The following is a 138,313-nucleotide window of genomic DNA, read 5'->3' on the forward strand; positions in this document are numbered from 1 at the left end:
CATGTTGTCTCAAATGGCAATATTTCATTCTTTTTTATGGCTGAATAATATTCCACTATATATACATATTTTTCTTATCTATTCATCCTTCAGTGGACATTTAGGCTCTTTCCATATCTTAGCTATTGTAAATAATGTTGCAGTGAACTTATTGATGCATATGTCATTTCTAATTAGTGTTTTCATCTTATTCTGATAAATACCCAGAAGCAGAATTGCTGGATCGCATGGTAGTTCTATTTTTAGCTTTTTGAGGAACCTTGGTACTGGTTTCCATAGTGGCTATACCAATCTAGATTCCCACGAACAGTGCACAAGGGTTCCTTTTTCTCCATGCCCACTCCAGCATTTGTTATCTCTTATCTTTATAACAATAGTCATTCTAACAGGTGTGAGGTGTTGTCTCATTGTGGCTTTGATTTGCATTTCCCTGATGGTTATGTAATAGGGAAGAACCGTTGTATTCTATTACAAGTTAATCACTAAAGGGATGTTGCCTATAAGCTTAAATTACACATAATGCCCATCTCTGGGAACCCTGCCTCCCAGGTAAGGAGCATTAAGGTAAAATACCTTTGTAGAGCTCACAGGAAACATCCTGACCAGGCCCACCTGTGAATGACTGCAAGGAAGAAATTAACACATCCCCTCTGGAGGTTGACCAGAACCAGGAAATGTTTGACTTTACTCCCTCCCCTTTTAGTATAAAAGAAGGCTGAATTCTAACTCAGGCAAGATGGTTTTTTGGGACACAAGTCTGCCATGTTCTCAGTCTCCTGCCTTTCTGAATAAAGTTGCTCTTCCTTGCCCCCAAAACTGGTCTCTTGATTTATTGGCCTGTCATGCAGCGAGCAGTGTGACCCTGCTGTGTATCTTTATTTGCACATAATCTAGGGAACTTGAAATAGATATATCCAAATCAGAATCCTTTATCTTCTCCCTAAACAGATCTTCATTCTGTGAGTGGTACTCAGCCACCTAAACCAGAAGTTAACCCTAGATCCTTTCTCTCTTTTATCTCCCACAACCAACTAATCACCTTTTCTTGCCAAATTTACTCTTTCTGTAATATTCTCCTAACTGCTCTCCCTTTCTCCAGTCATGGTCCCTTTGTATTCACTCTCCAATAGCTACCAGAATGATCTAAAATACAATCTCAGTCCCTTACTTAAAAGCTTTAAGCTTTGATTACCTAAAAGGTAGTCTATGTCTTCATCATGGCATAAAACCCACTGTAATCTTGGCCCCTGCTTGATTCTCCAGTTTTCTTTTTTGCTCTTCAATTTACTCTAAAGATTTTCGTGGCTCACAGGGTGACATAATGATTAACATTACAGTCTCTGGAGCCAGGCTGCTCAGGTGTGAATCTCAGCTCTATCGTATATTTACCTTGGTTTCCTCAACTGTGAAATGGATATATTAATAGTCCCTGTCATATGACTACTTGGAGGACTGAATTACATGTGTGCTTAGACCAGTTCCTGGCACTTATTAGCTACTATTACATTAGGCTGCTTCTAATATTTCTGCCTTTGCTCTGACTACTTTCTCTTCTTTCGGGCAATATATTAGTTTAGCTATGGATCCTACGTGGTCATCATTTTTTAACAAGCTGACATTTGATTTACTACACATGAAATTGTTACCAATTACAACTTATATTAGGGTTGATGTCATAAGCCAGCATCCTCTTCATCAGGATGTTTTCTCTTTTGATGGTTGCAAATGCAGCTACTTCCATTGTTCTAGTTACATTTCTGCAGATCAAAAATGCAGTTTCTATACCACATCATTTAGATGTAAATGTGGGAGAGAGGAGTATGGATAACTCCCCAGTTTCCAGCTTGGATGACTAGGAAGTCAGGCAATACTGTAGAATGCTCAAAGGTTTGTCACCCACACACTCATAAATATTTTTATTTCTTCCAAATTTCCTACTGCCTCTTCAGCCCTCTAGACCGACACTGCTATCAATGTCACTTAAGTTAAATTCCCCTTTCTGCCCCACCCAACCAACGACCGGAAAGATCCTCTACAGCTGTGCCTTTCCCTTTAAGAAGAACAGGGTCACAGGGAAATTGCACGCCTAAACCCGCCCTCCGGGGGAGGGGGGGAATTGGTCCCGTCACCACAGCAACGGGGGCAGAAGGGGGCGGACTTTGTCGTCCGGCTTCCTGTCCGCGGCGTGAGCCAGCCGCGATGGAACGGCGGCGCGGGCTTTGTGGGTATTGCGTGTTCTTCGGCTCCGGATTGAAGCCGGAGCCGGAGCCGGAGCCGGATTCCGCGCAAACGGCCACGTCAACCTAAACCTACACCGCCCTCCCCACCCCACTGCGCCCGCAGATCCTGAGACGAGTCCTCCCAAGCAGCGTCCTCCACGCCTTTCCCACAATGCCCCGCGCCAGGCCCCGCCCCGCCTCGCCTAGGAGACGGCCGCGCGAGGAGCCGAGCCGAACCGGCCGCTCGTCGCTGCCGGTGCGGCTGGCTGCTCCTACCACATCTCGGGCCCTGCGGGCTAGCGGTCAGAAGTGCGTGCTTCCTCACCGCACGCACAGCTTGTGTTTGGCCTAGTGGGGTCCACCGCCAGGGATTGAGGATGGGGAAGTAGCTGCAGGAGACGACCTCGCAGCACCGAGGTGGGCATGGGCGGGGGAACGGGGCTCTGCTGGAGCTGGCGGCGGCCTGGGCCCTCCGGGAAGGGAGGGGCTAAATGCCTGTGCACCGGAATCTCCCCTCTTTTTCGCTCTTGAGGCTGGTTTATTGTGTTCTCGCTTCCAGTCTTCTTCCTTTCTACCTACACCGCCATTCCTCCACCCAGCAATTCCCCACTCTTTGCTCCAATTTCTCACTTTACCCTCAGTTATCCAGGTTCCTTTCTCCCTAATCCAACCTGAGATTTCACACACCAGCAACACTTGACAGTCTCTTTCACCCAGTGTCTCCATCTTTCCCCTCTCCCCGCAACCCATCCTGGAGTGGTGGCAGCGAGGAGTTAGTGTTGCATTTACCTGCAGCTTCCACCTGTCCCTGCAGCTCGGCGCACAGCCTCAGGCACGCCCACGCTGTCTGAGAACCACCGCTAGGCAGGGAACAAACATCGCTTGTCTAAAAGTGGTGTTTGAGAATATATTCTCTATTCTAAACGTTTTTTTTTTAGTCTGGATGTTTATTAATCTCCATCACTCTATTTTACAAAGGGTTTTCTGGTGGCGTGAAAAGGATTAGAAATGAACCAAAACCATTCACAGGTAAGGAAAAAAAATTTTAAATAGGCATTTAAGATTAAATGAAGAAAGGAGGAACTGAGGATGCTAGGAAGGTTAGATTTTTCGAAGCATTATGACATGTTTGGAACTATTGATAAAGTATACAAGTTTACATGTGATCTGATTTTATTTTTACCCTACACAGGTGAGCATGTCTAAATAACATTCCTTTTCTCCTTTTGTTTCTTTTTCTGTTTTTATTAATGCCAAATGTAAACTTTGCAGTAAAATTACTGTTAACTTGCAGTTATTAGTCTTCTAGTTTATAAAATAGTAACTACTTAGGTATAATGTAAGCACCTTCTGAGAAAATTCAGGGGAAAACACGTCCGACTATGTAAGTTGTTACAGCAATATAAATTCACTGCTATTCTTGGACGGTTTATATGAAAAATACAGACCCTTTAGAAGGATCTGTTGCTTCTTTCTAGTACCCCCAAAGGGTATTTCCTACAAGTGAAATTTGATTGAAATGAAAGCCGAATAGCCTTAAAGGGGTGAAGAAATAACCAAAAAGGAAGCACATCAAAAGAGGCAAGCTTAAGCTGGGTAGAAGATGGAAGGAAATGGCTTTCCCCCCATTCTCCCCCCTTGTGTTCTGGTGCTGATAGAGCAAGTTGCTGCACTTGTTTGTAAAGAGTTCTAGGTAGCTGCCACCTCACTAGCTACCTTTTACCTTTATCTGCTACCTTGAGTGATGTCACGAATCTGGCTACCTAGATAACGGAAGCAGTGAAGGGGGCCCCCAAAGAACAGAGCCTGATTTGTCATTTACTGGAGATTTTATTGCAGGCCATGTTATTTAGTAAATAGCGTTAATGATGTGTTTGGTTTTTTATTAATGTATTTCAACTACCTGATTTTCTCTCTTAGATTAACATTTTGGGAAAAAATTCATGATACCTGTTTCACCTTTGGAGTAATGTGGACAGAAGTTCTCAGATTTGCATATTACATCAACCGGAACCAGTGGCATTATCTTAATGTTCACTTGAGTCAGAACTTGGACAAGAAAAACAATGGGAGTCTGGTTAAATAAAGATGACTATCTCAGAGACTTGAAAAGGGTCATGCTCTGTTTTCTAATAGTGTATATGGCCATTTTAGTGGGTACAGATCAGGATTTTTACAGTTTACTTGGTGTATCCAAAACTGCAAGCAGTAGGGAAATAAGACAGGCTTTCAAGAAATTGGCATTGAAGCTACATCCTGATAAAAACCCGGTAGGTAAAAATTTCTTTTTAAACATATCTAATTAATGTGTTTTAGTAAGTTTTGGTATGTATTTAAATTATTTAAAAAATTATTTTAAATAAGTGCTCAAAATGCTTAAGAACAATCATGTCAAAAATCATAATTCAACTTCTGTACTAAAAACAGAAGAAGCAAAATGTTCTAAGTTCAGAATAGTGTAAAGGAATGTCAGTACCAAAAATACAGTTCTCTCTTAATTTGAAAACTAGTTTCCAACAGTTATATTACAGATGTTAATCACAAAGCAGTAGATTTCCTAGTAAAGTAGTTTAAAATCAAGTATTTTAGAACAGTAACAAAAATTATTTCCTTAGAACTTAGAGGGTATGTCTTGCTAAAAATGGCAGTAATAGCTAATAATAGTATGCTTCAACTTTATTTTCTCCCATGTGCAAGTCTAAGAACAGAGTCAGAAAGTATTATAAATTAAAACTTGGGAGCAGCCAAATCCAGTTAATTCCAATCATAAATATTTGATTATGTATCCTATGATGTAATCCTTCAAAACTGTATTAGTTTTCATTCTTAAGGTATTTTTATAATTTATTTCATTCATTTTTTTCTTAATGAGATTTGATACTCATCAAGGAGAAAGATTTAATTATATCTAGATAGAATTTTTTTTTACTGTTAATTTCAGTAACTGCAGTTTTTTTTTTTTTTTTTTTTTACTATTTTTATTTATTTTTTATGTTTTATTTTTGGCCTCACCACGGATTCAGTCCCTGACCAGGGATTGAACCCCGGCCACTGCAGTGAAAGCCTAGAATCCTAACCACTGGGCCACCAGGGAAGTCCCTAGATAGAATTTTAAATAGGATTGTTTTATTTTGATTACATAAAGCTGAGCAATAGAATCAGTATTTCTCTAAAACTCTTGTTAATTGATAATCTTTTCTTGAGATCTACATTGTATTGTGTGTAGGGTTTTCATTTTTTCAGATTTTTCTTTAAAATTTCAGAATGTTATTTAAGTTTCTACATGAAAGATGGTAGACCACTTACAACGAAGTATTATTTAGATGAAAACATTCTTCAAAAAACAATTCTATGAAACAGTAACAAATGAAACGTATTAATCCACTTTTGAGTTGTTACTCTGATATTAGTCCTTATGTCATTATCTGATAGATTGGAGTACATAACTTTTTTTTACTTAAAGTACTGAGTTTTGCCTCAAATAGAAAAATAACCTACAAATTTCTTTGTGGTTGTTTTAAGGGTAACACATAATATTTACAATATTAAGTGTTTCCAAGGGTTCATTAGTCAGTTTTTTCTGTTGCATCTCTTAGAAGTAGTGATTTATATTTGATGACCACCTCTATCAACCTTTTGAAGCATCAATTCTCATTTCTATTACTTTCGTTTTTTTTTTTTTACGAGGGCCTCTCACTGTTGTGGCCTCTTCCGCTGCAGAGCGCAGGCTCAGCGGCCATGGCTCATGGGCCCAGCCACTCTGCGGCATGTGGGATCTTCCCGGACCAGGGCACGAACCCGTGTCCCCTGCATCGGCAAGCGGACTCTCAACAGCTGCGCCACCAGGGAAGCCTCTATTTTTTAAGATTGGAGTTCTTTAGAAATACTTTTTTACTTTTTTATTTCAAAGCATGAGCACCCATTTCATATTGTACTACTCCTCCTTATCTTGGTATCTGTTCACACAGAAATCTCAGGATTAAGTTAAATCGATTGTGTATCTGAAACAAATATTATATCTAATATTTTTTAATAGAATAACCCAGATGCACATAGTGAGTTTTTGAAAATAAACAGAGCATATGAAGTACTCAAAGATGAAGATCTGCGGAAAAAGTATGACAAATATGGAGAAAAGGGACTTGCAGATAATCAAGGAGGCCAGTATGAAAGCTGGAATTATTATCGTTATGATTTTGGTAAGATGATATGATATTCCTTATGAAATTATTGTTTATTCAAGTAAATTTAGAAGATTTTGTTTCACCACTTAGCTAATGTATAAACTATTACATAGTTAACGTGTGTCCCCTTGACCTTTTTTTAACTTTATTTTATTTTATTTTTGGCTGCGTTGGCTCTTTGTTGCTGCACGTGGGCTTTTCTCTGGTTGCGGCGAGTGGGGGCTACTCTTCGTTGTGGTGTGCAAACTTCTCATTATGGTGGCTTCTCTTGTTGGGAGCACGGGCTCTAGGCACGCGGGCTTCAGTAGTTGTGGCACACAGGCTCAGTAGTTGTGGCTCACAGGCTCTAGACCGCAGGCTCAGTAGTTGTGGCGCACGGGCTTAGTTGTTCTGCAGCATGTAGGATCTTCCCGGACCAGGGCTCGAACCCATGTCTCCTGCATGGGCAGGCAGATTTTTAACCACTGAGCCACCAGGGAAGCCCCCATTGACCTTCTTTTTAATATAACATGAGAGTGGAATTCAAAAGGAAAGTCAAGTAGTATGTAGATATCTGTATAAATATGAAGGTGTTTTGGTCATAATCTTGCTAAATACTTTTAAAATAAGGATTGTTATTTAATTTTAAAAAATATTTGTATTAGAAGTTAAATATTGAAGCCTTTCAGTATTTTTAGAGCATCATATTTTCCAAGACTAAAGTTTCCGTTAATAGTGGTCACTTCAGTAGAAATGCCATTCTTCTTAATTAGTAATGATTAATAATGGTTGAAGGTATTGACAGGAATGAGAAATGAGACAAGAGCAGAGAGAGTAAACAAGTTAAAGAGATTGAGGGAGGGGGAAAGTAAATACAGGTGTCAAGCAAAGAGGGAGCATTCCGGTACCCAGTAGTCTCTCTTGATTGTTTTAAGGGTAACACATAATGTTTACAGTCTCTCTTAATTAGCCTCAAATGCAGTCAGAGAACTGAAGTATGCTTTTATCTTAGACTAAATAAAATATTTGCACTTTATATCTGGAGTATTTATTTCTCAAGACTGACTTTTCAAAATAGTATTTTCAGGTATAATCACTATAGCTTAATAGTCTATAACAGGTGTCAGCAATCTATATTTCACAGACTAAGTCCAGCCTGCCACCTGCTTTTGTAAATAAAGTTTTATTTATACAGTTTTGTTCATTTATCTACATATTATTTTTCACACTTCAGGGGCAGAGTTGAATAGCTGTGACAGAAACCATATGTCCCACAAAATCTAAAATATTTACTAACCCCTGGTATATATCCATCACTAATATTTAGATAATTTATGTAGTAATGAGAAACTTTTTCACATTGGTGTTAATTATTATTATAAATAAAATTTATACTTACTTAAGTTTGCTTCTACCTCTTCAAGTATTCTAATTATATAAGACTTTTAGTAATACAAAATATTTTTAAACGATAACACATTAAAAAAAAACATGCAGTCTGAAAGTGAATGAGGTCTGTAATCTAGTTAACAGTAATGTACTAGTGCCAATTTCCTGGTTTGGATATTGTACTAAAATTACATAGTATGTCACCATTAGGGGAAGCTGGATGAAAGATAAGTAGGACTCTGAACTGTTTTTACAATTTCCTGCAAGTCTATAATTGTTTCAAAATAAAAACTTTTTTTAAAAAACGTATAACAGAAATTTTCTGTGGAGATGACATTGTGTGAATATTGGGAATCCCCACCCCCTGCCACACACAGACACACACACCCCATGACAGTCCATATCAGGAAACTGATGTCTTTTGATACTCTTTAAATGTATCACCAATGGTATTATTACTCTTTGCTTTTCTCTTAGTGTGTTGCATATTCTTCCACTTGGAGATTTAGTATAGCAATATGATTTTTGATGATTGAAACAAAAATAAGTAATATCTTTCATGTGGTAATTTATTTTTATGATGAAGTTTTAACTATAATTTTATGTACTTTTCAAAATAGGTATTTATGACGATGATCCTGAAATCATAACATTGGATAGAAGAGAATTCGGTAAGTTTGTGGGTGTATGATTTTCCAAAGCTAGTTCAAGACCAGTCTCCTAACTAAAATGCTCAAGGACAAATGTATTTAGAATTTAGAAATTTTTTAAATTTTAGCAAGGTAATATGGTATATACTGTATTTTAAATAATGTCCTATAACCATAGTTGAGGTTTTCACGTAGTTTCTTTTATTGTCATCATCACTTTTCTTTCCATTATGTCAGTGAACTTTTATGACATTCTGTGTATTAGCAACAATAATTATTCCTCTCATTTGGCAGTTGAAATGAAACCTTAGAAGAGCTAGCAACATTCTCAACATTCTGTACGTGTGTGTTTGTATATAATTGACACATTTGAAATAATGAACCAATATTTATTCTTCTTTCTATATTTTTCACATTATTAAAAAGTGTTTATATTTAAGAGTAGTTATGTAAAAAAAAAGCCTAATACAAAATTGTGTATGCAGTATAATACAAATCATACAAAAGGTATACACATATATGCATAGAGGATAAAAGCTGGATGAGAACAAAATAAAAATATTAGCACTGATAAAAAAGTTCTTAGCAGAATGTGGGGCAGTATACTATTTTTTAAAAAATAGCAGTGAAATGCATAAGTGTGTATACTAAATAAAAGAAGTAAAAATAACACATAGCCCCCATATCAGTTCAGGATAGGTTTGTATGCCAGGTGAGCTTCCTGCAAACTTGCAGAAATACTTCTGGTTTTAGAACTTTTATATTTCAGGGCTTTGAATAAGTATGTGGTTATTTTTGGAAGCAGATTTAATTTGATCTGTGATTTGTGTGAAAATGGATATAAAAATATACTTCTGCACTTTGCATTGCATTGTAGAAAACCTAAAAGATTCTTACATTTTCAAATTTGTACACTTGTAATAAAATATTCTTTTCTACTTCAAGCCAATATATTTTACCTCAAATCATATTTCAATTTTATTTTGCTATGTTACAGTCTCATTTAATTTAGAAAACTAAAATAGCATACTAGATGCAAAATAGATTTATATAATTTCTCATGTTATCATCATAAACAATGTGTTGCAGTCACTTGTTTCTGTACGGTTCCTTCTAAGCAAGAATTGCATCGGATTCTTACTTTGTATATCATGTTGGCGAGTTCAGGCCTACAAGGTAGCTGTTCAGTACATTATTTTGTTAAAAGTCTTGTAGTGAACACTTGAACAAGCTCTAAGGAAAATGAGTGTGTCTTCTCTACAGAGGAAATGGAGGATAATTTGATTCATTTGTATTGTTGGTAGACAGAACCGACACCCATGTCACAAGCTTGCAGAATCATAACTTTTTGGACTGTAGTTATATGAACCTGTTGGTTTTTCTGTGGTTATTGTCTCTCATCTGCTAGTCAATCAGTAAGTATTTTGTGGTCCTGTGGGGCAGAAAACTTTGGAATTAGAGATAGAATTAGAGAAACTGAACAAAACCTGCAAGCTGACTAATCCATGAATCCACCCAGAATGAAAGACTTTCCTGATGGTTGTATTGCACATGGGTTCAAACTTTTTCAAATTTGTCCTTATAGAGAAAAGGTTAAGAACTGCTAATAATTCATATGGAACTCCAAATAGTAGTTAAGAATTAATTAACAGTCACAAAACCTTAGAGACAGTTTTTCAGAAATAATTAACTGACATTGATAGGTTCGGTGCAAGGTTGCCACTATTCAGTCTGAACTCTAATACTACCCTGTGTATTACTAGGCTAAGACAAGCTGATCCTTAAGTTTTAGCTGAAGAAGCCTAGGGAGGACGATAAATAAGGATAGATAGTTGTATCAACTTGTGCCTATGTAAATATCACATTAGCATACTTGCTTGTGGGTCTCTTTCCATTACCAGTAGTTTCTATTGGTTTGGGTCACTTAATCTGGTCTTTTGTGTAACTAATTATATAAACAATTATGGAGTTATTTTTAAGTTTTGTATGTTCTCTTGCTCCAGAGAGAAGTTATATTTTCTTCTGACTAGGGTCACTAACAATCTCAGATCAGCTTTATCCAAACAGAGACTGAAATTATTCAAAAGCTGAGCTTTGTACTTGTACAGGACTGGTCTCCTTCCAGTTCATCTTTATTTACAGGACCCTTCTCTACGTGTGCCCTGAACTCCATCTTTGTCCCTCTAGTCTCATGAAAGTCTCTATTGAAAGCTCTGCTCAGTTTCTTGCCTATCAACTACCTCCTGGCAAACAGTGCCCCCCTGATTTCTACCTCCTCCCATTCCTGGGCCCTGTAATTCTTCTCTACATTGGTAACTCTCTGATGCTTTCAACAGAAGTCTTTTGTATTTTGTCCAGTTCTGAAGTTGTAGTGGAAGAGTTAATCCAAATTACATAGTTCACTTTTATCAGGAGTGGAACTCTGAAGTGTTCAACTATAGTACAGAAGAAAAAATATGACTAATAAACTTCACTTTGAAGTTCTTATCCTTCCCATTAAACATGATGCATATTATCTTTCTATATGTCACAGAAAAGTATTACGCAGTTATTAAAACAAGTTCTAAATAGTATCTGCAAAAGCAAAGAACATCTTGCACTTAACAGTAGTCATTTTGAGTGGTACCCACACAATACATTCTCCTTTTGAAGACAAGCTCAAGAAATTAAAGAGGAACTCAAAGCACTTCTGCCTTTTTTTACATTTTTCTAGGCTAACAGAAGCTATTAGCTATAATCACATAAATATTAACAGACATTAGCTATAGTTGTATAGTTTAGAAGCTGAAAATCACATTTTGAAATATACTTGTTCTATTCTGAGTTACTGGGTTATGCAAAAACATCCCATTGAGCTTTGATAATACAGTATTAAAAATATTTTTAATAATAGTGGGAACTGGGCAAACAAGTTAGTAGTCTATGAAAACAAAGTACCAAGATGGGAGACATTTTTTTTTCCCACTTTAAATAAGGTTTTGTGTCAAATTAAATGCCATTATTTTTTTCCCTTCCAGTTTTATTGAGATATAACTGACATACAGCACTGTATAAGTTTAAGGTGTACAGCATGATTTGACATACATCCATCGTGAAATGGTGATCAAAATAAGTTTAGTAAATATTCGTTATCTTATACAGATACAAAATTAAAGAAATAGGAAAAGAATGGTTTCTTGTAATGGAACTCTCAGGATTTGCTAACAACTTTATATATGATATACAGCATTGTTGATTATATTTATGATGTAGTACATTCCATTCCTAGTACTTATTTGTCTCGTAACTAGAAGTTTGTACCTTTTGACCACCTTCATCCAACTCTCCTTCCCTCCGACCCCCGCCTCAGGTAACCATAAACCTGATCTCTTTTTCTGTGAGTTTTGTTTCTGAAGTGTAATGACATACAACACTGTGTTAGTTCCTGTTACACAACATAGTGACTTGGTGTTTCTGTACATTTCAAAGTGATCACTACAGTAAGTCTGATATGATATGTCACCATACAAAGATACCACATAGTCGTTGACTACTCCACACACTGTACGTAGCAGTCTCTGTGTGTGTGCTTATTAACTAATTTTAACAGCCCTGCATTTTTACTCCCTCCTCCACCACATTTACTGACTTTGACGTCATATTTTATATTTTTTTGTTTTTATATTCCTTATTTATTGAGTATATATTTTACTACTTGTCTTTTAACCTTTCTACTAGCTTTATACATGGCTGATTTACTACCTTTATTGTATATTTGACTTTAACAATGAGATTTTTTTTCTTCCATAATTTTCATTTTTCTAGTTGTGGCCTTTTCTTTTTCACTTAGGTAAGTCCCTGTAACATTTCTTGTGAAGCTGGTTTCATGGTGACGACCTTTTAGCTTTTGCTTCTCTGTAAAACTTTTGATCTGTCTTTCAAATCTTTTTTTTTTTTTTGCGGTACGCGGGCCTCTCACTGTTGTGGCCTCTCCTGTTGCGGAGCACAGGCTCTGGACGCGCAGGCTCAGTGGCCATGGCTCACAGACCCAGTCGCTCCACGGCATGTGGGATCTTCCCGGACCGGGGCACAAACCTGTGTCCCCTGCATCGGCAGGCAGACTCTCAACCACTGCGCCACCAGGGAAGCCCTGTCCTTCAAATCTTAATGAAAGCCTTGCTGGGTAGAGTCTTCTTGGTTATAGGTTTTTCCCTTTCATCACTTTAAATATATTGTTAAGATGTTCAAAGAATTTGGGAGAAGATTGAATGAACAGAGTGAGAAGTTAGAAGTTTTTGAACAAAGAGTTAGAAAATATAAAGAACAACCAAACAGATGAAGAATACGATAACTGAAATGAAAAAATACACTAGAAGGAATCAACAGTAGATTAGATGATGCAGAGGAATGGATCAGCAAGCTGGAAGACAGATTAGTGGAAATCACTGAAGCTGAACAGGAAAATGAAAAAAGAGTAGAAAGAAATGAGGACGGTTTAAGAGACCTCTGGGACAACGTCATGTGTACTAACATTTGCATCATAGAGGTCCCAGAGGAAAGGGGCCGAGAACATATAAGATTTTACCTAAATTCATACCAGTTGATCTAAGTCAGCATGGCAATTATTTTGACAACCTAGATAGAGTGGTCTGTTTGTCAGACTTTCTAACCTTTGCCAAAGAACAGCTGATAAAATCCTAATGTATACACTTTGCTTGTAATGTATGGTTTAACTGTTTTTCACATAGATCTGTGTGTCTTGTAACTGAAATGTAGGTGAACATTATTGTGCATGTTACTAATTAATCTGAATCAGTTACACATATTTAGTGTGCATGTTTTGATGTCTTGGTATAATTTATTATAACTTATGAAAATATTTTCTTTAAAAATTACTGATAAGTGATTTTCATATGGAATTACATGGAGACTCTAACTTAAAGCAAATTTTCTTAACTTTTTTATCTTGACTGTTAGAGCACATCCTTACAACGATAAAATTTTTAAATGAATAAATTTTGTTTATATCAGGTCCTCTTATAGATTAGATTATAACGTATAATGTATTGTTGGGTAGATATTATGTAGTGTTCAGATCTATTAGCAAATATGTATTCATGTTTTGAATTGTTAAAAACTTTGATCCAATATTTCAAATAACACAGTTTTCCAAGGAAAATGTCTTATTAAGAGCAAAGATTAGATTTAATCCCCACAGTCCTTACTATGTCATGTAGGTCTCTTCATTCTTTCAGAATCTGGAGTAGCTGTCAGAATTGATTGACTGTGTGCTTAACCAGTGCTGCAGATAGTAGAAGAGCTTAAATGTCAGTCTCTCACACTGTTTCTCTTCATTTCTCTCAACCACACAGACTGTCATCAGGTTTGGCTCTTGCTTTCTTTTGTTGCTTCCTTTCTTTTTACAGCTTCTTGGTGACATTGATCATGCAGTTCAAGGTTGCTTCTTATTCAAGTAGGGCTTGGAAGAGTCAAAAAAAAAAAAGGTATTGTTAGTTTGACAGTTGAAATAGTACGTTTTCTTCTTACAGAAAAAATTATACAGAAAATGATAAAGGCAGTGTGAGAAATATATGACTTTTTTTCATTCTGATCTCAAGGAAAATTTTTAACTAAAATAGGTACAAACCTGTAGTAAATTGGTTGTTTTGGTTGTTCTAAGTTGTTTTGGTTTTATGTACTTTCAGATGCTGCTGTTAATTCTGGAGAACTGTGGTTTGTGAACTTTTACTCCCCAGGGTGTTCACACTGCCATGATTTAGCTCCCACAGTACGTATTTTTTACATCCTGATTTAAAGTTTTACTATTCACAACTGATCTGTTATTTGAGTGTTTTTTTAAATTTGAGTGTTTTTTCTATTAGTAGTAACTATAACAGAAATGACTATAATATTTTTTCACGTGTATATGGTTTTATTTCCTGAGCATAATCTCCTTTAAGAAAGTACAGCCTGGGGACTTCCCTGGTGGTGCGGTGGTTAAGAGTCCGCCTGCCAATGCAGGGGACACAGGTTCAAGCCCTGGCCCGGGAAGATCCCACATGCCACGGAACAACTAAACCCACGGAACAACTAAACCCGTATGCCACAACTACTGAGCCTGTGCTCTAGAGCACAGGAACCACAACTACTGAAGCTCGCGCGCCTAGAGCCCGTGCTCCACAACAAGAGAAGCCACTGCGATGAGAAGCCTGCGCACCACAACAAAGTGTAGCCCCCTCTCTCCGCAGCTAGAGAAAGCCTGCGCGCAGCAACAAAGACCCAGTGCAGCCAAAAAGAAATAATTAATTAATTTAAAAAAAGAGGAGAGTACAGCTTGAAGAATGTTCAGGGAAAGATAAATGATCTTATCAGAAGAAACTTTTTTTTTCCCTCATAGTGGAGAGACTTTGCTAAAGAAGTAGATGGATTGCTTCGAATTGGAGCTGTTAACTGTGGCGATGATAGAATGCTTTGCCGAATGAAAGGAGTGAACAGTTATCCCAGCCTCTTCATTTTTAGGTCTGGAATGGTAAGAGATAAAATTGGCATTTTTTTTTTAATTGGTAGAACATTATAACAAGGGGAATACTAGAGAAAACACTGTGAATTTGTAGAATCTTTTGATTTTTAAGTCTTATTTTAGATGCCATCTAACTATAGTCATAATAAACATTTTTTATTATACTGTGAATACTTTTAGATGGCATTAGTTTGTCTTTGTTCTATTTCAAAATTAAATGTTTGCCAATTTCAGTTTCCATCTTAAAGAACATAATGTTAACCAGTATGCATGTTGTACTTTATAATTTACAAAGCATTTTACAGGTGTTTTCTCTCATTGAATGTAAAGTTCTGACTTCCCTTCCTCTCCCCAGTGTTGTGATAAAAGTGAAACTAAAAACATTATAAATAGTATTATTCGAATGTCTGACATGGAATGTGTGCAATCAGGATTCTTAGCATGTCAGTTAGAAATACGCTGTACCATTGAGACAGAGCTTACTTATTCAGAATAATGGAGAATCAAGGTATTTGGTATGAGTTTTAAAAAGAAAAAGTAAAAGACATTTCTCTTTTTATAAATAAAAATATAGGCTGCAGTGAAATACCATGGTGACAGATCAAAGGAAAGTTTAGTGAATTTCGCCATGCAGCATGTTAGAAGCACAGTGACAGAATTATGGACAGGTAATTTTGTTTTCATAATTTGCTTGATTTTCAAGGATACTTTGAATTGGTATTTTAAGTTTTTTAGTGGCAATGTTCTGGTCATGATACTGAAATTTTTAAATATCTTTTCCATGCTTCTTAGAAGGGAATTGTATCATTTGTTCTGAGCCCTACTAAATAGTAGGCATTTAATAAATTAACTATATTTAGACATAAACTAAAACAGTTTTGATGTAGGACATGGGTATGAAGTGGGGCTAGGTGAAAAGGCAACTTTGAAAGTGCAACTAAATATTTAGTAAACCAAGTGTTTTATTGCTTTCATAAGTATACTACATCAGGCAGTAAATTCATGCCTGTATTCAGTTTAATTTTGAAATTTAAAAACTCTTCTAATCTTAGGTTTTGAATTCATCAAGTGACTTTAGGTGGGTTATTTAATTATCTGTACTACCCATGAAATTATAGTATTTACTTCTAAAGGGATGCTCTTATCATTCATTGAATACAGTTATGTCTCTGAAACTATGTTAAATACTAGGGCTGTAGTAATAAACTATGTAATCCCTGCCTTCCAGGTCCCCATTAGTAAACCATTAAAATGCAGTGTAGTAACCATTATGAGAGGTAAGCTTAGGGAAGCATGAAGGATATGAAAGAACTCAGGTGGGGAAAGGAGGAAGGGTTAGGAAATTCTTCTTGAATGAGGTCAGATATAACCTGTCTTGAAAGTGAAGAGGAAGCCTTAAAAGGTCACTGTATTTGGGAAACTGGCAGTATTTCATGAATCTAACAAAAAGATGGGTAATGGGTAGAGTGGCTTGGGGAAGAATATGGCTGGCTGAATGGGTAGACAAAGCTCAGATCACAAGGGGCCTTACTTGCCAATTTGTTTCTTAATGAAATAATGAATTTAGATTTTATGTAATTAAAAAAATAAATAGTTGAAGGAATTTGATATGCTCAAGAGGATTTTTAGGAATCCTGAAAACTACTCAGAGTGGATTGGAAATGGGTGACATTAGAAGGGAAAACCCATTTAGAAAACAGTTTCCATTATGGAGGAGTAAATGATCAGAAATGTTCTTTATTTCCTCTTAAGGAAATTTTGTTAACTCCATACAAACTGCGTTTGCTGCTGGTATTGGCTGGCTGATCACTTTTTGTTCCAAAGGAAGAGGTAATATTTGTTATTTTGTTATGATGAAGAGACCATGACATTTGATTTTTAGGTGACAATCTTTTTTTTTCCCAGGTTTATTGAGATATAATTGACATAGAACATTCTGTAACTTTAAGGTGTACAGTTTGTTGATTTGCAACACTTACATGTTGCAAAATGATGACCACCACCATGACATTAGCTAACACCTCCATCCTGTCCCCTATTTACTATTTCTTTCTTGGGGCGAGAACATTTGAGATCTACTCTCAGCAGCTTTCAAGTATTTTATACAGTATTGTTAGCTATAATCACTATATGCTGTGCAGTAGATCCCCAGAAGTTATTAATCTTGTAACTGGAAGTATGTACCCTTAGATTAAGTGAAAGTCTTAAGTATGCTTCTATAATTGATTATTTTCAAAATACAATTTGTACCCAGTTATTTTTTTATTTAATGAATATTTCTTTTTGATTATTTTACACATAGGTTATAAAATTAATTTCCTTTTTCTTTTTTTGAAATTGAAGTATATATTTACAATATTGTGTTAGTTTCAGGTGTACAGCATAGTGATTCAGTTTGGTTTTTTTGTGGAATATATTCCAATAATGGAATATATTCCATTATAGGTTATTACAAGATATTGTGTATAATTCCCTGTACTATACAGTAAATCCTTGTTGCTTATCTATTTCATGTAAAGTAGCTTGTTTCTGTTAATCCCACACTGTTAATTTGTCCTTTCCTCCCTCTTTGGTAACCATAAATTTGTTTCCTGTGTCCATAAGTGTGTTTCTGTTTTGTATTAAATAGATTGAGTTGTATTATTTTTTAGATTCCACATATAAATAAATAATATCATATATTTGTCTTTCTCTGTCTGACTTACTTCACAAAGTATATTCTCTGGGTCCATCCATGTTGCTGCAAATGGCAATATTTCATTCTTTTTATGGCTGAGTAATATTCCATTGTATCCATACCACATCTTAAGCCAGTTGTCTGTTGATGGGCACTTGGGTTGTTTCCATGTCTTGGCTATTGTAAATAGTGCTGCTATGAACATTGGGGTGCATGTATCTTTTCAAATTACAGTTTTTGTCTTTTCCAGATATATACCCAGGAGTGGAATTTCTGGATCCTATGATAGCTCTATTTTTAGTTTTTCTTGAGGAACCACCATACTGTTTTCCAGAGTGGCTGTACCAGTTTACATTCCCACCGACAGTGTAGCAGGGTTCCCTTTCCTCCACACCCTTTCCAGCATTTATTTGTAGACTTTTTGATGATAGCCATACTTACTGGTGTGAGATGATACCTCATCATGGTTTTGATTTGCATTTCTTTAATAATTAGCCATGTTGAGCATCTTTCATGTGCCTGTTGGCCATCTGTATGTCTTCTTTGGAGAAATCTCTATTTAGGTCTTCTGCCCTTTTTTTTTTTATTCCTTTTTGGCCACACAACACGGTATGTGGTATCTTACTTCCCCCAACCAGGGACTGAACCTTCTTCCCCTGCATTGGAAGCACAGAGTCTTAACCACTGGACCACCAGGGAAGTTCCTGCCCATTTTTTGATTGGGTTATTTTTTTAAATTTGGTCATATGAGCTATTTACATATTTTGGATATTAACCCCATTTCAGTCACATCATTTGCAAATATTTTCTCCCATTCCTTAAGTTGTCTTTTCATTTTGTTGAAGGTTTCTTTGCTGTGCAAAAGCTTGTAAGTTTGATTAGGTCCTATTTGTTTATTTTTGGTTTTTATTGCTTTTGCCTTGGGAGATTGATCTAAGAAAATATTTCTACAATTTATGTCCGAGAATGTTTTACCTATGTTCTCTCTTAGGAATTTTATAGTGTTGTGTCTTATATTTAGGTCTTTAAATCTTTTTTTTTTTAATTGATGTATAGTTGATTTACAGTGTTGTGTTAATTACTGCTGTATAGCAAAGGGATTCAGTTATACATATATTTACATTCTTTTTTTTATATTCTTTTCCATTATGGTTTATCATAGGATATTGAACATAGTTCTCTGTGCTATACAGTAGGACCTGGTTGTTTATCCATTCTGTATGTAAAAGCTTACATCTGCTAACCCCAACCTCCTATTCCATTCCCCCCCAACCCCCTCCCCCTTGGCAACCACCAGTCTGTTCTCTATATCTGTGATTCTTTTTCTGTTTCATAGGTTCATTTGTGTTGTATTTTAGATCCACATATAAGTGATATCACACGGTATTTGTCTTTCTCTTTGACTTTCTCTAGTTGCGTCCATGTTGCTGCAAATGGCATTATTTCATTCTTTTTTATGGCTGAGTAGTATTCCATTGTATATATGTACCACATCTTCTTTATCCATTCATCTGTCGATGGACATTTAGGTTGTTTCCATGTCTTGGCTATTGTGACGAGTGCTGCTGTGAATATAGGGGTGCATGTATCTTTTTGGAATGGAGTTGTTTTTTGTTTTTTTTTTTTGCGGTATGCGGGCCTCTCAGTGCTGTGGCCTCTCCCGTTGCGGAGCACAGGCTCAGCCGCTCCGCGGCATGTGGGATCTTCCCAGACCGGGGCACGAACCCGCGTCCCCTGCATCGGCAGGCGGACTCTCAACCACTGCGCCACCAGGGAAGCCCTGGAATGGAGTTTTGTCTGGATATAAGCCCAGGAGTGGGATTGCTGCATCATATGGTAATTCTGTTTTTAGTTTTTTGAGGAACCTCTATTCTGTTCTCTATACTGGCTACAACAACTTACATTCCCACCAACAGTGTTGGAGTGTTCTCTTTTCTCCATACCCTCTCCAGCATTTGCTATTTGTAGACTTTTTAATGATGGCCATTTTGACTGGAGGTGGTACCTCAGTGTAGTTGTGATTTGCATTTCCCTAATAATTTGTGATGTTGAGCATCTTTTCATGTGCCTGCTGGCCATCTGTATTTCTTCTTTGGAGGAATGTCTGTTTACGTCTTCTACCCATTTTTCGATTTGGTTGTTTGGTTTTTTGTTGTTGAGTTGTATGAGCTGTTTGTGTATTTTGGAAATTAAGCCCCTGTTGGTCGCATCATTTAAATATTTTCTCCCATTCTGTAGGTTGTCTTTTTGTTTTTGTTTATGGTTTCCTTTGCTGTGCAAAAGCTTTTAAGTTTGATTAGGTCCCATTTGTTTATTTTAGTTTTTATTCATATTGCCTTGGGAGACTGAGCTAAGAACACGCTGGTATGATTTACGTCAGAAAATGTTTTGCCTATGATTTCTTCTAGGAGTTTTATGGTGTCATGTCATGTTTAAGTCTTTAAGCCATTTTGAGTTTATTTTTGTGTATGGTGAGAGGGTACATTCTAACTTCACTGATTTACATGTGGCTGTCCAACTTTCCCAACACCACATGCTGAAGAGATTGGTTTTTCTCCATTGTATATTCTTGCCTCCTCTTTTGAAGATTAATTGACCGTAGGTGTGTGGGTTTATTTCTGGGCTCTCTGTTCTGTCCCATTGATCCATATGTCTGGTTTTGTGCCAGTACCACACTGTTTTGATTACTGTAGCTTTGTAGTATTGTCTGAAGTCTGGGAGGGTTATGCCTCCTGCTTTGTTCTTTTTCTTCAGGATTGCTTTGGCAATTCTGGCTCTTTCATGGGTCCATATGAATTTTAGGATTATTCTAATTCTGTGAAAATGTCATGGGTAATTTGATAGGGATTGCATTAAATCTGTAGATTGCTTTGGGTAGTATGGCCATTTTAACAATATTAATTTTTCCAATCTAGGAGCATGGGTTATCTTTCCATTTTTTTGAATCATCTGCAGTTTCCTTTTTTAATGTTTCATAGTTCTCATCGTATAAGTCTTTCACCTCCTTGGTCAGGTTTATTCCTAAGTAGTTTATTTTGGGGCTGTGATTTTAAAAGGCATTGGTTTTTTACATTCTCTTTCTGATATTTCATTGTTGGTGTGAAGAAATGGAACTGATATCTCTATGTTACTTTAAAATTTTTTTATACAGCAGGTTCTTATTAGTTACCTGTTTTATACATATTAGTGTATATATGTCAGTGCCAATCTCCCAGTTCATCCCACCACCAGCCCCCACCCCTGCTTTCCCCTCTTGGTGTCCATATGTTTGTTCTCTATATCTGTGTCTCTATTTCTGCCTTGCAAACTGGTTCATCTGTACCATTTTTCTAGATTCCACATATGCATGAATATATGATATTTTTCTCTTTCTGACTTCATTTTGTATACAGTCTCTAGGTCCATCCATATCTCTACAAATGACCCAATTTTGTTCCTTTTTATGGCTGAGTCATATTCCATTGTATATATGTACCACATCTTCTTTATACATTCGTCTGTCGATGGGCATTTAGGTTGCTTCCATGACCTGGCTATTGTAAATAGTGCTGCAGTGAACATTGGGGTGCGTGTGTCTTTTTGAATTACAGTTTTCTCTGGGAATATGCCCAGTAGTGGGATTGCTGGGTCATATGGTTGTTCTATTTTTAGTTTTTTAAGGAGGCTCCAAACTGTTCTTGATAGTGGCTGTATCAATTTACATTCCCACCAACAGTGCAAGAGGGTTCCCTTTTCTCCACACCCTCTCCAGCATTTGCTGTTTGTAGGTTTTCTGATGATGCCCATTCTAACCGGTGTGAGATGATACCTCACTGTAGTTTTGATTTGGATTTCTCTAATAATTAGTGATGTTGAGCAGCTTTTCATGTGCCTCTTGGCCGTCTGTATGTTTTCTTTGTAGAAATGTCTGTTTAGGTCTTCTGCCCATTTTGGGATTGGGTTGTTTGCTTTTTAATATTGAGCTGCATGAGCTGTTTATATATTGTGGAGATTAATCCTTTGTCCATTGATTCATTTACAAATATTTTCTCCCATTCTGAAGATTGTCTTTTCATCTTGTTTATGGTTTCCTTTGCTGTTCAAAAGTTTTGAAGTTTCATTAGGTCCCATTTGTTTATTTTCGTTTTTATTTCCGTTACTCTAGGAGGTGGATCAAAAAAGATCTTGCTGTGATTTATGTCACAGTGATCTTCCTATGTTTTCCTCTAAGAGTTTTATAGTGTCTGGTCTTACATTTAGGTCTGTAATCCATTTTGAGTTTATTTTGTGTATGGTGTTTATTTTGTGTATGGTGTTAGGGAGTGTTCTAATTTCATTCTTTTACATGTAGCTGTCCAATTTTCCCAGCACCGCTTATTGAAGAGACTGTCTTTTCTCCATTGTATATCCTTTCCTCCTTTGTCATAGATTAGTTGACCATAGATACATGGGTTTATCTCTGGGCTTTGTATCCTGTTCCATTGACCTTTGCTATTTTCTTTATTTCTCTTTCATTTATTTGTGCTCTGATCTTTATGAGTTCTTTCCTTCTACTATGGGTTTTGTTTGTGCTTCTTTCTCTAGTTCCTTTAGGTTGTAAGGTTAGATTGTTTATTTGAGATTTTTCTTGTTTCTTGAGGTAGGATTTTATTGCTATAAAATTCTCTCTTAGTACTGCTTTTGCTGCATCCCATACGTTTTGGATCATCGTGTTTTTGTTGTCATTTGTCTTTAGGTATTTTTTTATTTCCTCTTTGATTTCTTCAGTGATCTCTTGGTTATTTAGTAGTGTATTGTTTAGCCTCCATGTGTTTGTGTTTTTTACTTGTTTTCCCTGTAATTGATTTCTAATCTCATAGCATTGTGGTCGGAAAAGATGCTTGATATGATTTCAGTTTTCTTAAATTTACCAAGGCTTGATTTGTTACCCAAGATGTGATCTGTCCTGGAGAATGTTACGTGTGCACTTGAGAAGAAAGTGTAATCTGCTGTTTTTGGATGGAATGTCTTGTAAATATCAGTTAAATCTATCTGGTCTATTGTGTCATTTAAAGATTGTGTTTCTTTATTAATTTTCTGTCTGGATGATCTGTCCATTGGTGTAAGTGAGGTGTGAAAGTCCCCCACTATTATTGTGTTACTGTCGATTTCCTCTTTTAGAGCTATTAGCAGTTGTCTTATGTATTGAGGTGCTCCTATGTTGGGTGCATATATATTTATAATTGTTATATCTTCTTTTTGGATTGATCCCTTGATCATTATGTAGTGTCCTTCCTTGTCTCATGTAACATTTTTTATTTTTTAAGTCTATTTAATCTGATACGAGTATTGCTACACCAGCTTTCTTTTGATTTCCATTTGCATGGAATATCTTTTTCCATCCCCTCACTTTCAGTCTGTATGTGTCCCTAGGGAAGTGGGTCTCTTATAGACAGCATATATACGGGTCTTGTTTTTGTATCCGTTCAGCGAGCCTGTGTCTTTTGGTTGGAGCATTTAATCCATTCACCTTTAAGGTAATTATTGATATGTATGTTCCTATTACCATTTTCTTAATTATTGTGGGTTTGATTTTGTAGGCCTTTTTCTTCTCTTGTGTTTCCCACTTAGAGAAGTACCTTTAGCATATGTCGTAGAGCTGGTTTGGTGTGCTGAATTCTCTTAGCTTTTGCTTGTCTGTAAAGCTCTTGGTTTCTCTGTCGAATCTGAATGAGATCCTTGACGGGTAGAGTAACCTTGGTTGTAGGTTCTTCCCTTTCATCACTTTAAATATATCTTGGCACTTCCTTCTGGCTTGTAGAGTTTCTGCTGAGAAATCAGCTGTTAACCTTATGGGAGTTCCCTTGTATGTTATTTGTCATATTTCTCTTGTTGCTTTTAATCATTTTTCTTTGTCTTTAATTTTTGTCAGTTTGATTAGTATGTGTCTCAGCGTGTTTCTCCCTGGGACTCTCTGCACTTCCTGGACTTGGGTGGCTATTTCCTTTCCCATGTTAGGAAGTTTTCAACTATAATCTCTTCAGATATTTTCTCGGGTCCTTTCTCTCTCTCCTCTTTCTGGGACCCCTATAATGCAAATGTTGGTGCATTTAATGTTGTCCCAGAGGTATCTTAGGTTGTCTTCATTTCTTTTCATTCTTTTTTCTTTATTCTGTTCCATGGCAGTGATTTCCACCATTCTTGTCTTCCAGGTCACTTATCCATTCTTCTGCCTCAGTTATTCTCCTATTGATTCCTTCTAGTGTATTATTAATTTCAGATATTGTATTGTTTACTTCTGTTTAATTCTTCTAGGCCTTGGTTAAACATTTCTTGCATCTTCTTGATCTTTGCCTCCGTTCTTTTTCCAAGGTCCTGAATCATCTTCACTATCATTATTCTGAATTCTTTTTCTGGAAGGTTGCCCGTCTCCACTTCATGTGGTTGTTTTTCTAGGGTTTTATTTTGTTCTTTCATCTGGTACATAGTCCACTGCCTTTTCATATTGTCTTTCTTTCTATGAATGTGGGTTTTGTTCCACATGCTGCAGGATTGTAGTTCTTCTTGCTTCTCTGTATGTTACCCTTGTATCCTGCTACCTTGCTGAATTTATCAGTTCTAGTAGTTTTTGTGTGGTGTCTTTAGGGTTATTTATATATAGTATCATATCATCTGCATATGATGACAATTTTACCTCTTTCAATTTGGATGTGTTTTATTTCTTTCTCTTGTCTGATGGCTAGGACTTCCAATACTATGTTGAATAGAAGAGGTGAGAGTGGGCATCCTTGTCTTGTTCCAGATTTTAGTAAGGCTTTCATCTTTTCACGGTTGAGTATTGTATTGGCTGTCGATGTGTCATAAATAACTTTTCTATCTTGAGATATGTTCCCTCTGTACCTATTTTGGTAAGAGTTTTTATCATGAATGGATGCTGAATTTTGTCAAGTGCTGTTTCTTCATCTGTTTAGATGATCATGTGGTTTTTGCCTTTCTTTTGTTTATGTGGTGTATCACATTAATTGAGTTGTGTATGTTGAACCATCCTTGTGAATTTAGGATGGATCCGACTTGGTTGTGGTGTATGATCTTTTTTATGTGTTGTAAGATTAGTTTGCTAATGTTTTGTTGAGGTTTTTTGCATCTATATTTATCAAAGATATTGGCCTGTAATTTTCTTTTTTGGTTGTGTCTTTGTCTGATTTTGGTAACAGGGTGATGGTGGCTTCATAGAATGTTCTTGGGAGTGTTCCCTCCTCTTCAGTTTTTTGGAAGAGTTTGAGAAGGGTTGGTATAAATTCTTCTTTGTATGTTTGGTAGAATTCACCTGTGATGCTCTGTGGTCCTGGACTTTGTTTGTAGGGAGTTTTTTAATTACAAATTCTCTTTCACTTCTAATGATTGGTCTTTTCAAATTATCTATTCCTTCTTGATTCAGTTTTGGTGGGCTGTATGTTTCTAGAAACCTGTCCATTTCTTCTAGGTTGTCCAATTTGTTGGCATATAATTGTTCATGGTATTTTGTATTTCTGTGGTATCAGTTGAGATTTCTCCTTTTTCATTTCTTATTTTGTTTATTTGTGTTCTCTTTCTTTTCTTCTTGGTATGCCTGGCCAGGGGTTTGTCTATTTTCTTTATCCTTTCAAAGAACCAGCTCTTTGTTTTATTGATTATTTTTATTTTTTTAATCTCTATTTTATTTATTTCCTCTCAGATCTTTATTATTTCCTTCCTTCTGCTGACTTTAGGTTTTGTTGTCCTTTTTCTAATTCTTTTTAGTGGTAGGTTAGTTTGTTTATTTGAGATTTTTCTTGTTTTTTGAGGAAGGCCTGTATCACTATGAACTTCACTCTAAGAACTACTTTTACTGCATCCCAGAGATTTTTTTTTTTTTTTTTTTGCGGTACGCGGGCCTCTCACTGTTGTGGCCTCTCCCGTTGTGGAGCACAGGCTCCGGACACGCAGGCTCAGCGGCCATGGCTCACGGGACCAGCCGCTCCGCGGCATGTGGGATCTTCCCAGACCGGGGCACGAACCCGCGTCCCCTGTATTGGCAGGCGGACTCTCAACCACTGCGCCACCAGGGAAGCCCATCCCAGAGATTTTGTATCATTTTGTTTGCATTGTCATTTGTCCCAAGGTATTTTTTAATTTCCTCTTTGATTTCATCGTTGACCCATTGGTTTTTTAGTAGCATGTTATTTAGTCTCCATGTAATCGTTTTTTCCTCATTTCTTTTTTTGTGGTTAATTTCTACTTTCACGGCATTGTGGTTAGAAAAGATGCTTGAGATAATTTCTATGCTCTTAAATTTGTTGAGGCTTGTTTTGTGCCCTAGTATGTGGTCAATCCTAGAGAATGCTCCATGTGTACTTGGAAAGAATGTGTATTCTGATTTTTTTGGGGATGTAATGTCCTGAAAATACCAATTAAGTCTAGCTCTTCTGTTATATTATGTAGGGTCTCTGTTGCCTTATTGATTGTCTGGAAGATCTGTGCATTGATGTGAGTGTGGTGTTAAAGTCTCCTACTACTGTTGTATTCCTACCAATTTCTACCTTTATCTCTGTTAATATTTGTTTTATGTATTTGGGTGCTACTGTATTAGGTGTATGTATGTTGATGAGTGTGAAGTCCTCTTGTATTGATCCTTTTATCATTACGTAGTGTCCTTCTTTATCCTTCTTTATGATCTTTGTTTTAAAATCTATCTTGTTTGATATGAGCGTTGCAACTCTTACTTTCTTATCATTTCCTTTTGTATGAAATATCTTTTTCTGTCCCCTCACTTTCAATCTATGTTTGTCCTTTGCCCTAAAATGGGTGTCTAGTAGGCAGCATATTTTAGGCTCTTGTTTTTTTAGCCAGTCTTCCACTCTGTGTCTCTTGATTGGAGCATTTCGTCCATTAACATTTAAGTTAATTATAGATAGATATGTATTTATTGCCATTTTAAACCTTGTTTTCCCATTGATTTTATATTTCTTCTTTGTCTCTTTGTTTTCCCTTTTGTTGTTTTTTTTTCACACATGCACACTGTATTTTATTTTTACAAGAGATAAATAAACTGACACCAAGCATTGTAAATGGATGACCCTTTTGTGGTTTTATGATTTTCTTTTGTATTATACTTGTGTTCTCTTCTTTTTGGTTTTTGTGAATCTATTGTATGTTTTTGATTTGTGGTTACCCTGCTTTTCTAGCGTGTTAACCCTTCCTATTTCTGCTTGCCTTAGACTGGTAGTCTTATAGGCTCAAATATATTCTAGGAAAAAAATATATACACATTTTCTTACTCCCCGCATCTTATGATTTTTGATGTCCCCGTTTACACCTTCATGTTCATCCTTTTGCTGTTCATTGTGGTTATCATCATGTTCACAGAAGTTTTTGATTTCTTTTTTTTAATTTGTGTACTGGCTTATTTAAGTGACTTACTTTGAGGTTGTGATTTTCTCTTTCCTATATTGTCCTGCTTTTCTCTCTGATGTTGTTTTTTGGCCACGTCATGTGGCATGCAGGATCTTCGTTCTTGGACCAGGAATCAAACCCATGCCCCTGCTGTGGAAGTGCAGAGTCTTAACCTCTGGACCACCAGGGAAGTCCCCTGAGAAATTCTTTATCTCTCCTTCTATTCTAATGATAATCTTACAGGGTAGATTATCCTATGTTGTAGATTTTTCCCTTTCAGGACTTTGAATATATCTTGCCAGTCCCTTCTGGCCTGCAGTGTTTCTGTAGACAAATCAACTGATAGTCTTATGGTGGTTCCCTTGTAATTAACTCTTGTTTTTCTGTTGCTGCCTTTAGAACCCTCTCTTTAACTTTTGCTATTTTTATTATCATATGTCTTGGTGTAGGTCTGTTTGGGACCCTCTGTGCTTCCTGTACCTGGATATCTGTTTACTTCTTTAGGTTTGGGAAGTTTTCAGCCATAATTTCTTCTAATACACTTTCCATCCCTTTTTCTCTTTATTCCACTTCTGGAATCCCTATTATGCATAGGTTGGCACGCTTTATATCAGAGGTCCCCAACCACTGTGGCCTGTTAGGAACCAGGCCACACAGCAGGAAGTGAGTGGCAGACAGGTGAGCGAAGCTTCATCTGCCACTCCCCATCGCTCCCGCTCACTCATTACCACCTGAACCATCACTTGCGTTACCACCTGAACCATCCCCCACCCCCACCCCCACCCCCATCGGTGGAAAAATTGTCTTCCTTACCGGTCCCTGGTGCCAGAAACGTTGGGGACCACTGCTTTATATTATCCTGTGGGTCTCTTATATTGCTTTCATTTTTTTTTTCATTTGGCTTTCTGTCTGCTGTCCTGATTGGGTGATTTCTATTACTCTGTTTTCCACATCACTTATCTGTTTTTCTGCACTATTCATTCTGTTTTTCATTGCTTTAACTCAGCTTTCATGTCGGCAAATGAGTTTTCTAATTTTTCTTGGTTCCTCTTTATAGTTTCTAGTTCCTTTTTACACTATTCTGCATTTCTGCTGATAGCCTTTCTTAATTTCTTTAGTATTTTCATTACCTCCGTTTTGAACTCAGTGTCTATTAGACTGAAGAGGTTTATTTCATTATTTGTTCTTTCAGGGGAATGCTCTTGGTCTTTTAACTGAAAGTTGTTCCTCTGCTTCTTCATTTTAGTTATATTTCTCTTACTCCCTGAGTTTAGGAGAAACAATTATCTTGTGGCTGTTTACATGTGGGGGTGTCCCTGTGTAGTTTGTGTGGGTTTAATTTATTTGTTGTAGGGGCTGTTTTTAGTATGGATGCCTGTCACCTCTTTCCTCAGCATGTGCTTGTTGTTATCCCCTTGATAGGGGGTGTGCAGATGCAGTGGCTGGTGCCCAGTCCTGGGGTTCTTGACAACAGTGGCAGCTCAGGCGACCCCCTGGAGCATGCGATGGGAGCAGGGGTGGCTTGCAACCACTCCTGAGGTCTGGGAGGGAGGCGGCGGCAGCCTGCAACCGCTCCTGGCATCTGGGCAGGCAGTGGTGGCAGCTTGTGACGTCCCCTCGTTCCCTTGCAGGCACTGCCCTACCCTCTGCAAGTGTGTGCACAGGGAAGAAGGCTACAACCCGCATCCCGCCCCTCCCCTCACGCACCCCCCAAATAATGGCAGCTGGCCTCTAAGGCGGCCCAGGCTTCCTCTGTGCACACCACCAGCCATGGTCGCACTGGATTCCAGCACCCCCCAGGGCTGTCTTCACACAGTCAACCCCAGTCCTCTCCCCAGTTCTGATTTCTGAAGCCTGAGTTCCAGTACCCAGCCCCTGCCCGCACTGGCAGACACATGCCTCTGGCTGGAGAGTGCAGGGTGGTGGCACTGACCGTTTGTGCAGTTCTTCCTTCACTCTGGCTGCCACAAGCTAGCTGCTGCACTCTTCTCCGAGTCTCTGAAGCTCCCCTTCTGTCCTGGCCAATCTCCCTGCCAGGGGGGCTGGCACCTTTCCTCTTTCACAGCTCCCTCCCAGGGACACAGGTCCTGTCTTGATTCCTTTTTTTTCTTTTTTCCTACCTGGTTACATGGAGATTTTCTTGCCCTTTCAGCAGTTTGAGGTGTTCTGGCAGTGTTCAGTAGATATTCTGTGAGAATTGTTCCACATCTTAATGTATTTTTGATGTATTTGTGGGAGAAGGTAAGCATCACGTCCTACTACTCTGCCATCTTGATTACTCTCTCCTTTAAATCATTTTGAATTTATTTTTGTATAGGGTGGGAGGGGAGTATTCTAAATTCATTGATTTACATGTAGCTGTCCACCTTTCTCAACACCATTTGTTGAAGAGACTGTCTTTTCTCTATATTGTTGTTTCCTTTGTCATAGATTATTTGGGTTTATTTCTGGGCTCTCTGTTCTGTTCATCTATATGTCTTTGTACTAATACCATGCTTTTTGATTACTGTAGCTTTGTAGTATATTCTGAAGTTGAGAAGGGTTATGCCTCCAGCTTTGTTCTTTTTCCTTAGAATTGTTTTAGCAATTCTGGGCCTTTTGTGTTTTCATATAAATTTTAGGATTATTTGTTTTAATTCTGTGAAAAATGTCATGGTATTTTGATAGGGATTACATTAAATTTGTAGATTGCTTTGGGTAGTATATCCATTTTAACAATATTCTTCCCATCTAAGAATATAGGATATCTTTCCATTTTTTTGAATCATTTTCATTTCCTTTACCAGTGATTTATAGTTTTCAGCACGTAGGTATTTCACCTCCTTGGTTACGTTTATTCCTAGGTATTTAAATTTTTTGATGAGATTTTAAATGGGATTTTTTTTTTTTACTTATTTCATTTTTAGTGTATAGAAACATGACAGATTTCTCTGTATTAATCTTGTATGCTGCTATCTTGCCAAATTCCTTGATTAGTTCTTATACTTTTTTGGGTGAAGACTAGGGTTTTGTATATAGAGTATTGTATGTCATCTGCAAAGGGTGGCAGTTTTACCTTTTCCCTTCCAATTTGGTTACCTTTTATTTATTTTCCTTATCTGATTGCTGTGGCTAGGACGTATAATACTCTGTTGAATAGAAGCTCTGGGAGTGGGCATCCTCGGCTTATTCCTGAATTTAGAAGGAAGGCTTTTACTTTTCACCACTGAGTATTATGTTTGTTGTGGCTTTGTTGTAAATGGCCTTTATTATGTCATACTATGTTCCCTCTACACCCACTTTGGTGAGAGTTTTTATCATGAACGGATGTTGAATTTTGTGTAATGCTTTTTCTGCATCTGTTGAGATGATCATGTGATCATGTGGTTTTTGTCTTTCCTTTTGTTAATGCGGTGTATCACACTGATGGATTTGCATATGTGGAACCATCCTTGTGATCCTGGAATGAATCCAACTTGATCATGGTGTATGATCCTTTACAGGTATTGTTGGATTCAGCTTGCTAATATTCTGTTGAGGATTTTTGCGCCTATATTCATCATAGATACTGGCCTGTAACTTTTTTTGTGTGTGTAGTGTCTTTGTCTAGTTTTGTAATTAGGGTAAAAGTGGCCTCATAGAATGAATTTGGAAGTGTTCCCGCTTCTTCAGTTTTTTGGAATAGTTTGGGAAGGATTAGTTTAAGGTCTTTATGTTTGGTAGAATTCTTCAGTGAAGCCATCTGGTCCTGGACTTTTGTTTGCAGAAAGTTTTTCTTTTAATTATGATTACAGATTCTGTTTCACTTCTAGTGATTAGCCTGTTCAAACTGTGTTTCTTCTTGACTTAGTCTTGCCAGGCTGTGTGTTTTTAAAAATTTGCCCATTTCTTCTAGGTTGTCCAGTTTGTTGGCATGTAACTGTTCATTGTATTTCTCTTCTGATTTTTTGTATTTCTGTGATATCAGTTATTTCTCCTCTTTCATTTCTTAATTTCTTTATTGGGGTCCTCTCTTTTCTTCTTGATGAGCCTGGCTTGTCGATTTTATTTATCTTTTCAAAAAATCAACTCTTGGTTTTATTGATCTTTTTTGTTGCTATTTTTTTCCCTGATCTATTTTATTTCTCTCTGATCTTTATTATTTCCTTGCTTCTGCTGACTTTGCACTTTGTTTTTCTTCTACTAATCCTTTTAGGTGGTTGGTGAGATTGTTCATTTGAAATTTTTCTTGTTTCTTGAGTTAGGCCTGTATCACTGTGGATTTCCCCCTAAGAATTGCTTTTGCTGCATGCCAGAGATTTTGTAATGTGTTCTCATTTTCCTTAATCTCAAGGTATTTTATAATTTCTTCTTTGATTCCATCTTTGACCCATTTGTTTCTTAGTACCATGTTGTTCAGCCTCCACATGTTTGTTCTTTCTCTGTTTTTCTTTCCATAGTTAATTTCTGATTTCATATCATTGTGGTCAGAAAAGATGCTTGAAATAACTTCTATCCTCTTAAATTTGTTGAGGCTTGTTTTATGACCTAGCATGTGGTCTGTCCTATAGAACATTCCATGTGCACTTGAAAAGAATGTGTATTCTGGGGTTTTCAGGGGATGTAGTATTCTGTAGAAATCTATTAAGTCCAACTGGTCTGTTGTATCATTTAAAACCACTGTTTCCTTCTTGATTTTCTGTCTGGATGATCTGTCCTTTGATGTCAGTGGAGTGTTAAATCTACTATTACTGTATTTTTGTCAGTTTTTCCCTTTATGTCTTTTAGTATTTGCTTTATATATTTATGTACTGCTATATTAGGTGCATATGTGTTAATGAGTATAATATCCTCTTGTGTTGATTCCTTTGTCATTATATAATGCCCTTCTTTGTCTTTTTTTATGGCCTTTGTCTTAAAGTCTACTTTGTTTGATATGAATATTGCTACCCCCACTTTCTTGTCATTCCCATTTGCCTGAAATATCATTTTCCTTCTCCTCACTTTCAGTCTGTGTGTGTCTTTTATCCTGAAGTAAGTGTCTTGTAGACAGTATATTTCAGGTTCTTGTTTTTCTTTCCAATCAGCCAGTCTTTTGATCAAAGCATTTAGTCTGTTGACATTTAAAGTAGTTGATAGGTTTGTATTTATTACCATTGTAATCCTTGTTTTCCAGTTGTTTTGTAGTTAGTTTATTTTTTTGTTTTTTTCTTTTGGTCTGATGATTTTCTTTTGTTGTATGCGTGACTTCCTTTCTTTTTGGTCTTTGTGAATCTATTTTATGTTTTTGATTTGTGGTTACCATGGAATTGAGGTGTGTTGACCCATAACTATCTACTTGATGTAAACTGATAGTCACTCAATTCAAACACATTCTAAAAGATGTACATTTTTTATTCCCCTCCCTGGTACTTTGCAATTTTGATATCCTATGTTACATGTTTATTCTTATACTTTTATTTTTATTATAGAGTCACTTTTACAATTTTTTTTGACTGTTTAGTCTACATACTAGTTTATTTAAGTGATCTTCAATTCTTACTATGTATTTGCCTTGCCTATTTTGATCTTCTCTTTCCTAGAGTGTCTTGTTACTTTTCCATTTAGAGAAGACCCTTCAATATTTCTTTTAGGGTAGGTTTAGTATTACTGAATCTTTTTAGTTTTTGCTTGTCTGAGAAATTCTTTATCTCTCCTTCTATTCTAAATGATAATCTTGCTGTATAGAGTATCCTAGGTTGCAGGTTTTTTCCTTTCATAACTTTTAGTATATTATGCCACTCCCTTCTGGCCTGCAAATCAGCTGATAGCCTTATGGGGGTTCCCTTGTAATTAACTCTGTGTTTTTCTCTCACTGCCTTTAGGATGCTCTTTTTGTCTTTAAGTTTTGCCATCTTAATTATATATCTTGTGGGTCTGTTCAGGTTCATCTTGTTTAGGACCCTTTGTGCTTCTTGTATCTGGATATCTGTTTCCTTCTTTAGGTTTGGCAAATTTTCAGCCATAGTTTCTTCAAATAAGTTTTTGATCCCCTTTTCTCTTCTCCTTCTCAAACCCCTATTATGCATAGGTTGGCACATTTTATATTATTTTATAGATCTTGTAAGTTCCTTTCATTTTTTTTTTTTTCACTTGTCTTTGTCTGCTCTTCTGATTGGGTGATTTCTATTATTCTGTCTTCCAGCTTATTCATTCTTCTGTGTCATTTAGTTAGCTGTACATTGCTTCTAGATTTCTTTTTATCTTAGAAATTGAATTATTTATCTATTTTTGATTTGTTCATCTTTGTAGTTTCTAGTTCCTTGTTACAGTGATATGCATTTATATTGATCTTTCTTAATTCATATAGCGTTTTTATAACCACCTTTTTGAACTTGGTGTCTGGTAGACTGGTGAGCTCTGTTTCATTATTTGTTTAGGGGATTTTTCTTGCTCTTTTAATTGGGAGTATTTCCTCTGCCTTTTCATTTTACTTAACTGTCTCTGTCTCTGAATTTAGGAGAAACGATTATCTATTATGGTCTTAAAGGGGTGTTTTTATGTGGTAGCATCCCTGTGTAGACTCTGTGTGGATGATGGACACCAGCCATGTCTTTCTTCGGGGTATGCTGGTCGTTATCACCTAGATAGGGGGTTTGGTTGGTTTTGAGGGATCTGAAGACTGTGCAGGGTGTGAGGTGGGACTTCCTCTTTGCTGCATAGCTGTTGCCGCCCTGTCAGGGACAGGGCCTGCTCCTCAGCTGTTGGAGTAAATGCCCTGTGGGTCGGGCTCAGTCAGGCTCCATTCCCCTTGAGTGGTGCTCTGCCCCGAAAGGAGGTGATTGCTGAAGCAAGTGAGGCCCATGGGCTCACAAAGGACCAGTACACCACCTCTGTAGGCATCTGAGGCTCCAGTCGGAACCAGCCCAAGTTCTCATCCCTTCTTCTGTTTATCCCAGACCTAGTGCAAGGTTGTGGCGTGGAGTGGGTGAGGCTGGGACATTCACTAGGCTGGGGCTGTGGGTTGGGGTGTAGTGGCTGCAGGAATTGAGGTGGCTGTGCTACCACCAGAGCACTGGGCTGACCCCGTGGCAGTCTTCTTCCAGACCTGTCTGCCCCAGCTCCAAGGCTAAGCTGCTGTGTGGAGTGGGTGGAGCCAGAGCATTGGCTCCACTGGGAGGCAAACTGCGGGGTGCTCCTGCGACACTACCTGAGCAAGTGCTGACAGTGGCCGCTTCCACTCCACCCAGATCACATCCCAGGACCCCAGTCTGTCTCTGCATAGCTAGACCAAGTCTTCTCCCAGGGCTTGGTTGGCCCAAATCTAGCACCAGGCTGTGGTATGGAGTGAGCGGGGCCGGGATGTTCAACCAGCTCGGATTGGGGAGTGTGGCCAAGTGGCAGCTGCCAGTGCAAAGCTCTCTCCGCCCTGATTTTTGGTAAGCCAGCACATGTGTACTCCTCATGAGTGGAGTCTAGGCTTCTCTAGCCCTTCATCTGTCCCAGCAGTTCTCCCGGCAGCCAAGGGCGCTTGTCTCCTCCTTGCAGGACCCCAGGACTGGAATGTCCAGCCTGTGGTTCAACCCACTTGCTCCCCACATTGAGGGTCTGCCGATGGCGACCTTCTCTTCCTTTCAGATCCATCTCAGATGGGGGTCCCAACCCTATGCCTTTTCCATCCTACCTGGTTATATGGAAATCTTTCTTGCAGCCTTGGTTGTGTAGGAGTTCTGCCATTTTCCAGTTAGTTTTCCATGAGAATTTTTCCACATGTAGATGTATTTTGGGTATGTTGTCAGGGGAGATGAGCTCCATGTCTTCCTACTCCATCATCTTGATCTCTCCTCTACAGTTATTAATTTCTTAAAGTATCATATGGTTTATATTCAATGGGCAAATTTTTCAGCTTAATTATACTTATGGTAAATTATACCATCAGATAGCTATAAATGTTTTTGACACTTCAAAAAAATAATTAGTTGTTGACAGATATAACCCTCACAAAATAATAATTTTTTGCAGTTACTGACTTTCCCTCATATGTATTCATTTCAAAAATGTACATGTTTGCCTCATAAAAGTATATATTTGGGGGACTTCCCTGGTGGTCCAGTGGTTAAGACTCCACACTCCCAATGCAGGGGACACAGGTTCAATCCCTGGTTAGGGAACTAAGTAAGATGCCACATGTCATGTGCTGCAGCCTTAAAATACATATATATATATATATATATATATATATATATATATATATATATTGAAGATGATAACTTTCCGTTTCTAGGACCCTTTCCCCTAGTAAATTAAGTTGGAAGTTCAGTACCCTACACAAACGTAAACTGTATTCAAGCAATAAGATTGGTTAAAAATTGGTCCTAGTGTTAGAAAGTATCCTAATTAATGAATGCATTTTCATATGTTTAATCCCAACATGGATCTTTTCCCCATACTTCACCTCTCAGCCTTTATGCTGCTGTGTTGGAAAGGTATTGCCTTGCAGATAAAATCAGCCACTCACCTCATGGGGTAAGGCCCATCTTAGGAATGTATTGCCTTGCAGCAAAAATCACCCTTAAACTTAGTCTGTCATTGAGGGGTTTTCCCTCATTTTGGCTTAATGCACATGTTTCTCTCCATTCCACACATAAGGAAAACTTTTAAAGCTTTGTGACATTATTTTACTTTTACCATAGGTAGATTGATTTTTCCTATCCCCATGAGCTCTGTGATGCTGCATCTCCCTTTCTTCTAAATCTATCTCATTGTGTCGTAGCATTCATATTTATAGGACTTACATAAAAATGGTGAAGAAGCTATTCTAAGATTGTATTTTAAGGATTCTGCACATACTGTTATTTATCAAATAGGCATTACATTTTATTACCCCAAATCATGAGATCCCTTGGATAAAGGGGACTGTTGATAGGAGGAGACATTTGAGAATAAGTTCCTAAAGAGGTACTTGCGAGGGAATTCCTTCTTTTTTTTTTTAGCTGGAAATCCTGAGAAACTAAGGGGAGAGAATAAAAGACTAAGGAGAGGGAGGGGAGGGGTAGGGAGAGAAAAGGGGACGGGAGGGAGAAGAATGAGACATTGACCTCTATGTCTACCTAGTAAATAAAAGTCTCAGTATTTACCAGCACAGCCCAATTAATTGCCTAAGAATCAACATGATGGTCTGGGGGAACAGCTAATGAAAGTACAGACTTAAGCTGAAATTGCCTCATAAGTCTTTTTTCCCCCACCAGATTGTTTGACTTCACAGACACGTCTCAGGTTAAGTGGAATGTTGGTAAGCATCAATTACTTTGTAAAATTGTATCACCATGTTAAGAAACACATTTAAAAACTGATTCCAAATATTTTCTTTGGTGGTTTCTTAAACATTTATCTCACTTATTTGTAATCTTTCTTGTTTTCTGATAAATGTATTCATAGCTGTAAGTTTCTTTCTAATTAATTAGCTGTGTTCAATACATTTTAACATGTGGTGTTTTCGTTATCATTCACTTCTAAGTATTCCATTAGAGTTCCTCTTTAACCAGAAAGTTATATATTAGTGTTTTTGTCATTTCTAAACATTATTTTTTGTCGTTTTGTTATTTTATTTATTTAGTCTCATCATATTATGGTCAGGGAGTGCAGTCTGTGTGTTGTTGATACTTTAACACTATTGAAGCTGCCTTATGGGTTGGGAGTTTGCCACTTACGAAGATTGTTAATGTTCTGTGTATGCTTGAAAATGTTTCCAATGTAAGGTGTAATTTTTATACATATTAGATTAAATTTATTAATCATGTTATTCAAATCTGCATCATTTTTGAGTGTTCTTTTTAAAAGTTTAATGAATAGTAGGAAAGTTGTGTTTTTGCTAAATATAAATCCTTTTAACTTTTTCTTCCACTTACAACACGATATTTTGTTTCTTTCCATTTTAGGATGGTCTTGTTAATGTAGGATGGATGGACTGTGCCACCCAGGACAACCTTTGTAAAAGTTTGGACATTACAACAAGTACTACTGCATATTTTCCTCCTGGAGCCACTTTAAATAACAAAGAGAAGAGTGGTATTTTGGTATGAATCACTTATTCAAATACATCATTTTGTAAACAATGAGCAAAACAAGGAACGAGTTTATATCACCTGATTATAGGACACTTAATTATTTAGAATATTTAATTTCTGGGATTCTGTTTAATATTTCAGTTTATAAAGTTAAGCTATAAGGATTATTTTTAAACTGGCATAAACCATTACAGTTTTAAAAACCCAAAGGTATGGAATACATTCTTAGGTTAAATGAATATTTATTGGTTTCCATTTATTTGTGTATTTTCTAATGTTAAAATATAGATCATTGGTAGGTTTAGATGGAATCTGGTATCTGTTTTTTTAAAGCACCCTGTTTGATTCTGGTGTAGACTCAGTTTGGCAGTCTACTGGTGTGGTTCACATTCCTAATTTTATAAATGAGGAAACTGAGGTTCAAGATAGTTGTCAAGGAGCTGAGACAAATACTGGCATATCGGATAGGTCCCTAGAGAACCCACAAAGAAAAACAGACTGATAGAAGACAGACTACCTTTAGTTTTCTTTTCTGTATTTTAATTTTTGATATAAAACAGCAAGCTCAGATATGATCTTAGGAAACATAAATGAGTGATATTAGAAATGTGACAACACAGAGTGACGAATTAGCAGTCCCTGTCCCTCCTAAAAGCATTCAAGTTTTAAAAAATGTAAAACACTATGCCAGCTAAATATGTCTGGCAGGTGAAATTCAGAGGCTGGACAGTACCCTTCTAGATGTAACTGCCAAATTTTACTCTAAAACAAACAGGTTTATAAGAGGTTCTACTGGATTTGTAACTTACATATTTATATAAGCTGTTATGGGAGTATTTTTAGTAAAATCTTCATGAATGTGACTAAAGTGAATGAGCTTATAGTACTGAGACATGAAAGTCTTCTGTTCTGGCCTTTTAAGCCCTTTGGTAACAAGTTATTTCATAGATTTTTTGGGAATATGCTATAGATTTTTTTTTAAGCTGAAAATTGAGTTTTCTGTACTTACGTTATAGATATTGTTTCTATTGATTATTCTCATGTCAAACACAATTAAACTGTGAATACAGTGGTAGTTCCGACAAGTTTTTAATGGAGTTTTAGATCTTTCAAGTAATATATGAATTTCAAATAGTTTATTATAATTAAAGATATACAATAAACTGTTTCATCAACCCCTGTATACATTTTCTTGATGTAACTATTGCTGCACTCTGTAATAGCAGCTGCTTCCATGAGAATTAGAAGAGCAAAGAGAGTTCTATGAGAAAAATATGCTGAGGATAAAATATGGACAGAAATAAAGAAGGTTTGTTAGAATTGAGATGTGTCTATTTCAGTTGTTTTGTTTTAAATAAGAGACCTAGATCTAAAATATATTTAATTTAAAATATATCTTTTATATATATACATTTTACTCTGTAAAACTCCTAAGTGGTTTGGTTTTGGTACATTATTTCTAAAAATCTCTATAATAAAGTCCATTCCAGTTTTCCAATAAGTTTTTCTTAATTCCTATTGATAGGGGTATGAAGCATCTTAGATCACCAAATATTCTAGTGTTTTAACAAGAATTCGTAAAGCATTGGCATTCTGTAAAACATGTTAGCATTAAAATTAAACTGAACATACCATAGCTTTTTCCCAGTGAGCCAGAGGTCACTCCAGGTTATTTTGAGGATTATCGTAGAATATGCAGCATAGTTAATAGAAAATTCCAGGTAATGAAACATCTAATAATGAAATTTATTTTACATCACTGTTTTTTAAAGAAACAACCCAGTTTAATAATTGCCACAATATGATACACTGTCGTTTTCTTTTTTTTTGGAAAAGGACAACATTTAGGATAATTAGCTTAAAAACTGTGTAACTTCTATGATTTTTTTCCTTAAAAGTTCTTTCTCTGAAAACTGAAAAACTAAGATACTAAAATAAGTGAACGTTGATTAAAAAGATTACGATTCTCTTACTTCTAGTTTCTTAATTCATTGGATGCTAAAGAAATATATTTGGAAATAATGCATAACCTTCCAGATTTTGAACTACTTTCGGCAAACACACTAGAGGTAATTTTTTTTTAATAATAAATAGTATTAAATGTTGGTAACATTTCAGAACTTAACATTTTAAAATCAGTGTTAGTTTTATTCATTTTGGAAAAGAAGTAGCAGTTTCAAAGGACTTATATATATATCAGTTGGTTCTAGGTTGAACTCTAATGCCAGGGTTGCTGGCGTTGCAGCTTCAGTGTGGATCTGTAGTTTTGGAAACCTAACTAGTCCTGAAGGTAGGCTGCAGGAGGTGCACCAGAAAAGGCAAGATTTTGATCACAAAGCAACTTTGGATCTGATCTGGAACTCTTTGTTCTCGCTTACAGAACTATCTGTATTGTTCACTGAGAATTAAGAAGCAACTTTAGAAATATTCAGTTTGTAGTAGAGTCAATTATTTTTTCTACTTTTTGATCCCAGAGTGTTCTAAGTCTATATCCCTACCAAACTTTTTGTTAAACCTGAAGAAATCTGACTTCCCCACCTTTCAGCTTTTTGGCTCTGTGTTGTGGAAATCATACTTTTTCCTGGCACAGTCATCGTCTTTAAGATTTTATGATTTAGTGACTCTCTTCTTTGTGTAATATTATATAATTGATTTATATAGCATTATTACAAATAAACTACAAAATAAGAATATGACTGGGTCTGAATTTTAGACAATATTTTGAAATAATGGGTAGGATAGTTAAAATTAAGTCAAAGAAATAGAAATTATTGATAGAACTCTTAGGATTTCCCATCTCTCATGTTTCTTTTCCTTTATCACTTTCTTCTTTAATCACTTTTAAGGATCGTTTGGCTCATCATCGGTGGCTCTTATTTTTTCATTTTGGAAAAAATGAAAATTCAAATGATCCTGAGTTGAAGAAGCTAAAAACTCTACTTAAAAATGAACATATTCAAGTAAGAAAAGTGTATTCTGCCTAGCCTTCTGCTTACGTGCTCTCTTCTTAATTTAGTACATAAAGTTATGTTTTAAATAACATAAAAATGTTTATTTGAAATTCTAGGTTAAGAAACCCCTAAATGCCTTTGTTCTTCTGTTGCGTTTTCTTTTTTGTATTAAAAGTTAAAATCATATCCGAAAAAGGTTAACCTTCATTTCTTTTGGGTAGTTGGTATGTGATAAATCTGTATGATAGTTTTTCTGGAATGCATACTATAGAATAGGATATCTTTCCCTTTTTTAAATTCTTATTTCTTTATGTAAGTAATTTCATATTCATTATTTTAAATTAGCATATATAAATAAGCACTAAAATGAATTAAAGTAGATGCCTAAAAATTATCCACATTTTCTCCACTGTTAATAAACCTACTAAGAATTTACTGTTATAACCTTTCAAGCTTTTTAAGTGTGGGCATATGTATGTGTGTGCACATATATGCATATTGTAATGGCCATTGTAATAGACATACATGTAAATTTATATGTATGCTTTTTAATCAAATTAGATTCACTAAATTCTCTTTTGTAAAATTTTCCATTTAGTGATATAAATTTTTCCACATACCAGTGTAATATATATGTGTATATGTGTGTGTGTGTGTGTGTGTGTGTGTATGTAAATGTATCAGTCATCGTCCTAAAGACCAAGCAGTATTTCACTGTATGGTTACACCATGATTGTTTGACAAATCCTCTTTTACTGGTGACTTTGTTTCCATTTTTATATCAAAAAGATATACTGCAAAAATGCAGTATGAGGAATTTTTTGAACCAAGGTTATATATTTTCTTCAAAGTTTTTTATCCTCATTACCAGTCTTCCAGGAAGTTTATATCAGTTTATATTCTTACTGACAGCATGTAAGTGACCATTTCTCTATACCAGTGCCAGCCCTCGTATTATCATTCTTTATAATTAGCACTGTCCTGATAGGCCAAAAGTGATTTGTTAATAATACTCATTTTCATTTATTTGCTTTCTACTTTATTTTCCATGTATGTCTCTGGCCCATTTTCTTTCTCCTGATAGGATGTTCATATTTTTATTTCTTAATAGATCCTTTGTCTTAAATGCTACAAATATTTGTTTTATCATTTGCCCACTGGATTTTTTTTCCATACCATATGAAAATGTGAACCTTTTTCTTTATTATTTCTGCTTGTAGGGTCTCTCTTAAGACGTTCTCTCTTTCCCCCACCCCACGATTATATAAATATTCTCTACATTTTTAGAAGGGTGGTTTCTTAAACAACTTAATATTTTCTTGGAAATTTCCTCTCAGGTTTTTGAAATCTCTAGGAGGCATTTTTTTTTATAACTAAATTTAGTTTCAGTATTAAATGTAAATTAATTAGTTCTGTCTCTTACTTTCATGGTCCATTAACTTCTGTTTAGAAGCTGTGTTGTTATAGCAATGTCATTTTTGGATTATCCTTATGAATATTTAACTGAATGGGTAAGATTTTATTTTCAACGGATTAAACCTTCTCTTTATACTTTAGGTTGGCAAGTTTGACTGTTCCTCTGCACCAGACATCTGTAGTAATCTCTATGTTTTTCAGCCATGTCTAGCAGTATTTAAAGGACAAGGAACTAAGGAATTTGAAATTCATCATGGTAAGAAGGGAAAAAGTGATAAAAATTTCTCAATTTTCAAATAGTAATTCTTAATTCTACTTTTTAACCTTGTTTTATACGGACATGATTATGAAAAATAACTTTGTTCTCACTTATTAGTAAATTTGTTTCTTGTGGGGAAAGATATTTTGAATTAAATATAGTTGTTTTATCTTCTTTACTGTTTAAAATAAATCCCTTTTTTCTCCCCAATATTTTGATCACTGTTTCAGTAAGAGCTCTGATGACTTGTCAGGCTAGTAAGGAATTTCAGGTTTTGTCTTGTTGACAAAAATAAGAAACACCTAGTTTCCATTTCAGTATGCCAAATGTAGCATCTCAATCATTAGGGGCAATTTCTAGACATTGTTTTGGATTTTTCAAACACTAGATGACCAGACATCTCCATTAACTGCTTTGTTATCTCTCTTGAATTTATATTTCTGCATTTCACCTTGTTTGGGACTTTAGCCCTGCATCCTGAAAGTACAGTTCCAATTCCTAGGGTTTGGAATACATCATTGTCCCTGTCCTAAAAAAGGTCAAATGTAGCAAAAGAGAGACATAAACTACTGACTATAACACAGTTAGTAAATAACAGATATTGATAACTATGCCTGTTACATGACAAGCACTCTTTTAGGTGTTAGGAATGCAAAATTATAAGACATGGACTCTGCTCTCAAGAAGCTTAAAATATCTAGTGGTGGGTGAGAGGAGGGAGATTTATAAGAAAATATGAAAAACATTGTAATAGTCATTATGTATGAATTATAAGATTAAATAAAGAGACTTTTGCATAGTACAGGTCAGGAGGTGATCTTTGAATTAAAATGACATTTGAATACTCAATTTCCCAAAGCAAATAAGAGAAAAACAAGTGAGGCCCTGTAGACTGAAGGAATTCTGTGAGCAAAGACTTGACAAGATAAACTTAACAGTAACTACTGTTCATTCAGTACTTTTTATAAATGAGATGTTTTTCTAAAAGAATTTGCATATTGTGCATATCCATCTTTATCTTCACAACAACCCAGCAAGGGAGAAAACTGAGGCTCAGAAAGATAAAGTAACTTGCCCATGACAACCAGTAATTGGTCAAGGTAGATTTTGTATCCAAGTGTGTCTGACTCCAAAGCCTATGCTTATAGCCACGCTAAACTATGCCACCTCCTGAAAGTGCTGGAAATGACCCAAGTTTTAATAATGGAGTTCTGTTCCTCTGAAATATTTCTCAGATTCCCCCTCGCTGCCTTATTTCAGGTCCATCATCTCCTTCATCTTCTTTAATATTCTCCAATATAATTGTCTCATAGCATTTTCTCTTTACAATTAATTACTTGTTTTATCTGCAGATTTATTACCCTAGAATACCTAGAACATTCACATGTCACTTTTTTGCCTTGAATCTCCTGATCTCTTTTAGAATAAACTTCAGATTCCTTAGCATAGGAGCAATGACTTCGTCTTGCTCACCACTGTATTTCCAGCACCTAGGATGCTGGTGCATAGTAGCTCAGTAAATAGTTGTCAGATTAATAGGGTACATGCACTCTCTGCCTCTGCCTGTTTTTCCAGCCTCATCTCCCACCTCTGCCCCTCCAAATAATCTTAGCTCCGCTACTTGTAGATCACTGAAAATGTTCTTTCACTCCTATGCCTTTACACAAGATTTTTTTCTTGCTCCTGCATTGTAATCATTTCTTCCTGCCCCTCAAAATATTTAGCAAACTCCCAGTCACCCTTCAAAACTTTGCATAAAGCATTTTCTCCCTGTAATATACCATGAATACCCAAGTACTTCCTTTTGTATTTTGTCACTAACTTTATAGTGTAACTTGTATTATTTCTTTGTATTTAAATAGGTGTTGAGTATTGTATTTAAATAGGTGTTTATTATGAACATTATGAACTAGTAGAGAAAACAGACAAGTAGGTGGTCAACTTTTAAAATATCTGAAGTGAGGAGTATTATCTATTTCTGAGTAATAAATTACCCCAAAACTTAGCAGCTTAAAACAACAAACATTTATTAACTCACACAGTTTTTGGTGTTCAGGATTCTGAGAAAAGCTTAGCTGAGTGGTTCTGGCTCAGGTTTTCTCATGAGGTTGCAGTCAGGGTGGGTAAGGACTACAGCCATCTGAAGGTTAGACTGAGGCTGGCAGATTTGGTTCCAAGCTGACTCATGGCATAGTCAGGAGGCCCCAGTTCCTTACCAGGTGGGCCTCTCTGTATGGCTACTCACTTCTCAGAATGACTTACGAGAGAGAGAGAGAGAGAGACACACACACACACATACACACACACAAGCAATGATAATCTGATCTCAGATAATAAAAACCGTCACATCCACCAACCCTGGTACAGCAATGGTATGAGTACCTGAGGTAGGGATCATTGGAGGCTATCTTGGAGACTGACTACCATAAGAGAGAAGTATGGGTTGCACTTAGGCAGAACATATAGATGGAATAATTTTCTGAGGTTAGAGAAAGCAAGCTCTTCATTGAGATCTAAAGTAGAAGTAATGGTTATACAAATAAAGAGGTGTTAAACACATTCCAACCCCAGGAACCAGCAAATGTATTCATGGACTCTGAAATAAAAGGGTACCTCATTCATTCTTAGAAAGCAAGAATTTCAGGATAACTGGAATGTTGAGTGTGGAAGGGAATGAGACTTGAGGCTTGGGAGGGCACCAGGGGTCCAAATTATGTGTTTCCTCTGTCAGGTAAAGTAATTTGGACTCTATCCTGGAGGCAAAGCAGAGGGATTCATGGATTTAAGCAGAGATATGATTGAACTAGTTCTACATTTTAGAAAGGCGGCTGGCTGCCTAGAATGGATAGAAACAAAAATTGGACGAAAGGAGAGCAGGTAGAAGCCTGATGCAGTCATTTATGTAAGAGGAGACGGCTACCTTATCTAAATAGTGGTAATGTGGATGAAAAGAAGTGGACAGAGTTTTTAAATACCAAGAATACAAATCAGTATAACTTGATGATTGTGGGGGGTTTTGCTTTTGTGGGGGGGGGGGGTTTTTTTTTGGCTGCATTGGGTCTTTGTTGTTGTGTGCAGTCTTTCTCTAGTTGCGGTGACCAGGGACTGCTCTTCATTGCAGTGCATGGGCTTCTCATTACAGTGGCTTCTCTTGTTGTGGAGCACTGGATCTAGGGCGTGCAGGCTTCAGTAGTTGTGGCTCACGGGCTCTAGAGCACAGGCTCAGTAGTTGTGGTGCACGGGCTTAGTTGCTCCACAGCATGTGGGATCTTCCTGGACCAGGGATTGAACCTGTGTCCCCTGCATTGGCAGGCGGATTCTCAACCACTGTGCCACCAGGGAAGCCCCAATGATTGTGTTTAGATTTTAGATGTGGGGGAATAAGAAAAGGAAACCCAAGCTTCTGACTTGGTGAATTGGCAGCTGAGTGACTGATTGCACCATTCCGTGAGGAAGAGAACCCTGGGGGAGGAGGTGCCATGGAGTAGACACCCCCAGTTCACAGTGGAATATAGGCCTGGTCCTTAGGAGAAGAGTTTGGGCTAAAGCAGTAGGTACAAATGATCATCATATCAATGGTAATTGAAGCCTTGGGTGAGTATGAGCTTGTCAAAAGTGCATAGAGAGACAAAATCAGGGCCCTATGGGTCACTTTTAAGGGACTGTCAAAGATAGAATTCATGAAGCAATTCAAGCAGCAGCAGCTAAAGAGTGAGAAAAAAGCAGGAGAATGTGGTGTCATTTTCACTTTATTTAAATATTTATGAAAATCTCTCTCTTCTACTGGCCTGTGAACTCCTTAAGGAGAAGGTCTGTATCTTTTTTAATTTTGCATGCACTATGGCATTTAAAACAGGACCTGACACATAATAGGTGCTTGACTTAATATTGACTATCGAGTCAATAAATCAGAGGGCACATGGGAAAATGGACTATGTGCTGGTCCTAAGAAAGCTATTATTTGCCAAGGAGTATGTATATATATATGTGTGTGTGTATATATATATATATATTTTTTTTTTTTTTTTTTCTTTTGCGGTACTCGGGCCTCTCACTGCTGTGGCCTCTCCCGTTGCGGAGCACAGGCTCCGGATGCACAGGCTCAGCGGCCATGGCTCACGGGCCCAGCCGCTCCGCGGCATGTGGGATCTTCCCAGACTGGGGCACGAACCCGTGTCCCCTGCATCGGCAGGCGGACTCTCAACCACTGCGCCACCAGGGAAGCCCTAAGGAGTATATTCTTTAGGCAGTGGTCTTTAAGCAAGGGGACAGCATGATCAGATCAATGTTTTTGTAACTTGCCTGTGGTAGCAATGTAGAAAATGAATTAGTTAAGGAAGGCAGAACAGAAAGACCAGCTTGGTTATTTCAGTAGGTCAGACTAAATTTAGGCAGTAGCCTAAATTGGGGTTGGAGATGGTAGGAGATGGAGCTATGATACAAAGAAAGAAGGCAAGAATAACTCCAGGAAATCTTATTTAGGCACCTAGTGGATGATTATGCCATTGCCAAGGTAGGGAAGGTGAGAAAAGGGCAAGTTTAGGGGAAAATAGCTCAACATCAATTTGGATATATTTTGTTTAAAATGTTTATATGACATCAGTAAATATTTCCACTGGGCAGTTGGTAATACAGGTTTTGAATTCATAAGAGAAGTCTAGGTTGAAGAAACAGATTTAAGAGGCTGTAACAGTAGTTCAGGTAAGCAAAAAGAACTTGACACTGCAAGGAAATTATTCTGCCTCAGAGGATGAAGGAACTTTTCAAAGAGATCTTGACATTTTATCTGATCCTCTAAGAAACAGAGTAAAGGAAAGGTTTCTCCTGGCAGAGCAAACCTATGTGTATATAGTATACATAACACTAAAACCTCAACAAAATCAATTTGTTAATAAGTTTATCTTCTCTTTAATATTTCAAGTACAAAAGCTTTGAAATGTCTCTATGGATAAAAAGACAGAATGTAGATTTTAATTTTTCTCTTTCTCTGTTTCAAAGGAAAGAAGATTCTTTATGATATACTTGCCTTTGCCAAAGAAAGTGTTAATTCTCATGTTACCACACTGGGACCTCAAAATTTTCCTGCCAATGACAAAGAACCATGGCTAGTTGATTTTTTTGCCCCTGTAAGTTATGTTTATCTGTCAAATTTCGATATTGTCATTTTCTCTTGTCGCAGCAAAAAAACATTTTCTGGGTAACCTTGAACCATGAATATTAGAATCATGTTGCTCAGTTTGGCCACTGCCACGTATTCTAGGAAAGGCTGATATACTTGCCCCTCCCCTCCAAGGACTGAGACTATAAATGCATAAGATTTGTAACTAAGTATGGTTTGTCTTACTTAGAATTTGCTTGTTGTAAAAATGGTGTTTTTTTGTTTCATTTGGCTCAGTGCTCATGAATATTTTTTCTTTCATAGTGGTGTCCACCATGTCGAGCTTTATTGCCAGAGTTACGAAAAGCATCAAAGCATCTTTACGGTCAGCTTAAGTTTGGTACATTAGATTGTACAGTTCACGAGGGACTCTGTAACATGGTAAGGCAAAGTACAAAAAATTTATTCTAATTAATGTTTTTGTAAAATGTTTTGGCAGCCTAATGTTAAAGCAATAAAATAACTTTCAAATGTACATCTAACATTTAGAGTAGTAACAAATTATTTAAAGAAATAACTTCAACAAAATGATATAAAATTATGATTGGACTAAATGTAAATAGATAATATGTGGTTCAATGTAGACAGGGTCTTATTTATGAAACTCAGAAAAATATTTAGTTGACTTGATAAAATACATGATTATTCGATTTTTCAATTATTTAAGATTTTTTTAACTTAATATTACCTTTTGGTGGTCTATAGTTTTTATTCTTTGTCTTTTAAGTGTAGTTAATAGAAATTAAACAAGCTTCTTAACTTTTGTTTACATACAACATATTTTCTTAGGTTAATAAATACTCTTCAGTTTAGGAAGAACTAGAAATTATAAAATATCCTTGGGGGGAAAAAAACCTAAATCAAGCCTCCCAATATCAGTGTATAGGAAATCCAATGACAGAGGAACATGTCAAGTGACACCAGGTACATACAATCTTCAAGTCCCAGCATGTAGAGAACTTTACAGGACAAACACCAGTTTATTGGATATATACATTGAAAGAAGGAAAAAAGAGATGAAAAGACTTACAAGACATATCATTCAAATGCAGTGTCTAGGCCTTGTTTGGATGCAGTTCAAATAAACTCCAGAAAAAAAAAATAGAGATAATTGGGGAAACTTGAACACTGGATATCGGATGATTTTAAGTAATTATTATGATGAAGATATACAGATGGCCAACAGGCATATGAAAAGATGCTCAACTCACTAACTATTAGAGAAATTAAAACCACAATGAGGTATCACCTCATACCAGTCAAAATAGCTGTCATCAAAAAGTCTACAAACAATAATAAATGCTGGAGAGGGTGTGGAGAAAAGGAAACCCTCGTACACTGTTGGTGAGAATATAAATTGGTGCAGCCACTATGGAAAACAGTATGAAGTTTCCTTAAACTAAAAATAGAGCTGCCATGTGATCCAGCAACCCACTCCTGGATATATATCCAGAAAAAGCAAAAACTAATTTGAGGAGATTTGTGCACCCTGGTGTTCACAGCAGCACTATTTACAATAGCCAAGACATGGAAACAACCCAAGTGCCCATCAACAGACAGTTGGCTTAAGAAGGGGGGTGTGTGTGTGTGTGTGTGTGTAATATTACTCAGCCATTAAAAAGAATGAAATATTGCCATTTTCAGCAACATGGATGGACCTAGAGAGTTTTATACTTAGTGAAGTCAGTCAGACAGAGAAAGCCAAATATTATGTGAAATCACCTACATGTGGAATCTAAAAAAATACAGATGTATATACACAAAACAGAAACAGGCTCACAGAAACTTACCATTACCAAAGCTTGCAAGGGGGACAGATAGGGGTATGGGATTAACAGATACACGCTACTATACATAAAACAGATAAGCAACAAAGACTTACTGTATAGCACAGGGAATTATATTCAATATCTTGTAATAAGCGCTAGTGGAAAATAATCTGAAATATATATATATAAAACTGAATCATTTTGCTGTACAATTGAAACTAAATATTGTAAACTATACCTCAATTTTTTTAAAAAAAGAATGTGTTTTAAAAACATAATAGAGGGCTTCCCTGGTGGCGCAGTGGTTGAGAGTCCGCCTGCCGATGCAGGGGACACGGGTTTGTGCCCCGGTCCAGGAAGATCCCACATGCCGCGGAGTGGCTGGGCCCATGAGCCATGGCTGCTGAGCCTGCGCGTCCGGAACCTGTGCTCTGCAACACAGGGAGAGGCCACAACAGTGAGAGGCCCACACACCACAAAAAAAAAAAAAAAAAAAAAAGGCAAGCATAATAGAAGTAAATGTAGGGTGAAATCTTTATGCATCTGTGTGAGGAATAATTTCATTCCACACAGACATGCATGCCTGTGTAGGCACACATACACTAAGGATAAAAATTATGAATGGGAATGAATTTGGCTACGTTAAATGTTTAAAACTATTTTCAAAGAAAGAGACATTATAAAGTCAAAGCAAACAACAGAGTGAGGAAATATTTGCAGCATATATAACTGACAAAACCTTACTGTCCAGAATATTTAAAGACTACAAATCAATTTTTTTTAAATAGAAGAAAAATGAGAAAGTGTACAGAAATTTTGTAAAGGAGGAAATTCAATAAATATGGAAAATGTTCGACTTCACTAGTCATCAAGAAAGTACAAATTATAGCAATAGTCATACACCCCATCCATCAAATTTTTTTTTAAGTTTAGCTGACAGTAGCAAGTACATGAATAAATTAATTATCCAGTCACAGAGTGGAATAACCATAGAGGACTTAAAACTAGATCTGTCTTTACCAGCATGGGTAAATCTCAAGAATATAATGAAAAAAGCAGGTTGCAGAATAGTATAGAGTATGATGAAATTATAGAAAGTTTATTTATAAGTGCTGAAACATTACAGTATACTGCTTAGGGATACATATGCATGTAGCCAAAGTGTAAAACATCAGTGGATTGGATACGTGCTCTTTCCTGGTGTCAGGGAGGAAAGGAAATGGGATCAAGAAAGAACTTTCAACAGTCTGCCAGAATGGCAGAAAAGTTAACCATCTTTAAATGTAGCAGAGGTATACGTGAGTGTTTGTTAGATTATTCTCTTTTCATTATGTTTGAAATTTCATTAAAATAAGTTTTAAAAATGAAATAAATAAGGCCTTTCTTTGGTTTTGAATGCCTTGTATGCAACTTTAAAAAGGTGCTAAGCAAAGATAAAATATTGTGATAAACTAATTAATTTGAATTCCTGTAGTTTTTCTACTTTTAATCCCAACTTTTAAATATCCTATAGATAATTAAGCAGAGTTTAAAGATTTAAAACTATTGCATCAAATTCAGCTGGAATAGAGGTCAGGATTCACTACTCAATAATTGGTTAACTTGACCAAGTCAGTTAGCCTCTCAGTACCTCAGTTTCCTCATCTATAAAGTTGACTTAGTAATTTTAGCTTCTGAATAGAATTGTTGTGAGGAACAGATGAGAAACTCCACATGTCACTGCCAAAAAGGGGCTCAGCACATAATAAGGACTTGTCAAATGTTAGATAAAATTATTGTTTTGTTCATCTAATGGGTTATTTGTGCTCATTTATGAAAGTTTGATAAATGTTTCCATTGTTTTTTCTAAAATTATTTTTGAATCCTAGTCAAAGATTCCAATTTGCTAATGAGTGCTTTTCAACTTTGAGGATACAAAGTTCAGCTACAGCAAATCCACAGATAGGGATCTCTTTATAACTTTTTAAAAAAATAAATAAGAAAAACTTTAGAGAAGTGCTTCCTGGATTAGTGTTCATACTAATTCTGAGGAGGAAATTATAGTATTTTTTACCATAAAAGCTGAATTGAGCAAAGAATAAAAAGTGACCTCATTTTTAGGGCATGATTCATAATTCTTTAACCTAAAATATGGTTCTATACACATGAATTATTAATTTATTTCCTTATTCTTGCTGTTATTATTTCCTTGATTTTTCTTCTACTTCTAAACAAATTGGAGTGTTTATTATGGTATTAAAAAAAAAAACACTCAAGCTAGAGATTAGTCTGCTCTTTACATCCTCATACACCTTGGTTCAGGAGAGCAGAAGAGGACCAAGCTAATAATTACCCATACTCACCTCTCAGTGTTTCAGTGCCTGTGGATTTTATGGCTAATGGAGTAACTATAAATAAGGATCAGATACTCAGGAGTACAACAATAAATCTATTTCCTTTGCTAAATCTGGCCAGGCTAAAATTTTTCAGTCACGAGCAGTTTAGCAATGAGTTTTTAAAATCTTGTTGTTGTTACTTAAATAAAGGCAAGCTGGTTATGAATTTGAAACAATTGGGTAAAGTGTATAAAATCTTTGTTTAATTTGTATTCTCATTCCTAACAGTATAACATTCAGGCTTATCCAACAACAGTGGTATTCAACCAGTCCAACATTCATGAATACGAAGGACATCACTCTGCTGAACAGATCTTGGAGTTCGTAGAGGTATTTTAAGTTATAGCCTGTGGCTATAAATCCTTCCATGTATGTTTACACTTTGTATGAATATTTGATAATGTTTAATAATAGGATTTGTTCTTTTTATGCCAAAACATTTTCTGACAACATTAATTTGTTAAATTTTCTACTCTTTTAAATATTATAGACTTATTTTCAGAGTTCATAGCAAGTATATGTTTTGTATGTTACCTAGTATAGTGCTTTGTACTTATGGACACATTTATTAACACATGAAATTGTAACTTTTACATAAAGCCTTGTCACCCCCTTTCCCTGTTTTCTCAGGTAGAATTACCACAGATTATTTCTTTTCAGTCTCATACAGATGAGATAGCAGTGAGCCCCATTCTTGTATAATTCCAAGAAATATGTAGCTAAGGACAGTCTTACCCCAACCGCCAATGGAGGGCTTCTTCAAGCCCAGGCAGCTTATGCCGAGCCTGCTGTGTTATTAGCCCAGAAGTGCTCTACATCTACAACATCTCCTTTTTTCTCACTAATGGTCTTAATTGACTAAAATAGTTACAGGGGAACTGCTAAGAAAGAAATGAACAATTCTAGCTTATTATCCGTGCAGTGACCATTCTACTTTCTGTCCTGCTCATCTCTCCCTCCTCCTCCAAAGTAATAGTGTTTTGTTTTGTGTTGTTTTTAATTGTTTCCCCAGGGAAGCGAACATCTTCATTAGTATTACCCAATCATGATAGACTGAAGCTCTGTTAAAACAGTATTTGGAGCAAGTGATCTGAGGTTGTGCAGTATCTCGTCAGAATGTCACAAAAATAGAATAGTAGGCTTTCCATAAATAATTAAAGGGTCATTTCCAAACCGATTATTGGTTCCAAAAAGAACTATATGGCCTGTGTAGACATCTGGGCAGCTCTTGGAACTCTTGCCTCATCTACCTCTATCCTTAATTAAAGTTGCCTCTTTTCTCTACCTAAGATGATTTTAGTGATGTATAAAATAAGAAAATATACCTTGATTTAATAAGACTGATTGGCAAAATCCAAACTTAAAAAATAAATTAAGGATCATTTCTTTTTAAAATAATTCACTATAGATTCTCTTTATATATCCTAATGTATCTTTTGATTATTCAGAAACAGGAACCTTTCTAAATGACATATACCAACAATTTGCCAAGAATATATGAACTACTCCTTTTTATATCTGTTACAATGAACGCTGTATTCTCTTTAGGATCTTATGAATCCTTCAGTGATCTCCTTGACACCCACCACTTTCAATGAACTAGTTAAACAAAGAAAACATGACGAAGTCTGGATGGTTGATTTCTATTCTCCATGGTGTCATCCGTGTCAAGTCTTAATGCCAGAATGGAAAAGAATGGCCCGGGTGTAGTAAAATAGTTTACTGTAAATCTTAACATTTACTAAGAATGTTTATTTAACAATTATTTTGAAACTGAGTGAACCCGCCTCTAGATTATCACTTAATAAAAGTTCTGATCACTTTTTATATACCAATTAGATTTCAACTCTGCTTCTGTCTGGTTTATGAATAGTATAGAATAATTACCATTTTTTCTATGTCACTTGGTGTATATTTGACCAAATTTCTGCCAGCATCAACACAAAGATCTCCTTTATTTCCTATTAACATTTTTTCTACGTCTTCATTTTTAGAGCTTAAGGATACAGTTTCTTCACAATATTGTGAGACTTTAAAGTAAGAAAAAAATGGCCTTGATCAATGAAACAGATTTTTAAATTTCCTACAGAGCAGTATAAATCATGAAGGATCAGGAACAAATTATTTAAATACCAGAATGGAAAATGAAATTACTATTTTGTATTTATTTCTAAGATAAATAATAAACCTAAGAGTTAAAATTATTTAGTATCTTAAATTCATAATAATATAATTTTCTGCTCTTTTCAATAAAATTTTTAAATTTGGGCGTGACTCAGTATGCTGTGACCCATGGCTGCATTTGAAAAAGTAACTCTTTGAAATACCATTGCAAAGAACTTCATTAGTTCTTAGTTTCTAACACTTTGAATTTTATAACCACACAATTTTCCCCATGTCATAGATGAACAAAATCAATTATTTAATCTGCAATAATTGTAATAAGTTCTTGACTACAAAATTAGATTTCCAGTGCATTACTATAAATGTTCTGTTATGTTTTAAGCCCTTACCCATTTTTTTTTGGTGAAAATCACTGATAAATAATATAGTAATCATCTCACAGTGACTATTTCTCTATTGTAAACATATATAAAATAGTTACAGTAATTTTATTCTAATTACTTTGATCTTTTTTTCTTTTATAGACATTAACTGGACTGATCAATGTGGGCAGTATAAACTGCCAACAATATCATTCTTTTTGTTCCCAAGAAAATGTTCGGAGATACCCTGAGATAAGATTTTTTCCCCCAAAATCAAATAAAGCTTATCAATATCAGTAAGTGTTCTCTAAAATTTGAAGATGTTTATATAATCATTTATTTATACAGTTAAAATTTAAAAGTTATCCTAACTAAATAAAAGTTAAACCACCAGTATTTTTGGGAGCCCACCATGTTTAAGATAGTGTGCTAATGAGAAATTTACAAGATGAAAAGTGAATTGAATAGTCCCACTGATCATGAAGCTGACAATCTTGTAAAGAAAATGAGGAGAGGAAGAACACTTATTAAGCCCCTATTTGGTTTCAGGTATTCTACCAGAGGGTTTTTGCTCACATTATTTCCACTAGTCCTCATGGGTCTTAAAAAGTGGGTAGGAATTTGATAGACAGTAATAACTGGAATAAAGGTTCAGAAAGTAAAGCCTTGGAGATTTTGAGTTTTGCCATTACCACAGATCTATAGGAGATGTCCAGCAGGCGGCTAAACATTCAGGTCTGTCTAGAGTACAAAAAGACATCGAGACTAGAGAAAAATATATTTGGAAAGCTATGTAAGCAGTATTTGCAGCTGGGTATATCTGAGAAGAGAGATGCTAGATGAAGTCAGTCAACTAATCTTTTAAATTGCTACAAAGAGATTGTTTTCTGAACATGTCCAGTAATAGAAAATAACTGTCTACAACTTATGTATTTTTTCTTCTTTCAGTAGTTACAATGGTTGGAATAGGGATGCTTATTCCCTAAGAATCTGGGGTCTAGGGTGAGTAATTAAAATATGTATCATTGTATAAATTATATTCAATGCTATTTACCTTCCTCTAATGTCTGTAGCTAAATTTACTGAGTTGTTTAAGGTTCTAGCATTTTAAAGTACTTAGTAAAGAATTATAATTTACCAAGATAAGGTTGTGCTTTATTACATTATTACATTGTCATTCTTTGAAGTCATTTAACTTACAAAGATTTGCAATATTCTATTTTAGATGTTTGCTTTGGTTTTGTATAATGAAAAGTAATTTTCGTCCCTTGTCACAGATTTTTACCTCAAGCATCTATAGATCTAACGCCTCAGACTTTCAATGAAAAAGTTTTACAAGGGAAAAACCATTGGGTGGTTGATTTCTATGCTCCTTGGTGTGGACCTTGCCAAAACTTTGCTCCAGAGTTTGAGCTCTTGGCTAGGGTAAGTAAGTCATGTCTAGCTACTTAAATAAGTTGTGGTCACTGGCATGTTTTAATAAGTAGATAAGACATAGTAAATATAATTTTATTTCTTAAAAGTTTCCTTGAATTTAAAAAACTCTGTTCCATTTCTGTGATTATAATCTTTGCAGTAGATTTCTTCCTTCCTTATTAAAGCTTTTAGCTAACATCCTTATCTTGGTTGACATTGTCTTCTTAACCAAAATAGCCAGAAACCTCACTTCTGCTTGTTGCTTATTTTCTTCCCATCACCATTACTCTGCTGCCATCCAGGCAGTCACTAGATCCTATCAGTTCTATCTCCTAAATGCCCTTCAAATCTGTCATCTCCTATCATCTCCTCTGCTAGCCTTTTGTTCAAGCCTTCATCATCTCTCATCTAGACTCAATCATATGTGCCTCTTAACAAGTCTCATATTGCCAGTCTACCTTCTTCAGTTCCACCCTGATGATCTTTCTGAAATATCGCCTTCTCTGGCTTCCTGTTAACCACATTACTTGACCTGCATCCTTGACTGCAAATCTCTGATGTGACCCTTCTGACCCCTTCAGCTTTATCTCTCTCCCTGACCTCACACCTTACACTCCAGGCACTACAAAGTACTCCGGGTTCTCTGAACAAGTACCCTTATGTACATGCTGTTTCCTCTCTAAAATGCCTTTTCCTTACCTTGGTCATCTAGATTTTTTTTCTCCCTATCGTACAAAACCCAGCTCCAATGGCATTATTTATTCTCTAACCTTCCCACTTAAGCAGTGTCACCTGGATATCAGGTACTCCATCAGTGTGCTTATACAATGCGTGTTAACTATATATTAAGATATCTTTCTCTCTATAAAACTATGAGCTTTGTGAGGGCAAGATACATGTCTTATCTATCTGTATATCCCCTCTGTCTTAACTCAGTAAACGCTTATAAAATTAAACTAAATGCAGTCTGTTTTGGTGTTTCTGTCATAACAGTCCAGTTAGTGGCCTCATCCAGACTGATAGCTTCCTCACCTCTATACTCAAGGAACTTTGCCTTTGGCTATGAAATATTCATTAGAACGAGAAAGTCAGTACCAGTTCCACCAGTCTAAAACAAAACCTGAACATCCCAAGCCAGGGGAATTTTTTAGCAAAAGGATTTCAAAAGCCCTATGGAGCCGTAAAACATTGTTTTAGTTATTGACTGGTCTTTGAAGTAAGAGGTTATTCATTTTTTTCTACTTATATCTTCTTTTCCTCTTATGCTTCCTTTTTCTCCAATAAGTCTAACAAAAATGTTTTATTCCCTTATCCCTTAAACACTTAATTATATATTTTGTAATGCAGCAACATCTTGCATATAGCAGGAAATTATTAAAAAGGTCATTCAGCAAATCCTAAGCACCAAGTAGCATTATGTCAAATATTAGGGCTAAAAAAATGGAAAGACAAAAATTCCATGTCTTTACCAAGATTTTAATCTAGTGGGAATACAAAATGCAAATTAATATATATAAATCAAGAGGATCATTACTATAGTGAAATTAGAGTGAAACAAAAGTATGGGAAGAAGAAGGTCAGAGTCACGTCAGGAGGACAGAAAAGTTAGTATTTGAGATGAGAATTACAACATGACTAGGAGTGTGGCACTTTGAAAGGGTTGGGTAGAGAGTGCTCTAAACAGAGAAGACAGAATTTGCAAAGATACAGGGACACAAGACAGTGGAGCATGTTAAGGCTTCTCCACTGTTGGTCCAGGATTACCAGAAGATAAAGACAGAAGGGGAGTGGCAAAAACTGAGGCTCTTAAATAGGCAAGAAGGAGATGGCTTGGTCTGCTTGCCTACACTACTCACATTGTACACTCTTCCTCACTGTTTTCATACTGTTCAGAATGTATTCTATATAAGCATTGGAAGAGAACTGTTGGCTATGTCAGGATCCATTTTATATTTTAGAAGGATCACATTGAATGGACTGAACATGAGCCATCAAGATCAGAGAAAGATCAGAGCACCAAAAACAATATGGTGTCCTTCTGTAACCTAAAGGACAAGTCAACTGGATTTTTCTGACCTTCACTATGAGTGTGTGTGTGTGTGTGTGTGTGTGTGTGTGCGCGCGCACGCGCATACATGCTTCTGCATGCATTTTTGCTGGTGCCGTAGCACAAGTTAGTCTACCTGTTGAGTACCCCAGCCTTGGGGACAAAATTAGAGGTAGCAAAGATATTTTAATTGTCCTGAAGTGAGAGGTGATAACCTGAACCAGGATTATGGCTGTGGTGATAGAAAGAATGGAACAAGTGTGAGAGAGATATAAGAATGACTAGAATTTAGTATTTGTCTGTGATAAGTACAGTAGAAAAAGGAGTCTAGGATGGCCCTAGTTTCTGGCCTGAACTGAGTGAATAGTTGGACAGAAGGAGTAGTGGGTTCATGTGAAAGGATTCATTTTAGAAATGTTATGTTTAAGGTGCTTATTTAAGTGAAACAGGCCAGTACATAGTTGACTGAAATCAAGGGGAATAATAGGGTTCAGCAGCATATAGGTATATAAAATCTCCCTGGGAGATTTTTCACAGTGAAAAAAATTGTTGATGAGAGATGGATCTGTGATTGGACTTTTTAATTTGAGGGGCGGGTGTAGGAGGAGGTCCCCATGCTAGAAATGAGGAAGAATAGCCAGAGGAGTAGAGTAGCCAAGAGAATAGTGATAAGCCAGGAAAGAAAACAGGAAAGAAAGGTGTGGTCAGTAGTGACAGATACCCATTAAGACGACTGAAAATTGTCCATTCAGTTTGGCCAAATAGAAGTCATTGGTGAACTTCTCGTGGTTTCAGTGAAGGGAGCAGTAAGAACAGAAGCTAGCTAAAATGTGTTGATAATAAGTAGATGATGAGGAAGTGGTCAAAGAATAAACTGCTCAAAAAGAGAAAGAAAGAAGCAGGGTGGTAACTAGAGGAACCAGTGCAATTAAGGAAGGAATTCTTTTTGGTCATATGTGTATATACTGCAGAGTAAGAAAGAGCTCCGAGAGAGAGGGACCAGAGAATGTAGACATAGTCAGCCTTCCACAGGAGGAAGAGTGCTGCCTCAGCAGATGAGACCAGAGATCTGAGGGTGGCGGAGGACAGAATCTGAGATGTTTGTGGTGTGACAGACACATTGTGGGTAACAGGAGGAAGGCGAAGAAGTAGTTCAGGATAAAGCTTCTCAATTTTCTTGATAAGGCAAAGAAAGGAGAGTTATTTGCTGTTGGCGGGGCTGTGCTAGGTAAATAAGAGTTCAGAGCTAGTAAAAATTTGGAAGCAATCTTGTTTGAATGGAAATGATTAAAACTACTTTTTTTTTAAGTAACAAATCCTTAGATTTATATATATTTAAAATTTTTAGTATCATATTGCTTTGTGGTTGCGAGAATAGTATATGCCAAAGAGAATAGCAAAGCATATTTTTCTCTTTTTAGATGATTAAAGGAAAAGTGAAAGCTGGAAAAGTAGACTGTCAAGCTTATGCTCAAACCTGCCAGAAAGCTGGTATCAGAGCCTATCCAACTGTTAAATTTTATCCCTATGAAAGGGCAAAGGTATGTACATGCCTTCTTCTGTGTGCCTTTCCTTTAGCAGGTAACGCTTTTTTCTAATTTCTCTCCCTTTGTCATTTTTAATTTCACTGCATATCACTGAAACAAGCTTCTTTTCACATACACACCAAGTGATTTTAAAAGATTTTTCTGCCTCACAGTTGATATGATCTCCATTGCCTTAAAATTTTTATACTCCTGAATAGGGAACTACTAAATAGACACACCAAAATACTAATAGTAGTTTTCTGTGGGTGGTATAATTCAAGGTAATTATTTTCTATGAAGCTTTATATTTCCTACTTTTATAGAATTTAACATATATTATCTTTATAATTAGTTTTTCTAGGAAAGAAAGAGAAAATTAAGAGAATACTGTCATAATACTTACAAAATAGCCTTAGTACCTGAGCATTTATCTTGAGGAATACTTATTAATGGTTTAGACTATAAAATAAAAGTTAGGGTTCCATGGTTCATTCATAATTTCTTTTTTGGGCCACTGACAATATGCTTTTTTTTTTTTTTAACAAGAAAATTTGGCATTTACCAGTGGGTCTCTATGGTCATTGATACAAAAGCGTATATCTTTCAGCCAGTATAATTGCTAACTGAAAGGACTCATGACCTTTGCTGTCTTCCCAAGTAAAATAAGACATTGTTGACAATAGAACTGTGATAAAAATAAATATCTGCCATGCATTCATGTTTTCTTGTAAAACATTGAAATGAATAATTTCAAATGTTATAATGGATACTTTTTAAGAATATCAGATTAAGAGCTTGTGTTATTTACTTGTGATTATAATACATTTTGAAATAGAGCTAAAGAAATTAGATGATGAATTTCAGAAATGTAGATTTGTCAGACATCTAGATTTTTCAGTGAAGGATTTTGGTTTATGAGGAAGCTATCTCTGTCTTAAGAACAGTCTGGGGTAAGCAGAACTCAGTGATAGTAAAGGAGCTTTATACCAGAGCCTGAATCTTAATTCCTTTGGAATCACTAGCTTCCCAATTCTCAGAACACTTGAGAATTAGGTGACATATATAGGCGTCTTATTCAGGTAGAATGATGTTAGGGAAGTATCAGTATAATGAGCAGTCACAGAATTAACCAGGCCATACAGGGAGCTGTTTGAAAACATGATGTTACCATGTGTCCAGAGGATAAGATTAGGACCCAAAATATCCCTGTCCAAACAGAAAGGCAGGGGTAGAATCCAGAAGTCCAGCAGAGAAGGCCAAAGCAGAACGGTGGTTGAAGTGAGAAATTCAAACCAGGTGAGCAGCTACACACAGAAACAAAATCCTAGCATACAGTTTGGAGTTCCCACCAGGAAGAAGGAAACAGGTGGCTCCAGATCCAAAATAAGCGGGCCTGGATGTATCGACCTGTCTTCTCCCCTGCTTTTTAGCCACCTTCCTGCTGTGGGCAGATGAGAACCAGGAAATATACATTGCTTTGCACTGTTGTAGTTGGTCAAGGTTTTGTCTATGCCAGTGACTTTAGATTAGAATGTTTTGAGTCCTCTGGGGACATCTTGAACAATTTAGACGTTTTGAGGCATTTGGAGTTAGCAATGCATTTTAATCAAGGTATTAATTTACATGTTTCCATAAAAGTATTGTTAGTATTTATTTCAGGTAAATTATTGGTTAACTGCTTTTGCAGCAGCATTTCCTTGAAGAAATTGAAGTTTTAAACACTTGGAACTTTAAGGAATAATCAAGTTTCTTAGATGGAAATGTCATGTTTTGATTAGATACTTAAAAGGTTATAAGAAGAATGTTTTCAATTGTAGAGAAATACTTGGGGAGAGGAAATAGATTCCAGAGATGCAAAAGAGATTACTACCTTAATATATGAAAAATTGGAAAACCTCCAAAATCATGGAAAGAGAAATAAGGTAAGGACTAAATCTAGAGCTGACTCTGGCAAACAGTATTTGAATTTATTCTTACTATATAGTATATGTATCAATAAACAGTAAAAGGAAGCTTCAAAAATTAATAAGTAGTTAGAAATTTCTTCTTTGGAAAATATGACAAATTTAGCCTCTGGACACTTAAATGCTTAGAAATTGGGACAAGTAAAACCATTTAACAGAAAAATAGTGACTATGGTCATAAGTTATTAAAATTTGTTCAAATGTAAAAGCATTGATTTGAGCCTCATAACACTTTGGAGAGCAAGTTTTCTTTTGTTCTTGGTATAGTGAGGATGTATTAAAACCTGTATTCATCTTGCCCCCCACCCTTGAATTATTTATCAAGAAGCATTGCAGCCTCTTTCCTGCTATTCTTCAGAGGGCTATTCATGTTTTCCTTTTTTAAATCAGTATCATTCTGGGACATATTTAGAAACAGACCAGAGAGTTTACAAATGCTAGAGTGCTTTCTGAATGGAATTTAATGAATGGAATTTAATACAGTCACACGTGAGGTTTCTTGGATTCTTTCCCTATAAGGTGAAAAGACGAAAGAACAGCACAGCCTCTGAAGAGGGCTAGAGATGTCTAGCTTTATAGATCCATGTTAGAACTACAGACCCTGGTATAGGAAGCTTTACAAGCTACCTCAAGAATTATGTTTTATCCAAACCTAAAAGATAGCAAAGAGATAGTTATGAAACTTTATTTTTTTTGTTTCAGTGAACAAAAATGTTTTTCTGATATTTTGGCTATGTTCGTTTTCTCAAGATGTTTTATTTTTAAAATTGTGACCTATCTCAAGTGAAACATTTGAACTCGAAAACATTAGTCATAAAGTAGAATATGCTAACTGAAATTAAGTTATAGAGCACATCAAAATATGACTTTGAAAGTGTGGTAAAGTTATAATTGGTATTATCTGCCATGGGCAGGTGAGAATTGTGAGACACCCTTTTTCCATTGTTACAACAGGTGAGGTATACTTCATCTGATCTATTAAATAAGAATATTGAGCAATTATTTTTGAAAAGGTAAAACTTAGGTCAGTTTATTATTTTTAACTTCTTTTTAACATTAGATGTTGAAAGAGAAAGGAATTCAATCACTTTTACATGATTATTGTAGGATGAACTTTAATGATGTTGAAAATGAAGAAAAAATTGAAAAGAAGTTGACAGATGACGTCAGAAGCCACCTTTTAGGAATGTTACCATGTTCTGGATGGGAATAAATGAACATTATCTTGGACTTGTAATTGCACTGCTTGAATTCTGTACAACATTAATATAAATGAAGGGTCTGCAGACTTTTTCCCTAAAGGGCCAGATCGTAAATACTTTAGGCTTTGTAGACCATAGATGGTTCTTTGTCACATATTCTCTGTTTTTATTTTGTTTACAACCCTTTAAAAAATGTAAAAACCATTCTTAGCCTCAAGGCTGTACACAAATAGGCCACAAGCCACATTCAGCCCATGGGCTACAGATTGCTGACCTGACCCACAGAAAGATGTTTAGGCTGGCTGGCTCAAACATGAGCCTGCTCTATGATCTATGTACATGCTAAGTTATACAAAGTGTACTTTATCAATTCAAGTTTTGTGGCTGGCCTGAAAAGAGAACTTGGTTTTCAGTCACCTGTTCTCCTAAAAAATATCTCTGAAATTGATTATCTGACCATGTATTTCATTTAAAAAACATACTCAAAATGTGGGAAAATAAACAGATACCCTATTTTCATGCTGTATTATAGTGAAGAGATTCATTTTCTTTTCTAAAGGTTGAAGAATTGGTTTTAATTTTTCACATATGAGAAGAAAATTTTATAACAGAAAGTAAACAAATCCTATTGATTTCTATAGTATCCACATATACCTGAGGGGAAAAAAATATTTAGAGCAATTAACTGGGCATTGTAGAGTACCCCAAATATTTCTATATTTTAAAGATATGTGTTCATTTATTTTCTGAATTGCTTTCATAATGTTTTCCCTGTGATGGTTACTGATTTCTGAAGCATCTTTCTAATATCTGTTTGTTTTTGATTTCTGGACTTGGTTTTGATGCATATCCTTTATTTACATTTGCCTTTTTTCCTTCATGGTTTTGGTTGTTCACTCTTGTCCAATGTTTATTATTCAAGAAGGAAAAATTAACTTTGTAGATTTGTTTTCCTAAAGCTCGTAATGATGCTGTGTTTATTCCAATTATTTACTGTTGGAGACTGCCATTTTCAGATAAATATTGGCCTAACAACTGAAGTTAATTTTGTAAGAAAATCAAGGATAAAAATTTAAGGATGGGATCTTTTAGTTTCTTAATTGTTCAGGCTCAAGGAATCCAAATTTTTTTTCCTTGCACATTAACAAAACATTGTAACATGTAGTTATTTAGTTATAATTCAGAATGTATGGAATGGTAAAATCCCAATTGATCAAAAGAGGTCAACAGATTTTTTTCAAAACTTAAGTTTTCCCAAAAACCTATTTGAATCATGCTTTATTATGTTGGGAGAATTTTGGTTTTTTGTTTGTTTTGTTTTGTTTTTACCCCATTCCCCAAAATTTCCTCATAAAGGTTAATTTATAACTGCAATTTATCCAAAAAGTAATCGATTTTTTTTCATTTTCAAGTCTAACCCTATTCTTCATATTCTCACCCATATTGTTTCTTGTGTATCTTTTAACTTCTTATCTTAAATTCTGTTTTACACATGTGGGCACATACAGAAGAGTCACCACTTCTAACCTTAATTTTATACCACCTGTTTTACTTATGATCAGTAATGGCAAGTGCCTTTCATTTATTAAATTTTCAAAGCCTAGAACATTTTCAAAATTGGTTTGTTTCTACAAGAATTCCAAAATGGAATGCCTAAAGAAGTTTTGGTAAATATTTACTGAACTTGTACCAATTATGAGAGTACCACTATGCTGGACACAGAAGTGTGCAAAAGTAAACTAAACCCAACACTTAGTCCCTGTCTCCCTAGTGTCTGTAAATTCACAATTCTGACATGGGACCCATAAACAAGCTTATAGATACCTGTACTATTACCTATAAATAGAATGCCAAACTTACTGGTTGAGAAATATCTTAGGCAGTAAATGAAATAGTAAATATTATGTATCCTGTAACTGGGCCTAGGTATGTGCCTGTAGAATCAGCTCAAAAGCCAGGACTACCTGGGAGACATGTTAAGTAACACGTAGCATAAAAGTAACATGCATCAGAATTTTCTGCAATCATGTCAGTCTCATTGACATGCTGACAGGATTAAAGGTTCTAACGGCCACATTAGTGCAGTAGAGCACTTCTAGAGTGCCAGGTAAAACATGGCATTTTTCTCAGCAGCACCATTTTTGTGTGCAGCTAGCCTCAGGTAACATAGCACCATTTCTCGCAGACCAGAGTGCATTCTATCAGGCAGCGAGACTTGAAAATTAGATGTTTAATGTGGTTACGTGAAACTGTTGGGAATGTGCATTTGGGGCTTTGATGATGCTTGCCTGCTCTAGTTTCCCAAATTTTATTTAATGTCTTTCATATCCTTTTCATTTTAAGGATATGATTAAGATTTTAAAATAACTATTTCAAAATAACTATAACTACTTTAATATTTTAAAGGTTTTCTTTAAATTTGTCCTTGTTTTCTAACAGTATTCAAAGCAGGAATTTTCTTTGAAGAGTACAGTTATTAGAAAAGCATTACTATGTTGTTTCCTATGGGACACAGTTTACAAAGATACTTATATAAGAAAGTTTTTAATGAAGAGGGGTAGTGTTTCTAAGCCATTTAAACAATTTTTCTATAATAGTCTAATTTCTTCGGTCTACCAACAAACTCAAATGTCTCATATTCAGTCCATCATGACTGTTTAAGAAATAGTACAAAGTTTAAATTAAAATGCATTTAAAATTTTCTGTAGTGATACTTGCAGGATAAAATTGATTCTGAATATGAGAAGGAAATAACCTTTCTGGTAGTATACCACTTTATATAAACCAAAACTTTAAATGTACCCAATGGGAATTCCCTGGTGGGCCTGTGGTTAGGACCAGGTGTTTTCACTACTGTGGCCCAGGGTCAATCCCTGGTCAGGGAACTAGGACCCCACAAGCCATGCTGCACAGCCAAAAATAAAATAAATACATGTACCCAAATTCTTCTGGTGAATAATCTTGTTTTTAGTAAGAGTAATAAGAAAATTTAGGTCAACCACCAAGCTAAGTATAAATGTATTACTGATCATATATAAAAACGTTAGTGATTTACTGGCTTGAGTCTTTTTTTTTTATATTTAACACTAGATTTGCATTTAGGTTCTTGTACAAATGACCCACAGGTTTGAACTGTGCAGTTCCACTTACATGAAGATTTTTTTCAATGAATAGCTTCTACAGTACTACATGATCCGTGGCTGGTTGAATCCATGGATGCAGAATTTCAGATACATAGGGCCAACTCTCAAGTTACACATGAGTTTTCGACTGTGCTGGGGGTTGGCAACCCTAACCCACACATTGTTCAAGGGTCAACTGTACTGTCACTCAATCCCCTTGTTAGCAGCTGGATATATTTTGTGAGCGGAAACTAACCAGAATAACAGATAGAGGCTGATGCCAAACTGTCCCATATCGATATTAAATCCAGGAATGTGGTATCTTGACCACTCGATTGCATTATCTTGTTACTTGAGTGAATTATTTAGTAGCCTGAAAATTAGTAATCATGTGAAAAGGTCTGTGCTGCTCTAAGTTAGGGTTTGCTTAAGATTCAAAAGTGGGTAAGTAAAATAGATCAGTAGAAAAGATAAGTCCAATAGAAGGGTCCCAGCATGTGGAGAAACTTGGTCCATCAAGGGCTCCTGAGACAAACCATACACTTAACAGTACCTGAGATTGGTCCTCATGACCACACACAGTAGGAAAGAGGAAAACCCAGAAATGTGTTCTTCATCAGTCTGCCCTCTGGTCTAACAAGTGATAGACAATTCTTCATTAAACTACTGCTATTCCAAACATCTTGAGGAGGTAAAATGTTTTTTTTTAAATAATCAATAGGTTCCAGTACAAGATGACTCCCAAACTCACCTCCTCCCATGGACAAATTGAATATACGGCTGTATACAGAACAATTCCCTCTGAAAGAAATCTAGAATCTAGCTGAGCAACTCTTACACATCAGGTGAATGAGAAAAACCCCACACTGGAGTGGGTAGGAGAGGCTGAGACACTATCTCACCATAAACCCCACCTGGCACAATGACATGACCAAGAGGGAACTCAGGACTACCAGTTTCTCCCTGAGGATCAAAAGGTTCAGACCCCACAGCTGGTGCTCCAACTTTTAAGACTTGGACCCAAGAGATAGGCCCCCAAAGCATGTAGCTTTGAAAGCCAGCAGGGCATGCCTCCCTGAGACCCACAAGGCTAGTGCAATCTGAGAAGCAGTTCCTTAACAGGATTGTATGGAATCACCATGGCTAATCCCCCAAGGCCTAGCACAGAGGGAACATACTGAAACTGCCCAGTCTTTACATGGAACAGGCCTATTTGCTTATCTTAAATGCTTTAGCCTGAACAGCAGTCTTCTACTTTAACACACTCCTAGGGACTCACTACATTACTACTCTACAGAGACCATGGAGGCTGGCAGGCACCATCTTTGTGTGCCTCACACCAGATCACCAGCACCTCCAGAGAAGGAGTTTGTGCAAACATCTGGCACCCCAGCTATTATGGCTGCCACCCAGGGGACATCCCTTGAACACCTGGTTCTGGTGGCCAGCAATGCTTGTGGATCCCATAGGACTGTAGCAAACAAGCAGTTCCCCACAAGCCTCAGTGCAAAGAGAGCAGACAGAAATGCCATCTCCCAGTCATCCTCAGGAGGTGTATTTGCATACTTTAAAAGCTGCTGCCTGAGAATAGTTTCCAATCAGCCTACATCTAAGTGCGGGACTGAGATCCATCCCCTTTGGGACACTGACAGGTCTTGGTACACTCTCCACTACTGAGAGCCACTAAGAACAAAGAAGTCGGCTTGGAAGATCACAAAGATGTGATAGCCAAGAGCTAGGGCATGGTTAAATGATAAGGTTCATCTACACAAGACCTTCAAAACTGGGAGAGGTGGTTTTACCTAATGCATAGAAACCAAAACAGAGTCAAGGAAAATGAAGAAACAGAGGACTATGTTCCAAACAAAGAACTAGATAAAACCTCAGAAAAAGACCTTAATGAAATGGAGGTAGTGATTTATCTAATAAAGTTTCAAAATATAGTCATAAAGATGCTCACTGAGGTCAGGAGAATGATGCATGAACAAAGTGAGAATTTCAATGCAGAAAATATAAGAATGTAGCAAGTAAAAATTACAGAGCTGAAGAATACAGTAACAACTGAAAAATTCAGTAGAGGGGCCAACAGTACACTAAATGAAGTAGAAAAAGGATCAGTGAAGTCAAAGACAAAACAGTGGAATTCATCCAATCAGAGCAGTGAAAAGTGAAAGAATGAAAAGAGTAAAGATAGCTTATAGGATACCATCAAGCAACCCAGTATTTGCATTACAGGGGTCCCAGAAAGGGCAGAAAAATTTGAAGAAATAATGGCTATAAGCTTCCCTAACCTGGGAAAAGACACAGACACCCAGATCCAGGAAGCTCAGAGTTCTAAATATGATGATCTAAAGAGACCCACACTAAGACAAGTTATAACTAAATTGCAAAAGACAGAATCTTTTTTTTTTTTGCGGTATGCGGGTGTCTCACTGCTGTGGCCTCTCCCATTGCGGAGCACAGGCTCTGGACGCGCAGGCTCAGCAGCCATGGCTCACGGGCCCAACCACTCCGTGGCATGTGGGATCTTCCCGCACCGGGGCACGAACCCGTGTCCCCTGCATCGGCAGGTGGACTCTCAACCACTGTGCTACCAGGGAAGCCCAAAAGACAGAATCTTTAAAGCAGCAAGAAAAAAAAAAAAATTGTTTCATACAAGGGAACCCCCATAAGACTATAAGCAGATTTTTTTAGCAGAAACTTTGCAGGCCAGGAGGGAGTAGCATGGTGTATTCAACATGCTGAAAGAAACAAAAAACTGCCAACTAAGAAGAGTCTACCTGGCAAAGCTGTCCTTCAGAATTGAAGAAGAGTTTTCCAGAAAAGCAAAAGCTGAAAGACTTTATCACCACTAGACATGGCTTACAACAAATGTTAAAGGGGATTCTTTAAGCTGAACTGAAATGACACTAGTTAGTAACAGGAAAACATACGAAAATATAAATCTCACTGGTAGAGGTAAATATAATTAGATTCAGAATACTCTAATGCTGGTGAGTTAATCACTTACAAATCTAGTTTCAAAGGTTAAAACACAAGTAACAAAAATAATGAATTACAATAATTTCTTAATGGATACACAAGAAAAACATGTAAATTGTAATATCAAATATATAAGAGGGGGAAGTAAAAGGGTAGAGTTTTTGTAGGTTACTGAAGTTAAATTGTTATAGCATAAAACAGACATATATAAAAGATTATCTATGTAAGTCTCATAGTAACCATAAAGCAAAAACGTACAGTAGAGTCACAAGAGATAAAGAGAAGAGAATCAAAGCATATCATTACAGATCATCATCAATTCACAGATGAAGGCAACAGAAAAGAAGAACAAAGGAACTACAAAATAGCCAGAAAACAATTAAGAGATGGTATTAGTAAGGCCTCACCAACCTATAATCTAAATGTAAATGAATTTAATCTCCAATCAAAACACATAGAATGGCTGGATGGATTAAAAAAAAAAAAAAACCAACTGTATGCTACTGACAAGATACTCACTCCAGCTTTAAGGACACAGATAGTCTCAAAGTGAAGGGATAGGAAAAGATTTCATGCAGATGAAACCGAAAGAAAGCTGGGATACACTACTGGGCATATACCCTGAGAAAACCAAAATTCAAAAAGAGTCATGAAAAAAACAAAAAAAAACAAAAAGAGTCATGTACCAAAATGTTCATTCAGCTCTATTTACAATAGCCCGGAGATGGAAACAACCTAAGTGCCCGTCATCGGATGAATGGATAAAGAAGATGTGGCACATATATACAATGGAATATTACTCAGCCATAAAAAGAAACGAAATTGAGCTATTTGTAATGAGGTGGATAGACCTAGAGTCTGTCATACAGAGTGAAGTAAGTCAGAAAGAAAAAGACAAATACCGTCTGCTAACACATATATATGGAATTTAAGAAAAAAAATGTCATGAAGAACCTAGGGGTAAAGCAGGAATAAAGATGCAGACCTCCTAGAGAACGGACTTGAGGTTATGGGGAGGGGGAAGGGTGAGCTGTGACAGGGCGAGAGAGAGTCATGGGCATATACACACTAACAAACGTAGTAAGGTAGATAGCTAGTGGGAAGCAGCCGCATGGCACAGGGATATTGCCTTGGTGCTTTGTGACAGCCTGGAGGGGTGGGATAGGGAGGGTGGGAGGGAGGGAGACACAACAGGGAAGACATATGGGAACATATGTTTATGTATGACTGATTCACTTTGTTATAAAGCAGAAACTAACACACCATTGTAAAGCAATTATACCCCAATAAAGATGTTAAAAAAAAAAAAAAAAGAAAGCTGGGATAGCCATACTCATACCAGAGAAAATAGACTTTAGCACAAAGCAAGTAATAGTGACAGAGAAGATCATTATATAATAATGATGTCAGTCCAACAAATGTTACAAATAATAATGATGTCACAAATAATGATGTTACAAATAATAATGATGTCAGTCCAACAAATGTTACAAAATGTAACATTTGTAAATATTTATGCACCCAACATAGGAGTACCTAAATATATAGAGTAATTATTAACAGATTTAAAGGGAAAAATTGACAGCAATACAATAATAGTAAAGGACTTCAATATCCCACTTTTATCAATGGATAGATCTTCCAGACAGAAGATCAATAGGAATCATTGGACTTTTAAACAACACGTTTGGCCAGATGGACTTAACAGACATTTACAGAACATTTCATCCAAAAGCAGAAAAATACACATTCTTTTCAAATGTACATGGAACATTATTCAGGATAGATCATATGTTAGGCCACAAAACAAGTCTTAATTTAAGAAGTCTGAAATCATATCAAGCATATCCTCTGACCACAATGGTGTGAAACTAGAACACAATTATAAAAGGAAGACTGGAAAATTTTCAGATATGCAGAGATTAAACAATATGCTCCTGAACAGCAAATGAGTCAAAGAAGAAATCAAAAGGGAAATCAAAAAATAACTTGAGACAAATGAAAATGGAAGTACAAAATACCAAAAGATATGGGATGCTGCATTTCTAAGAAGCAAACAGCAATAAAAAGCCTACCTCAAGAAACAAGAAAAGTGTCAAATAAACAGCCTAACTTTACTCCTAGAGGAACTAGAAAAGCAAGAGCAAACAAAGCCCAATGGTAGCAGAAGGAAGGAAATAAATCTCAGAGCAGAAATAAATGAAACAGAGACTAAAAAGTAAACAGAAAAGATCAATGAAACTAAGAGATGGTTTCTTGGAAAGATAAAATTGACAAAACTTTAAATTGGATAAATGAGAAGAAATGGATAATTCCTAGAACATACAACCTACCAAGACTGAATTATAAAGAAATAGAAAATCTGAACAGCCCCATTACTAGTAAGGAGGTTGAATTAGTAATCAGAAACTTTCCAACAAACAAAAGTCTAAGACCAGATGGCAACCTTTCTCAAACTCTTCCAAAAAATAGAAGAGGGAAGTTTCCAAACTCTTTTTAGGAGGCAAGCATTACCCCAATACCAAGACCAGTCAAGGAAACGATAAGAAAGGAAAATTACTGGCCAATATCCCTAATGAACAATGATGCAAAAATCCTCAACAAATTATCATCAAACCTAATTCAAAAATACAGTACAAGGATGAAACCCCATGATCAAGTGGGATTTATTCCAGAGGTGCAAGATGGTTCAACATCTGCAAATCATCTACTAATCATATTTTAAAAATGGAAGATAAAAGTCATATGATCATCTCAATATATGCTGGAAAGTCATTTGACAAAATTCAACATCTATTCATAATAAAAGCTCTCAAGAAGTAGGTATTGAAGGAATGGTACCTCAACATAATAAAGGCTATGTGTGACAAGCTAACAGCATACTCAATGGTGAAAAGTTGAAAGCTTTTTCTCTAAGATCAAGAACACGATAAGGATGTCCACCCTTGCCGCTTTTATTTAGCATAGTACTGGAAGCCCTAGCCAGAGCAATTAGGCAAGAAAAAGAAATAAATGGCATCCAAATCTGAAGGGAAGAAGTAAAACAGTTTCTACTTGCAGATGACATGATATTATATATAGAAAACCCTGAAGACTCTACCAGAAAACTGTTAGAACTAATAAATTAGTAAAGTTGCAGGATACAAAATGAATACACAAAAATCAGTTGCATTTCTATAAACTAATAAACTGTCAGAGAAGTTAAGAAAACAATTCCATTTACAGTTGCATCAAAAAGGATATCTAGGAATAAATTTAACCAAGGAGGTCAAAGACCTCTACACTAAAATCTATAAGACATTGATGAAAGAAATTGAAAAGACTCACATGAATGGAAAGACATTCCATACTCATGGATTGGAAGAATATTGTTAAGCTGTCCATACTACACAAAGCAATCTGTAGGTTCAATGCAACATCTATCAAAATTCCAATGGGGGACTTCCCTGGTGGCACAGTGGTTAAGAATCCACCTGCCAATGCAGGGGACACAGGTTCGATCCCTGGTCTAGGAAGATCCCACATGCTGTGGAGCAACTAAGCCCGTGCGCCACTACTACTGAGCCTGCACTCTAGAGCCCACGTGCCACAACTACTGAAGCCCACACGCCTAGAGCCCGTGCTCTGCAACAAGAGAAGCCACCACAATGAGAAGCCCGCACACTGCAACAAAGTAGCCCCTGCTTGCTGCAACTAGAGAAAGCCCGTGCACAGCAACAAAGGCCCAACACAGCCAAAAATTAATTTTTAAAAAATTCCAATGGCATTTTTCACAAAACTACAACAAACGATCTTAAAATTTGTACAGAACCACAAAAGACCCCCAAATAGCCAAAGCAATCTTGAGAAAGATTATATTTCAGAGTTACAGTAATCAAAATAGTATTACTCTATTTTTGAGTAAATTTAAATTTAGACTTACCCTAACTAGTCACTAACCTTTCTTTTCTTAGTTCTGCATTTTGTTTCTTTTACTTCCTATGTTGCTAAACAAGTGAATAAAAAATGTTTAATGATTTATAAAAGTGATATGTGTATTTATATAATAAATTTTTCAGGCTTAGAATAGCAATGTTTCATATGGTTTACTATAAAAACTGAGGTTACTGTTAGATCAACTGCATTGTGATTTTTAAAACTACCTCAGCAATTCATTCTCTCCCAAAAACAAGTCACCAAAGAACACAAGACTCAATAATATGACATATCAAAAGGCCTTAATCTAAATCACTATATAAGGGGTTAGGAAAGCTAATTTAATCTGTATTAACTATAATGATAAATTCAAAATGCAAAAAAATACCTATTTTACTACAGAGATTAAGTTACTTTTAGAATTCATTTTGTTGATGTTTTGCATAAACTTAGAAAAAGCCTAAACGAGAAATTTTTCTACTTCCTCCCTCCAATATTTACAATTATCTTCTCTTAGGATCAAAGCCATGGCTTTCTTATGTTCTGCTCTGTTTTCAGAACCTAGCACATGTATGTATAATACATACTCTAATTAACAACCAGCAGTATCGTTCTATATTGTTAAATTTGTTAAAATTAATTTGCCAGTAATTCAACTGTGATAAGAATTGTTGGCTAGAAGTTATACTCATATTTTTTTCTTTTTTATATTCTTTTATTGTTATTATTTTGAGGTGTACAACGTAATGATTCGACATTTGTATACATCGTGGAGTGATCACTGTAAATTTAGTTACCATTGAACACATGTTTAATTGACAGTGCAACCAAGGGCATTGAATCAACAAATATCAAACTTAGCATGTCCAAAACTGAACTTATATTTCTCTTTCAAATGTGTTCTTCCTTAGAATTTACACTTTGTTAAGGCAGTTATTCTAAGAGTCCAACTAAAACTTTGGAGTCATCATAATTCCCTCTTCATTGTCCCTAAGCCATCAATCAGTCATTTCATCTACATAGTCTACCTCATCTTTATATCTAGATTCTGTGCTCTTCACAGATCTCTACTATATTATTTCAGCCCTTTATCATTTCTGACCTGCTATTTTACAGCAATCCTTCAGTCTCTTTGCTTACATTTAAATATAATTTTAATTTTACTCTATAGAAGTTATACTCATTTTATGCCCCAAAATTTGTAGATGATCTATAATTAGCAGATTTTATAATGCTTAGAGGGTATTATAATAGATATGGAAATTTTTAGAAGTTAGTAATTTTTATTGTACACTTAAGGTAGCTTTACTTACCAAGAAAGCACCTATTCCTTTGAAAGGAACTTTCTCAAAGAATTTTTATGACTTCATAATTTCTTTTTTCTCCATTCAAGTCCCTATGAGAGACTTCCCCCGAAAGATCTTAATCGGAAATAACACCAGGCACCAGTAGATGGCAGTGAAAAATAAGCAGAGACGTAGAAGGTATTTCATTACTCAGAAAATGCTGTTTCTACTTCAGTACTGAATGAGAATTCACACAGCCCAGTTTGCCTTTGTTTTTCACCAAAAACCCTGAATATCAGGCACATACATCTGACTATGAGAAACTGCAGAGAAACTAACACTGTACTTTGCATCCAAAAGTTTATAATCTAGTATAGCAACTAAGACAAAGAAATACTCAAGCATGTGAATGATACGAAAGAATAAATTTAAGACAGTCATATAGGCATATATACTACTGTAGACAAGTAAACATATATACATATATTGAGGCTCAGTGATTCCCATTCATGACAAATGCTGCCTAGATAACAGTGTACATGGATTACTTTTAAGAAATTAAAACATTAAACTGTACTAATAATATTTTAATTTTTTTATTCAAAGGCTCCTCAGGATATTTGGTGTTTTAATACTGCTTTAATTCATGAAATAAGAGGTTCAGTGTTTGGGTAAAAAGAGCTGAGCCCTGGTTTAAGAAATGTGTTTCCTGGATTCTAGTTTTGGTTCAACTACTTATTAACTCCAAGTTTGGACAAACCGCTTTATCTCTCTGTACCCTGATCAACTCCTTTGCTCAGTGGTAAAACTATCTCTTCTTTCTACTTCATCAGGTAGTTACGTAGACAAAATGAGATAACGTGTTTAAAAATATATATATATATATATGCAGGCAACAGAAATCAAGAAAGTGAGAAATTTTGTAGGACAGATGACATAGTTTCTTTAAAAATATATAGCAAGAAAAAAATACAGACGGAAGGGTAATCTATAGATTTAAAGAGATATTAGAGAGAGGGGCTTTTGAGTTATATTAGCTAAAGGCAACGTATGGACTTTATTTAGATTTTGATTTGAACAAACAGACTGCAAAAAATTTTACGAAACAGTTGGGGATATTTAGAACACTGAGTGTATATTTGATATTAAACAAGTATTCAATGAAGGGGAATTGTTTTCAGGTATGTTAATGGTATCTACCAAATGAAATGTCTGGGATTTGCTTGAAAGTAATTCAGTGACTAGGATGTGGGGGAAAACAAAATAAAACATAACCAAAACAAGGGAAAAAGTAATAATCTAGGGGCTGGAAGTGGTGGTTAATGAAATAAGACTGTGATATCTTATTAACTATTGGAGCTGAATAAAATGGACAAATTAGGGTTTGGTATAGTATTCAACTTTTTCTTTTCTATTTGAAAATTTCCATAATAAAGTTTTTAAATAACTAAGTTTAATTTTTAAAAAGCAACATATTGACTTTATAACGAAGATATTACCAAACTTTTATGCAGAACACCAAATGACAAATTTATAATCATCTCTTTGCCAGATATAAATCCGTTTGCTGAATTAGGAAAGGTAGGAAAATTACTACAGGATAAAGATGGAATTGGTTGGCACTAAGTAGGACTATTTTGGAAGGGACTATGTGCAATTCATTTTCCTATCATTCCTCCCTCCCAGCTTGGAATCTGAGAACCATTTCACTGTTTAGAGCCTTGTGTAATTGGTCCATGCTGTCAGAATGCTTGAAAATTATGATGCTGTTTCCTCACTCAGGTCATAAGACTGAATTCTCAGACAGAAGGAATTGACTAGAGATTGTCTAGTCGAACCAGACTAATAAAACTAAAGACTGATGATACACAGAAGTCTCACCATCTTCTGCAAGGGTGACCTGAGGGGCAGGGTACATCATCTCCCTAAAGTGACCTTCTCTGCTGTTCCTAAGGGCCATTTCCTTGCCTGGCAGCGCGTAGCCCATGCCCTTGATGGATACCACAGCTTTGAATTGCCAGCCATCAGTGCCTGCTCCTCTCAGGGGTGCTCTTTCCTGAACTGAATCTCTCTTTCCGGCCCTGGATCAATTGATCTCTCTCTCTCTGCAGCCCAAAAGTTCGCTGTTATTCTCTCAGTACTGCTTCTATACAAAAACTTGTGTTTATGAGAAACTAGACTTTTTCCCTATAAACAGCACTTTAAGAGAGCTTTGTGCCTTGTGCAGCATCTATTCTAATAAGACGATTCTGAACACCTTTGAATAATATTATTCATTTAAGAAACATGGTATACAGTAAATTGTTATATAATTAATGTATGAAATGGACTCACATGGATTCTAGTCTGTGATATATTCAATACAACCCCTGTCCCCTCAACTCCTTCCTTCTGTGTTCTAAGGCAGAACACAGGCTTCCCCTTGGCTTCGGATGTGCTTCCATAGTCCTCGGAGTCACAGTTCTTCTTACCCTTGACCTGTCTTCTTGAGTAGTGCCCATCATTCCTTCCGATGTTACATGAATTTAGTTCTCGAGGGAACCTAGGAGCAACTCTCAAGATTCTTTGCATGTCCCAGCCATGAGGTACACATGCACACAAATTGGGCCCAGAAACATTCTTAGGTAAGCCATCATGCCCCAGGTTGGAGGCACAAATTCAGTCCTACTGAGTCTAGTAGCTTTTGAAAAGGAGATTCCCTTGGTTTGAGAGGAGAAAATTTGGAAGGATTCAAGCACCTACATTTTTGCTCTAATGTTATTTTCAGATTTCACAACAGTCTATGACTAATTATTTTTAAAGACTATGAAGAGAAAGTTCTGCTCACATCAGGAGGTGAAAACTCCAATGGAAATAGTGGGGATAAAGGGGTCAGAATGAGTAGGATCTCTGCAACAGAGACCAGTGGTTTGGAAGTCTGTTTGAAGGAATTAGTGATAGTGGTAATTTGATAATGATCATCTGTTTCCTCTTGCAATACAAAAGATTAAACTGGGGTGGTACTTAATAGGTAATACTAACATAGTAAAAGTTCAATCTGAAACAAAATTATCTCCAAAAATCTCTCATGCATTGAAAAAAAATATTGGCTGGGATCAGCTAAGGCACAGATTCACCTAAGCACAGTCTTAGTGTTTCCTACAACTGCAGTCCTATATCCAAATCAGTTGCAGCCCCACTGGTCACATGAACACCAGAGGGAATGATCCATAGTCACGGTGTTAACCACTTTCCGTATTGAGTCCGGCTCCAGCAAGGGACACATCACCCACTAGTTTTGGGGGCTTCTGCTTCTTAAGGCTCTAGAAATTGGGGAAGGAAATATCTGCCTTATCTACTGTTGACCTGGTGTTTTGATTTCCGAACAAGTTCTGCTGTTCAAGAAGTTCAGGCAAACCTATGAACTACTACCAAACAGTCCATGAGTTAGAACAAAAATGTGCCTGTCAAAGCAACAGACTCTAGATTTATGTCTTTCTATGCAAGACCACTACTGAAGGCCTACCTGCTTAGTCTTGCCAATTGAAAAGTCAAAGAAATCTAATTCAGTCTAAATGGGTATAGGAATGAAGGTAGTCATTTGAGATTTAATAGGCAAAGATTATCTTAGGAGTTAGATGCCTCTTAGTTGAACTAATGATTAGTAGAAAACTAAGACAAACTCTTTCACTATAATCTCAGGTGTAAGTGTAACAAATATTTTAAAGGGCCACTATTTAGTGAACATGAGAGAAAGCTAGAGTAAAAATAAGAAAGGATAAATAAGTATTAAAAGTTGAAAATTACCTAGAAAGTAAGGGTGGAGAGTTGAAATATTACCTCAGAAGGAAAAATGTTAGCAATGGGTAGTAGTTCTAAGTTCTCCACCTTTTAGAGATTGTTTAATGCTGCTATGAATATCTCTGACACTCTGCTTTCAGTTCTTTTGGATATTTACCTAGAAGTGGAATTTCTGGATCATACGGTAATTCTATTTTTAATTTTTTGAGGAATCCCATAATGTTTTCCATAGTGGCTGCACCATTTTACATTCCCATCAACAGTTCACAAGGGTTCGAATTTCTCTAATTCCTCACCAACCCTTGCTATTTCCTCTTTGATGATAGCCATCCTAATGAATGTGAGGTGATACCTTTTGGTTTTGATTTGCACTTTGAGTTTTTTAATTATTACATTTTCCATACAAAAATATTTTGTGGAAGTTGGCTTATATTTTCATACTTCATTTCATAGTATTTTCCCACCTGGATTCATCCTTCAAACTCTGTCTTCCTCTCTGAAGCTTTTGCTGACTTCTTTACTCCACATTGATTTCTAAATTTCTAAAATTATCTCACTCTCTACCACATAATTTAGCATTTGTTTATAAGAAAGCATAAGCTTTTATTCAGCACTTTACTATTCTCCAATTATTCTATATGTTGTCTTCCAAAGTAGATTGTTAGATCTTCAGGAGCAAAAGAAATTTGTTTTTTACTTATGACCCTCAAGAGTCACTAACGTATTTTAGGGGGCTAAATGCTTGGTATTCATTTAGTTTGCATGACTTTCTACATGTGAAATTTGAGAAGTTTGTAAAGTTAAGTATTTTGGCCTTATAGAACTGAACAATACTTGGATGTGTTTAAATCTGCTATATAAAATGTCAAATGTATAAACAACAAGGTCCTATTGTATAGCACAGGGAACTATATTCAATATCCTGTAATAAATCATAATGGAAAAGTATATGAAAAAGAATACACACACACACAAACACAAATATATATCTGAACCACTTTGCTCTACACCAGAAACTAACACAACATGTAAATCAACTATACTTAGTAAAAAATAAAATAAAATGTCAAATGTAAAAGCCATTATCTAATGAAGCATGTTTTCCCTTTTTTAAAAAATAAATTACAACAGTATAATCATGCCTCCTAGCACCAAGAATCAAATAACTTTAGTTGCTCAATATATCAATTACATAATAACCTTAGCTGCTTAATATATCAGTTATATTGCCTGCTACGCTGAGTTGTTTTTTTACATTGCCTTTGCTTTATTCTCTATCTTATTTCTTCCGAGTAACTGTATCCCTTCTCCCCTTCTGTCCAGCTATGTTCACTATTTAAATTTTATGACTTATTTTCAAGTAAATATTTTTTAATATTCTTCATTTGGGATAAAATATACACTATATAAATTCAGTGGATAAATACCCACACACAGATCTACCCTACATGAAATGTGTTCCCTCAGAAGTGGGCCAATTCATCCATTTTGGGATCAAGCCATAAAAATTGAATCCAAGCAGTAATTCTCAATTTAAAAAAAGAAAGTCTAGAGCCTCATTTTCAGTCCTCCTTAATCATAACTAGTTGGCAAAAAACGTTGGCATTTCTTGGTGTGAATAAGGCTTAACATAAAAACTCACAGTCTCAAGAGTTAGAATTTAAGGGAGAAATGTATTCAGGTGGCCATTTATACACAGTATTTTTAAATACCATTTTGGCCAAATGCATATCAAGTGGGTTGCTGTCAAGTGAAATTTTAAAAGCACATAAACATCTTAAACTTTAAAAGTTCAGCCAGGGGACTTCCGTGGTGGTCCAGTGGTAAAGAATCCGCCTTACAATGCAGGGGACGTGGGTTCCATCCCTGATCGGGAAACTAGGATCCCACGTGCCGCGGGGCAGCTAAGCCCGCGCACCACAACTACTGAGCTCACGTACCTCAACTAGAGAGCCCACGTGCCGCAAACTACAGAGCCCACATGCCCTGGAGCCTGCGTGCCACAACTAGAGAAGAGAAAACCTGCACGACACAGCTAGAGAGAAGCCCACGCTCCACAACAAAAGATCCCGCATGCCTCAACGAAGATCCCACATGCCACAACTAAGACCAGATGCAGCCAAAAATAAATAAATTTTTTTTAAAAAATGGTGTGATGAATTGAGAGATTGGGATTGACATGTATACACTGATGTGTATAAAATGGGTGACTAATAAGAACCTGCTGTATAAAAAAATAAATAAAATTCAAAACAATTTCAGCCTGGCTAGACGTCATTATGTGTCCTGACACTATGCAGGGGAAAATAGATTTGTCCATGATGATTATATAGCTATTAACAGAATATTGGCCCAAACTGCTCGAATTCCATGTCTCATCTTGAAGATACTCTTCAAACTGGCCTCTTCTGTGAAATTTTCCTTGACATGTGAAACCTGGCTCCATTAATGACTACTATATTCTGCCTCTCACTTCTTTTCTGATTAATAAATTCAGCATCCAGGCATACATATTATACACAGTGTTTTGAGACACTCAAATATAATGTGGATAAGACACTTCAAAAAAAGGAATATAGTCATTATAAGATGCAATACGACTTCTGGTCAGAATTTATAGAATCATGTTTTAATTAATTGCAACATGGGTATAAAACAGATGTTTAAAAGTCAAAAGTGCATCTCACATTTCAACAATGGATGTTTAAAGTGTTTGTAAATTATATTTTGCATTTGACTAAGTACTGAAAATGTGAATTTTAAATTAAATTCTAAACAGTATTCTAGAGAATCAGAAAATTGGATTCTAAAACTCACTGTGTAAGTTTAGGCCTGTCCACTTGTCTGTTTTCTTGATCTAGACTGCATGAACCTTGAAGGCTAGGACTGTATCAGCAGTCAACACATTTTTGGAGAATAAATGAATGAAAGAAAAAATAGGTATGCAAGTCCACTTATAAGCAATTCTCACAAATGTATATAAACCATCAATGAACAATTGTTCTTTAAAATCTATGCTGTGATCTTTCAGTTTTCATTAGAATTAACTGCATCAGTTGAAGTATGTATTTTATTGAATTAACTAAGTTTACACTACTGTAGTTGGTTATCTTCGTGAGAGGGGTTTGAGGGTGTGGGAACAGGATATTTTGAAGTCCAAAAATAATGTAAAAGACATATTCTTTTTTTCCCCAAAAGTTTTTCATTAAAGCTGTTACCAACCCTGGTAGAATTGCTTGGTTTCTTTTACAGCTTCATGTTTGGTCCCTCAAATTAATGTCCAAAAAAAGTTCCATCCATGGATTTGGTGTTTAACATATCCCTTTTTTTTTTTTTTTTTTTTTTGCGGTACGCGGGCCTCTCACTGTTGTGGCCTCTCCCGTTGCGGAGCACAGGCTCCGGACGCGCAGGCTCAGCAGCCATGGCTCACGGGCCCAGCCACTCCACGACATGTGGAATCTTCCCGGACCGGGGCACGAACACGTGTCCTCTGCATCGGTAGGCGGACTCTCAATCACTGCGCCACCAGGGAAGCCCATATCCCATGTTTTGAAAGAACAACTCTTTGCACCCCACAAACTACAGAGCTATTGACTTATACCAGTCCATCTGAAATGCAAGCCAGTTTCTTTCTTGATAAATTACAAGACTGTGATCTCAAAGTGAGTACATCTTAGGTTCGACTCTTCCACTAATGGAACACTGTGATCCTCTTTGTCATCCTTCCTTTGGCCTGCCTGAATAGGAATCATTTATGAGCTAGCTGTATGAGTTCAACATAACCAATATCATTCAACAAAAATTTATTGAGCACTTATAAAGTAAAGGCTTTCTTCTAGGCATTTAAGATAACAAAGTAAATTTCTTCATCTCATGAAGATTTGATTTTCTCAGTGAGAGACCGACAATAAACACTTAGCATAAGTAAATGTTACAGTATGTTACAAGTATGTTATAGAATAGAGAAAAAGGTAGAACAAGGTAAGAGGGATTGAGAGTACAGGGGCAGCAGCAGGAGGGTTGCAGTATTAAATAAGGTAGGCAGGAAGAGTCTGCCTTTGAAGGAGACTATCTGTGGGTGGAGCATATCAGTAGTGAGAATAGCTAAAGAGCAGGCTCCAACACATGCTAGGCAAGTTCAAGGAATGGTAGGGAGGCTACTGTGGCTGGAGAGGAGTAAGCTACTGGAGAGTAGTAAGGTTTGAGGAGAAATTGAGAATTGGGAGCCAGACCATAGAGGGCCTTGCAGGTCATTATAAGCACTTTAACTTTTACTCAGCGTGAAACTGTTAAATTCCAGAACCAAACAGAAGGCCCTAAAAACTTCCAGACAAGAAACACACATACACGTACACAAAAACACACACACTAAGTTACCTACAGAAGAACAAGAATTAGACTGTAATTGGAACTCTGGATATGTTGGAAAACTGTGAAGGAAAGACTTTCAAGTTCTGAGAGGAAAATATTTTTAACCTAGGCTTCTATACACACCTACCCAGACACAAATAGCAGGCAGGTAATAAAGATATTTTCTCAGGAATTCCTTGGTTAGGACTCCATGCTTCAGGGAGTTCGATCCCTGGTCAGGGAACTAAGATCCCGTGAGTCATGTGGCATGGCCAAAAAGAAAAAAAAAGTTTCCTTAAAAAAAAAATAAATATTTTTTTCTCTTAGGCAGTTAGTTGATGGTATGCCTCCACTAAATGAAGGCATTAAAAAAAATGCGTGAGATCCAAGAAACAATGGCTCTGACCCAAGAGAGCAGTGAAGCAAAATCACAAGACAACAACTGAACAAGAAGATTAAAGGTGACCAGGTCAGATTGGAGCCAGAAAGTGAGGCCCTGGAAAAGAAATCTCTGAGGAGGGAGGGGGAAGTATAAGGGCACATTCATGTCTGGGAAAAACTGAATATATAGGAAGTAATTGGTGGGGTGTAGAAATGAAGAATGCACTCAGACTCTCTTCTTTGAGTAATCATAGCATTAAAACTAGAGTAAGGGGGCTTCGCTGGTGGCACAGTGGTTAAGAATCTGCCCACCAGTGCAGCGGACTCCGGTTCGATCCCTGGTCCGGGAAGATCCCACATGCCGCAGAGCACCTGAGCCCGTGCACCACTACTGAGCCTGTGCTCTAGAGCCTGCGAGCCATGACTACTGAGCCCATGTGCCACAACTACTGAAGCCTGGGTGCCTAGAGCCCGTGCTCCACAACAAGAAAAGCCACTGCAATGAGAAGTCCACGCACTGCAATGAAAAGTACACACACTGCAATGAAGAGTAGACGCTGCTCGCTGCAACTAGAGAAAGCCTGCACACAGCAACAAAGACCCAACGCAGCCAAAAATAAATAAATAAATAAATTTCTTTAAAAGAAAAGAAAAAACTAGAGTAAGAAATATAAGTCTAGCCCACCACTTGGCTTTTCAGTGAACTATTTTTTTATTTTTATAAATTTATTTATTTATTTTTGGCTGTGTTGGGTCTTCATTGCCGCATGCAAGCTTTCTCCAGTTGTGGCGAGCAGGGGCTACTCTTCGTTGCAGTGTGCTTCTCTTGTTGCGGAGGATGGGCTCTAGGCGCATGGGCTTCAGTAGTTGCGGCACGCAGGCTCAGTAGTTGTGGCTTGAGGGCTGTAGAGCGCAGGCTCAGTAGTCGTGGTACACAGGCTTAGCTGCTCCATGGCATGTGGGATCATCCCAGACCAGGGCTCGAACCCATGTCCCTTGCATTGGCAGGTGGATTCTTAACCTCTGCACCACTGGGGAAGTCCAGTGAGCTAATTTTTTAATAAAACATAGAAATAAAATTAATTACTCATGAAAATGCAAATACTGTCATTGATTTTCAGATTAACAACACAAAAATAAATATACACTGATCCAAATAAAGGGAAGGGTAGGAGCACTAATGTCCTTATCTCCCAGAGAGAAGATAGACTCTGTAGTTCACGGGTTGCAAACTCACATAGCCCAGTAGGCAAAGTAAATGAGGGCAGTTAGAACATGTCCTATCTAAATGGGGCAGCAGCAGCTCCTTAGGTCCAAAGGATTGTTGACATGAAGAAGCAGAGACCCAGAGATTCCAATGTACCAAGAAAAATCTGGATTTTTATGAAAAATCTTTTAATGTTGACAACTACTTTAAAACATTTTAAAATATTAATAGGGCCAAACAATGCCAGATCCAGCCCAGGGTTTCCAGCTTATGACATTGCTATAGCAGATGGACAAGAAAATGAAGGAAGGTATTTGAGGGTACAGAGTTAACCAATGGAGAAGCTGAGCTGGCAGCAGCAGCTTTAAAACATGGGAGGTCACTCTTGCCATTTCTATTTAACATAGTATTGGAAGTCCTAGCCATAGTAATCAGACAAAAAGAAAAAGAAATTAAAAGCCTCCAGATTGGAAGGGAAGATGTAAAACTGCCACTATTTGCAGATGCCATACTATATAGAAAATTCTAAAGTCTCCACCAAAAAACTATTAGACTTAATAAATGAATTTAATAAAGTTTCAGGATACAAGATTAATATACAGAAATCTGTTGCTTCTCTATACACTAAAAATTAACTATCAGAGAATTCAAGAAAAAAAATCATATTTACAATTATATCAAAAAGAATAAAATACCTGGGAATAAACTTAACCAAGGAGGTAAAATACATATATGCTGAAAACTGTATAACACTCATAAAGGAAATCAAAGAGGACTCAAAGAAATGGAAAGATATTCTGTACTCTTGGATTGGAAGAATTAATACTATTAAAATGGTATACTACTCAAAACAATTTGCAGATTTAATGCAATCTCTATCAAAATATGCAGGACATTTTTCACAGAAATAGAACAAATAATCCTAAACTTTATATGGAACTGCAAAAGACCCTGAATAGCCAAAGCAATCTTGAGAAAAAAGAACAAAGCCGGAGGTATCATTCCCCAAGACTTCAGACTATGCTACAAACCTACAATCATCAAAACAGTATAGTACCGGCACAAAAACAGACACATAGGTCAATGAAGAAAATAGTGAGCCCAGAAATGAACACATGCACTTATGGTCAATCTCTGACAACAGAGTCAAGAAGATACGATGGAGAATGGACAGTCATTTCAATAAGTGGTACTCGGAAAACTTGACAGCTACATGTAAAAGAATAAGAACATTTTCTCCACAATATACAAAAGTAAACTCAAAATGAATTAAAGACCTAAATGTAAGACTGGAAACCATACAACTCATAGAAGGAGACATAGGCAGAACACTCTTTGACATAAACTACAGCAATATTTTTTTGGATGTCTTTTTAGGCAAAGGAAACAAAAGCAAAAATAAACAAATGGGACCTAATCAAACTTAAAAGCTTTTGCACAGCAAAGGAAACCACTGACAAAACGAAAAGACAGCCTACTGAATGGGAGAAAATATTTGCAAATGATATGACTGATAAGGAGTTAATATCAAAAAATACATAAACATAAGCCAGGAACCAAGATGGTGGAGTAGGACATGCTCTCAACCCCTCTTGCAAGAACACCAGAATCACAAATAGCTGCTAGACAATCATCGACAGGAAGACACTGGAACTCACCAAAAAAGATACCCCACATCCAAAGACAAAGGAGAAGCCACAATGAGACGGTAGGAGGGGCGCAATCACAGTAAAATCAAATCCCATAACTGGTGGGTGGGTGACTCACAGAGTGGAGAACACTTATACCACAGAAGTCCAGCCACTGGAGTGAAGGTTCTGAACCCCACGTCAGGCTTCCGAACCTGGGGATCCGGCAACAGGAGGAGGAATTCCTAGAGAATCAGACTTTGAAGGCTAGCGGGATTTGATTGCAGGACTTCGACAGGACTGGGGAAACAGAGACTCCACTCTTGGAGGTCACACACAAAGTAGTGTGTGCATCAAGACCCAGGGGAAGGAGCAGTGACCCCAGGGGAGACTGAACCAGACCTACGTGATAGTGTTGGAGCATCTCCTGCAGAGGCTGGGGGTGGCTGTGGCTCACTGTAAGGACAAGGAAATTGGCAGCTGAGGCTCTGGGAAGTACTCCTTGACGTGAGCCCTTCCAGAGTCTGCCATTAGCCCAAAGAGCCCAGGTAGGCTCCAGTGTTGGGTTGCCTCAGGCCAAACAACCAACAGGGAGGGAACCCAGCCCCACCCATCAGCAGGTAAGTAGAGTAAAATTTTACTGAGCTCTACCCACCAGAGCAACAGCCAGCTCTACCCACCACCAGTCCCTCCCATCAGGAAACTTGCACAAGCCTCTTAGATAGCCTCATCCAGCAGAGGGTAGACAGCAGAAGCAAGAAGAACTACAATCCTGCAGCCGGCGGAACAAAAACCACATACACAGAAAGATAGACAAGGTGAAAAGGCAGAGGGCTATGTACCAGATGAAGGAACAAGATAAAATCCCAGAAAAACAACCAAATGAAGTGGAGATAGGCAACCTTCCAGAGAAAGAATTCAGAATAATGACAGTGAAGATGATCCAGGACCTCGGAAAAAGAATGGAAGCAAAGGTGGAGAAGATGCAAGAAATGTTTAGCAAAGACCTAGAAGAATTAAAGAACAAACAAACAAACAGAGATGAACAATACAATAACTGAAATGAAAACTACATTAGAGGAATCAATAGCAGAATAACTGAGGCAGAAGAATGGATAAGTGACCTGGAAGAGAGAATGGTGGAATTCAGTGCTGCAGAACAGAATAAAGAAAAATAGAATGAAAAGAAATGAAGACAGACTAAGAGACCTCTGGGACAACATTAAACACAATAACATTTGCATTATAGGGGTCCCAGAAGGAGAAGAGAGACAGAAAGGACATGAGAAAATATTTGAAGAGATTATAGTCGAAAACTTCCCTAACATGGGAAAGGAAAGAGCCACCCAAGTCCAGAAAGCGCAGAGAGTCCCATACAGGATAAACCCAAGGAAAACATACTGAGACACACAGTAATCAAATTAGCAAAAGTTAAAGACAAAGAAAATTATTGAAAGCAGCAAGGGAAAAACGACAAATAATACACAAGGGAACTCCCATTAGGTTAACAGCTGATTTCTCAGCAGAAACTCTACAAGCCAGAGGGAGTGGCATGATGTACTTAAAGTGATGAAAGGGAAGAACCTACAACCAAGATTACTCTACCTGGCAAGGATCTCATTCAGATTCAATGGAGAAATAAAAAAGACAAGCAGAAACTAAGAGAATTCAGCACCACCAAACCAGCTCTACAACAAATGCTAAAGGAACTTCTCTAAGTGGGAAACACAAGAGAAGAAAAGGACCTACAAAAACAAACCGAAAACAATTAAGAAAATGGTCATAGGAACATACATATCTATAATTACCTTAAACATGAATGGATTAAATGCTCCAACCAAAAGACACAGGCTCCCTGAATGGATACAAAAACAAGACCCATATATATGCTGTCTACAAGAGACCCAGTTCAGACCTAGGGACACATACAGACTGAAAGTGAGGGTATGGAAAACAATATTCCATGCAAATGGAAATCAAAAGAAAGCTGGAGTAGCAATACTCATATCAGATAAAACAGACTTTAAAATAAAGAATGTTACAAGAGACAAGGAAGGACACTACATAATGATCAAGGGACCAATCCAAGGAGAAGATATAACAATTATAAATATATATGCACCCAACATAGGAACACCTCAGTACATAAGGCAACTGCTAACAGCTATAAAAGAGGAAATTGACAGTAACACAATAAGAGTGGGAGACTTTAACACCTCACTTACACCAATGAACAGATCATCCAAAATGAACATAAACAAGGAAACAGAAGCTTTAAATGACACAATAGTCCAGATAGATTTAATTGATATTTATAGGACATTCATCCAAAAACAGCAGATTACACTTTCTTTTCAAGTGTGCACAGAACATTCTCCAGGATAGATCACATCTTGGGTCACAAATCAAGCCTCAGTATATTTAAGAAAATTGAATTCATATCAAGCATCTTTTCTGACCACATTATGAGATTAGAAATGAATTACAGGGAAGAAAACGTAAAAAACACAAACACATGGAGGCTAAACAATACGTTACTAAATAACCAAGAGATCATTGAAGAAATCATAGAGGAAATCAAAAAATACATAGAGACAAATGACAATGAAAACACGATGATCCAAAACCTATAGGATGCAGCAAAAGCAGTTCTAAGAGGGAAGTTTATAGCTATACAAGCCTACCTCAAGAAACAAGAAAAATCACAAATAAACAATCTAACCATACACCTAAAGGAACTAGAGAAAGAAGAACAAACAAAACCCAAAGTTAGCAGAAGGAAAGAAATCATAAAGATCAGAGCAGAAATAAATGAAATAGAAACAAACAAACAAAAAACAATAGCAAAGATCAATAAAACTAAAAGCTTGTTCTTTGAGAAGATAAACAAAATTGATAAACCAATTAGCCAGACTCATCAAGAAAAAGAGGGAGAGGACTAAAATCAATAAAATTAGAAATGAAAAAGGAGATGTTACAACAGATACTGCAGAAATAAAGAGCACCCTAAGAGACTACTACAAGCAGCTCTATGCCAATAAAATGGACAACCTGGAAGAAATGGACAAATTATTCCAAGACTGAACCAGGAAGAAACAGAAAATATGAACAGACCAATCCCAAGTAATGAAATTGAAACTGATTAAAGATCTTCCAAAAGGGCTTCCCTGATGGCGCAGTGGTTAAGAATCCGCCTGCCAATGCAGGGGACATGGGTTCAAGCCCTGGTCCAGGAAAATCCCACATGCCGTGGAGCAAGTAAGCCTATGAGCCTCAACTACTGAGCCTGCGCTCTAGAGCCTGCGAGCCACAGCTACTGAGCCTGCGCTCCAGCGCCCATGAGCCAGAGCTACTGAGCCTGCGCTCTAGAGCCCGCGAGCCACAACTACTGAGCCTGGATGTCACAGCTACTCAGCCTGCATGCCACAACTACTCAGCCCATGTGCCTAAAGCCCATGCTCCGCAACAAGAGAAGCCACCGCAATGAGAAGCCTGCGCACCACAATGAAGAGCAGCCCCTGCTCGCTGCAACTAGAGAAAGCCCGCGTGCAGCAATGAAGACCCAACGCAGCCAAAAATAAACAAATAAATTAATTTAAAAAAAAATCTTACAACAAACAAAAGTCCACGACCAGACGGCTTCATAGGTGAATTCTATCAAACATTTAGAGAAGAGCTAACACCCATCCCTCTCAAACTCTTCCAAAAAATTGCAGTGGAAGGAACACTCCCAAACTCATTCTGTGAGGCCACCATCACCCTGATACCAAAACCAGACAAAGATACTACAAAAAAAGAAAATTACAGACCAATATCACTGATGAATATAGATGCAAATATCCTCAACAAAATACTAGTAAACAGAATTCAACAACACATTAAAAGGATCATACACCATGATCAAGTGGGATTGTTCCCAGGGATGCAAGGATTCTTCAATATATGCAAATCAATCAATGTGATACACCATATTAAAAAAGTGAAGAATAAAAACCATATGATCGGGCTTCCCTGGTGGCGCAGTGGTTGAGAGTCCGCCTGCCGATGCAGGGGACACGGGTTCGTGCCCCGGTCCGGGAAGATCCCACGTGCAGTGGAGCGGCTGGGCCCGTGAGCCTATGGCCGCTGGGCCTGCGCTTCCGGAGCCTGTGCTCCGCAACGGGAGAGGCCACAACAGTGAGAGGCCCGCATACCGCAAAAAAACAAACAAACAAAAAACATATGATCATCTCAATAGATACAGAAAAAGCTTTTGACAACATTCAACACCCATTTATGACAAAAACTCTCCAGAAAGTGGACACAGAGGGAACCTACCTCAACATAATCAAGGCCATATGTGACAAACCCACAGCAAACATCATTCTCAATGGTGAAAAACTGAAAACATTTCTTCTAATATCAGGAAAAAGACAAGGATGTCCACTCTCACCACTATTATTCAACATAGCTTTGGAAGTCCTAGCCACGGCAATCATACAAGAAAAAGAAATAAAAGGAATACAAATTGGAAAAGAAGAAGTAAAACTGTCACTGTTTGCAGATGACACGATACTATACATAGAGAATCCGAAACATGCTACCAGAAAACTACAAGAGCTAATCAATGAATTTGGTAAAGTTGCAGGATACAAAATTAATGCACAGAAATCTCTTCCATTTCTATACACTAATGATGAAAAATCTGAAAGCAAAATTAAGGAAACACTCCCATTTACCATCGCAACAAAAAGAATAAAATACCTAGGAATAAACCTATCTAGGGAGACAAAAGAGCTGTATGCAGAAAACTATAAGACACTGATGAAAGAAATTAAAGATGATACAAAGAGATGGACAGATATACCATGCTCTTGGATTGAAAGAATCAATACTGTGAAAATGACTATACTACCCAAAGCAATCTACAGATTCAACGTAATCCCTATCAAATGACCAATGGCGTTTTTTACGGAACTAGAGCAAAAAATCTTAAAATTTGTATGGAAACACAAAAGACCCCGAATAGCCAAAGCAGTCTTGAGGGGAAAAAAAGTAGCTGGAGGAATCAGACTCCCTGACTTCAGACTATACTATAAAGCTACAGTAATCAAGACAATATGGTACTGGCACAAAAACAGAAACATAGATTAATGGAACAAGATACAAAGCCCAGAGATAAACCCATGCACCTACAGTGAACTAATCTATGACAAAGGAGGCAAGGATATACAGTGGAGAAAAGACAGTCTCTTCAATAAGTGGTGCTGGGAAAACTGGACAGCTACATGTAAAGAATGAAATTAGAACACTCCCTAACAGCATACACAAAAATAAACTCAAAATGGGTTAGAGACCTAAATGTAAGTCCAGACACAATAAAACTCTTAGAGGAAAACATAGGAAGAACATTCTTTGACATAAATCACAGCAAGATCTTTTTTGATACACCTCCTAGAGTAATGGAAATAAAAACAAAAATAAACAAATGGGACCTAATGAAACTTCAAAGCTTTTGCACAGCAAAGGAAACCATAAACAAGACGAAAAGACAACCCTCAGAATGGGAGAAAATATTTGCAAACGAATCAATGGACAAAGGATTAATCTCCAAAATATATAAACAGCTCATGCAGCTCAATATTAAAAAAACCAACAACCCAGTCCAAAAATGGGCAGAAGACCTAAACAGACATTTCTCCAAAGAAGACATACAGATGGCCAAGAAGCACATGAAAAGCTGCTCAACATCACTAATTATTAGAGAAATGCAAATCAAAACTACAGTGAGGTATCACCTCACACCAGTTAGAATGGGCATCATCAGAAAATCTACAAACAATATATGCTGGAGAGGGTGTGGAGAAAAGGGAACCCTCTTGCACTGTTGGTGGGAATGTAAATTGATACAGCCACTATGGAGAACAGTATGGAGGTTCCTTAAACAACTAAAAATAGAATTACCATATGATCCAGCAATCCCACTGCTGGGCATATACCCAGAGAAAACCACAATTCAAAAGGACACATGTGGGCTTCCCTGGTGGCGCAGTGGTTGGGAGTCTGCCTGCCGATGCAGGGGACGCGGGTTCGTGCCCTGGTCCGGGAGGATCCCATGTGCCGCGGAGCGGCTGAGCCCGTGGGCCATGGCTGCTGGGCCTGCATGTCCGGAGCCTGTGCTCCGCAACAGGAGAGGCACAGAGGTGAGAGGCCTGCGTACCGCAAAAAAAAAAAAAAAAAAAGGACACATGTACCCCAATGTTCATTGCAGCACTATTTACAACAGCCAGGTCATGGAAGCAACCTAAATGCCCATCAACAGACGAATGGATAAAGAAGATGTGGCACATATATACAATGGAATATTACTCAGCCATAAAAAGAACCGAAATTGAGTTATTTGTTGTGAGGTGGATGGACCTAGAGTCTGTCATACAGAGTGAAGTAAGTCAGAAAGAGAAAAACGAATACTGTATGCTAACACATATATATGGAATCTAAAAAAAAAAAAAAGGTTCTGAAGAACACAGGGGCAGGACAGGAATAAAGACACAGACATGGAGAGTGGACTTAAGGACACAGGGAGGGGAAGTGTAAGCTGGGGCAAAGTGAGAAAGTAACACTGACATATATGCACTACCAAACGTAAAACAGATAGCTAGTGGGAAGCTGCAGCATAGCACATGGAGATCAGCTCGGTGCTTTGTGACCACCTAGAAGGGTGGGATAGGGAGGGTGGGAGGGAGATGCAAGAGGGAAGGGATATGGGGATATAAGTATCGGTATAGCTGATTCAGTTTTTATACAGCAGAAACTAACACAACGCTGTAAAACAATTATACTCCAATAAAGATGTCTGAGCAGAAGACCTGAATATATATTTTCTACAGAAGACATACAAATGGCCAACAAGTACATGAAAAGGTGCTCCACATCGCTAATCATCAGAGAAATGCAAGTCAAAACCACAGTGAGATAGCACCTCACATCTGTCAGAGTGGCCGTCATCAAAAGCCCACAAATAACAAACGTTGGCAAGAATATGGACCAAAGGAAACATAGTAAACTGTGGTGGAAATGTAAATTGGTGCAGAAAAAAAGTATGGAAGCTCCTCAAAAAACTAAAACTACTATATCATCCAGCAATCCTGCTCCTGGGTGTATATCTGAAGAAAACAAAAACACTAATCCAGAAAGATACATGTTCCCTTATGTTCTTGGCAGCGTTATTTAAAATAGCCAAGATATAGAAACAACCTAAGTGTCCACGAACAGATGAATGGATAAAAAAGATGTTTTATATACATATATATATATATATATATATACACACACATATACACAATGGAATATTTCTCAGCCATAAGAAAAACAATAAAATTCTGCCACTTGCAGCAACATGGATGGAACTAGAGGGTATTATGCTTAGTGAAATAATTCAGACAGAAAAAGACAAATACTGTATGTTATTACTTATATGCAGAATCTAAAAAACAAAATGAAAGAATATAACAGAATACAAACAGACTCACAGATATAGAGAACAAACTAGTGGTTACCAGCAGGGAGGGGGAGAAAGGAGGGACAAGATAGGGGTAGGGAATTAAGAGGTACAAACTACTATGGCTAAATTAAATGAGCTACAAGGATTTATTGTACAATACAGGGAAATATAGCCATTATTTTATAATACCTTTAAATGAAGTATAATCTATAAAAATACTAAATTACTGTGTTGTACACCTGAAACTAAATATAACACTGTAAATCAAATATGCTGCAATTAAAAAGAAAAAATTTAAAAAAACAGGAGGGCCATCTATTAAAGTCAAGCTAGGGGACTTAAAGCTACTTTGGCATTGCAAACACACTGCTTGTGTTTATTTCAGAAAAGCGGTAGCAGAAATTATGGGAGCTGACATTCCTAAGTGCCAACAGGGAGAACAGTGATAAAACCATTGGGAAGAAGGAGTTAGAGATAAGGTATAAGAGTGCAAGTCCCCGGCAATGAAGACCCAATGCAGCCAAAAATAAAAAAATAAAAATAAAATAAATAATAATGACCTTTTGGAAGCTCAGAGGTTGAAGAGGAAGTTGTCGACAGCTAGCAGGAGTAAAGGCAATACCAGATCGATAGATCCACAGTAAGCCTTCTGACCCCAGCACCCCTTAGATTTTCTCTAAGAAATCTCCAAAGGAGACCCATGAAAGAAAGATAACCTTCTCTGAACTCAACCTGGAGTTGCCCCAAAATGTCTGCTGAGAATAATTGGATTAAGAAAAGAAATATAATGAACCAGACACTCCTCCTCCACTGCACACATCTAGCAGATCTGAGCTGAATGACGGGAGAAGCATTAATTGGATGAGAGCAGGGGTTTTGATACTGTATGGGAATGGGGACATGTGATGAATAGTCTGGAATAGACTAAAGTCTCTTGTAATCTAACAGTTAACAGAAAAGCTATGGAAATTTTCTAGTGTTTTCATTTAAGAACTAGGAGGAAAAATGAATGTACAAATCAAATCTGAAATTACAAAAGGAGAAAGAGCAAAATAAATAAATAAATAAATGTGCAAGTCCTCACCTATCATAATAGGAAATCAAATGCCAATGTCTAAATTAATATATTTTTAAAGGCACTATAAGCATGTTACTTAAATACTTGAGGAAGAATTCAAAAAGAGAAGTAAATTTAAAAAACGGTCATTGCAACGTATAACAGAACTACTTCTGCATTTACCTTTTGTCCAGCAACCCTACTTCTAGGAAGTTTACACTGAAGATATACCACAACAGTATGAAAATACATGGGCACAACATTTGTCTCTGTAGCATTATTTGTAATTGCAAAATACTATAAACAACCTAAATGCTCATATGTAGGAGATTGGTTTTATAAACTATAGAATGCAGTCTCAATAGAGTAATAGGTAGCTGTGAAAAATTTTTTTAAGTTTATTTTTTGAGAGGAAGCTCATATAAACAGATATGGAGTGAATTCTAGATATACTGTTAAGTGAACAATGCAAAGTTCAAAAGAATATCTGTAGCATGGTATCTTTGTATCTTTGTTTAAGAAAGAAGGGGAAATATGAAATACATGTGCTTGCTTATTTTTGCAAAAAGAAACACAGAAAGGATAAATAAGAGATTAATGCAATCAAGACAGTATGGTACTGACGCAAAAACAGAAATATAGATCAATGGAACAGGATAGAAAGCCCAGAGATAAACCCATGCACATATGGTCACCTTATTTTTGATAAAGGAGGTAAGAATATACAATGGAGAAAGGACAGCCTCTTCAATAAGTGGTGCTGGGAAAACTGGACAGCTACATGTAAAAGAATGAAGTTAGAACACTCCCTAACACCATACACAAAAATAAACTCAAAATGGATTAAAGACCTAAATGTAAGGCCAGACACCATCAAACTCTTAGAGGAAAACATAGGCAGAACACTCTATGACATAAACCACAGCAAGATCCTTTTTGACCCACCTCCTAGAGAAATGGAAATAAAAACAAAAATAAACAAATGGGACCTAATGAAACTTCAAAGCTTTTGCACAGAAAAGGAAACCATAAACAAGACCAAAAGACAACTCTCAGAATAGGAGAAAATATTTACAAACAAAGCAACTGACAAAGGATTAATCTCCAAAATTTACAGCAGCTCATGCAGCTCATGCAGCTCAATAACATAAAAACAAACAACCCAATCCAACAATGGGCAGAAGACCTAAATAGACATCTCTCCAAAGAAGATATACAGATTGCTAACAAACACATGAAAGAATGCTCAACATCACTAATCATTAGAGAAATGCAAATCAAAACTACAATGAGGTATCACCTCACACCAGTCAGAATGGCCATCATCAAAAAATCTACAAACAATAAATGCTGGAGAGGGTGTGGAGAAATGGGAACCCTCTTGCACTGTTGGTGGGAATGTAAATTGATACAGCCACTATGGAGAACAGTATGGGAGTTCCTTAAAAAACTAAAAATAGAACTACCATATGACCCAGCAATCCCACTACTGGGCATACACCCTGAGAAAACCGTAATTCAAAAAGAGTCATGTACCACAATGTTCATCGCAGCTCTATTTACAATAGCCAGCACATGGAAGCAACCTAAGTGTCCATTGACAGATGAATGGATAAAGAAGATGTGGCACATATATACAATGGAATATTACTCAGCCATAAAAAGAAACGAAATTGAGTTATTTGTAGTGAGGTGGATGGACCTAGAGTCTGTCATACAGAGTAAAGTAAGTCAGAAAGAGAAAAACAAATACCATATGCTAACACATATATATGGAATCTAAAAAAAAAAAAAAAAGGTTCTGAAGAACCTAGGGGCAGGACAGGAATAAAGATGCAGACATAGAGGATGGATCTGAGGACATGGGGAGGGGGAACGGTAAGTTGGGACGAAGTGAGAGAATGGCACTGACATATATACACTACCAAATGTAAAATAGATAGCTAGTGGGAAGCAGCTGCATAGCAAAGGGAGATCAGCTCGGTGCTTTGTGACCACTTAGAGGGGTGGTGGGATAGGGAGGGTGGGAGGGAGATGCAAGAGAGAGGGGATGTGGGGATATATGTATATGTATAGCTGATTCACTTTGTTATAAAGCAGAAACTAACACATCATTGTAAAGCAATTACACTCCAATAAAGCTGTTAAAAAAAATTGAATTTACATGCAGTCATTTTTCCAAAAAAAAAAAAAAAAAGAAATTAATGCAATTGGAGACCTACAAGAGGTGTGGTAAATGGGATAGAAGGGATAGAAGAGAGAGCAACACTTCTTTAAATAAACCTTTTTGTACTTTTAGAACCATGTGATGTTCTACATATTGAAAAAATAAAATTAAGCCAACAAAGATGAGAGTAAAAACCCAAAATTGAAAGCAAACAAATATAAATGAACCCAACTATACTTCAAATGAACAACATAACCAGACTGAAAGGGAATGGGGGTGACTAACCCAAGGAATTTTTAAACCTGATTTGACCATATGCCTGCTGTCTAGGGGAGATGCAAATAAATCTTGAACTCTTTTTAACTGTCTTGTTTTCAGTAGTGATATGGGTGTAGTAATTCTTAAACAATTATTTGTATATTATAGGAATGAACAAATGAGTTAACATGTTAGTGTTGTTGAGAGCTGGGATTGTCACTATAGAAGGGAGGATAAAATATGAAATAAGTGATGTCAAGGAAGAAGCCTGAGGGGTTGGATTGAATTAGAGGAATAGATAAGTAGGTAGGTGGAGAGACGGACAGATAGATAGATGAGCTAGCTAGATTAGCTAGGGTAGATGAGCTAGATTAGTTAGATTAGCTAGCTAATCCTATTGGCTCATGAGAGCTAATTGTGCATTTCTTCCCAGAGATGCACTCAGTGACTTCATAAAGGTAGCTTAAAACCATCTATAGTGGGGGTACTTACACCATGGAAATTGGCAAATGCTAAAAATCAGGGTTTCCCACCCCTCCCAGCCTTGCCCGTACTAGCTAGTTGTTAAATTTTTACAGTTCCTAGATAGCCAGCTAGCTAGCTAGCTAGGTAGATTTCCCTGGTCAGTGAACTAAGATCTAGCAAGCCAAGCAGCATGGCCAAAAAAAGGCGGGGGAGGGAGGGAGAGAGAGGTCAAGTGGGCTCTCTCTTACAGTAGCATGTGAATTGATAAATATAGGAGTGCTTAAATTATAAAATCAATACGTTGCAATAATACTAGTAAAGATTGGTTCAGGGGCTTCCCTGGTGGCGCAGTGGCTGAGAGTCCGCCTGCCGATGCAGGGGACACGGGTTCGTGACCCGGCCCGGGAAGATCCCACATGCCGTGGAGCGGCTGGGTCCGTGAGACATGGCCGCTGAGCCTGCGCGTCCTGAGCCTGTGCTCCGCAATGGGAGAGGCCACAACAGTGAGAGGCCCACATACCGCCAAAAAAAAAAAAAAAAAGATTGGTTCAGGACGTCATCATCAAGTGATACTAAATCCAGGAAGAAATTTGATGAGGAACAGGAACGTTTCCACGGTCTCAAAATCTCTCTCCACAAATTGCTTATTAGTTGAAAGTGGGGGAAAAGTAACTATGAGGAAGGAAGGCAGGGCCACACATTGCCCAGGGGATTATATTACCAACACGGAGCAGAGAGATAAAGTGTTTCTCCAGATAAAGTGCTCTGAGAAGGAAATATTATGTTTATGTTATTCCAGTTGGGTGTGCACAGCCTAAATCTAGTAACAGGGAAACATCAGGCAAACCCAAATTGAGAAACATTCAGAAGTCTCAATATCAAGGAAAAATTTTGAAAAGACACTTCACCAAAAAAGATATACATCTGACAAACACACCAAACATGCTCAACATCATTAGTCGTTAGGGAAATGCTTAAAACCACAATGAGACACTTCTACACATTTAGTAGAATCACTAAAATTAAAAAGGCTGACATTCGAAGTGTTCGCTAGAAATTGGAGGATCTGAAACTCTCCTACACTGCTATAGGAATACAAAATAGTACAACCACTTGAAAAGTTTGTCAGTTTCTTAGGAAATCAAACATGGGCCTACCATATAATCCACATATTTCCTTATAGGTCTATCTAGAAGGTAAATATGTCCATACAAGATTTGTACATGAATGTTCATAGCTTCATACGTAATTGCCAAAAACTGTCAACGACCCAAATGTCCATCAACAGGTGAATGAGTAAACAATCCATATGTATCCATACAAAGGAACACTTCAACAATAAAAAAGAATGGAATATTGGTGGATGCAGCAACATGGATGAATCTCAAAATAATTATGCTGAAAAGAAAAGTACACACTTTATCATTCCTCTTACATGACTCTAAAAATATCAACTAATCTAGTAATAGAAAGCAAATCAGTGGTTGTATGGGGAATGGGGGGAGATGGGGTGGCTGAAGAAATTACAAAGGGACATGTGGAAACTTGTATACATACTTCAAAACCTATCAAATTGCACAATTTATATACAGTTTACTGTATATATTGTGTGGCAATTTTATCTCAAAGTTTTTAAAAATTAAAAATGTAAAAATAAGTGTTAATGTTGTAAAAGACAGAGAAAGACCAAGGAATCATTTCAGAATAAAGGAGATAAAGAGGAGTGACAAATCAATACTTGATCCTGAACCAAATCTTGCACTTACAGAGAACAAATGCTCTAAAGGACATTATTGAGACAATTGAAGAAGCTGCAATATGAGCTATAGATAAGATAAAATACTGAGCCAATGTTAAGCTTCCTGAATTTGAGAGTTGCACTGTGGTTTTTTTAAAGAATATACAATTTGTACTTAGGAAATACATACTTAAGTTTCTAAGGGTAAAGGGTCATGATGTATTCAAACTACTCTCAAATGGTCAAAAAAATTAATCATATGTCTATCTATCTATATCTATCTCTATATATGTATATAGAGTGAGAGGATGATAAAGTAAATGTGGCAGAATATTTTAAAAAGTTATAAATCTGGGTAAAATGTAAAAACAACAACAGAAAATTTAAGTGGTAGCCTTTGGTGAGTGAAACAGGAAAGGAGAGGGCTGCTGTAAAGGATGATTGCATTTTTGGTTAAGATTCTTTATACTATTTTTTTTCTCTTTATACTATTTTATTTTTTAAATTATGTTTATATTTTTATTACTTTGGTTTTATTTTTAAGTTTAAAAATTTTAGGAGTCCATTACTGAGATTTTTTTTTAATCACTGAGGTATGTATTTGGTTATACCTGCTTTAAGAAGTCCATACTGAAATTGTCTGTGGGGAACTTTTTGATCTCCACAGAGTCATTTTGGCTCCATATATTTTGGGGGTGGTCAAGGCCCCAGACTCTATCCCATTGAATGTGGTCCCATGTAGACTGGGTGGCCCTCTATTCAAAGAGTCTCCTTGCATTTCCTCAGCTTTTACAAGAAAATCTGTCCTTCACCCAACTCAGTCAGCTGCTAAAAAAGCTCTGTACTTAATCAATAGCACAGAAAAGCTGCACTCCAGGTACTGGTCAGGAAATAACCTCAAACTCGCTACCACTCAAAGTTTTACAAAAGCTCAACTGAGAGGAATAATAATTATGGACAGCGGGCTGTGGAATCTACAGTCCATTCTTCCCTCTAAATAGCTTAAAATGTTTTCCTAAATTAAGCCAGACCAGCAGAGATCCACAAACCTGGCCACATCTTCAGAAATCACCACCCTTGCAGAACCGCCTTTTACTGAACTTGGCTTTGGTGTTGGTTATACATTATGACACAGTGAAGAATGTAAAATACAGACCTATGAAAACCTGACAGCCTAACTGGAGAATACTGTCCACTTCATCACATAGTGACTTCTTTGTGAGAATTTACAAGGGAATTTTCCTCCTGGTCTCCCAACTAGAAATAATTATGCTACTCTTGAGCAACTAGCTTGTTTTTTATCTCGTAAACACTGTGAATCCTGTAACTGATCATTTTTCCTTCTTGATTTTGTCTGCCAAAACTCTTAGAGGTAAACTTGTGGTCTGCCTCTAGCAGGATGGCGGGACCTTACAATTTCTACCTTGTGCATTAATCTTATTTCCAGCTTCATTGTTGAATCGGTAAAGCATGATGGAGCCAGAGTGCTGAGCTTTGAGCCCCAGAACTCTACCACTTACTATTTGTATGGTCTCAATCACTTCTCCATGCCTCAGTTACCTCATCTGTAAAATGATGAGAATAACAGCACTAGTCTTGTAGTGATGTTGTCAAGATAAAATGAGTTCTTATATGCAAAGTGCTTAGAACAGTGCCTACCTCTCCCCAGCAAATGGTATATGTTTAGGCATTATTCTTCTTCTCTCACCTTGCCTATTCTCACTTTTCCATTATATTGATTTCCTCTTCACCAATTTTTAATGTAATCTTTTTTCTTATTGTGTATGTGCGTGTGTATATATGTGTGTGTGTGTGTGTGTGTGTGTGTGTGTGTGTGTGTATTTGTAAGCCACTTTAAATGGTTCCTGGACCAAGACTGGGTGTAAAAAAATAAATAAATAAGCAAATGAGCACAAAAATATCAAAATATATAAAGCAGTTGAGAATTAGAAATAACCAATGTGAAAATTTGATTAAGTTTTACAAAAATAAACTTACACGATAACCACAATATGGATTATCGTCTAGATAGACTTTAATCCGGCACTTGCACCTTTCAGAAGCCACCAGAAGTCTGATCCTGCTCTGATTTGCTCCTAATTACAATTTATCATGATAGTGGGTTTCTGTGAGAAAAGGCTCACCCTTCATACCACATAACTGTTCAAAGTCTGCCATTAGGAAGCTACACGAAGCTCTTAATCAATAGACAAGGCTGCAGGAGAAGGATTTCTCTGCCTTATCCTTGATTAAATGAGGGTCTGGGTCTCTAAAGAGGCATCCCTCTGATTGCTCCCCTAACAAGGCAAGGCCTCCTTTCCGTGTGTGTGTGTGTGTGTGTGTGTGTGTGTGTGTGTGTGTAAAGCATTTCTTTTAGATAAAATGAAAGTCAGATACCTGACGTAAAGAAAGATGTAGGACAGAAAAAGATGTTGTTTAAACGCGCTGAAAGTTTTCACTTCTGATATTTAATATATTTCAGTTAAAATAAAATCCTGTTTTATTTCTTCACAATTTAAACCTACTACTGATGCGCAGAATACAAAGTCTGTTTCTCATCCACTTTTCTTTTCTCACTCTGTCTCTGATGACCGCTGTTGGGAGGGCTGGCCTTGGACATAGGGTCAGAGATCATCAAAAAGGACCCCTTGCTGGGCAGAAATACTTTCTTCAAACTATTAGCTGCAATGAATTAGAGCTTTGTTCCTTTGGCTAATTCACAGTAAGGTTTCTCCTATTATAATGAAAGTAACCCCTAGGAGATACGTTAAGCCTTCTCAACCACCTTGAGATAACAGTATTGAATTTTAACTAAAAGCAAGTTTTAATAAAGGAAGGGAGTTAGTCAACAATTATTTACTCAATACCCACTTTGGGCTCAACAGGCATTGGAGGCACACTAATACAGTATTCCCTCATGGAGCATGTTAATAAAGGGAGACCAGGAATAAACAATGTGCCAGGTAATAAGGTCAAAAAGAAATCAAAGCTGGAGAAAGGCATTATATGATGGGGGTTGGGGTGGGGGCAGATGGAGGGATACTATTTAGTGGTCCAGGTGGTCCAGGAAGGCCTCACAGATGAGAGAAGAGATATCACAAAAGGCTTATGGTGAGGGGATGGATTATGACTAAGATGAGAAAGGAAAACCACCCAGAGAAGGCAGCGAAGGGTCCTGGAGTTACTTTGCTGGTTGCTGAACAGCAGTCAAGTTCTGAGTCCTAATCTTGGCTCTGCTGACTCCCTGCCCTGCCTCACCTCATCTTTCAGATGAGGGTAATAATGTTTGCCCTGTCTGTACCTTGGAGCTACTGATGTTTGAGTTAATGTTTAGAGAATATTTTGAGCCACACAGGCAAGAAACATTAGGAAAGTACAAGGTACAATTATGTTGTTTTCCCGGTATTTTTCTCCTATTTCTTTCAACTCTGGCTGGGTTTTTTTTTTTTTTTTAATTAAGACAAACAAACAAATAAACAGAGCTGGTGGTCTATTCCTCCCTCTGTGTGAGCCAACGTCATAGGTCAGTTTATAAATTCTTCATCTATCAAGGGCAGTCCTGAAATCATCCTGTACACTCTAGGGTCAAAGTCAACAAGGAACTGAAAAAGAAAGTGTTCTTCCCTTTTAAGTAAACAAACTCTCTCAGCCAATCACTGCTAGACACAGTGTATGGGGTTAACCCTTACTAGGAAGCCTCCCTTAGAGAATTTATTCTCAGAAAAGCAAAAGAGCAAAGGATGTCACGGAGTCCTTGAGGTAAGAAGGAGAGCTGTGTAAATAAAATCCCTGGCAGCAGCTTGTTCGTTTAATGTGTTGATTGTTCTAGAGAGGTGGACAGAACCCTGCAAGACATAATTTACTTTTTTGGGGTCTGTAAAATTCAATTAAACTCTTTTCAAAGCCCTCAGATTGTATTCTAACTTCCTTCTTTTACCTACAACAGTAGAATGGGGTAAACCTGGAGGAAACAGGATGATAGAGGGAGGAAAAAAATTAGGAAAATTTTGAGTCAAGTACTAAAATTGGGAGCAGCAAACATTCATGAAAATATTTGGGATTAAAGTCTTTAAATACTTAGAATGGGATTTTGAAAACAACTTATTATGGAAACGCCAAACATTTACAAAAATAGAGAAAATAGTTTAATGAGCAGCTAATTGCAGCTTCACCAATTTTCAACTCATCAATGTGTTTCATCTATGTCCCAACCCAATTCCCTGTGCCTCTGTGAATTATTTTTAAGCAACCCCAGATCGCTCCATCACTTCATTGGTAAATACAGTCAATTCTCATTTTTCTGGGTATCTATGTTCTATAAATTTATCAAACACTGAGTTAGCAAATACTGAACCACTGCTCATAGGGGAAAAACAGGGTTAGGTTCCTGCAAGCCTCTGGTCACCTTGTGGACAACTGGTCAATACATAGCCTTGTCTTTATGTGTGTCTGTTTAAAGACACATGATATAATATATAATGTTGATTTATTAACATTGAACTCACAGTCAGCAACACCATAACTCATAACGGAAAGAGGTTTACCTAATGCATGGTTTTTCTCTGTAATGTACATCATAGCCTTCTTATAGTTAGGAACAATACACAGCACTTCAGCACGATGCTTGGAGGCCATTTTAAACAGCAAAATAACCCAGAAGAAGCACAAAAATGTGATCACTAAGTAGATCATGAAGTCACTTGTTTACAGTACAAGGACTGAAACAAGAAGGCTGAGAGCCACCTTGTTCAACCTCAGCTGGGAACGTGTGCACTGGGCCACTCTAATTTTGTGCTGCTCTGCATGTGTCTGCAAATGACCATGAAAACATCACAAGTGTTGATTTAGGGGTTACAGATACATTTCAGTGAGTAGGTAAGTTCACAAATCCACAAATAATGAGGATCAATTATATTTTGACATGTATCTCATGTAAAGATTTCTTTTTATTAACATAACCACAATACCATTTTTTAACTTCATATTAGCAATAAAAATGGGTATTTTAAAACATTTGTCATTCATTAGTGACACTCAATGATGCCACTCATTCAATCGTGACAATTAATATCACTCATTAATTCAAACATTTATTAAGTGCCTACTGCGTGCTTTAATATTGGATGAGACAAAGATAGAGCAATAATTACCTAGTGTCCCATCTCAAATATTATAGTAATTTCAAATACATCACATCAAGGGTTTTTTTTAAATTTTCTAATGTATTTTTTAGGGCAAGATTCCCTGCCATGATGAGGCTTCATCCACTATAGTAATATAATATTATTAGGAAAGCATACTTTAATTCTTCACATCCTTAGCAAACCAGCCACTATACTGTTCACTTTTATACTTCTGCCTTTTGTATTGCTATATAAAAACCACACTAATGAAACATTTTAGTTGTTTAATGTCTGCTTAGTAAATGTCCATTTGTAATGTGACTGAGATCCTGACTTATAATGGCAATTATAGTTTTCAAAGGCGGCAAAATACAAGAGTTCCAGCAACATGATTTATCCAGGATAATTACCTAAGATATGGCAGTAAAGTACTTTAAAATGTGAGGAAGTGGGGGCGATGAACTGAGAGTTTGGGGTTAGCAGATGCAAACTATTACATATAGACTGCATAAACAACAAGGTCCTACTGTATAGGTATAGCACAGGGAATTACATTCAATATCCTGAGATAAACCATAATAGGAAAGAATACTAAAAAGAATGTATGTATGTGTATAACTGAGTCACTTTGCTGTACAGTGGAAATTAACACGTAAATCAACTATACTTCAATTAAAAATAAATTAAAAAAAGAAAAAAGAAAATATGAGGAAAGAAAGTTTTCTACTGACAATCTTGATGGCACTCCTCTTAAAGCACCCTGGATCCAATTTTTAGGTTATCAGTATATGAATGGCTAGATCTACAGACAATGGGAAACATGTTAACTGGTACACACACCAAGAGACTGTTTCATTTTTTTTTTCTATTTTCAAATAAATTTCCTTTAAGCCTATTATTGCCAGAAACACTTTAACAGTATCATGGAACAATCATCCTTTTTTTTTTTTTCAGTATGCGGGCCTCTCACTGCTGTGGCCTCTCCCGTTGCGGAGCAGAGGCTCCGGATGTGCAGGCTCAGCGGCCATGGCTCACGGGCCCAGCCGCTCCGCGGCACGTGGGATCTTCCCGGACCGGGGCACGAACCCGTGTCCCCTGCCTCGGCAGGCGGACTCTCAACCACTGCGCCACCAGGGAAGCCCCAATCATCCTTTTTTGATGTTTCAAGTATTGGAAACCAAAAACATTCCTTTCTAAACAGTGAAAATTAAAGTCCTCAATCTAAACTCTCAATTTTAAATAACAATGACTATTATAATGAAAAATGCATAATTTCAAGTAATTGCATTTGGCCTATTATTCCTATTTCGTCATAGGAAAACTGCGCTGTGGGACTGGCATATTTGAGCATGCTAGTGTTTTTGTGTTCTAGACTCAAAAGTACTAGAGACTTGAAAATTGAGCAAGCCAGGAAATTCATGTTCAGATGTGAATAATTCAAAAATAAAACAATAGTTATGATATTGCTAATAAAAGTTTAAGGGCTTCCCTGGTGGCGCAGTGGTTGAGAGTCTGCCTGCCGATGCAGGGGACATGGGTTCGTGCCCCCGTCCGGGAAGATCCCACATGCCGCGGAGCAGCTGGGCCCGTGAGCCATGGCCGCTGAGCCTGTGCGTCCGGAGCCTGTGCTACTCAACGGGAGAGGCCACACAGTGAGAGGCCCGCGTAATGCAAAAAAAAGTTTAATAATATTTCCCCAGTATGAACAGTGGATTTTTCCTTGTATTCTTAGCTGCAATACGTATTTCAGAAGAACCATTTCAATTGGCTTAAGATACAATAAAATCTTAAACCCCAGACTCACTCAAAGCTCTTAAATAGAAAGTTCTTGCTTTTAACCTTTATTCTAAAAAATTAAATGAGGTTAAGTCGTTTCCAGTCTGGCATGTAAGAAGCTTAGAAGTCACTGCTTCATCCTAACAATAAAGAAAAAGCTGAACAAACTGAAAAATCAACAATTCAGGGTCAGAAGTTGGGAATGAATGGGTGGAGCACAGAAGATTTTTATGCAGTGAAAATACTGTGTATGATATTGTAATGATGGGATGGATACATGTCATTATACATTTGTCCAAATCCATAAATGTACAACACCAAGAGTGAACCCTAATGTAAACTATGGTCTTTGGGGAATTATGATTTGTCAAGGCAGGTCACCATTTATAACAAATATATCAGTTTGGTGGGGAATGTTGACAATGGGGGGAGTCTATATATATGTAGGGGCAGGGAGTATACAGGAAATCTCTATATCCTCCTATTTTGCTATGAACCTAAAACTTCTCTTTAAAAATTATCTTTAAAAAAATCAACAACTCAGGGAATTCCCTCGCAGTCCAGTGGTTAGGACTCTGTGCTTTCACTGCCAAGGGTGTGGGTTCAGTCCCTGGTTGGGGAACTAAGATCCTGCAAGCCATGTGGTGTGGCCAAAAAAAAAAAAATCAACTCTTCTTAGATCCATAACGGAAGTGAATTCACAGGGTCAACCACTGTTTCCCCACCTCCAAACTGGAGAGACCAACAGGTGAATGAAGAGAATCAACAACTTACCAGAGCATAAACCTATAAACAAAACCTCCATGGGAACCCATGCAGGAGTATAATGGATGAATTGCTAGAGGCTAACTACGGACAAGTCAGAGAGAAAAACTCCTAGGGGATTCAGTCATTAGGGGCCCTCACACTCCTGTGTTTTACCTGCTGAAACTCTACCAAGTTCTCACAGTGACTATCAGAGAAAAATCTCTTCATGCTTCCAGCAGGGGGAGGAATAAGAACCATTTTGAAATATAGTAGAGCATCCTGTTCTTAACAAGACCTGCCCTCAGGAGAAACAATATAACCAGAGCCTAACCTGCTGAAGTTTTGTCAGAACCTAACTGACTTGGAGGAAGGGAAATAGCCAACTCCAACCACAAAAGGCACAAAAAGAGCAGGAGACAAAAATAAGAACAAAGAACAAGAGCAACAAATAGAAAACAGTAACAGTAGATATCAACCAACTATAACAATAAAACTTTTTGCCTTTTTTCTGTTTTTTTTCCAATTTTATTAAGAAATAATTGACATATCACTGTATAAGTTTAAGGCATGCAGCATGATGATTTGATATCATATATTGTGAAATGATTACAACAATAGTTTCAGTTAACATTGATCTTCTCATATATATACAAGGGAAAAAAAGAAGAAAAAATTAAAAAAATTTTTCTGCTTGCGGTGAGAACTCTTAGGATTTACTCTCTCAACTTTTCTGTATAACATACAGCAGTGTTAGCTGTAGTCACTTTGATGTCAATGGTCTAAATTCAACAATTAAAAGATACAGATTGTCAGAGTGGATCAAAAATCAAGACCCAACCATATGTTGTCTACAAGAAATCAAGGGTTTTTTTTCTTTTTGAGATAGTGATTTTATTTCCTTTGGATATATACCCAGAAGTGGGATTTCTGGGTCATATGGTAGTTCTATTTTTAATTTTTGGAGGAACCGCCATACTGTTTTTCCATAGTGACCACACCAATTTACATTCCCACCAACAGAGTACAGGGCTCCCTTTTTCTCCACATCTCCACCAACATCTGTTATGTTTTGACTTTTTTTCTTTCAGTTTTATTGAGATATAATTGACATACCACACTGCATAATCTTAAGGTGTACAGCATAATGACATAAAAAACCCACTTTAAATATAAAGTCTACATAGATCGAAAGTAAAGGGACGAAGAAAAATATATCATTCTAATACCAATCAAAATAAATCAGGAGTAGCTATATTAATTTTGGACAAAGCAGACTTCAGAGTAAGGAAAGTTATCAGGGATAAAGAAGGGCATTGCATAATGTTAAAGGGGTCAATTCTCCAATAAAATATGACAATCTTTCACATATATGCACCTAACAATGGAGCATCAAAATACATATGGCAAAAAAAAATGGTAAAACTGGAAAGGGAAATAAACACATGAGCTATTGTAGTTGCAGACTTCAACACTCCCCCTATCATAAATGGACAGATTCAGCAGGCAGAACCTCAATAAGAACATAGTTGGACCTAATACCACACATCAGTCAACTAGATATAATGAACGTCTATAGACTATTTCATCCAATAACAGCAGAATACACATTCTTCTCTAGCTCACATGGAACATTCATCAAGATAGAACACATTCTGGGCCATGACACACACCGTAACAAATTTAAAACAATAGAAATCACACAGTGTATGCTCTCAGACCACAAAAGAATTATACTAGAAATCAGTAACAGAAAAATAACTGGAAGATCCTTAAATATGTGGAGATTAAACAACACACTTCTAAATAACACATGGGTCAAAAAAGAAATCAAGAAAAAAGTTTTAATATTTTGAACTAAATGAAAATGCAAACACAAATCATAAAAATTTGTGGGATACTGTGAAAGCAGTACTTTGAAGGAAGTTTATAGCATTGAATGTATACAGAGTTGGCCCTTGAACAACACTGGTCTGAACTGCACTTATATGCAGATTTTTAAATTAATTTTTATTTAATTTTTATTAAATTAATTTTTTGCAATGTTGTGTTAGCCTCCACTGCACAACAAAATGAATCAGCCATACACATACAGATATCCCCTCCCTTTTGGACTTCCTTCCCATTTAGGTTATCCCAGTGCATTAGGTAGAGTTCCCTGTACTATACAGTATGTTCCCATCTGTTGTCTATTTTATACATAGTATTAATATATGCAGATTTTTAAATACATACTATGGTACTAAATGATCCACAGTTGGTTGAATCCATAGATGCAGAACTGCATGTAAGGAAAAGAAGACCAACTATAAAATTATACCAAATTTTCAACTGCTTGGAGGGTTGGCGCCTCTAATCCCCCCCCATTGTTCAAGGGTCAACTGTGTTAGAAAAGATTATCTAAAAATCAATCACCTAAGATTCTGCCTTAGAAAACTAGAAAAAGAAGAGCAAATTAAATCCAAAGTAAGCAGATGAAAATAATAAAAATTACAGCAGAAATCACTGAAAAAAGGAAATAGAGGGAAAAAAAAAACCCAAAAAACTTGTTCTTTAAAACAATCAGTAAAATCCCTAAGCACCTAGCAAGGCTAACTAAGAAAAAAAGAGAAGACACAAATTAATAATATCAGAAATAAAAGAGGGGACATTACTACAGATCCTGCAGATGTAGAAAGGTTAATAAAAGAATACTGTGTACAACTCTATGCCCACAAATTTGGTAACCTATATGAAGTGAACCATTCCTTGAAAGACACAATTTGACAAAACTTACAAAGAGAAAAGAGACAACTTGAATAAGCCTATACCTATTAAAGAAATTAATTCAATAATTAATAACATTATAAAATAGAAAGCACCAGGCCCAGAGAGGTTCACTGGCAAATTCTATCAAACATTTAAGGAAATTATACGATTTCTATACAATCTCTCTCAGAAAATAGAAGAAGAGAAAATCAACTAACTCATTCTTTGAAGCCAGCGTTTCCATAATACAAAAACCAGACAAAGACATTATAAGAAAAATACAGACCAACATTTCTCATGAACATTAATATAAAAGTCCTCAATAAAATATTAGAAAATCAAATTCAACAATGTATAAGAAGAATTATATATTATAACCAAGTGTGATTTATCCCAGGTAGGTTGGTTCAACATTTAAAATCAAATAAGTAAAGGTAAAAGGTATAAGTAAGAGTGAAGAGTACAAAGTAGAAGTAAGAAGTAAAAGGTGAAAGTAAAAGTGTAAAATAAGGTGAAAATTAAAAGGTGAAAGCAAAAGTTAAAGTGGGAAGAGTAAAAATAAAAAGTAAGAGTGAAAGGTTAGAAGTAAAAATAAAAAGTAAAAGGTGAAAGTAAAAAGCGAAAGTAGAAGCAAGGTGAAAAGAAAGAGTGAGACGTTAAAAATAAAAGTGAAAAGTAGGAGTAAAAGTAAAATGTGAAAGTGGACGTTTAAAGTGAAAAGTGAAAGTAAAAAGGTAAAGGAGAAAATACAAGTGAAAAGTGAAAAATAAAAGTTGAAAGCAAATGTTAAAAGTAAACGTGGACTCCCCTGGTGGTCTGGTGGTTAAGACTCCACCCTTCCACGGTAGTGGGTGTGGGTTCCATCCCTGGTCAGGGAAGTTCCACATGCCGGGAGGTGCAACCAAAAAAAAAAAAAAAAAAAAAGTGAAAGCAAAAAGTAAGAGCTCCTTAGAAGTAAAAAGCTACCTAGAAGTAAAAAGTTAGAAGTAAAAAATGTGATCCATCACCTCAATAGGCTAAAGAAAAATCACATGATCATGTCAATAGATGCTGAAAAATAATTTTTTATATCCACATCCATAATGATAAAAATTCTCAGTAAGCTAAGAATAGAGGTGAACTTCCTCAATTTGATATATACATATACACAAAAAACCCTATGGCAAACATTACATTTAATGATGAGACATGAAGCTTTCCTACTAAGATCAGGAGTAAGGCAAGGATGTTCCCTCTCACCACTGCTTTTCAACATTGTAGTGGAAGTCCTAGCTAATGCAGTAAGAAAAGGATATAGAAGGCATACAGACTGGGAAGGGAGAAATAAAACTGTTTTTGTTCATAGGTGACATGATCATCTGTGTGGAAAATTCTAAGGAATCAACAATAACAAAAAATCCTTATAAGAAAACGCCTATAAACAATTATCATAAGGTTGCAGGATACAAAGTTAATATACAAAAGTCAATCACTTTCCTACACAGGTACACCTCGTTTCATTGCAATTTGCAGATATCATATTTTTAAATTGAGAGTTTGTGGTATTAAAATACTTTATTGCTAAAGAAATGGCAATTTCTTTAGAATATTGCATAAACTTAGTTGATAAAGCAGCAACAGGGTTTGAGAGGATTGACTCCAATTTTGAAAGTTCTACTGTGTGTAAAAAGCTAACAAACAGCACTGCATGTTACAGAGAAACCATTCATGAAAAAGGAAGAGTCAATCGATGCAGCAAACTTTACTCTTGTTTTCTTTTAAGAAATTTTCACAGCCACCCCAACCTTTAGCAACCACCACTCTAGTCAATCAGCAGCCATCAACTCTGAGGCAAGATCCCCCACCAGCAAAAGGCTTACAACTCACTGAAGAGCTCAGCTGAGGGTTAGAACTTTTTTAGCAATAAAACATTTTTAGCTAAGGTGTATGCACATTTTTTAAGATATGATGCCATTACACACTTAATAGAGTATAAGTATACAGTATACTACAGTATAGTATAAACATAACCTTTATATGCACTTGGAAACCAAACAACTCATGTGACTCACTTTATTGCGTATTTACTTTATTGCAGTGGTCTGCAATTGAACCTGTAATATCTCTGAGGTATGCCTGTGTACCATTAATGAACAAGTGGAATGTGAAATTAAAAAACACAACACCACTTACATTAGCACCATTCCAAATAAAATACTTATGTAGAATCTAACAAAATATGTATAAGACCTATAAGAAGAAAATGACAAAACTGTAAAACTCTACTCTTTTCTACCTGTCCTGTCTACCTGTCCAACTTTACCTTCACTCTTTTTGATCCTTTCCACCTTCATTCTCACCCACATACTATACACTCTGACCATATGCAACTAATGCAACTGAAAGGTTGTACCATTTTTTATGTCTCTATGCCTTTGCACACACTATTCTAATAAGCTCTCACCAATAGTGACTGTTATTACCTATTATAAAGGACTATAGAAATATTAATATGCCCACTTCATGAAGAATAAAAATACAGAAGCTTAATTAAGATAATACAAGAAGTAAAGTATGTCAAAGTGATTTAAGCACTCACAAAGGCAGGACCCTCTTCATCCTGAAACTGCTCTTGTCAGGGTCATCGACGGACTCTATCCTAAGGTCCCTTTTCTGCCCTCCATTCGCTTGACGTCTCGGTAGCACTGATCACTGTCCAGCTTCAATGACACTACATTCTCCTGGTCTTCCCCTTCCTCACTAGTCTGCCTAACTAATCTGCTTGCTTTTCTCCTACTTGACCTCTAAACATTAATGTAACCCAGGACTCCATTCTCAGCCCTCTTGTCCTCTGCTTTTCTCCACCTATGTTCACTTGTTGGACAATCTTATGTGTTCCCATGGTTTCAGATACCATCTGTCAATGACTCCCACATTTGGGTCACCAGCTCCTTCTCTTCTAGGCTCCAGATTCATTTAGCCAACTGCCTATTTGACATTTTCTTTTGGAGATATTAAAGGCATTTCAAACTTTACATAATCAGAACAAAGCTTTCTGTCTACCTGCCTCCCTGCAAAAAATTTCTGTTCCTTCCATATCTTTTCATCTCAGTAAAATGGCCCCACAGTTGCTTATACCAAAAACCTAGGAATAGTCTTTAATGTCTTTGTTTGCCTCCCCTTCTATATCCAATACATCAGGAAGTCTTATTGATACTACTTCCAAAATATATCCTGACTTCTCCTCCTTCAGCTCCCCTGGTACTATTCTATTTCCAAATTTTAGCATCTCCTGCCTAGATAGCCAAACAGCCTCCTAGCTGGACGCCATGTCTATACTCTTGTTCTTCCACAATTTGTTATTCATAGAGTAGTAGAAGTGATCTTTACAAAGTGTAAATTAAATGTCACTCTCTGGCTGAAGAATCCCTCAATCGCACCCCATTTCACTTAGAATAAAATGAAACATTTCCCATGATCTACAACAATCTTGGTGATGTAACCCTTGCCAATTTCTCAAGCTCATCTGGCACTGCTCTCCCTCTTGCCCCCTACCCTCCAGCCACACTGGTCTTCTTTCTGTTCTGTGAACTCCTCAAAATCATTCTCCACATTTAGGCCTTTGCACTTTCTGTTCCCTCTACCTAGAATATTGTCCCCCAGATATCTGTGTGATTGGCTCCCTCTTGTCATTTAAATCTCAATTTGAATATCACCTATAAAAGCCAGTTCTTGAAAATCTTGCTGCTCTTATTTATAACAACAAGTCTCGTTTAAGTGATTGTGTGTATGGTGATTCTATAAAATAAAACAGGGAACACCTGAGGAGGACAGTTTTGGAGAAAATGAGTTCAATTCAGAACCTGTTGAGTTTGAGATAGAATGCCACCAGCCATTTGAATGGATGGGAAAGAGATATGATTGAACATGTAGTTACCAGTGCAGAGGGGGCAGCAGAAGGCATGAGAATAGGTAGGTTTGCCTCAGGAAATTAGAAAAGTTATAAAAGGACTGGTGGTAGAACACTATGAAATGATACCCATTCATTGATGAATATAGGAAATGGTTCCAAAAGGGCCTAGGGGATAAGAAGGAATAAGAAAACCAGTGAAGAATGTGTACACAAGGCAAAGGAGAAAGAGGTTTCCAGAAGAATGAAGTGATAAACTCCTATAAGAAATTGAAAGTGTAAATAAAACAAAAAGCGTTCAATGTTTTTGGAAATGATTGATCATTGATGGCCTGGGCTAGAACGTCAAGCTGAACTGCAATAGGTGAGAGAGAAAGAGTGTAGGTGATGATACTCGCCTGCTTCTTTTATCAAATGTCTCCTTCACCAGACTTTAAGCCCCATGAGGGTAGAGCCCAATCTTTCCAGTATAGTCATGTTTTCCAGAACTCACTACAGTGTGAGGCACCATAGGATACACCGCTACCCTCAAAAGTGAATTACTGAATTACTCAGTGAATTAATGAAAGGGAGCAGCTGGTGGAGGAGCAGGGATAAGGAGAAGAAAGGAGAGAGAAATGGAGAAAGGAAGGGAAAAGAGGGAAAGACAAAGCCAAACAAGGAAAGATGCAGCAGTGGGGAGATGGAATCTAATTGTTTTCAAGATTAGAACATATTGAGCATATTTATATGTGGAGGCAAAAATAACCCAATAGGGAGAGTTTTCGGACACAGGAACGAGAAAGACAAATAGAAAGAGAAACCTCAGTGAGAGGATAGGAGATGGGCTCAGAAACCAGAGGAAGGATGAATTTTATATTGATAATACAATGAAAATTAAGTTTCAGTAAGACCGGCAGAATGCCATTGATAAGTAAAGGGTGACTTTTAATTATTTCATTATACTAGTTTCCTACTGATTTAATCATGCAATTATGAGAAATAGCTATTATTTATATCCGATTTTAAATTCCTGATGAAATTCTTAATAACCCAGTTATCATTTATACTTGTTCCATCAGAATTTTAATTTTTAGAAAAACTTCCTACTTTAGCCATAAAACATATAAGACCAAGAATAAAGAACAAATATGCTTAATTTTCACATAAAATAAATGGTTGAATCTCAAATTTTAAAAAAAATGGTTCTGACTTGCCAGTTTCAGAACCAATAGAGACAGAAGAAACTGAGAAATAAGGTTCGTTGTTTGATACAAAAAAGATTCCAGTCTAAGTCTCATCTATTTTAGTCCATGTCTTTTGAGGAATGTAAACTTCTCCCCACCTCCAGAAAAAAAAAAAAAGGAAGAAAAGAAACTGAACAGTTACTAAACTCTACTTCAGCATTGTTCTAATATAGCCAAATTTCTTGTTTACCGAAATTGAACTGTCCTAACATTTGTCCTGTATGTTCCTACTTAAAGGACAAGGCTCTACTGATTTCTTTGTGCGTTCTAAAACCTTATTTTGGCCTCATCCCTAACCCAAGGAAACAAACCTGAGTTTTCCCTAATTTGAATCTTAGTTAAAGACAGGCAAGAAATACAAATTTATTTTATGCTTTAAAAAGTTGGTGCCTGGGGCTTCCCTGGTGGTACAGTGGTTAAGAATCTACCTGCCAATGCAGGGGACACAGGTTTGAGCACTGGTCTGGAAAGATCCCACATGCCGTGGAGCAACTAAGCCCATGTGCCACAACTACTGAGCCTGCACTCTAGAGCCCGTGAGCCACAACTACTGAAGCCTGTGAGCCACAACTACTGAAGCCCGTGTGCCATAACTACTGAAGCCTGTGTGCATAGAGCCCGTGCTCTGCAACGAGAGAAGCCACCACAATGAGAAGCCCACACACCGCAACAAAGAGTAGCCCCCACTTGTGGCAACTAGAGAAAGCCCGCACACAGCAACGAAGGCCCAATGCAGCCAAATATAAATAAATAAATAATTTTTTTTTTTTTAAAGATAAAATAAAAACGTGGTGCCTAACTAGGACCTAACATCAGATTCTTCATTTCTGTTTCATAGGGTATTTATCAGGGCTGACCTCAGAGTTCCCCCTTTTGTAAGAAGATAGTGAGCCTTAGGAAGTCAGCGACTTGACCACGTGCCACTAGTTATCAACAAAATTAGGACTATCTCAGGTGTTCTGACTCCTCGCACCCTTCATTTCCCACTACCTGTGGGTGCCCTTTTAAAGCACTTGCAAATACATGTGGCTAAAAAATTGTGTTTCCAAGGAATAGTGTATCCCATCTGGTTCTTCTAAAATAAATTTTGAATTCCATTTTTCCTTCATCTCAATCGCACCTACTTTCACTCATTCAGAAGGTGGCATCCTGTTTGTTGATAACCAGAGCCCATGTTCCCATTTTGCCTCTGGGCACCTCTTCAATCCCACCCCCAACCCCCCAAACACACACATAACTGAAGTGCAGGGGCTTTCACACTCCAGGATCTCTTTTGACCAATGGGAGCCACTGGATGCATTTTTCCACCTTTTGCTCCACACCCATAATAGCCCCGAACACAGTCTCTCCTAGACTCAAGCAAATTTCTTTTTCCTTAAGCTCCAGGAATAGTCTCTTGCATCTTTGAAACCATCGTTCCTTCTAATTCTTGTTTCTTTACAGAGTTGAAGTTAGGTTGCTGTGGTTCTCCTAGAGAGGAGAATGAAGAAGGGAAAAAAAGCAGGGAATGTAATGCTTATAAAAGCCTGACACGCGAGAGATGGGGCAGTGACCAGCTGTGACACAACAAAAAAACATCCTTTACTTACATTTCTCATCACACTGAAGGAAAAATAGAGACTCTGACAACACTTCTTTAAAATTTCCTTTAAATCCTTTTACATCCATTAGAACTTTCCCTGGTCTTCTCTCCTCAAACTTCTTTGGTAAAACTTCTCCACCCAGCCGGACTTCAAAAGTTCAAACCCTCCCCCTCTTCAATTTTGATAACACTCTCATCTTAACTTTTTTTCTTAAAGTCCCTTCCCTCCACTTCCTGCCCTTTTGGCACTAACTCTGTGCCCCTTCTCCAAATCTCCCCCATAAACAACAATAACAATTTCAGAAGTTTTCTAGGAGTGAAAGTACCTTAGGATACACAGAATGAGTCAGGATTCGTATTAGCGCAGTGGTTCTCAAAGCGTTGTCCCTGCGGCAGCATCAACGAGCACTGGAACTTGACAGAGACAGAAATGCTCAGGTCTCAACCGAAACCTACTTAGAAATGCCGGGGGTAGGGCCCAGCGAGCTCTTTTCACAAGCCCTCCAGGTGTTTCTGATGTGAGCTCAATTTTGAGGGTATAATAGTCATCATGGTCACCTGGTTCTCATTCAACAAACACAATGGGCATAGATCAGAACCCCCATGGAGCATTTAAGACCAACCCCCTAGAGACCAGTCTCAATTGCACTATGATGGGGCCCAGAGTTTCTAGGTGATTTTACTGTTTGGCCAGGGTGCTGAAACATTGCAGTATCCTCAAATAAGAACTAACTAGGGAAACAATTTTTTACAGTTGTGGAGGGTTTCAGGAGTGGGGGAGAAAAGGGATGGTGCTGGTTTCCTGGTTTAAGTTCAAAATATATAGCTATCTTTATAACCTTAATTCTAAAGTAATCATTAACATAAGTATGCAGCAAGACTGCATGTCCCATTTTTTAAATCTTGCTTCAATAAAATATATAAACGATCATTAGAATTTCTGAGCACATGTGATAGAACTGCTTAAAGTAAGTAAAACTATTCCGAGCATTGTGGACACCTAGATTGGCAACAGAGCACTTGTGGTTCATTGATGGCTGGCTGGGTGCCCTCCCCCTTAACAAATTTAGCAACCCTTCAGGTCAGTGCCCTGGCCAACTGGCCTTCTCACACCCTCCTCTCAGCCCCCAATCCTTTGGAACACAACTACAATTCTGCTAATGTCTTCAAACAAAGGCATCATTTTATTCAGCTTTTATTAATAGCAGCAAGTGTTAGAGGCTTTGTAGACTGAACCCCGTGGGGAAAAAGTTAGAGACCAGGTGTGGCTTTAAGCATTATGCCACCTCATCAGGCCATTTTTCCACTTTCTTTTCATAAGGACCAAAATAGACAATGTAAAAAATACCAATTGCAATATTCCAAATGGAAATGAGACACTGCTTTGGGAGTTCACTAGTGAAGTTTATGTTTAGATAAAATAACAAAGAACCACACAAATCTCTACCTTTTCTGGCTTAATCTGCCTCCATTACTGCCCGCTGATTTGATTTGGGGATTTTTTTTTTTCTTTCAATTTAAGTAATCACCTGGCATGTAGCTAGAAATAGTATAAACGTTTTGTTTCAAGAAACTTAAGAGTTGACCCATGTATTCAATTTTTAGTATTTTTATCTTGGTTGCATGAATTACCCTGATTAGAAAATCAATTGCAACACAATTAGCCAAAAATCCCGTGTGTTATCTGGTTACCCCATGAACAATGGCCAAGCTGCAGTTCAGGGAAAATTACCAAAAACATGTGGTATTTATAGGGAATTTGAGCACCAGCTTGTCTCTATGTCCAATGACAATAAAACAGTTTAAATATCTATTCTGTGCTTGCAGTAGGTTAAATGAGCATGAAGGAAATACATAGGAGGAGCACTGTGTCTATCCTCCAAGAGAAAGCACATCTGTTCTTTTGCTCATGATAAACAGTGCTGGGAATGGATACTCACTGCAAAAAACTACCTGCTGAGAATTCCATAAAATCTTGAACCTTGTCTTTGAAGTTATTTGCAAAACTCAGGGAAAACAGAAGTTGGGAGAAACACCGTAGAGAGATGGAACTTGAACTCTCCCCCCTGCAAACTACTGATGTGCAGAGCATGAAAGTAGCTGGGCAAGACATGGGCAAATTTGCATGAGGTGATTCCAGCCCCCTTCTGAGCTTCCAAGTGATTGACAACTGTCAGAGAACCCAGAAGGACTTAACCAAAGAAAGGCCCACTGGCAGGAAATAAAAACACACTGTGGTAGTAGAGAGACCAGCCAGGGAGCATGGCCGCTGCAACTAGTGGATCACCAGAGGGAGAGAGAGCTTCTAGGCCATGGTGGTGGCAGATCCCAGTCCTCAACCTGCCCAGGCGAGGCGCCCTCTTGGCTCAGGTGGCGCCAAGGCAGGGATCGCCATTAGACCCGTAAAATTAAAGCAGCAAAGTCCGCTCCAGCCACGTTTCTGAGGCTCGGCCAAAGGGCCTGCAAACCCTAAGATGATGCTTTTTGGTTTCTTAGAACAGACCAAATGTACACAGAAACCTCCAAGATCGAGTGATTCCTCCTCCCCTTTGAGTCATTATTACTAATAAAATTCTAATTCTAAGGAACTACAAAAGAGTAAAACTTGGAATTTAAAATATGACGGGCTTTTAAATAACCTCTGCTGAAGGTAGATAACACCGTCAGCCCCGGAAGGCGAAACATGACTTCTTCCTTAACGCTTAGCTGTTTTCCAAGGAGTCTGCTGATTCGACAGCTATATTGAGCCAAAGTTAAAACTGGACTTTCTCTGCTTAAAATTACATGATTTTTGAATACAGCAAAGACGATTATCTAAATCTTGGTAGAATTTAAGGGCCAAAAGCAGGATACAGAGGAGGCAATGCTGAAGTGAATCTTGGAAGACGTGCGTAAACTAGTCACATTATCAAAGGGCAGGATTGCTGGACCCAGAGAGGCAGCAAAAGGTAAAACCCTGAAACTTCAGCAGAGAAAAGTAAAAATATTTTGTGGCCACAAAAAGACCTTTAAGATGCTGATTATATATTGTATCATAAAAATAAAAACTACAGATTGTAGTTCATAATGTGAAAAATACAAATATAGACAATTAAAAACTCACAAAAATAGGAAACACTTACAAACTTCACCAGTAGTCAGATAGCACGTTCAGTGTTTTCCAGGCATCATCTCATTGTAGGGTAGGTAATGGTATTACTCTCCCTTTAGAGATGAAAAAGCTGAAATCTGACAGAGCTCACCCTCCTGACCATGACATGATTATATGGCCTCATCGTTATAAACTCCTCCAAGGATAACCAGTGTACTAAGATCCCCAAAGATGTTTATCACCGAAGCACATATAGTATGAGAATTAATTTCTCGGCACAAGTTGTAAAAGTGAATGCTTGGGCTCTCAGATCCCTCTATTTTTCACCACTTTTTTCTGGTACTTTACAATTTTTGATTTTTTTTTTTTTTTTTTTTTTTTGGTACGCGGGCCTCTCACTGTTGTGGCCCCTCCCGTTGCGGAGCACAGGCTCCGGACGCGCAGGCTCAGCGGCCATGGCTCACGGGCCCAGCCGCTCCGCTGCATGTGGGATCTTCCCGGACCGGGGCACGAACCCGTGTCCCCTGCATTGGCAGGCGGACTCTTAACCACTGTGCCACCAGGGAAGCCCAATTTTTGATGATTTAATGCATTATTTTTTCCTCTGCATCTTTCTCAAATCACTTTCAGACTGCCAACTATACTTTTTGAATCAGTACATTTGGCTTAACAGAAATGGGAACCAGAAAAAAAGATGTTTTGATGTTCTAGCATTTTTTTAACCACATTTTTTTTTAAAGCAACTGTAATCATTATACGGTAACTTTGAGTCCTGCTTTATTCATTTAAATTATAACATAAGAATTTCTTGCATTATTAAACACTCTTACAAAAACATTTGAATAGTTGATAGTATTCTCACAATTAACTAAATCATAGGCCTTTTAACCAATTCTCTGACACGTGACAGACATAAAGCTAAATTAGAAGTATAAAATTTACCTTAGCTCTAGAGATCTAGAAACTAATCAGAGGGTACTGCTGTCAGAGTTGGTACCTAAAAGACTATTGCAATCAGTAAATTATATAGCCTGTCACACTTGATCAATTTTTACCCTATTAACAGTGATTACATGTTTCTCCTGTTTCACTGGGAAATCAAATCATTGACTACAGCTGGCAATATTTTATTTTACATGGAACACGGCAGCTGGAGGAACGCCAGGCTAGCCTTGAAGAGGGCTTTAATTGATGCAAACATTTAGGGGCAATGTCTTGTGCTGTCTGAATTTCTTTCTTTGCTAACCTTCTATTTGGTGTCTCAATATTTTCAGAAGTACACACAAGAGTTACATACCCTTCACCGAGGCCCAAGGAGAACCCAGGAGCCCAACAAGCTTTACCCCAAGAATACAAAACAACCCTCTGACCATCCAGGATAAGTCATAGGTACTTCTTAACAGCTGTGTTTGGAAACTCATTTGATCCCCTCAGGTTTTACAGCTGTTTCAAATCAATAAGTAAGGACAATAACTTCAGAGAACATACTTTGAATACCAGTAATTCTTGCTGCAGGATTTTTATAAGCAAGAATGAAATAAAAATGAGAAGAGAAAAAGAGAAATAAAAACTTTTCCTACCACTTTGGTTTATAAACTCTTCCTGACATGCACCATGTTTTACCTGAATCAATTGATTAAACAAAGAAAGGTTTATGTGTGAGTGAGAGAGATGCAGATTTATCAATATCATGTTTATTCATTCAGGAATATTAACATGTAGTTGCAATTGTTTTCTTATTAGAAAGAAATATCAAATCCATTCTACCCACATAATCCACAAAATTTGAATCAACATGTTGTATAATTTATAATTTTTCCTAAAGTTGATTCATTTTCATTGGGCACTGTAAGAAAACGAAAAAAAAAAAAAGATCATAGGAAACATTCTCTAGGACATATCCTTGATTTACTAAAAATAGAGACAGACACAAAGAACCCAATCTTACTACAGCTGCTTTTTACTGCACACAACAAAGAATGTTGCTGTCTACAGTAAAGGCACACTTGAAAAAACAAAAATAGCCTTTAAAAAATTAAGTTATTACGGTCTTCCCTGGTGCTGCAGTGGTTGAGTCCGCCTGCCGATTCAGGGACACGGGTTCGTGCCCCGGTGCGGGAGGATCCCACATACCGCGGAGCGGCTGGGCCCGTGAGCAATGGCCGCTGAGCCTGCACGTCCGGAGCCTGTGCTCCGCAACGGGAGAGGCCGCAGCAGTGAGAGGCCCGCGTACCGCAAAAAAAAAAAAAAAAGTTATTACAATATGTCAGATTTGAATCTTTAAAACACAATTGAGGATCAACTGGAATCAGCTGATGAAAATATTTTTATTCTAATAAATAGCCATATACATACACATTTACACACACACATACATATACACTTCTCACAAGTCTAGCCTTCTATGTTAATTTTAAAACTTTGATGTCAGCATTTTAATGCTTGTATATATTTTCACTATGTGCATGTCAACATAAGAATGATTGTAGGGGAAACACTGTCACTCTCTGGAAAGAAGCTGAGGGTGGTCAGGAAGGCCTGTTTGAAGAGGAGTCACTTGAACAAAGATCTCAATGAAGTGAGGAGGCCAACCATGAGGAAATCTATGGAAGAATATTCCAGACAGGTAAAGCCTTTGCAACTGACATCTTCATCCCCATTTTACAGAGGAGAAAATTAAGACTCAGAGAAGTTAACTCATTAATAAATGGCAAAGTTGGAACTCAAAGCCATATCTTGGAAGACTAAATTTTATGCTCTTTTTGTATGACCACAAAAGATTCATATTTTAAAATTTTCACCTGATGGAAGAATAACTCAATACGTATATGTGGACTTCGAATTTAAACATGTACCTTATCGAGAGGAGCTTCAAGATGGCGGAAGAGTAAGACGCGGTGATCACCTTCCTCTCCACAAATACATCAGAAATACATCTACATGTGGAACAGCTCCTATAGAACACCCACTGAACACTGGCAGAAGACCTCAGACCTCCCAAAAGGCAAGAAACTCCAAACGTACCTGGGTAGGGCAAAAGGAAAAAAGAATAAACAGAGACAAAAGAATAGGGACGGGACCTGCACCAGTGGGAGAGAGCTGTGAAGGAGGAAATGTTTCCACACACTAGGAAGCCCCTTCGCGGGCAGAGACTGCGGGTGGCAGAGGGGGGAAGCTTCGGAGCCGCGGAGGAGAGCACAGCAACAGGGGTGCTGAGGTCAAAGCGGAGAGATTCCCGCACAGAGGATCGGTGCCGACCAGCACTCACCAGCGCGAGAGGCTTGTCTGCTCACCCGCCGGGGCGGGCGGGGGCTGGGAGCTGAGGCTGGGGCTTCGGTCAGATCCCAGGGAGAGGACTGGGGTTGGCGGCGTGAACACAGCCTGAAGGGGGCTAGTGTGCCGCGGCTAGCCAGGAGGGAGTAGTCCAGAGAAAAGTCTGGAGCTGCAGAAGGGGCGAGAGACATTTTCTTACCTCTATGTTTCCTGGTGCGCGAGGAGATTAACAGCACCACTTAAAGGAGCTCCAGAGACAGGCGCGAGCCACGGCTATCAGCGCAGACCCCAGAGACGGGCATGGGATGCTAAGGCTGCTGCTGCCGCCACCAAGAAGCCTGTGTGTGAGCACAGGTCACTCTCCACACCTCCCCTCCCAGGAGCCTGTGCAGCCCGCCACTGCCAGGGTCCCGTGATACAGGGACAACTTCCCCGGGAGAACGCACGGCGCGCCTCAGGCTGGTGCAACGTCATGCCGGCCTCTGCCGCCGCATGCTCGCCCCACACTCCGTGCTCCTCCCTCCCCCTGGCCTGAGTGAGCCAGAGCCCCCGAATCAGCTGCTCCTTTAACCCAGTCCTGTCTGAGCAAAGAACAGACGCCCTCAGGTGACCTACACGCAGAGGCAGGGCCAAATCCAAAGCTGAACCCCGGAAGCTGTGTGAACAAAGAAGAGAAAGGGAAATTTCTCCCAGCAGCCTAAGGAGCAGCGAATTAAATCTCCACAATCAATTTGATGTACCCTGCATCTGTGGAATACCTGAATAGACAATGAATCATCCCAAATGGAGGAGGTGGACTTTGGGAGCAAAGATATATATATTTTTTCCGTTTTTCTCTTTTTGTGAGTATGTACGTGTATGCTTCTGTGTGTGATTTTGTCTGTATAGCTTTGCTTTTACCATTTGTCCTAGGTTTCTGTCCTTTTTTTTTTACTTAAAAATGTTTTTTCTTAATAATAATAATTATTATTATTATTATTATTTTTTGCGGTACGTGGGCCTCTCAATGCTGTGGTCTCTCCTGTTGTGGAGTACAGGCTCCGGATGCGCAGGCTTAGCGGCCATGGCTCACGGGCCCAGCCGCTCCGCGGCATGTGGGATCCTCCTGGACCAGGGCACGAACCTGAGTCCCCTGCATCAGCAGGCGGACTCTCAACAACTGTGCCACCAGGGAAGCCCCCTTAATAATTATTTTTTACTTTTTATTTTAATAACTTTTTAAAATTTAATTCAATTTTATTTTATCTCCTTCCTTCCTTCCTTCCTTCCTTTCTTTCTTTCCTTCTTTCTTTCTTTCTTTCTTTCTTTCTATTTTTCTCCCTTTTATTCTGAGCCGTGTGGATGAAAGGCTCTTGGTGCTCCAGCGAGGCATCAGGGTTGTGCCTCTGAGGTGGGAGACCCAACTTCAGGACACTGGTCCACAAGAGACCTCCCAGCTCCACGTAATATCAAACGGCTAAAATCTCCCAGAGATCTCCATCTCAACGCCAAGACCCAGCTTCACTCAACGACCAGCAAGCTACGGTGCTGGAAACCCTATGCCAAACAACTAGCAAGACAGGAACACAGCCCCACCCATTAGCACAGAGGCTGCCTAAAATCATAATAAGGCCACAGACACCCCACAACCCACCACCAGACATGTACCTGCCCACCAGAAAGACAAGATCCAGCTTCATACACCAGAACACAGGCACTAGTCTCCTCCACCAGGAAGCCTACACAACCCACTGAACCAACTTTAGCCACTGTGAACAGACACCAAAAATAACAGGAACTACGAACCTGCGGCCTGCGAAAAGGAGACACCAAACACAGTAAGTTAAGCAAAATGAGAAGACAGAGAAACACACAGCAGATGAAGGAGCAAGGCAAAAACCCACCAGACCTAACAAATGATGAGGAAATATGCAGTGTACCTGAAAAAGAATTCAGAATAATGATAGTAAAGATGATCCAAAATCTTGGAAATAGAATGGAGAAAATACAAGAAACGTTTAACAAGGACCTAGAAGAAATAAAGAGCAAACAAACAGAGATGAACAACACAATAAATGAAATTAAAAATTCTCTAGAAGGGCTCAATAGCAGACTAACTGAGGCAGAAAAACAGATAAGTGACCTGGAAGATAAAATAGTAGAAATAACTACTGCAGAGCAGAACAAAGAAAAAAGAATGAAAAGAACTGAGGACAGTCTCAGAGACCTCTGGGACAACATTAAATGCACCAACATTCGAATTATAGGGGTCCCAGAAAAGAGAAAAAGAAAGGGACTGAGAAAATATTTGAAGAGATTATAGTTGAAAACTTCCCTATATGGGAAAGGAAATAGTTAATCAAGTCCAGGAAGCACAGAGAGTCCCATACAGGATAAATCTAAGGAGAAACACACCAAGACACATATTAATCGAACTATCAAAAATTAAATACAAAGAAAAAATATTAAAAGCAGCAAGGGAAAAAACAACAAATAAAACACAGGGGAATCCCCATACGGTTAACAGCTTATCTTTCAGCAGAAACTCTGCAAGCCAGAAGGGGGTAGCAGGACATATTTAAAGTGATGAAGGAGAAAAACCTACAACCAAGATTACTCTACCCAGCAAGGATCTCATTCAGATTTGATGGAGAAATTAAAACCTTTACAGACAAGCAAAAGCTAAGAGAAATTAGCACCACCAAACCAGCTTTACAAAAACTGCTAAAGGAACTTCTCTAGGCAGGAAACACAAGAGAAGGAAAAGACCTACAATAACAAACCCAAAACAATTAAGAAAATGGGAATAGGAACATACATATCGATAATTACCTTAAATGTAAATGGATTAAATGCTCCAACCAAAAGACATAGACTGGCTGAATGGATACAAAGACAAGACCCGTATATATGCTGTCTACAAGGGACCCACTTCAGACCTAGGGACACATACAGATTGAAAGTGAGGGGATGGAAAAAGATATTCCATGCAAATGGAAACCAAAAGAAATCTGGAGTAGCAATTCTCATATCAGACAAAATAGACTTTAAAATAAAGAGTATTACGAGAGACAAAGAAGGACACTACATAATGATCAAGGGACCAACCCAAGAAAAAGGTATAACAATTGTAAATATTTATGCACCCAACATAGGAGCACCTCAATACATAAGGCAAATACTAACAGCCATAAAAGGGGAAATCGACAGTAACACAATCATAGTAGAGGACTTTAACACCCCACTTTCACCAATGGACAGATTATCCAAAATGAAAATAAATAAGGAAACACAAGCTTTAAATGATACATTAAACAAGATGGACTTAATTGATATTTATAGGACATTCCATCCAAAAACAACAGAATACACATTCTTCTCAAGTGCTCATGGAACATTCTCCAGGATAGATCATATCTTGAGTCACAAATCAAGCCTTGGTAAATTTAAGAAAATAGAAATCGTATCAAGTATCTTTTCCAACCACAATGCTATGAGACTAGATATCAATTACAGGAAAATAATCTGTAAAAACTACAAGCACATGGAGGCTGAACAATACACTACTTAATAACCAAGAGATCACTGAAGAAATCAAAGAGGAGATCAAAAAATACCTAGACACAAATGACAATGGAGACACAACGACCCAAAACCTATGGGATGCAGCAAAAGCAGTTCTAAGAGGGAAGTTTATAGCAATACAATCCTACCTTAAGAAACAAGAAACATCTCAAATAAGCAAGCTACTCTTACACCTAAAGCAATTAGAGAAAGAAGAACAAAAAACCCTCAAAGGTAGCAGAAGGAAAGAAAACATAAAGAAAAATGAAAAAAAAACCCATAAAGATAAATGAAAAAGAAATGAAGGAAACGATAGCAAAGATCAATAAAACTAAAAGTTGGTTCTTTGAGAAGATAAAGAAAATTGCTAAACCATTAGCCAGACTCATCAAGAAAAAAAGGGAGAAAACTCAAATCAATAGAATTAGAAATGAAAAAGAAGTAACAACTGACACTGCAGAAATACAAAGGATCATGAGAGATTACTACAAACAACTCTATGCCAATAAAATGGACAACCTGGAAGAAATGGACAGATTCTTAGAAATGCACAACCTTCCAAGATGGAACCAGGAAGATATAGAAAATATGAACAGAGCAAACACAAGCACTGAAATTGAAACTGTGATTAAAAATCTTCCAACAAACAAAAGTACAGGACCAGATGGCTTCACAGGCGAATTCTATCAAACATTTAGAGAAGAGCTAACACGTATCCTTCTCAAACTCTTCCAAAATATAGCAGAGGGAGGAACACTCCCAAACTCATTCTATGAGGCCACCATCACCCTGATACCAAAACCAGACAAAGATGTCACAAAGAAAGAAAACTACAGGCCAATATCGCTGATGGACATAAATGCAAAAATCCTCAACAAAATACTAGCAAACAGAATCCAACAGCACATTAAGAGGATCATACACCATGATCAAGTGGGGTTTATCCCAGGAATGCGAGGATTATTCAATATACACAAATCAATCAATGTGATACACCATATTAACAAATTGAAGGAGAAAAACCATATGATCATCTCAATCGATGCAGGGAAAGCTTTTGACAAAATTCAACACCGATTTATGATAAAAACCCTGCAGAAAGTTAGGCACAGAGGGAACTTTCCTCAACATAATAAAGGCCATATATGACAAACCCACAGCCAACATCGTCCTCAGTGGTGAAAAACTGAAAACATTTCCACTAAGATCAGGAACAAGACAAGGTTGCCCACTCTCACCACTATTATTCAACATAGTTTTGGAAGTTATAGCCACAGCAATCAGAGAAGAAAAAGAAATAAAAGGAATCCAAATCAGAAAAGAAGTAAAGCTGTCACTGTTTGCAGATGACATACTATACATAGAGAATCCTAAAGATGGTACCAGAAAACTACTAGAGCTAATCAGTGAATTTGGTAAAGTAGCAGGATACAAAATTAATGCACAGAAATCTCTAGCATTCCTATACACTAGTGATGAAAAATCTGAGAGTGAAATTAAGAAAACACTCCCATTTACCATTGCCACAAAAAGAATAAAATATCTAGGAATAAACCTACCTAAGGAGACAAAAGACCTGTATGCAGAAAATTATAAGACACTTATGAAAGAAATTAAAGATGATATATATATAGATGGAGAGATATACCATGTTCTTGGATTGGAAGAATCAACATTGTGAAAATGACTACTACCCAAAGCAATCTACAGATTCAATACAATCCCTATCAAACTACCACTGGCATTTTTCACAGAACTAGAACAAAAAATTTCACAATTTTTATGGAAACACAAAAGACCCCGAATAGCCAAAGCAATCTTGAAAAAGAAAAACGGAGCTGGAGGAATCAGGCTCCCTGACTTCAGACTGTACTACAAAGCTACAGTAATCAAGATAGTATGGTACTGGCACAAAAACAGAAATATAAATCAATAGAACAGGATAGAAAGCCCAGAGATAAACCCATGCACATATGGTCACCTTATCTTTGATAAAGAAGGCAAGAATATACAGTGGAGAGAAGATAGCCTCTTCAATAAGTGTTGCTGGGAAAACTGGACAGGTACATGTAAAAGTATGAAATTAGGACACTCCCTAACACTATACACAAAAATAAACTCAAAATGGATTAAAGAACTAAATGTAAGGCCAGACACTATCAAATTCTTAGAGGAAAGCATAGGCAGAACACCTTATGACAAATCACAGCAAGATCCTTTTTGACCCACCTCCTAGAGCAATGGAAATAAAAACAAAAATAAACAAATGGGACCTAATGAAACTTCAAAGCTTTTGCACAGAAAAGGAAACCATAAACAAGACCAAAAGACAACCCTCAGAACAGGAGAAAATATTTGCAAACAAAGCAACTGAAAAGGATTAATCTCCAAAATTTACAAGCAGCTCATGCAGCTCAATATCAAAAAATCAAACAACCCAATCCAACAATGGGCAGAAGACCTAAATAGACATTTCCCCAAAGAAGATATACAGCTTGCCAACAAACATATGAAAGAATGCTCAACATCGTTAATCATTAGAGACATGCAAATCAAAACTACAATGAGTATCATCTCACACCAGTCAGAATGGCCATCATCAAAAAATCTACACACAATAAATGCTGGAGAGGGTGTGGAGAAAAGGGAACCCTCTTGCACTGTTGCTGGGAATGTAAATTGATACAGCCACTATGGAAAACAATATGGAGACTCCTTAAAAAACTAAAAATAGAACTACCATACGACCTAGCAAACCCACTGCTGGGCATATACCCTGAGAAAACCATAATTCAAAAAGGGTCATGTACCAAAATGTTCATTGCAGCTCTATTTACAATAGCCAGGACATGGAAGCAACCTAAGTGTCCATTGACAGATGAATGGATAAAGAAGATGTGGCACATATATACAATGGAATGTTACTCAGCCATAAAAAGAAACGAAATTGAGTTATTTGTAGTGAGGTGGATGGACCTAGAGTCTGTCATACAGAGTAAAGTAAGTCAGAAAGAGAAAAACAAATACCGTATGCTAGCACATATCTATGGAATCTATGGAAAAAAAAAGTCATGAAGAATCTAGGGGCAAGACGGGAATAAAGACACAGACCTACTAGAGAATGGACTTGAGGATATGGGGAGGGGGAAGGGTAAGCTGTGACAAAGTGAGAGAGTGACATGGACATATATACACCACCAAATGTAAAATAGATACCTAGTGGGAAGCAGCCGCGTAGCACAGGGAGATCAGCTCGGTGCTTTGTGACCACCTAGAGCAGTGAGATAGGGAGGGTGGGAGGGAGGGAGATGCAAGAGGGAAGGGATATGGGGACATATGTATATGTATAACTGATTCACTTTGTTATAAAGCAGAAACTAACACACCATTGTAAAGCAATTATACTCCAATAAAGATATTAAATTAAAAAAAATTATTGTAAATTACTTACTTTCAATTTTAAATGTAGTGGTTAAAACGTCTTTTAATGAGGAACAATTTTTAAACTGTTCTATTTTTAGCAGCTTTCAAGGTTTTACTTTCAGTATTTTCAAAATCTTACCTTTAAGAAAATGTTGACTGGCATTTTAAAATATGCCTCCAGATCCTATGAGCCATTTTTCATGGTCTCTCCTGGGTTATCCAGGTTAATAGGTAACCCTCGCTGTTACACACAGTACACCATCAGGGAACAGCTTTAGGGGTAAAATAAGTATCATAGGAATTTTTTTCCGGGATTATTTCAATAACATCTCAAACCGAGATGTCTTAGGAGTTTAGAACAGTTTATAAATAACTTTAAGTAATAAAATATACGCCAAATTGTAACCTATTAGTAACAAGAGAATGACTTCACACAATTTTAAAAACCGGTAACTTCAGTTTATGTTACCATGCCACATCTACTTGCCAACAAATGCAAACTGTATTTTATTAATTTATTTTTTACCTCATCCTATAAGCCTGCAGTTCCGACTTCCACGGGTGTCAAATGGAGCTGTTGTGTTCGTACAGTGTCTTTTGTACCATCACGTATGGGAATTTAGTAACCTTTTAGTAACCTTAGAAATAACAAAGAGGTAAGTATTCATTCAGTATAAATTCTGAGCATTAGCAGCTGGCCCAGGACTGGTAAAGTTATTAGAGTGTTTCATATCTGGTTCACTGTGTTTCCCCCTTGGTGAACTATGCGTTGGGGTAGGGTTCTCATGCTTGAGGCTAGGCAGCAGTTTATAGGGCAAAAGGCAACAGCACAATTTAACTTTTAGTTAAGTGTTTTTCCATAAATTGGGCCACACATTCTTACAAGCACCATTGCACACAGTTTGGTTCTGAGAAGATTTGCAAGCGTTTTGTGTGTCTTTTGTTAGTTCTGACATACAGTTTATCCTTGATTTAGCAGGCTACAGTTACACAAGACTTTTCTTAATTGCTTTTCATGCACAGTTGGGAGAAACAGCAGGCAGCCTCTAAGTGAAGGTTTTGTGGCCCCGAAATGGTAGCTTGAAGGGCCTCCTTTCCTGTGTTTATTATTGACAATTCAATTAGCATGCCAAAGCAGCTGTGGGCTGCAGAAGGCGGGGTCAACGGAGTTGCACAACAACTAATTTTATTAATATGCAAAGCAGAGGGGCAAAATTGGCTGCGATGTATTTATGTCCTGTACTTACTGAAGAACACAACAGACAGGGGAAAGTCTAGCCAGTTTTCCCAGATTTAGATTAATCTTATGAAAAGGCACAAATTTAAGCTTATTTTCCTCCCCATTAGTGGCTGATGAAAGTTATCCATTTTCTCACTCTTCAAGCTTTAACAAAAACCATACTTGGCAACAATGAGATAAAAGACCTCATACTCATTCAGGGTGTTCTTTTAATAAAAAGTGATTTTTTTTTTAACTAAAGGCAGGCCAACAAGATAAGTTTCATATAAGGGTATTTCATGGACAATGCGTTCAACAATGATATTCAGGTAGCCATAAGCATACTGAATTGTTTAGTTGCTCATAGTAGTTGCAGTATAACTGGTGAGACAACCCAAACAGTGCCAACAGCTACATGTAGGTAGGTAAGCTGAGGGGACTCCAGGGGCAGAATGGGGGAAGCTCCTGAGGTGGAATCTGGCTCTGTAAGTGGATCTGGGGGCAGTTTCCAGACAGATGCTCCACGTTCTGCTGGTGCAGCCGCTCTCTGGAAGCCACGTGGCACTGGTTCCCTGGGGTGCCTGGTGAGCTCGGAGGTGACGGCTGCATCTCCAGGAATTTGGCATTGAGATTGGCTACAGCAGCAGGGTTGACCATCAGACCCTTGGCATGTCACAGCCAGAAGGAGGGAAGGGTCACTTTTCAGAGTTCACAGTTGGTGGCATTGGCGTCCCAGATGCTAACACTTTTTTTTTTTATAAGCTGAAACTTTTTATCCTTTATTTTATTTTTTGGCCACAGCATGTAGCTTGCAGGATCTTAGTTCCCCGACCAAGGATCGAACCCATGCCTCCTGCGATGGAAGTGCGGAGTCCTAACCACTGGACTGCCACGGTATTCTCATTAACACTTACTTCTAATGCCTTAGTTTGACTTTGGACATCACTCTTGGCTGATGGCTACAGAGAGTCTGAGCTGGAGGCAGAGACCTCACAAGGAAACAGCTTAGGGTGACTGTTCTTCCTGCTGTTTGATTTATACACCAAAAATTCTGCAATGGGGCTTCCCTGGTGGTGCAGCGGTTGAGAGTCCGCCTGCCGATGCAGCGGACACAGGTTCTTGCCCCGGTCCGGGAAGATCCCACATGCCGCGGAGCGGCTAGGCCCGTGAGCCATGGCCGCTGAGCCTGCGTGCCCGGAGCCTGTGCTCTGCAACGGGAGAGGTCACAATAGTGAGAGGCCCGCGTACCGCAAAAAAAAAAAAAAAAAAAAAAAATTCTGCAATGGGCAGAATTTGAAACTGCATTACTTTTCTTTCCAGCACTATCAGCAAGGTCTCCTGAATCATTCCATTCTAATCCTGTCATAGTTTAGCCTCTTTTCCTACCTTTCTCTAAAATGTTTTTATCATGCCATTTCTTCGTACTTCTTTAGGCTTAACACCCTAATGTAAGCAACCCCAAAAGTATTAATTTCACCCCAAATGTTCTTATGTTGGCTTTCCTGTGGTGTTCGTCATCTTCTGCTACATTCCCCATGCCTACCTTTTTTTTCCCTGAGATTAGACTTCTCATCAAATACTACTAGGCTTCAAAATAAGTATTTCACAAATTGTGTGTGTGTGAGGGTAGTAGAGGGCAGAAGTCCCACAAAGATAAGATATAAAAACTCCTAGATCGCCAACTCTCATCAAAAAACAGAGAAGAATCTGAAGAAAGGGGTTCTGAAATAAGATGGAAACTCATTCATATAAAATCCACTCTTGGAAGATTTTGTATAGAGTTGAATGCTGAGTTGACTGACATTCTTCACATTGCACAATTAGAGAAGTCAGTCCCTAGGAACCTTACTTTGCAGCCTAATGATCTCCTTCTTGCATTCCATGTTTATTTCAGTGCCTGTGTATTTTCTAAAAGCCTAATGAATGAATGTAATTGTTTAAGAATAATATAACTTTTATTGCTTTTGCAACTACTGATTATGTTTACTGGTCTATATTTCCTAAGGAAAAGGTAAGAATTTTTTGTAAGATCAGCATAGCAGTTACTTTCTCCTTCCAGTATCTTCACTTATAGTTCTTTGAAATTGTCTCTAATGCTACAGACACCATCACACACAAATATGGATTTGCCAGGACCCTAAACGCTCAGATTGTGTTTAATCATAGTTGACACTTTAGAACTTTCAGTTACACTTGGAAGAAATTAGAGAACCAGATTAGCCAATGCTTCTCTTCCCTGCTTATTTGCAAAAATGTGTCTTTAACTCTAGGAAAACGTCTCCTAACTGAAACGTCCTAAAGTCAAGGTCTTAATTCACAGGCAAACACAATGTTGGCTACATTTCATGTATGCTTTCAAAGCCTGATCTCTTATTGATTGGAATGATTCAGTGGCAGTCATATAATTGTTTCCCACAGGCTACTAAGAAATGTAAACTAACTCAGATAACAAGGTTAAAGTCTGATTTATGAAGATGGTACACATGCTTCACATACCTAATTCATTCCTGCACACTCAAGTGGGATTAAATAATGCAGAATCATGTCTAACTCCGTAATCCTGCTCTTACATCACCTTCAAAGAAATGTCAGCGTTGACATATTCACACATATAAAGCCCTATCCATTATATTAATAAATGCCTTCCTAGATATTCCTAATACAACTTGTTGTGATGATTGCAACCTTCTGGCAGTAATTCTTCCCACCTCCAATATCTTTTTTATTAGGTCATCTTTGACTTTTTTTTTTTTTTTTTTTTGGCTGCGTTGCGTCTTCGTTGCTGCGTGCAGGCTTTCTCTACTCGTGGCGAGCGGGGACTACTCTTCGCTGCGGTGCACAGGCTTCTCATTGTGGTGGCTTCTCTTGTTGCGGAGCACGGGCTCTAGAGCACAGGCTCAGTAGTTGTGGCGCACGGGCTTAGTGGCTCTGCGGCATGTGGGATCTTCCCGGACCAGGGCTCGAACCCGTGTCCCCTGCATTGGCAGGCGGATTCTTAACCACTGCACCACCAGGGAAGCCCCATCTTTGACTCTTTTCTCTTCCCAGCTCCCTATATCCAACTCATCAGCTAGGATTTCAAAATCTAACATGTATCTTAAATCTGTCCAGTTCCCTCCATAACTACTACAACCACTGCTCTAATCCCAGCACCATCTCTCGCCTGGAATATTGCCACAGTCTCCTTTCTCTAATCATGCTCCCAACCTCATATCAATTCTTATCGTCTGAGCAATCTTAAAAAACATAAATCTGATCATGTCATTTGCCTGCTTAGAATACTCCAATGGTTTTCCATATCACTTTGACACAAACCAAACTCCTTCATATGGCCACCATGGCCCTCTATGTTTGCCCCTGCTACCTTCCGCAACATTCCCTCCTACCCTCTCTCTCTATTCCCCATTCTACTCCCAAGTGGCTGGGCAATTTCCAGCTTTGGGATTTTCAAATGGCCCTTCAACCCAACTGGACTACTACCTCCGCATCAAGCATGGCAGGTTCCTTCCTATCCTATTGGAATCAACTAAAATGTCTCTTCTTCAGAGAAACCTTCCCTAACCCCTAAGAATGAATTCAGACTTTGTGAGCCCTGAAGCTTACACAATTTGGGAGGAACCTTTTTAATGGGAAAATTTTAAATCTTAAATTTGTAAATCTTATAAAAACACACCATCATGGGACCCCTGTGGCTGGGACAAGTGAAGGACCCTAAAGCTTAGCATCATAACCTTCACAGAGACTCGCACTCCATGACTACCATTGTCAAGCAGGTCCTTGCCATCCCCACCCCCACCTCCACCCCATGGCCTCTATCAGTGCATCCCCTTTACCCTTCTTAGCACTTCTCACAATTTGTCACTTGTCTCGTCTGCCCCCTGCATCAGACCATACCTTCCAGCAGGGCAGGTACCATGCAAAAACACCCACCACCAAACATCACATCAAAGTGCCACTGAATGAGTGGGTGACAAAGTGTCCTTTGAGATGAACAATGCTAGATAAATGTAAAGAACTATTTTACGATTTAAATTTGCATGTCATTAAAGCAGGCTGGTTTTCTGTCCCTCTGTCCCATGAGAAGAACCTGGCAGTCCAGCGGTTAGGACTCCGCACTTCCACTGCAGGGGGCACAGGTTTGATCCCTGGTTGGGGAACTAAGATCCCACATGCTGTATGGTGTGGCCAAAAAAAAAAGAACCTTACAGTATGACATAATGCCTGGTATGGAGGAAACACTTGCTATGTCCTCTCTATCTACTCCAAGTCTCAGGAATTTTTAAGCCCACCTAATTTCCAGAGACAAAAAATCAGTTGTCCAAGAGAGTGGGCCTGGTTTGTGTCAGGATCACCATCCTCTGTGTTTTGGGGGTAGAGTTCTGCATCAACATGACTCTGGCTGTGGTGACACTAGTCAGGGGCCAGGTGCCAGCATCCTCTGGCATCCTCTTCCCAGGCTCAGGCCTCTCCTCTTTGGATATGTTTGTGTACCCGTTGCCTCGTTACATTCACATTTTTGTGTGTTGGCCTGTCCTCATCACCGCAAGACGTTTCCCCAGTCTCCAGGCTGTGGCTCTGAGAAGGGCATCATGGAAAGGGGCTGGAGTTTGTCTCCAAAGACGGCTAACACCTGAACCCAGGTGTAGTTGGAGCTCACACACTCCTTCCTGAATTTGAAGGAGAAAAGTAGAACTTGAAATTTTTCTGACTTACTAAGATGATAGTCAACAAGTCTGAAATACTTTCCAATTTGGCTATTTAGTGTAAAGTATTAAACAAGTACTTGAAAAAAAAAGAGCATAGTTTTTATAATTGTAGCTAAATATTTCATGTATCTTGACATTTTCTTGCACTAAAACCTGCAATGTAACCTGCCAATAGCAGGAAAAATTATTAAACCTTAGAATTATCTACCAATAGAAATCATAAATGACTTCCAGCATACTCTTTTTGAATGGGAGAGATATAAATAAATCACTTTCTTAAACGGTTTAAATTTGGTTTTACCTAGACTAGACAAGGGTGAGTGGGGTTGCTCTCAGGTTTAGAATGCTACAAAAATCTTGTCTGCCTTCCGCTAAAAATCCCTCAAATTCCTCAAAAAAGAATAAGCTGCACAAATCCAGAAATGACCTTGAGGTTCTTCTATATTTATATGAACAACCTGCATTTCATTTGTTGAGTGACTCAGGATCTATGCTATTCATTTCTTTGTGGCAGGTTAAACAGTCAGCTGGAATGTATATTTTATGGTTAAATTAACCTGAACTAGGTTAATTATGGTGGCAATTGAATCTCAGTCCTATACCTTGCAGACTGGACCTTGGTGAGACCATATTCCACTCTAAGCTACAGTGCATCAAACACAAACTTCTGACTGGAAGCAGTTTCAGAATCAATTTACATTCAAATAAAAAGGCACTCCAGTGAGAGGCACATCAAGATGTTTAAATTATGGGGCATGTGGGGTTCATCAAGCAAGGAAAGCTGCTGTAAATCAAGCTTATGGTGGATGGGTTAAACATACAAGGGGTTTTCAGTGCATGAGCAACACTTCCTAGTATCTTTTTCTAGTTTCAGCAACTTAAATGGAAATGTTAAGCAAATAGCAAGGAGTAAGTAAGATTTTTACAAATGACAACTACCAACCATATTTATAGTTTTCCACTGGTCCTGTCATGCCAGCTTTAAAACTAAGGAATAACTAGCAGTAGGAACACATTTCAATATATACCAAACTAGAATGAATAGGAGGGAGGGCAAGAGAGAAATGAGGCCAGCAGTGTGAAGGGCTTTTAAAAAGAATTACCCTTTGTTCTTGCTTCTTTTGTAGATTCTACCATTTTGTATTATATGTGGATTTTCCCTGCTGGATTATCCTATTCCACGTCTTACCTTCATTTCCTAGCCCTGAGCCTTGCAACAAAATAGGTGTTTGTTGAATGGGTGTGCAGTAACCAAAGTGGCACTCTCTGTCTGGATATCTAAGCACTCATTCATGCAGGACATTATTCCTAAAGAATGTGCCTTTGCAGGAAAAACAACAACAAAAATATTATTTGGTGGTCAAATGGATCCTATGAATAATTGTTTAAAGCAGGGAGACAAAACACCTCCCTTTCATAGCTCTCCCCTTTCAATCCCCTTTTCTTTACTCTAGGCGCTCTGTGCTCTCGTGCAGCTTCTAGGGCCTCTTTTGGTCCTAGCTACTTAATTAATACTAAAGAAATGCTGGCTTGATATGTTTCCCAAGCACTTGCATTTTAAGCAGATTCCTAAAGAGAACAATGTTCAACCCATAAATTGAATTTCTAATGGTAAAATTTTAGGCAAAGTCCCTTTTAAGCACAAATCTAACTTTTCTTAGTAGTTAATTTCTCTGTGCTACCAAAACCACCTATTTCATTAAGTCCAACAAATGATAAAATAATTCAAACTAGTCTAGCATTTGACTAGATCCACAAAGACAGGCAAACTACAACCCAAAGGCTAAATCCAGCCTACCTCCTGTTTTTGTAAATACAGTTTTATTAGAACACCACCATGCTCACTCATGTATGTATTGTCGAGTTTGCTTTTGAGCCTCAGTGGCAGAGCTTGCAACAGAGACTGTGTGACCCACAAAGCCTTAAGTATTTACTATGCAATCCCTGGGTTAGGTTGTTCCCTTCTTCAGCTGGCTCTTCGGTTATCTTCTATTTTTCCAGTATGTACTAGTCCAAGCCCTTGTGAGTTATTCTTATTTCCAAGTTTCAGTAAAAGCTGCCTCTGTTTTGAGAACCCTCAGTGTGTAGCCTGGAATGCAGAGCCTGCACTTTTGAAACATAAACACTTTGTCTCGATATAATTTTAGTACTTCTGGAACTCCCTAGGAAATGAAAAACACCAAGAAGCTCCTCCGACAAAATTCAGCTCATCTTGAGAACATGTATCTTTGCAAGAGGTCTCTTCTTGCTCACCTAGACCAGGAGCGAAAACCTTTTTTGGAGAGCCAAACTTTTTCCAATAACATTAGAGAAAACATAACATAACATAACATAAGAGAAAATTGTTTGACCTGCTTTGCTCCTTGATGTGAAATAATTTACTACTTATAATAGATAACAGTAAAGTATAAAAGTCCAATTCCACTTAAAAGTTGAAAGATTAAGTGAATTAATATGGAAGTTGACATCTCCATCGAGATGAACAGCATAAAGATATGAAGCTTTCTATAGTTTTATCATCCTCTATATTTAAAAGTGATTGGAGAAGTATTCTGGTTGATTTCCAAAATAAGTCACATTTGAAATAACTTTGTATCAGTGATGTAAGTATTTGTAGAATTGAGTACTATGCTGTTTTTACAAAATCTTATCTTTTTCAAAATTGAATAAGTATTCATCTAGTCTCCTGATCATGTTGCTTTCTCAGCACATCTGCCTGGCTGGAGGAGGTAAACGAAGACAATTTCAATCATCTTTAACTTGAGGATGAGTTGGGGGGGACTTTTTTTGAGTCTGGCATCGTAAAGATGGAGGAGAGAGACCAGGACAGCGGGTAGGATCGCTTGGAAGCCGCTTTTCTTCTCCCGTTAAGCACTTGCGAGAGAACTGTTTGAGAGCTGAGTACCCATAAAAGTATTCAAGAGTAAAAGGTGGAATGATTCTGACACTTATTAAGCACCTCCCATGCTCTAGGCACTGCCCAACAGGCTCCACCCAGCTCAGCTCACCTGATCTTAAAACTTGGAGTGTAGACTAAACAGCCAGTAAGTTGCAGAATCCAGGTGCCTTAACAAAGCTCTTTTCAAGATGTGATAAGGGGACCATTTTGAATGACTGAATGTCTCTAAGGAAAAAGGAGTGAGGGCAGCTGTAGTTCCAGGTTGATGGCACTGCTGGGTGTTTACGTCCGGAAGCACTTAACTTTTTATGAGTAATTTCAAAGGTGAAGAACAGACAACTTGGGGAATAAGATGGTCTGAGGCCCAGCTCTGCTACTTACATAACTCTGAAGTTCTAAATTCTTGATTTCTTCATCTGTAAAATGGAAATAACAATTCCTCCTTCACGGACTTTCAAGGATTACATGAGGTAATACACATGCCAAATGTTTTGCAGAGCACTTGAGCCACTGTTAGACATTATTATCCCTAAGAGGTAAATTATCAAAGGCATAACTATACTGTTTTTGGTAATATTAGTACAGCTGGCAACCATATTTTAAAATTCTATTGGTTGGATTTCAATAACAGTATTAGAAATCTCCGCTTTACCTCACTTTCACCCATGTTCTTGAAAGCTTGTATTACTAAAATATTAAAATTCAGTCTAAATAAACATCACTCTTGAAATATTTAATTTTTCATTTTACTTGTTGAAAGATAATAGCAAATAATTTCTTGCAGAAGACAATAAGTAGTGCTATTTACTTCACAGTGATTACAATTTTTGTATTTGCCTTCTTAATCTGTAACAGATGTGGAATGACATGGCTTTGTCTCACCCCACCTCCAATGCTCAGTGCAACATATGGCACTGAATCAGATTACACTCTGGACGTGACACAGTAAAATACTCACGTATCCATGAGGAGAATCCAAGTTTGCTGTTATTGTACTTTTTGCTAGTTTATTCAGCATGCGTCTAACATTTTTGGTGGTATTATTTGGCTAGGAAAATTAAAATCCTGAAAGTGAACAAAATTTTCCAAAGAAATGTTAAATTAATTTTGTAGATCTCAAGTTACTGACAAGGAGGCATATATATTAAATTTTTAGTGGCTTTGAAAGTTAATACTTGTCAGAAAAACCTGTAGAGGGGCATTAATGAGATGTATTTGTATTACGGCAATTACGGAGTAGAAATAATTTTGCAGTCTGGTTAGAAACGTGACCATTAAGATAAAAAAATTCATGTCATCCTCCGAAATAGGCCTATACATAATTTATTAATGGAGATATTGCAACTATCAAACTGAAAAAGCAAATTTACTTTATTCAGGGACCTTATTCCATTAGAAACTGTAGCTGACAGAGGCTCATACTGATGAGCAAAATGGAAGGTGGAAGAAAACACAGCTGAATCTAAAACTCTGGTCCTCTTTTGCTTATAAATATCACAACTCTATATGTATTGAACATAAATTGTCTCAAACCTCTACACAAATATTATTGCCCTCTCCCCAAAAAAAGACACCTGCAGGAGCTGCAAACAGCTGTGGCTTTCATTGTACCTCAAAAGATTTTGCTACTTAAAATTCCTCTTACTATGGTTTGGAAGAGTTGATGACATTTTGTGGATTTGAGAAACCAATTCCTTTAAATCTCCTGCAGTT

General features: G+C 37.4%; 1 protein-coding gene across 1 annotated transcript; it reads left to right on the plus strand.

The window, feature by feature from the left end:
• Nucleotides 1-2,444: 2,444 nt before the first annotated feature.
• Nucleotides 2,445-64,562, plus strand: DNAJC10 (DnaJ heat shock protein family (Hsp40) member C10). The gene is made up of 24 exons (XM_082841554.1): nt 2,445-2,636; nt 3,198-3,248; nt 4,140-4,489; nt 6,256-6,418; nt 8,392-8,442; nt 14,106-14,188; nt 14,798-14,929; nt 15,495-15,588; nt 16,673-16,750; nt 36,152-36,195; nt 36,842-36,979; nt 38,950-39,039; nt 39,817-39,930; nt 41,479-41,593; nt 46,595-46,722; nt 47,019-47,135; nt 51,127-51,228; nt 52,447-52,602; nt 53,547-53,680; nt 54,333-54,386; nt 54,662-54,809; nt 58,269-58,388; nt 60,191-60,295; nt 61,445-64,562. The coding sequence occupies exons 3-24, from the start codon at nt 4,286-4,288 to the stop codon at nt 61,454-61,456; spliced, it is 2,382 nt and encodes a 793-aa protein (XP_082697680.1). The 5' UTR covers nt 2,445-2,636; nt 3,198-3,248; nt 4,140-4,285; the 3' UTR covers nt 61,457-64,562.
• Nucleotides 64,563-138,313: the final 73,751 nt, after the last annotated feature.

Source organism: Leucopleurus acutus, assembly GCF_964270905.1.
Source record: "Leucopleurus acutus genome assembly, chromosome: 6".
In the NCBI taxonomy this organism is placed as follows: domain Eukaryota; kingdom Metazoa; phylum Chordata; class Mammalia; order Artiodactyla; family Delphinidae; genus Leucopleurus; species Leucopleurus acutus.

Excerpts from the sequence above, each read along its gene's own strand:
- DNAJC10 (XM_082841554.1), top strand. The coding sequence starts at position 4,286 with ATGGGAGTCTGGTTAAATAAAGATGACTATCTCAGAGACTTGAAAAGG. Across the intron at positions 14,930-15,494 it reads TCATTTTTAGGTCTGGAATG|GCTGCAGTGAAATACCATGG; the intron begins GTAAGAGATAAA and ends ATAAAAATATAG. Across the intron at positions 36,196-36,841 it reads TCAGGTTAAGTGGAATGTTG|GATGGTCTTGTTAATGTAGG; the intron begins GTAAGCATCAAT and ends TTTCCATTTTAG.